General features: G+C 51.4%; 1 long non-coding RNA gene across 2 annotated transcripts; it reads right to left on the bottom strand.

Annotated features, from left to right (window-relative positions):
* Window positions 1-58502: 58502 nt before the first annotated feature.
* On the bottom strand, window positions 58503-106620 carry LOC149120903 (uncharacterized). 2 transcript variants are annotated; one of them, XR_016224497.1, is made up of 5 exons: window positions 106366-106620; window positions 87960-88004; window positions 81366-87392; window positions 66941-67063; window positions 58503-59602 (listed from the first exon to the last, which is right to left on the bottom strand). It is a non-coding gene; the product is annotated as an uncharacterized LOC149120903 (long non-coding RNA). The 2 variants fall into 2 exon arrangements; XR_016224498.1 differs by lacking the exon at window positions 106366-106620 and adding an exon at window positions 105333-105550.
* Between the last annotated feature and the right edge of the window lie 37041 nt (window positions 106621-143661).

Genomic DNA, 143661 nt, shown 5'->3' with positions numbered 1-143661 from the left:
GAATTCTGTCAGTAGCAGAAATCACTGCCCAGCGTCGCTGTAAACTTTTTGGCCCCTCCAGTTTTCCCGTAAGCATCCAACTGGGGCACCCAAGGCCTGCTCTGAGCTAATGGCAGAAAATGCAACTCTAACTGGAGTTAGCAGAAAATAAATTAGCACGTGCAGAGGAAAACCCCGGCGTTAAGTAAAGATGTGGTGTCTCCGTCAGCCTCCCAGCTCTGCTTCCCTTCCCGGGGTCCCCGGGGTCAGGGACCACCACTCCTTGGCAAGGCGGAAACAGAGCTTCCGCCTCCCAAGAAGGCCAGAAGGGTCTGCCAGTATCATTGTCTCTGATTGGCTGAGTCAGGGTCACGTGACCTGCCGACTCCCCTGGGAATGGATCCTTCCATTCACTGCAGTCTCACGGTGAGGCGGGTGTCTCCCAAGGAAGAGAGGAGGGAATGAGGGCTGGGCAATAATAGGACACTCACGCGCTCAGAACCTGGTGGTGGCGCGGGAGAGAGGGAGAAGAGTGAGAGGCCGGCATGGGCACGTGAAACCCCAGCTGGGCGGGACTTAGCTCCATGTGCTTCCAGAGAGTGGCCACCCCACGGGCGGGGGTGGGCGGGGATTAATAGTGAAATTAATAGGGAACAGGTTCACACACACACACCACACCCCCACACATACTGGTGTGCCCAGATCGCCGGATCCCCGACCGAAATGCAAGAGCAAGGTTTATTTCGGAAGTACAAGCTGCAGCAGGGACCCTGTCTACTCAACCGCGGAGCGGAGGGCAGAGGAAGACCCCAAGCCGTGCTTGGGAGCCTCTTTTGAAAGCCCGGTTACGTCATCGAGGGGTGTGGGGTAACGGTGGATTGGCTGGGGTCACCTCTGGTACTTCCCCATCGAACGTGGTTGTTCCTGGTTGGGTCAGACCCAGGTGAACGCTAGCAAGCTGTTCCGCTGTAACTTTCGGTTTCCCCAGAGTGAGGCGGCTTTTACTGAAGTCGGGCCTGCCTCTCCGAATGGAGGCACTTTTTCGAAAACACAGTTACTCCGGCCCTTCAATATCACACACACACACCCCCACACCACACATACCCACAAACCATACATACCGCACATACACACACCTACACACCACACACATACCACACACCTATCACACATGCCACACACACGCCACACACGCCATACCACACACACACTCCTTGGTTGTGTTTTCCTTTTTTCACAATGACTATCGATTACTTCTGTATAAATCTAAAATATATTTTTTTATTTAAGGATTTATTTTATTTATTTGAAAGGCAGAGATAAAGAGAGAGAGAGAGAGAGAGAGAGAGAGAGAGCGAGCTCCCATCTGCTGGTTCACTCCCCAAATGGCCACAACCACCAGAGCTGGGCCGATCTAAAGCCAGGAGCCAGGAGCTTCTTCCAGGCTTCCCACATGGCTGCGGGAGCCCAAGCACTTGGGCCATCTTCTACTGCTTTCCCAGATTCAGTATCAGGGAGCTGGATCAGAAGAGGAGCAGCCAGGGCTTGAATCAGCTCCCATATGGGATGCTAGCGCTGCAGATGGTGGTGGCTTTACCCGCTACACCACAGCACAGACCCCAAATATAAATATCTGAAACAAAGAAAAACAACAAAAAATAGTTAAGGGTTGGACAAATAGTCTTTTGCCAGACATACAGCAGTATAGCAGACAGATGCTTGTCTCTAAGGTGGGAAACGTGTACCCCACAGGTGTCCCCGCCAGCTGTGCAACATTTAGCAAGTCACCGATTTTAGCCTTAACAGAGGAACAGCCTTGGATTTAGTGAGCTCCTAGGTGGCGGGAGACTATCTCACCCAGACATGCAGCATTGGAGACAGTGCGCACAGATGGGTTTTCTACCCCATAGCATGTGTTGCAAACAGGAGAAAATGTAATTTGTATTTCAATTCTAGGAGCCGCAGGAAAGTCGTGTTTGCTGTGTACCTGCTCCTCAGGATGGAAGCTGTCCCCTGCGCCCGGGTCACAGGCTGGCCGTGCAGAGGGAGACGCCTTTACCTGGCATGTCTCCAGGCTAGAAGCACTAAGCAAACAGAACTACCAAGTGTCGTGCGTGTGGAACCAAACTGAAGGCCAGAGGCAATTAAAAATACATCAGGCATCTTGGAAAAAGTCATTTGCAGAAACAGTGGTGTCCACAGCATGAAATATGGGGGAAATACATTAAAGTGAAAATTAATTTAATAAACATTCACCCTTATTCTTTTTAAAGGAAAGAATACTATAAAATACTTCATTAGGCCGAATTTTAACAGGAAAACATGGATTTATTTTTAAAGAAAACTTTGTAAATTAGAGAGGTTTAAGAGAGAAAGAGCACGCGTGTGTGTGAGAAAGAAATAGCCAGAATGCATGCGCAGCTTTCAGAGCAGAGCAGGGTAGTTCCGACATGGGCAGGGGAAGGGAAGGAGCTCGGCCTGCACTCATGTCCCAGCTGGTCCTTCAGGCTAAAACCAGGTTGGTCACACCATGGCAGTTCCTGCCCGTCCAGAGAAACCACACACATCAAATCTGCTTCAAAACCAGAAAGGGCCCCAAACCAGCACTCTCTCCTATCCTAGGCTTCAGCATTTGCTGTGGGCAGGTGAACAGAGCTGCCACTGGAGAGGGTGGTCATCTGGTCTCTCCCCATATGACCCCAGTGCCTTCCCCAGTGCAGGGAGATTAGCTGGCATCCCCAAGTGCCTGCTAACTGATGCAGGGGGCATCTGGTGGACGGCAGTCCAGGTCCTTTTTCTGGCCACTTGCTAGCAAGACCAAGCCTTCTCTTCAGGTACCCACTTCACCTCCTGGCTCCATCCACAGTTCCAGACTAGGGCCTTGAGTGGCTTGCACAGGCAGTCCACTCCCTGGTCCTGGTCTTCAATCCAGAGGTGGTATGTGGACTAAGCTTGTCCCATCAAAACCAGTCTTAGGAATCTTCAGCCATGCTGAGAGTGAACTACGGGAAGTGCAGGCAGGAAACAGGGTTGTGGAAGCCATGGTGGCTGCCCTGGGGCAAAGCCAATACAGAGACGGAGAGAAGGGCCCAGAGGGAGAACTATGGGAAGTAGAGCACCCTGATCATGCTCCCCACCCATTCGCCTCTGTGTTGGTTTATGGATTGGTTGGAATTTTACAATTGTTTGATTTCTGCACGGTGAGAGAATGAGTTAAGAACGGTGGTTAAGAAGTGAGCCATGGCCGGTGCCGCGGCTCAATAGGCTAATCCTCCACCTAGCGGCGCCAGCACACCAGGTTCTAGTCCCGGTCGGGGCTCTGGATTCTGTCCCGGTTGCCCCTCTTCCAGGCCAGCTCTCTGCTGTGGCCCGGGAGTGCAGTGGAGGATGGCCCAAGTGCTTGGGCCCTGCACCCCATGGGAGACCAGGAGAAGCACCTGGCTCCTGCCTTTGGATCAGAGCGGTGCGCCAGCCGCAGCAGCCATTGGAGGGTGAACCAACGGCAAAGGAAGACCTTTCTCTCTGTGTCTCTCTCTCACTGTCCACTCTGCCTTTCAAAAAAAAAAAAAAAAAAAAAGTGAGCCTTTAGCTTAGCAGTGAAGATGCCAACGTTTCACATCTGAGAACCTGGATCTGATTCTCAGCTCCCACTCCTGACTGTAGCTTCCTGCTCATGCAGCCTGGGGGAGGCAATGGCAATGATGAAATAATTGGGTTACTGCCCCCCCCCCCCCCCCCGAGGGAGACGTGGATTGTGTTTCCAGCATGGATTACGTTTCCAGCTCCCAGGGTGTTGGCCCCAGACCAACTTTGGACGTTGCAGGCTTTGGGGGGAACAAACCAACAAATGAGGGTGCTTTCTCTCTCTCAAGTAAACAATATGTATAAAAGAGCTATAGTCAAGAACTAAGGCAGGCTAGAGAACTGGAAAGAATAGGGAGAATAAGAGATGGAAGAATGAAGGGAAGAGATAAGAAGAGGCAAAGTAATGAGGCAGGAGGAAGAACAGGAGACTTACAGAGCAGTGGGGCTGTCCACTGGCATGTCCGCCTCTGATTATATACGTGAAAGGTCTGAGGTCCCAGGAGGGGAGGGGAGTCCCTCACAGCCATAGCACCAGCGTATGCCAGCATGAGAACCCAGGGTCCTGGCACCCAGCCTCCCTCTTCCTTTCTCTAAGCTGTAACATAGGCATACAACTCTGTGTATACAATATTCCATAGTTAGAATAGATTCCTAGCTGTGAAATCTTAGGAATAAAGGCCAGGGATTACGACTGCCAGTCTTAGCAGCTGTTAAGTACAGGGTTTTCATTTTAAAATTTAACTTCAAATTATTTGTTGGTATTTGAAATTCAAAGTTGAAGGGGAAGTCTGTGTTTTATTTGGCATCCGTGTCTGCATTAATTGCTGTTTTTAGAATATCAAACAGTATGGAGTTGCACCCTTCTTTCTTCCCTTTCTCCCACTCTTTGCCCTACCTTCCTTTCCAGTGTGATACTCGCCAAGCGTCAGGGAGGAGTGGACCCTGGTCAGGCCCTCTGTGGAGCACAGGGCCGTTCTCAGCCCAGCAGGCAAGCAAGCTGTCCAGTCAATGGCCCCAGACAAAGAGTAGAGAGTGAGCAGGCTCATAGGGCTCAGAAGCAGCACTCCCACGTGGGGATCAAGAAACGCTTCACAGCAGGGGTACCACTTGGCTGGATGTTGAAGGGCTGATAGATCTTGTACACAGAGATGAGTTGGAGTGGGGGTGGGGACGCTACCCTTCCCAGGTGGTATGTTATGGTTAGTTTGGGCGTCACTCAAAGACCCATATGTGCATTAAATGCTTGGTTCCCAGCTGGTGGAACCATTAGGAGGCTAAGCTTAGGAGAGGGCCATAGGTCAGGGGCAGGGGGTACCTCCAACAGGTAGTTCTCATGAGAAGATTGTTATCAAAGCCTGAGTTTGGGCCCAGATACTCTCTCCGCTTCCAGGCTCTCCTCTGCACCTGCTCCACTGTCTGCCATGGCCCGCTCTCCAGAGCCAAAGCCTCCTCCAGTGCAACTTGAACTTGGACTCTCCAAAATGGGGAGCTAAATAAACCTCCCCTTCTTTGCCAAGTCGTCTGTCATGGCAGGAATGAAATGCTGGCCTGAAGGCACCCAGTGTGAACGTTTTGAGCACACCTCCAGGGAGACCTCAGTGGGGTTGGTGTCTGAAGCATATCAAGCCCTCCAGAACCTCCCCAACGTGCTCGCCGGGAACTCCTCTTGGCTGATGGGTTGAGGGTGAAGCTGGCACCGACACTGGAGTCTCCATTTGGGGAGCAGCCCTGGGAAGCCGGCATTCCCCCCCACCATTGCAGGGACTGCCCACAGTTGATAAGCACAGCCTCACCCTGACTTTCTTTGCAATTTTAAGATTTTTAAACTGCTCGTAAAAACGAATCAATCAGCACAAGGCTGGAATAATTAGTTCCCTTTGCTAGGAAAAAATAGTGCTTCTTAATTATTGTACTGATTGCATGAGTGTTTTTCTTTTTTTTTTTAACACAACAAAGAGGCCTCTGAAGGCTCTGTCCTTCCACCTGCCTACAAGGGAAAGAATCTAATTAAAACAAAGAAAATATATTACTATTTAATGGTGTAATTTTCCCCCACATCCCTTTTATTTTTCAACCTAACTCAGTGACAGCTACAGAAACTCCCCCTCCCCCGGAAGAGCCCACAAAATCCCACGAATGTGACACTGTCAGAGGAAGGTTTTTAATAAATGATTCTATGCTTTAGAGCCAGCATCAGACTCCTCTCTCAGCCCGTCTTCCTGCTTTGACTGGCCCTCTGAGGTTGCCCTGGACTCCTGCCCCATGTACCACAGGCCTTCAGAGCTGTGGGCCTCTAAGTTCCTGCAAACCTGCCCCTTTGTTATGAGATCCTTGGGAAGCAGACAAAGCACAACAGTGGAACCTACTGCTTGCCAGGAGGATCCAACAGATGATGCAGGTGAAAAGTTAGCACAGTGCCTGGCACGTGGTAAGCACTCAACTAGTGGGAGTTAGAAGCATGGGCACTGTAGCCAACTCAGAGACCAGAGTCTAGCTGGCTGGGGGCTGCGATGTTTTTGGATGTTGTACTCAGGTTGGAGGCAGAGCCACTGTGTGACTCCCCCTGCTGGTCACTCCTGGAGCTCTAAACTGCTCCCACGTGCTGGTCTCCAGTGCTGGCTGTCGTCTGTGATGTCATAGTGGCCCTTGCCGCCTGGATTGCCACACACATCACCCTTAGCTGCACAAGTGACCGTCTGTGGCTCTTCCTTCATCCTGTGGTGGGTAGGCAGGTACCCTGTATCTGCTAGGTATACTAGATATTACTTCTGATACCAAGAGGCCGGAAGTTCAACCACACCGACTGATGGCACGAGGTGACTTTAACACTGAGATGTCCAAGAGCAGGACTCAGGCCTAGCTGAATCCAGGAGCCAGACCAATGTCACCAGGACCTGGCTTTGCCCTTAGAGCATCTTTCTCGTGCAGCCTCCATTCTCAGCTTACACTGTCTCTTGCTAGAGCTCCTGCCTCCCACTGAAGCCAAGGCCGCTGGAAGTGAGTGCCGCCCTCCCCACACCGGGGCTCCCAGAAAGTCTCATCACAGCTCATCAGCTCAGGTCAAGTTTCGTAGCCAATCACCGAGCTCAGGAAATGTGAAGAAAGCCTGGCTGCTTCCTCCAGCTCCCGAAGGTGCTGATGGTGCCTCCACTCACGGGTGGGGGGAGGAAGGACGGCATGGATGGCTCAGCGGCGTCTTCAGCCAGAAGCAAGTCCCACTGACACATCTCTGCTTCCATGCTGGACAGCAACGAAGCGTGACTCATGCCCGTGAGCGCACAGTGGAGCCCGTGGGCCAATCATGGGTCTGGGTTAGAATCCTGGTCACGGCCGGCGGCTCACTAGGCTAATCCTCCGCCTTGCGGCGTCGGCACACCGGGTTCTAGTCCCGGTCAGGGCGCTGGATTCTTTCCCGGTTGCCCCTCTTCCAGGCCAGCTCTCTGCTGTGGCCAGGGAGTACAGTGGAGGATGGCCCAAGTACTCGGACCCTGCACCCCATGGAAGACCAGGATAAGTACCTGGCTCCTGCCATCGGATCAGCGCAGTGCACCGGCCGCAGCGCGCCAGCCACGGCGGCCATTGGAGGGTGAACCAGCGGCAAAGGAAGACCTTTCTCTCTCTGTCTCTCTCACTGTCCACTCTGCCTGTCAAAAAAAAAAAAAAAATCCTGATCAGTACGACATGTCAGCAGAGCTCCTGTCTGTGTTCAGATGCTCAGCTTCCATGGTGAACTTGGACCTCTGGGCCCTTGACCTTGACACTGCAGAACCTTCCAGCTCATTTCCCTCTCAGTAGAGCCAGGAGGCCGTGGCCTGCGGAGTTTGGGAGCCCTGGTGTGAGTCACTCAGGGCTAACGTGCACTCCCCTCAGTGGAGAACCCTGCACACAGGGTCAGCTGCTCCTCGGAACCGAGCTGCTATACCAGGAATCCCAGGATGGAGCCTCTTCCACCTCAGGTGAGTGTCACCGGCCTGGGAGCTCCACGGCCACAGTCATCAACCCATTTTACAGAAAAGGCAGCGGAAGGGATATGTGACAGGAACACGGGCTCACCTGGAGAGCCTGAGTCATGGAGACTGAGGAGGGGTGTGCTTTTCTCAGATGCTAAAATTCATGATGGTCAGATCCAGGGCCCTGCCACATGCAAAGGTGGGGCCATGGAAAGCAGCTGGGGCAGTCTCGTTCTCATTCTTGTTCTCGTTCTCGTTCTCGTTCTCCTTCTCTGCACCGTGCCCGTCTTCCGGTCTCAGGACCCCACCACATGCTAGGCCCCTGGTCTGCAAGTGGTTTTTACTTTACCTGATTCCCCGCCTTCAGACGTCACCCTGTCTCCTGCTGTAGGTGTGTGAATTGTGTTCGCTGGGGTGAGCAGGCACAGATCAGAGCAAAGCAGCTTTTACAGAAAACAGAGTCTGTTTCTTTGTGAGAGAGGGGCAGGAAAGGAAAGGGAAGAGAGACTAAGCTGAAGTCCTGACCTCTGAGGATGCCCCTAGTCTTTCCATTCCTCCCCAGCAACCAGCTGTCCCGCAGCCTGCACGCAGCTGCGTCCCTGTCACCCAACAGCCATCCTCTCTCTCCGCCCGGCGCCCCACAGCTGCTCCTGCCCTGCCGTGCCCTCCCCAGGCCCTGCCGATGGCTTCTTAGAGAATAGAGCTGGAATCTAAAGGCCACCAATGGCGTTTCTTCTTCCTCCCCGTGGATCTCCACCCCAGCCACTCTCCTGTCCTGTCCTGTGGCAGGGGCTGGGAGTGTCTCCCCGAGGGACTGCCACGCTCCACCCCTGTGACCTAGAACCATGCCTGCCAGGTGGTGGGTACCCAGTGAAGGAAAGAGTGAACACGATTTGAAAACAGTCTGAGCAGTGTGAACTCGTGTTTATCACAGTTACAGGCAACTCTTTGTGAATCCCTATAGGGGTCATTTAAAACTTTAACCGGGGTACGGGCATGGCACAGGGAAACAGGGGAAGCTGGCTTTATTTTACAGTTTATTTAATTCACTCCTCCTGCTGGCACTAATTTAATTCATCTCCACGGCCAGCGGAAGAACGGAATTGAAACATTAACCTCAAAGGCAGCACTGGCACAGATAATGGAGCCGTGCCTGCAAGTGCGGCGTGCGAAGATGAAAGGGAGAGCCGCGCTGCTTCCGCGGAGAATTAGGGGAGGTGTGGGGGGATAACAGGAGGCGCTTTCCTAATGGTTCATTTTCTTTCTCTTTAGTCCAAAGTGATAAAAGCAAATAAATTTGTGTTTAGAATCGCAGACATGGTACAAGGCCATCATAGGAAGATATTATCTTCCCCATGAAACTTCGTCAGAAGTTCTTAATGTCGAAAGCTTGCAAAGTGGATTAAAATATCACAGGCAAGCAGCAGAGATTGTCAAAGTGACGGAATATTATTAAACCTGTATATTTATCCTGTAATTTTCATCTCCGCACGCGCTCCCAGCACGGCGGCGTCTCCGCACAAAGCCGCTGGCCGCGCGACCAGCTGAATGCTGGGAGGGGAACCTGCTTGGGAAGAGCCCCAAGACGTGTTGCCAGCTCCCCCCGCCAGCCTCTGGCTTGAATAGAGGCCAGTCTGCAAGTCTGGGTACACGCAGAAAGGCGGGGCAGCTGTGGGCAGGGGCAGCCGGAGACTCCTCGAAGAAGGGGCCAGGAAGCGGGATCCGCTGCGAGAGCTGCTTCTGCCCGTCTCTGGGGCAGGGCTGACAGCGTCCGAGGTGGGGCACGCTCCGGGTGCCTGGCTGGCTGCGTCCCCCACCCCTCCTCTCTAAACACGTCCTCTCGGCTCATCGTCACAGTGGGTGCTGCGGAGGGAGCTGCTGTTCTCCCGATTTGACAGATGAGGAAACCCAGGCTCCAAGGCCAGGCCGGTTGCTCAGATCCTGCAGCTGGCTGGTGGGGCGCCCGCTGGAGACCAGCTCGAGCGGATTCCAAAGCAAGGCTTGCCCTTACCGTGCCGTGGACACCCAAAAGGAGACACTCTTGCAGACCAGTTGTCCAGGGGGAAAGTCACAGAGCAGGAAGCTGCACAGGTGAAGACGGGTGGGGACAGCAGTGGACTCTGGCTAGGAGCTGGGGATTGGGGATGGAGCACGAAGGGAATCTACGTTTTGCTGTCCATGCTTTTGCACTGCACAGATTAATCATCATGTGTGCATGGATTTAAAACAGACGTTAAAGCAAAACGGAAAGAAAAAACAAATCCCAGATAGCACCTCCACCTGAACCACTCCCAGGCACACACATGTTCCTCCAGCCACGAGGCTAGGGTCCTAAGGCCCCCATCTCACCGCGGAGCGAGGACCTCCACACAGCTCCTTCCCTCTCCACTGGAATGCCCATTCCCTTCTGTCTTCAAGTGCAAGCCCTGCTCTCTTGGAGCCTCAGCTCCAATTCTGCCTCCTCCAGGCAGTCTTCCCTGACTACTCCATGCCTTCTGCAGGCCCTCTGAGGAAGGTCTCCAGCAAAGAAAGCCTTCCTTTCCATGTCCATGGGTCAGCTCATCAGGACAGGTCAAGTTCCATGTGCCTCCCCTCAGTGCATGGGGAAGCTCAGGAGAAGCAGGGGTTATGTCTAATTGGGCATATGGTGCCCCGAAACCCCCTGAGCAGAGTGCCCGGAGCATGGCCCAGGGACAGGGCTGCATGAAGTCGGTGAGGAGGAGGGGGAGAGGGTGTGCTCTCCACTTCCGGGGGTGCCTTCATAGAGTCGGGGCAGCATGGTCCAGATTGGTGAGGCAAGAATCTTATTCGGTTTGTGGATTCACCAAAAGCATGAGGCTACTATATTACAAAGCCAAAGTTTTACAGAAAAAGGAGTCTAATTAGGAAGAGAATAGAAAACACAACAAATACTAGCGGCTTAGAAATGTAGGCCCCCTTTGAGATTTCTTGGGGCCACCTGCCAGCCATGCCTACACAGAGAGCACTCTGGCCTCTCCCACCCAGCACTGTCCAGGCCCTGGAGCTCCCAGATGGAGGCCTGAAGCTTCTTTAGGTTCGCAATCAGTTCTTCGGGCTGCAGAAAACCCACAGTGCCCAGCCCGCCTTGGTAAGGAATGAAGGCAACGAATCTGCACGAAGCAGCCGCCAGCCAGGGAGCGCAGGTCCCTGATCCAGCCTGGCGCCTTCCTGGTTCTGCGAGGCGGGGAGCAGCTCACAGCGAGGCCCACCCCTGAGAGCTGGCAAGCATTCTGGAGGAGCTCTCAAGGGGAGACGCCCACAAGTTTCGAAAAGAAGATACAAGAGGCTTTAGTGGCCTTTGCATTTCCAGTTTGACAAATCTGCAATCATCTTTAAAGAGCTCGTAACATCTACACTTAAAATAATTGAATTCCTTTTTATTTAAATTCTGATTGTTGATTGACACCACAGTTATAACTGCCTGCCCAGTGCTGTTGGTGAAGACTCTGCTCTCGAGTAAACCTTAGCCAGGCTCCAGTAAGCCCTGCAGGCCTGGGCCTGGGTGTCCCTCCACGGCTGGGCTGTACCGCCCAGTATAGTGAGAATCTTACTAAGGCAGGTGAGCAAGAACCACCCCGCCCCTGGAGGTGTGATCCCCCTGGAACTCTCCCCATCCTGCCCTCAGCATTTGATCACCTTGGTCTGCTTCCAGCAGAAATCCCGTTAGGTCCATTTAACCAGAATCCCTCCTTGGCAGTAAATCCTTGCCTGTCCAGGCAGTGCTGGGGCAGAGGACAGTTCAGGAATCTGGTTTTTTCCATACTATCGCAGCAGTTCCTCAGTAAAGCCCCATTTCACAGAAGGAAGGGTCGGGGGAGAAAACACCTGTAGGGAGGAGTCAGTTGGCTTCAGGGCAGAGGTCACTCGGGTGGCCCTACCGTGCATTCTATCACGTTTCTTGTAAATAATGGTTTTTAATGTTTTTTATTTATTGGAATGGTAGAGTGACAGAGACAGGCACAGACAGACACAAAAAGAGATTGATCTTTCATCTACTGGTTCACTCCCCAGATAGCCACAACAGACAGGGTTGGTCCAGGCTAAAGCCAGGAGCCCAGCACTCCATCTGGGTCTCCCCTTTGGGTGTCAGGGGCCCGAGTGCTTAAGCCGTCGTCCACTGCCTTCCCAGGAGCACTAGCAGAGAGCTGCATCAGAAGCAAGACAGCCAGGGCTCAAAGGAGCTCCAATACAGGAGCTGGCATTGCAAGCAGGGGCCGAATCCACTGCACCACAAGGCCCTAGCAAACATTTACAAAAGAAATAATGCCAGCTCTACACCTCTACACTCAGTCTTCTAGGAAATAAAAGAGGAGAGACAGATTCTGGCCGTTTTATATTTGACACCAAAGCCTGACAAAGATATTTCAGAGAAAGACCAATATTATTCATGCAATAGTCCTTCTATACACACCAGAATGGCCAAAATTAAAAAATACCAAGTGTTGGCAAGAATAGAGAGCAACTGAAACTATTAGACACCGGTGTTGGGAATGTAAAACTGAACAATTCCTGTGGGAAACAGCTGGACAGTTCCGTAAAAAGTCAAATGCACATGTACCCCATAAGCCAACAATCTCACTCACGAGCACTTATCCAATAGAATCAAAAATGTACGTCCACACAGACAAAGGCTTGCCCGTAAATGTTTCTAGCAGCTTTATTCCTGTGAGTCCCAAACCAGAAACATTGCAAGCCCCCATCAATAGATGAATAGATAAACAAATTGCTCCATAGCCAACAAATGAGCTGCAAAATCGTTAGGCTGAGTGAAAAAAGCCAGAAGCAAAGACTTTGGACTAATGGACTCCATTTATCTGAAATTCTAGAACAGGCACGCTAATCTATAGTTACATAAAGCATATCAGCGGTGGCCTGGGGCCAGGAGTGGAAGGTGAGACTGACCACAAAAAGACATGGGGGGCTCTCTGGGGTGAGGGAAATCTACCGCCAATCAACCTGGGGGAGGCGGGCATGGGGAAGGTAACTGTCAACACCTACGAGGTACGAAACAGCACATTTTAAAGTTCAAACATCATAATTAGTCAAAATACTGGGTCTTAAGCTCTGTTCCCAAGCACTTTACTACCGTCTTGGTGGGGCCCAGGCACGGGTTCTGATCCTAACCCACCTCCAGGGTTTCCAAGGCAAGAGTCTTGGGACAGGTTAGCTGGCCACAGCGCTCCCTGCTCACACCTGTATCAACGTGGCCCTTCCTGCCTGACCCTGTGCTTCTGCCCCACCAACCCGGCACCTGCTCCCTCGGTGCTCCCAACAACTGGGCTGGCTCAGGCTGCCAGCTGTGCCCCAGCCTGCAACCTCTTCCCTTCATTCCACAGGGCGAGATGACTGACAGCTGAGCTGCAGGGCCCTCTTGTCACCCAGGCCGGCCCTGCAGCTCCTTCTGTCCCCAGGCACCTCTTGGCTATCATCCTGTTTCATTTTCTTCACTCTGCTTCATCGCCTGATCATCCTCCCTAACCTTAGTGTGTCAACTCCCTGAGAGCAAGAGCTGCTACCCAAATGGTGCTTAGTACATAATAAATGCTCAATAAAATCTGGCCAACTGAACAACCTGACAGCATTGCTACAAGGTCATGAAACAGATTCACCATTGACCATTGAGGGAAAAAAAAAAACCTCAAAAAAAAAAAAAAAAAAAAAGATGATACTACAGGCAGTGAAGGAAACCAAATGCTTCCATTTTTTTTCCTGGTGTTTTTGTAAGTTTTTTACAAAAGCAAATATTGTCACACACTCCTTTCCCTTTATCTGCTCAGCCCATCAGCCGCCTTCTCCCTATCCAGGAACTGCCATACGAATTCTCAGGGATGAGCCAGGCAATGCTTTCTACCCAGTGACCCTGCCTCCCTGGCCACAGCTAATTGGAGCAGCAGGCACCAGACCTATCTGGACCAATCAGATCCTCTGCAGGTGGCTACCCTGCTAAGGGGAAGCTAGCTAGCTCCCTTTAGTGGACAAAGAAGGAGCTGAGTGTAGTTCTACCTTTCACAGAAACCACCCGTTCTGCTTTGCTTTGTTGAATTTTCTTTTCTGCTTGGACTCTTGAGTTTTTGACTCAAGAAGGACTGTAACTAATCAAATTTATATTATTTTAAAAATGAAAATGGTACTTTAAGAATTCAGTTGATCTATACTTTCATTATGTGTCCATACTTGAAACCAGTACATAGTGAGATATCCTGGATTTTCCAGTTCTCTCTCTTATTCTCTGGTTACAGCACCCCAACCCTACCCCATTGCTATCTCTTTGCCAGGCTTCCTGATCCAAGAGGCCCTCAGGAATCCCAGATTTCCTAACTGAGCTGGAGTCAGCCATGGGGATGTGGAGATGTGGGAGACTGTGTCCCAGGTCATCTCAGCCCTGCAGCGGAGCAGCGAGGCCTGAAGGCACCAGTGCCCCTGACCCGCCCAGCACTAATTTGAGCTGTGACACCATTTTCCAAGCCGTCGCCACCTCAGGCCACAGCAGAACCTCTCTGGGGGAGCAGGGATGGTTGGTATTCAATTTTCCTCCTCCACTTCTCAAGAGCTGAGTTCCCAAGTTCAAAGACATCTATCATGGTGAGTGATGGATTGTATTTCAGAGCAGGTTGGCAGCAGGAGGGAATTGGATTCAGAAACAACCATCTGGCTTTTGCAACTGCGTGCCCTTTGCCCGACTCAGCATCAAGCTGGCTGTCACACAATCCCAGTGGCCACAGGAGCAGAACCGGGCCTGGAGTCCGGCTCAAACAGGCTTCGTCTGGAGGAGCAGAAGCACTCGGAGAACCAGTGGGGACCCCCTGGGGATGCTCAACAAGGAGGGTGTTGGAGCCGCACCCAGGGAAATTTTCTAGAGCCTACTACGTGCTGGGCACAGACCAAAACCAGACAAAACACCTGCCCAATAGGAACACTCATTTATTTGTTCATTCAGAAGCACTCGGGCTGTTTTTCATGCCTAATAAGCTTGGGCATCGGCAGCTTGCTTTCCACTGCAAAATGGATAGCTCTTCATCGCTGTAATCACAGCCGCCGGGGGCAGGTCCCAGCAGCTCGCCCGCTGGCTGTGCGGCGCGGGTGAGTCTCAGCGGGCCGAGCGCTCGCACCACGAGCTGAGGCTCTGTTTTCTCATCTGCACACTGGCAGCAGCAGCCACAGAGCTATGAGGACTGAAATGCGTCTACAAGGGACTAGAAACGCCGGCTAGTGCGATCTGTTCCTTGTGCTTTCGTTTGTTGTTTGTGTTGGGCTGTCACTATTTTTATCACATCCATGCACTCTCTATGCGGACATAATTTTCTGACCAGTTTTTAAACGGGCTGAGCAAATGGCGGCCTATCTTTAAAACGCCCAGGGCCAGTGTCTGTGATTCTAATAAAATAGCTGAGAATGACGAAGAGTGTCCCTGTGTGCACGGGATTGCCCCGGACCCCAGTAAGCTATGACCTCTCAAATGTACCATCCTTGCACCAGCCGACAACTTGGCCCCTCGGGCTGCATTGTGTATTTTACAAGCAGGGTGGAAGGCAGCCAGTGCAAGCTTCAGGTTTGGGGCTACCTCAGGAGAGGCTATGTCTCCTTCCTGCTTAGCACAGAGCAGAAGTGGCAACCAATCAAGAAGCAACAGGCGGTGCGAGTGCTTGCAGCTGACAAGCCGTGCCACTCCCCATCGGGTTCCCACAAGCGCCTGAGTCCCAAGTTCTAGATGACTTCCGGTTCAAGGCGTTGGCCAGCGGAAGCACGGAACTTGGAGAGTGCGTGTTTTGGCCATTCTTCAAGACGAATCCTAAAGGACTAGAACAACCATGACCACTCTGAGAGACTCTTTATCTTCAAGGGTGCTCATTTAGGCAGCGAGAGGACAGAACTATCTGAGACAAGTACAAAAGCCATTCTGAACCCCAGCCACGTGTGGCCAGAGCTGCGTGTCCAACAGAGATGGAGATGGCGAAAGAGGCAAGGGCAAATGGCGCAATCAGCCATCACATTGGCCATCCTCATGGGGCACCTTTTCTGCCTGTGGTGTGCCAGCTGCTGTACCAAGGCCTCCCCTGTGCATTGCTCCATTTAATTATCACGACATAGTAATGTAATGGGCTTGGTTCTCAGAAGGTGCTGGCCATGAGACCAGCTCCACTAGTGCAGCTGCTGTTCTAGATAATCTTAAAACTGCTGTGTGTGTGTGCGTGTGCATGTGTGTATGCATGTGTCTTTGTGCATGTGTGTTCTGAGGATAAAGAGAATTGAAGGTGCCCATTTCTCCATAGCTCCGTAGTGCCCCACGCTGCAGTAGGCACTGTTGTTGGCTCACTGAATGCCATTTCCTTGCCCTCACTTGCAGATCAGGGCACAGGAGAGTGGAGATTTCAGAGAGAGAGAGGTGTGGGGTGACTGTCCGGCTGGGTGGGCAGGGTGCAAGGCGTCCAGCTGCTCACATGCGGAGCACGAATAACATGGCTCCTGCATCCTCAGAGCCACCGAGAAGCCAGCAGGAGCTGTGAGTGTGGACACTTCGGCAAGGACAGGGTGCCATGCAGACGTCCAAGGGCCTGGTAAGGAAAGACTGCTTCGGACAGCGCCCCCCGCCCCCCCGTGCCCTGGGGGACCCACGCCCTACAATCACCCCGGACAGCCGCTTTAGTTCCAGGCCAGAGAGGAGAGAGAAGAAAGGCTAGAGCTTCATTTCCTGTGCTGCGCCGCCTCCTCCGTGCGTGCCTAACCCTGTCTCCCTGACTTAGCTCGGGGTTCTCAGGCCAACCAGGGGGAGTCCCGCGGCTGGGACTGTAATTGGTTCTGGGGACCTCTTCTGGCCCTCCTGTCAAGGCTGCAGTTTCCCCCCTGCATGATGGCTTTCCCTTCCCTCTAACACAGCCTGGAGCTTGGCCAGCTCTGTGCTCCTCTGCTCCCTCCTGCTTGCTGGTGACCGGAACAGTGGCCACAGCACCATCCCCAAGCCCTCCAGAGAGAAGGAAGGGGCACCTGCCACCGTGGATGCCAATTCCAGGTCCTCCTGAGCTATAGGACCAGGTTCCAGAAAGCAGTCAAGCTAAGTAATTTGCCCAAGACCTCTGGTCGGTGACAGCACCAAGGCCAGCCCCACCCTAATACCCCCATTCTTTCCACAGTACTGCCTAACCATCCAGAATGTTCCACAACCCCACTGCCCAACTCTCCCTGTCGGTGCCTTGTATCAGTAAGTGCATTGTTTGTATTCTGGAAATTCCAACCTGGAGAGAGCAAGTGTGGAGCGAGGCACGCTGCCGAGCCAGGCGCACGCGAGGCTGCACAGTCACTCATTAGCTCACTGGTACGAGGCAGAAGGTCAGCCCCTCCCAGCCCTCCACAGAGGAATCCCGCAGGGGATGCGGCGGCTGCACGGCCAGACCTCCCAGCCGGGGAGTTTCTGCCTTTGTGCCTGCGCCTGTATTAATTAATCATTCTTTTAACGCTGGCTGTGTCTACATGCATTATTATAACAGTCAATTCTGGTCTTCAAAATAAGCTAATTTAAACCAGTGATCTGATTTTTTTAATAGAATCAGTCTAATGAACAGAGAGGCCAAAATCGTGACAGAAAAGGATCATTCATTCATTCACTCCTGGAACACACTAAGTGACAGGACTGGGCAGGAGTGGATCGCGTATGACTGACACCAAAGCCAGCAGTGGGGAAGGCAAATTGTCCAGGGAACAGCACAGCGAAACACACCACACGGGTCACCAGATGCACCTCGCTCCCACCTTCGCTCCTAGACAGCAGGAAAGATTCACATGCACCCTTCCCACGGGGCCAGCAAGACGGCTGTTCAACCATCAGACCCACAGATCCTAGGCTGTGAGGCAGAGTCCACGGCTGCTGGGATTAGGACCACGCGGGGCACTCCCGGAAGTGGGGGGTGACCAAGATGAAAACCAGCAGGGAAAGGCAGTGGTGGGCTTCTTTCTTGCCGGTGACTGAGCAGTTTTTAATTGCCACCTCCCAGCCCCGGAAGCCAGAGTGTACAATGACATGGATAAAACCGGGCTTGTGTTTGGCATTTCACTCTCTACCAAGACAGGGCCTCTGAAGACTCCTCGCGTGTCTGGAGGGAGGGGCTTCTCTAGTTAAGAGAAGAGATTGTTTCTGAGGACAGATTACATGGTGAAGCTATTATATTATGAATCACTCTCAGCTGTCACCAAGGCCCCACCTTCTGACGTCACCAAGGAGACCCCACTCTGGCCGTCTGTGGGCTGCCAGGTGGTGCTGTGCAGGGACTTGGCAGCCAGAGCACCTGGACTCACACCTGGGCTCTGCTCCCCACAGGCTCCGAGACCGTGGTCATGTTGCCCAGTGGTCACGTTGCCCACCATCCTGAACCTCAGGCCCAGCCCCTCCCATCCACTAAGGTCGAGGTCACACACGCAATGCCACAGAAAGCGTCTAAGAACCAAGCACACGAGCCTGTGACGAATGGGACGTGTCTGTGCCGTGGGCACCAGCTCACGGAGCCCACAAGGCAGACCTGCTGCCAGCCTTCCACTGCCTTGTGAAGCAGGCACAGAACCCCAGTGGAGAACAAAGAAGGGCTCGGAGCCTCTGGGGGAGACCACGTCACACGTGGGGGCTGTGCTGCTGATGGGCCTCTGGAGGATGGTAAGCCCTCTGCGTCCCCTCCACGACTGGTCGGGAACGTGGTCTTCCTCTCTCCTTAGGCTCCACAAAGGCGTTCCCTGGGGCTGTGAGCGCCTCAGGCTCCCACTTTTGAGCAGGGCCTGGCCTTGTCCCCTGCTGTGCCTCTGTGAGAGGACAGGTGCCTCTGCTCTTGGGATTCCTCCACCTCCTGGGCTTCGGGCTTTCCGGCCATTCCATGTCTCAGTCCGTGTGAGGCTCCACCACGGTCACTGCCACCACAGGGGCTTCGTCCGTCACCACCTGTCCCGATCTCACACTGCCCAGGACAGGTCCTTCCCAGGCTGCTCCTGTCTGTGCCCCCAGCAGTGCCCGTAATCCACGCACAGTGTAGAATAAACAGGTACACGAAGGTGTCCAAGAGTCTTCCCTCCACGTCCCTGGGATCTGTCATCCTCAGACATGACTTGCTCCCTTCACTTGTTCTTAGCCAGAAGGCGGAAGAAGCACTTGACTCAGCTCTGCCACAAGGCCCTCCCCAGGCAGAGCCTGCACCCCTGTGGGGCCCACTCCATCTCCTTGCTCACTCGACACCTGCCCCCTCGGCTGCACATTCCGGGGCCCAAGCTTGCAGCATCGCTCAGAACCGCCTGGCAGAGAACTGGTTCCTCTCATCCCAGAGCCCCAGCTCAGTGGCCAGCTCCCATCAGCCGAAACCCCGAGAGGCCTCCCCCTCCTCCCAGGGACACCTTTGGAAAGTCCAGCCCTCTGAGTGAGGTCCCAGGGAATAAAAGGGCTCCTGCTTTACAGTGTGAGAGCGTGCCCAAGCGCTGTGCTCAGGGCAGCATCCTGCCACATCCAGGGGCTCCACACCCTGATGGAGGCCCGCAGAGCTGGGCCTGTGATGCTGGAATCCAGGGCTGGCTTGGCCTGCACCCCCCTCTGGCTTGTGAGACCTCATGGGCCCAGGTCCGCATCACAGTCTGGTTCAGAAAGAGGGATGCAGAGGTCAGCACAGACACCAGGGCACCAAGAATCCAGAACATCTCAGATGATGACAGGAGCTATGAACACCTGGGTTCCCAGCATCCCCTGGGGCACTCAGGGGAGGCATCCTGAAGAGGAGGTACCCAGGCGTACCCAGATGACAAGAACAAGAACAAGGGAAGGTCTGACTATGTGATCCAGGCAGCAAGAACAGCATGTGCAAAGGCCCTGGGGCAGGAACAAGCTGAGTGGCCAGAGCCCAGTGGACAAGAAGCAAGAGGGCAGAAGAGGCTGGAATGTGTGGGGCCTGTAAGCCACAAAAGAGGTTGCAATTTTAGGCTAAGTATGGGTAGCAGAAACACATTCTCTAATACAGGTTTATAGAAAGAGGTTAGCAGGCATAGCAACAGGGGAGGGATCATAGAGGTTGGGACTATCGGTGATGGTTGTATGGATGGAGAGGCAGTGACAGCTCCAGGCAATGCCGCCCATGGCACAGACTGACGAGAGCCGAGCAGAGCCAGGGCAAGAGAGGAAGCAAAGGGGGTCTCAAGTGTCCGGGCGGAGCAGCTGCACGAGCAAAGCAGCTCTTTCTCACCTGGGATCTGCCTGCAGGGAGGCGATCCCCACCACGCAGGCATGTGCAGCTCCTCTGAATGGAGACCGGAGGAGAGGCACCCCCGAGCTTCCCGGGGGGATGAGCAGTGGGGAGCAGTGGTGTCCGTGTGAGGGCCCTGGCAGCCGGTTCCTCCCCGTGAATTCAGAAATCATCATTGCCTCCTCGCCCTTCGCTGCATCTGCGGGAGGCCCCGAGGCACGTGACGGGCCCGCTCCGCTTTCTATGCACTGCTGGAATGCTGAGTAGTCTCAATGAACAGGAATTGATTGTCTTGTCAGCTGCGACAATATTTACAGAATATACGGTCGTATTATCAAGGGAAATGGAAAGTGGCCATGTGGCAGCTCTGAGCCAGCCGGGGGCCCCAGCGTGAGGGCCTGGAGGCTGGGTGGAAGCTGGTGCGCTCCCCCCACACCACCCAGCCCAGCCTCCTCACTCCCCAGCCTGCCAAGGCGGCTCGCGCAGTCCACAGAGCTGGCTGGATTCTGGGCTCCGTGGGGAATGCAGACGAAAGATGTGGCAGACCACACCGCTGATACTGCAGGCTGATACTGCAGGCATCCGCTCCACTGCAGGGAGGAGACTGAGGGCCCAGGAACCCCACACTCTGGGAAGAGCTCAGGCCATCCTGGAGCCCTCCTGGGACTTGCCATAAGGGGAGGTGGCTCTGGGCTCGTGCTGAGGGCCCCAGGCTGGATCCGGAGACCGAGCCGCTTTGCAGGGCAGTGAGCTCGCGCGCTACCCCTGAAGCTGAAGGCTGAGGCGAAGTGTGAGCGCTGTGCTCCAAGTTGCTACCTAGAGACAGCTACACCTTGGACACGTCCTTCTGCAAGGCAGGGCTGAGCCAAAGCTGGGGCTGCGGTGGTAGCAAGAGTCTCAGGCCATGGTCACGAGAGGGAAGAAGATTAAACCAGATAAGTGCTGTGCTAAACAAAAGAGGCTGTGGGGATGAGGAGAGGATTCTGTCGCTGGATCTTCAGGGGAGCTGAGCCCCTCCTGCTAAAAAGGAGACGCCCCAGCTGGACCTGGAGCAAGAGCTCCCTACACAGAGGGATCAGCCGCCGTGCTGACCCCAGAGGAGACATCTGGCCGTGATGCTAGGGCGACACCGGGGGCAGGGGGCAGGAGCAGCAGGTTGGGGTGGGGGGAGCTGACGCAGAGCTCTGGCCAGGCTTCTGGAAGCCAAGGAAAGTCTGACCCCTGCAATGCCATTCCTGAAGAGGGTGACACCACCCCTCTGAGTCCGCAGGGGGAGAGGAGACCACACCTGAAGGGGCGTGGCCTAGAAGGAACCTCTCCAGGTGAGACCTCAGTGTGGGGCTATCTGGGGTGGGGGCGACAGCCAAGACACCAGGACAGGGTGCAAGGAGGGGCTCGTGGTGGCCAGGCCTTCCAGGGGCAGGGATGTGGGTCAGTGCCTGCCCCGAAGCTCCCTGTCCAGCTAGCGGGACGGGCACTCTGTCCCTCGCCTCCCCCACCACCTCCCACTGTCACTGCCAGCTCTCAACACTGGGCATCTGCTGGGTTCTTATTTTAGACACTGTGACAATTTCTAAAATAGGCAGAAAGAGAAAGAGGTGAACTTTCCCCCGCTCCGGGTGCTGGAGGGAGGACCGCAGAGGGGGCACACCGGGCACCTCCTGCTGCGGGGCCGGCTTTGTGCGCCTCGCGCCTGGCGCCCACCTGTACTAGGGGCAGAGATTTCAAGTGGGAAGCTCATTAAAGCTGCTCCAGGATGTCAGGAAGACCCTGCCTGCGAGCCTGGTAGCCGAAAGTGACACAGAAAATCTCAGGGGAGTATTTGAAAACATCTGAAAGTGATGGAGAACCAAGCAACTTAACCGCTGTGTTAGGAGGTGGACTTTTGAACCGAACGCGCAGCCAGCATTGAAAATGCGTGGAATCGGGGTGGTGCAGGTGTGGGAGCCAAACCACATCCCCTCCTGTGCCCCACTGTGATGAACAGACCCAAGAAGGAGCCCACAAGTTTGGGTCTGAGACAAACAGTGACCCGTCCGCCCTGCAGGAGCCAGAGATATGAGAAGTCCCAGGCCACGTGCGCACGCTCTGTCCACGTCAGCGCGGGGACCAACGCGCGGACACTGCATCCGCGTACATGGGCGGAGCTTTTCTCCGCCCCCTGAACCCAGCTGCTGAGATAGAAAAATGGAGGCGGGGCTCACTTCCCCTCAGCCCAGGGGTGTCACTGAGGGGCACTGTGTCAGTTTCCTGTTCCTGCGTAACTGTCACAAATTAGTGTCTCACTAGCACTTGCCCCAGGCCAGGCAGGCAGGCCCAGGATGGACCTGTGCAGGACGCCCCAGGCTGAAGAGGAGGTACCAGCGGACGGCATTGCCACCGGCAGCAAGAGGCCCTCTTCCAAGCTCACGCAGGCTGTGTGAGCTTTCTCGTCAGGCGCTGGCTGGAGCCGCTCCACGCCACCGCCGCCCTCTGCCCACTAACGCAGGGCCTGCCTGGCAGGTCCTTCCGCCCCCGGCTTCCCGTCCCACTGAATTCTCCTCTCGGCCTTCTCGATCCAGATTTTGAGGGCCCGTGTGATGAGGTCAGGCCCACTGGAAGGGATAGCAACCTTAATCACTGTGTTTTTTTCTAGAATATGAGATGCGTTATTATTTGGTGTTTGGGATGGGTGGCTACTTTATATAAAATTTGTTTTTCCAGTGTTTCTATTCAATGAACTTCTATTTGTTAGGCCATCTTTTCATTCAAAAAATATTAACTTTTACAGAAGACCTTCATTTTCCCCTGCGAATCTGAAAAATCAGTTTTTATTAGTCATTGTGGTATACTACTAACTAAAATGTAGTTTGGTAAAATCTTAAAAAAAAAAAAAAAGGAGGGAGTGATGGAGACATTCCCAGACAAAAGTTGAAAGAGCTCGAAGGTGTTTTTCAGTCATGCTCATGGCAACCCCGGGAATGGTCCCCATGATAGTCACGTACACACAGCTCCTGCCACCTGCCTGAGAAGGGACTGTGTCCCAGGGGCAGGAATCTTGGGGGCCACCCCGGGGCTCTGAGCACAGGTACCCTCTGCAGGCCCTGTCGCAGCCTCCCACCAGCCAGTCAGCCACTGACAAGGATCCTGGAGCCTGGTGGCGCCACTCAGGACAGAAATCAGGAAACAAGGCCCTTTGCCCTGCAGGGGGAAGTCTGATGACCTCTCAGCTAACTGGCTTTTCAGCGAGGATCTGAAAGGCAGAGTTCTCCCGGGGTGGCCCGCTGAGCCCCTTTCATCACTAGGAAATGGGGGGAAGACGGGTTCCAGGGCGTACAGCTAACTCCCAGCTGTGCAGCCGTGGGCGAGTGGCTTAGCTGCTCTGAGCCTTAGTTTTCTCATTATAAAACAGAGACAAGATTGATCTTACTTCATTGAATCGTAAACACTGGATGTGCTAATTCACCTAAAACACTTAGCATGGTAAACGGCTGCCATTTACTCTATTTTTTCTATTTATTTTATTTATTTAAAGATTTATTTATTTATTTGAAAGGCAGAGTTAGAGAGAGGCAGATGTAGAGAGAGACAGAGAGGTCTTCCATCCACTGGTTTACTCCCCAAATGGCCACAATGGCCAGAGCTGGGCCCATTCAAAGCCAGGAACCAGGAGCTTCTTCTGGGTCTCCTACGTGGGTCTTGGGCTGTTTTCTACTGCTTTCCCAGGCCATAGCAGAGAGCTAGATCGGAAGTGGAGCAGCCGGAACTCGAACTAGAACCCATATGGATGCCAGCACACTAGGCAGTGGCTTTACCAACTACCCACTTCCTTTAACTGTAGCTTTTTACAGCTTAGAGTTGAAATATTTAAGTTATCTAAAGCATGCATTGCACTGAGATCTGTGGACATTTAGTGTTATCTATCATGTTGCTAGGGAGATTTGAGGCACATATGTGTGCATACATGTATATATGCACACGCCCACATGTGTGCACACATGAGCAGCTGTGCTTTTGTGAGAGCATGTGTGTGTGCACGCATGCACGTGTTGATTACTTAGGCATGCGTGTATGTGTGCCTGGGAGAGAACTCACAGCCCAGCCTCAGGAGGCCTGACCCCAGTCTCAGCTCAGTCATCAAGCAGGCACACATACCCAGTGGAGTCAGGTGCCCTCTCGTCTCTGAACTCCACCTGCACAATGAGTCATGGACTGCACTGTGCTCAAGAGCGCATGCATTTGTAAAGCTGCACCAGCCCACGCAGACAGCTTCCAGAACTTTCTCCGACTCTGGTTTCATTCAGTAATTTGTTTTCGTACTTTGCGCATACACACTGCATTATTCAGGACACTAGAGAGACAGAACCAATAGGATGTCCATATATACGTGGAAAGAGATTTATAGTAAAGAATCGATGTCACACAGATGGAAGCAGAAAGCTCAGGCTTGGGAGAATTGATGGTGTGCGTCCAGGCCAAGTTCAAGTCCAAAGGCAGGAGAAAATCGACATCTCAGCTCGAAGACAGGAAAACCGAAAGAATCCTCTCTCACCCAGCCTTTCCTTCTCATTATATCTTCAGGGAATTGTCCAAGGGCCCCTCACCCTGCAGAGGGCAGTCTGCTGAATCCACTTGTGCAGTGTCAATCTCGCGAGAAACTCCCTGGTGGACACACCAGAAGCGATGTTTCCCCAAGCATCTGAGCACCCTATGGCCCAGCCAGGCTGGCACAGGACTTCACGTACAGTCCTTCAAAGATGGGAAAAACGGGCGCATGAACTCAGACAAGAGCAAAAGACCACTGTCACTCCCTTCTTGAGCCCCGTCCTCTGGTCTCGTCAATTCCACAGCTCTCCCGTGCTCCGGTCTGAATCAGTCATCCCCAGTGCAGGCAATCGGGCATGATCACAGGCCGTAATGCGTTGCAGCCTTTGATGGTTCCCCCGGACTCTCTGGTTCAGCACATTTTAATCAGTTTGATTGCTAAGAGCAGAGAGATGTCATCTGTAATAATCCCATCTGACCTCCCAAAGCCAGACTGATAAAAATATTAATGTCAGCTTCTTGCAGCCTGGCAGAGAGCAACACCCAGCCTGACAAGCAAACAAATGGCTCAGAGCTTTCTGCAGGATGCTGATGAACCCGTATGAACGAATGGCTTCATCAGGGAACACTGGCTGCCCTCCGGCGGAGCTGCCACGGGCTGGAGACTCACCCACGGCTCTGCCGCCTCCTGCTGAGGCCCTCCTGTCCATTGCAGGGGCCGCACTGCCTCCATTTGCTGACTCACCTTCCTGGATGTGCGCTCCAGCTCAGGGGTGGGATTACCCAACAGGGCTCAGCACATCTTCACCATGCCTGGCGCAGTCTCCTAACCTCGCCATCCACTAGCCGTCAGGCATGCGCAGCTGCGACATCAGAGGCACAGGGCCCTCTGTGAAGGCAAAGGAGGGGGATAAGCGTCCTTTCCAGGAGTCACAGCCTTCTGACCTCCAGCCTGACTCAGCTCCGCAGCCTCTCTGTCTGATCATTGGCTTTGCTCATGCAGTTTCTTAAAAGAGAATTACCTGGTAGGGCTTGTCCAGTGCTGCATCTGTTGCCTCACCCATGTCCCCGACTGCAGGCTCTGAGTTTATGGCTCCAGATTTAACAGGGGTCATGCTACAGCTACGCGAGTGTTCATATCTTTACATGACAGGCACCTGTCACTTGCCCAGGGCAGTGATGGTCAGCGGCACAGCAGCCTCTGGACTCCTTCTCCAGTGCTCACCACACCAGCCCTCTCCCCAGCCCTCCTCTCTGCCCTTAGTCTTAGAGGTGACCCTCGCTCGGCTGGCGCCTTCCTTGGTGAATGAGGAGACGCGTCGGTCCCATGCAGGAGTGCAGCAAAGCCCAGCAGCCTCTCTGCACTCTCCAAAGGTGGGAAAGCTCTTGGCCTTTAAAAGACTCCTTTGAGGGACAAGCTGTGGCCCCAGCTTCACGCTGGCCACCTTGGGCAATGGCCGGGGGACAGGGGCTGGGTGTGAAACGTGAGATGCGTCAGCCTCATCCATGGCACGCCCACCCTGCAGCCAAACCCCACTGCAGCAACTCTTGGCTTTGTCCATTCAGTCCCCTCTGGACAGCCTCATTAATCCGACTTGGGTAATAAATGGAGACCTCAGAATGGCGGAGACAAGGCCACAGGGCCGCTGCTTACTAAATTACTGAAATTTAATGGCTCGCTGGGTTGGAGGCCCTGCATTAGCAGGTTTTTAAGTTTATTTGTTTAGCAAAATTAACAACCAAAAGGAAACCCTGAACACCCTCCCCAGCCAGAAGCCTGAGCCAGAAGGCCTGCCTCTGGCAGGGGTCCTGTGTGCAGACTTTGCTGTAACTGGGAAGCAGCAGGAGCTTGGGTGGGAGGGGGTGTGAGCTGGGGGTGGGGGGTGAAGTGGGGTTCTTTCTTAAGCAGCCTGGAGCATCTTACTGAGATCCAGGGAAAAACATAGAGATGGGGGTGGGGGACACAGAAGGAAAAAGGGAAAGGAAAGGAAGACAGAGCATGCTGGAGGATTTGGTACCAGCTCAGAACATGACCCAAAGGCCACCTGAGGCCCTGCACACCTTCTCTGCCCTCTGAGGACCAAAGGGACACTCCCGGGCCCTGCCAACCCCAGCGCCTGCTTGTGCCGCCTCCCAGGAGCCCTGTGGGAGGCAGGGAGAGCAGCGGTTGGGAGTGCAATCTCCGGGCTCAGATCTGGGACAAGTCACTCTGCCTCCATTTCCTTGTTTTCTCTCCAGGGTGATGATAATAGCTGACGCCTCCCAGGGTGGCTGTGAAGATTCAAGACAGCAGTGTGCACCACGCACCTGGCACAGAGACTGGCTCGTACTTACATGCACAGTCCATGCTGGCTTCCATTACCGCCGCCTGTCAAATGTGAAATAAGGCTGGCTGCCCCTGGAGGCCTCCACTCCTGCGGGATGCAGCTCCCCTGGGCGGCCGGCGCTCCCAGTGCTGGTGCACAGCTCCCCCGAGCATCCGGCACCCGAGCTCCCAGGAGCTCATGCTGCTCTCCCCACTTCCATTTGCAGGCTCCCCCAGTGGTCTCTACCAAACACGGAGTAGCTGGTGTGGAAAGGGAAAGGGGGGAAGGCCTCTCTTGAAACAGAAGCCAGGTGGCCCTGAACCCGAATGCTCAGCACGAAGAGGCCAGGGACCATGTGCACCCTTGCCCCAGCAAAAGTCTGCTTTGTGCCTGTACCATCTGATGGCAGAGTATTGGCATTATCCTGAAGTCCCTCCCTTCGCTCCGAACTTCACCGTCTGTTGCCATGTGCCTGTCCTTGAGAGGAGAGCTTCTCCCAGGCTGGGGAGAGGCCAGAGACCCTGCTCCCTGGAAGTGATTTGGGAGGAAGACTGGACCCTGCAGCCCCAGTGCCTCTCTCCCGCCACCACCACCACCCTGTAGGTTTCCTTTTCCTGAATGATGACATAGAGCCACAGGGTCTCCATGGACAAAGGGACCTAACAGGCTTGGAGGTGAACTCTGGAGACTTCTGGCAGGTGAGAGCCAAGGACCTTTGCTGAATGCAGAGACAGTAGGCACCAACAAGGACTGAGTTACTATCAGCAGGATGGTGGGGGCAGGGCTCCCAGGGTCAGGTTCAAGTTGACTTTAAGAAACAGAATTGGACCACTGATGGTATAGTTCACACCTGCCACCCCTCCAGCCAGCTTTTTGCTCTGCAATGCTGCTCACCTGGGGTCTATTTCTCCAACACGGTCTCCACGTGGCACTCACGGTGATATTTTACAAATGCCTGTCCTGTCACCTCTCTCCCTTCGTAAGGTGACAGTGGGTCCACCGCTGCTCACCTGGCTTACAGAACGTCCATCGTTGGCCCCCACCTGCCTCTCTAGCCACCCCTCCACCTGCTCTTCCTCTGTGCCATGCTCCTGCTGTCATCATCCCCAGTACTTCCTGAGTCTTCACATGCCAGGTACTCCTCTAAGTATTGTAGGGCCTCCTTTAGTCCCCACCTCTTAGGAAACCATGTCCATTATCACTCTCACCGTGCCTATGAGGATGCTGAGGCACAGCCCTGGTGAGCGCTTGGTGAGGGTTATGCAGACAGCAGCTCCAAATCTGGGCCAAGCCCAGGGTTCCTACCTCAGCCACAAGTCAGAAACCCGAGTGCCAGCCTCCATGCCCTTCTGCCCATCACCCTGCACATCCAGTCCAACAACCACCCTCAGAATGCCTTCCATCGACATCTCTCCAGCTCTGCCACGTGGAGGCTCTGGAGCTTACACAGCTGTCCCTTGCTGAAGAATAGGTGTGTTCTTTCCAATGGTCACCGCCATTGGCCACCTTTTACAGCAGGTGCTTACAGGCATATATTGCACATTTTGGAGACACAGATTCAAATCATACTCACCAGGAGGCTTGCAGGTGGATCCACACATGCACAGCTGGAGAACACATCCATGTGAAATCAGGGGCTCCGCAGAGAAGCCCAGACTGCCATCATCCCTGGAGAAACTGCCAGCCCTGGCCCTGGCACTCCCTGAACGCCATCAGCAGTGGGGTACACAGCAGTTGTCCTTGGGAGCGACCTGCTTGCTTGCCCCAACCCATCCCTTTCTAACCAGGCATCTGAGTGTGCCAGTGCCTGCTACATTCTCCACCATTGACCAAGCTCAGCCTTTGGAAATGAGTTTTTAAAAAAATGGACTGATAAGTTCCTCTTCTCTCTCCTCTCTCCTCTCTTCTCTCTCTCTCTCTCTCTCTCTCTCTCTCTCTCTCTCATCCTCATGAGGTTGGCTGCTGGTCTTGGTGAGCGCTCCTCACTCCAGAACGGCTCGTACTCCTCCTTAGCCCAAGCCCTCCATGTCCCACAGTAGCTGGGCGCCCTCCTGGTTCCTTCAGAGCTTGGAGGGGCGCTGCAACCTTATGACAGTAAGTGGTCACTCTGTTCACTATTTTGGGGGAGAGAATTAATAAATTATTTAATTGCTTGGCAGGGTAATATATTTACGTAGTTCAAAACTCAAAAATTATAACATTATGAAAAGTTATTCAGTTTTCTTTCCTCCATTCTGCCTACTGCCTATTCAGGCCCCACTGTTCCCAGCAATAAATACACAGTTCTTAGTTTCTTGGGTATTCTTCCAGAGATTTTCAGGTACACATTCATATGAAAGCAAGCCACAATCTTCCCTCCACCTTTAATTCAAATGGCAGCACGCTCCATCCCTTTTCACATTTCCTTAAAATTCTACACAGTGAAGAATTTTCCATTTGGCCACAAGGAGGGCTCCCTCATTCTTTTCTGCACATAGACGATTCCATTGCGTGAGTCTTCGCCATGCATTTAAGCTGACCCCAGATGGGGGACTTTTAGGTTGTTTCTGGGTGTGTACGACTACAATCATTGCCACAGCAAATAACCTTGCGCATCCTGACTAATGTAGACATCTCGTCAACAAGCAAACCCTCCAGCAGAATTCAGACCGGTACAAATTCCCCATCCTTGTACAATAAACGACCTCTTCTTTTCTATGGATCATCTGCTTCTCCCCATTCACAGAAACAGCACCACACAGCACCCAGACACTTGATGCCCAGACGGTGTGCAGACCTGGTGCCTTGTATGCTTGCCAGTGACTCTTGCAGATTTAAGCAAGAAAAATGACTTAATCCATATCTCGCCCCATGGCGATGTTGTAAAATGTGGGTCTGGGAGAGCATGGCAAATTAAACGATGATTTTTTTATGTTAGTTGTCCTGTGAATTATTAGCGATATTAATATAGTACAATATGCACATAATTAGCAAGCCTTCCGAATGTATTCTATATACTTATTCTTGTTCTTTTTAATTACCCAGCACTCTAGTTGGAGGTAGTATGGTGATTCAAATGACAGCTCAGGGTGTCAGATGGTGACAAAACGCACCAACCTGCCCAAGAGGAGAGAAGCAAAGTCTAGAAATGTTGTAAGATTTTTTTCATCCCATTAAATGCATAAAACTTTCCCAATGTATTATTCATGTTGTAACCATAGCACAAACAAAACATGATTTATTGAGTATTTTAATGCGGCCTGTTAATGCTATACAATAAAGTGTATTTTAATATTTAATATAACCTGTGAATATTGAACTTTTTTTCAGCAAAGATCTTGTGGTTTTTAAACTAAATTAAATATAGTAGGTGACAAATGAGTCCCTCTGAGCCTTGCTGGAGGCAGGTTGAGACCGGAATTCAGAAGCTGGTTTTGGTTTTGGTGTTGAGATTACTGTGCAGCTTGTGGCTGGTGTTTGGAGAAGTGAGCTGACTGGGGACGCTCACCTGCTCAGACAGACCAGGCTTGCGGGAGATCACAGTCACAGGCCCAGCTCCTGGACAGATCCCGGGACTACTGTAGCGGTGCAGCACGGGCTCTTTGCTCTTCAGCTCACAGCATATCCACTTCCTCTGAGGCATTCTTACATGGTGCCTCCTATTGGTTACAGCTTATGGGGCTACAGGTGTCCTGCATCCATCTGATTTGGTTTCATCGTGTTGCGATCCCAAAAACAACCCCTCATTCTCAATGGCTTCAAGTCCCATTCCTCTCTTTCTCACGCCACATTAAGACAGGAGCTCTGCTAATTGCAGTTCCTTGGCCCAGGTTGATGCAAATTCACTTCAACACAAAGGCAATGAATGAAAACACTGGAGGGACCTTTCTCAGCATAGACCCGCCCAGCTGTCACACATCATTTCTGCTCTAAAGTCATTGGCCAGGACAACACATATGACCCCCAGTGAACCACAGATGGTCCAGAAGCCAACGCCATCAGAAGCACCCAAGTGGGTGGAGGAGGGCTGTCCGGCCAACAGCGCTAATGCCTGATTGCCACACTTCCCTCTGTACTCCAAAATGTGAACAACAGAAGTGTCCCCAAAACCTGCCTGGGGAATCCACTTATCCCTTGTGTGCCTGGCCCGACCTCCAGAGCAGCCCTGCTATCGAAGCTCCTTGATGCAGCCTTCCTCCCCAACCCTCCTGCTCCTCCACATCCTTCCACTGGGGCCCCTTTATCCCTGAGTGAACCAGAATCCTCACAACCCCGAGATATTCAGTGCCAACTGCACTGTGACAATAGCCAACCACTCGGTCACTTGACTAGTTTGGTGCTACCTCCCTCCAACTCCGCCATTCCCAGGACTGGGGCCAAAGTGCTGTAACTGTAACATCCATGGCACTAACTGAGCGAAAGGAATACCAGGGATGGAGGAGTCCACAGTCAGGACAGCCATAGGATCTAACCAAACTAGGGTGACATTCGGCACAGTGGTTAAGACACCGCTTGGAATACCAGCATCCCATCTCAGAGTGCCTGAGTTCCAGCCGTGGCTCCACTTCCAATTCAAGCTTCCTGCTAACGCGCAACCTGGGGGCAGCAGCTCAATACTGGGGTCCCTTTCACCCGTGGTGGAAGACTCAGATGGAGCTCCAGGCTCTTAGCTATCCCTTGGCCCAATCATGGCTGTTGAAGGCATTTGGGGAGTGAACCAGCAGATAGAAGCTCTCTGTCTGTCTATCTCTGCCTTTCAAACTAGAATGAAAATAAATAAATAGCAATTTTAAAAGAACTGCTTCTTTCAGACACAAGAAGGGCAAGCTCCTTGTGCATACCTTGTTATGGAAAGTGAAGAATTTGAATCCAAAGTTTGATCTCACAAGTGATTTGACCTGATCCTTGAGCCCTGCCCAAGGTCACATGAGTGTTCAGATGCAGAATCCCTAACTCACTTCCTAGGAGGGATTCCCAAGATAAAATCCAAAAAGGCACACAGCTGAGCACACCCGGGGTGCTGGTGCTTTACCACCCACAGAAGACCCCCACATGCAGCCAAGAAGCTCAGCACGTGGGGAGCTCTCCCAGGAACCAACTCCTTCCTCCCAGAAGCCAGGGAGAACAGTCAGGAGAATCACAAACCATTGCTCATCAGCTTTAGGAGTGGAAGGTCAAGCACTTGGCAGGTAAACCTCCAATTAAGCCAAAGTTCACAGCTTAGTCCCCAAGGGTAAGAAGAATCTTCTGTCCCAAGCACTGAAGTTTGTGTACCAGCCAAAAACATGTTTCAGGTTACAGGATGGGAAACCAATTTACATACATAAATACACAAATTTCTACACATCAATCAACAAAACTAATGTGTTAGTCCTGAATAGGAACAAATAATGAAAAATATAGATTTTCCTCTGCATCTCTGAGACTGGAACAGTGAGAATCTTCCTTGGCAAAATTAATCACCATATTAACACTTATGACTACTTCTGGTGGCAATAAATCTTATTTCAGCTCCCTTCCCCAGGAGAGCGTGCCCCTGTATATATTATGACATCTTTCGGGTTTTCTCACAAAGTGGCACAGCTTTGTGAAGCTTTATTATTATTATCATTATTCAAATGAAGGAACCACCTGGTTATTTCTACTTGAGAAATATAATATTATAATACTGTATGTTTTGTAATACTTAGTCTTTCGGGATCTATATCTACTTTTAGAACAAAACGCCCCAAATGTGTTGGTAGGTAAGCCAGTTTCCAGGTAGCGAAGTAAAATAGCCTGAAATAATAGGAGTGAAGGATGGAAAAGCTTCAAGTTTAAAGTAATTAAGGACACCATCAAGAAAATGAAAAGACAGTCCATGGAGTGGGAGATAGTATTGGCAAATCATTTATCTGCTCAGACACTTGTATGCAGAATATATAAAGCATGCTTGCAACTGAGCATTAAAAAGCCAAACAACCCAATGTAAGAATAGGCGATGGATTTGAATCCATAGTCTCCAAAGAAGACTCCCGAATGGCCAAGCACATGGAAAGGTGTCCTGCACTGTTAGTCGGCAGAGAAAGACAAATTGGAGCCACACCAAGTTCCACTTCACACACACTGGGACTGCTAAAAATTGAAATGGTCGCCCATAGCAAGTGGCAGTGAGAATGTGGAGAGACTGGAACCCTCATACGTTGCTGAGAAGGTAAAAGGGCATCACCCTTTTGGAAGACAGCTTGGCAGAGGCTCAAAAAGCCAAAGGAAGACTTAACTCTAAGTAAACACAAAGTTCCTCCCAGAAGGCATGGCTGGGACCCTGCAGTTCCACCCCCAGTGGCACCTCGTCCAGGAAGCTTTGTTAACTCTCTGTGGTTCACCTTAAAACCCAGTGCTCGGCCGGCGCCGTGGCTCACTAGGCTAATCCTCCGCCTTGCGGCGCCGGCACACAGGGTTCTAGTCACGGTCGGGGCGCCGGATTCTGTCCCGGTTGCCCCTCTTCCAGGCCAGCTCTCTGCTGTGGCCAGGGAGTGCAGTGGAGGATGGCCCAAGTCCTTGGGCCCTGCACCCCATGGGAGACCAGGATTACCTGGCTCCTGCCATCAGATCAGCGCGGTGTGCTGGCCACAGCGCGCTGGCCGCGGCAGCCATTGGAGGGTGAACCAACGGCAAAGGAAGACCTTTCTCTCTCTCTCTCTCTCACTGTCCACTCTGCCTGTAAAAAAAAAAAAAAACAAAACAGTGCTCTCCAAAGCACTCCTCTAAAAGTGGGGTCCTGGATGCCAGATAAATGCAGACATCTGGTGAAATTCGAGTTTTCAAATAACCAGGTGACTTTCTGGTGTGGGAATGTTTATTTTCTGCAGAATCTTGAGTCCCTGCTGGCCACCGACCTTTGCCAATGCCTGGGAGGTGTGACAAACAGTCCATTATTTTGTGTATCTGAAATCAAAATTTCACTGAGTGTCTTGAATTCAAACTGGCCACTCTACTTAGGGGCATATTGGTCACAGAGATCCTGAGTCTTTTCATAGGTCTGAGGTGGAGGCTCGGGAAACTACACTTGTAAGATAGGATCCAGGGAGCCAGCACTGTGGCATAGCAGGTAAACTGCTGCCTGCAACACCGATATCCCATATGGGTGCTGGTTCGAGTCCCGACTGATCTACTTCCGATCCAGTTCCCTGCTAATGGCCTGGGAAAGCAGTGGAAGATGGCCTAATTGCTTGGGCCCCTGATACCCATGAGGGAGACCTGGAGCAAGCTTCTGGCTCCTGGGTTCAGCCTGACCCAGCCCTAGCCAGCACTGGCTGTTGTAGTCATCTGGGGAGTGAATCAGCAAATGGAAGATATCTCTCTCTCTCTCTCTCTCTCTCTCTCTCGTCTTCTCCTCTCTGTGTAATGAATCTTAAAAGAAAGATGTAGATGCGAAAGCCTGACTGATCAGAGTAATAAAATGGGGGAGGGAGAGGGAGAGAAAGAGAGAGAGAGAAAGCGAGCTAACGAGCGAGCTGGGTGTGGGGTGGTGTTTGGCAGGGGGTTGCTCTGAAATCCAGATCTCTGATCCATACTTCCTCACTACATGTAAATTACCCAAACCTCCGGCTCCTTCTGCAGGATTTATTTCGTGCAGACTTGCCTGTTAGGAGACTGGTTGGCGACGCACATCTTACACACTCATAACAAAAGACAAGTCCCCCTCCACCATTCTGTAGTTTAGAAATGCACAAGTTATACAACATCTGGAATCCACCCAAGGGGGAAAAAATGCCAGTCTACAAATCCGGCATGCTGGAGGCAGAAACCATGTGCTCAGAATCATTAAAATCACATTGCACTTGTACGTCGCAGCTCTCTCCTCCAGCCGCCGGCCAGAGAGGCTCCCTGGGAGAGCTCCCCTTTCACGGGTGCAGAGTGAAGAGGCCAAACATATCTCGGTTAGTACCTGTCCAGGTTTAATACCTAATTACTGTCCTCAGATTGCCTCTCCACACTCATTACCAGCACTCAGCAGTTGCAGCCCAGGTGATGGGATTTCAGATTAGGACAAAAGAGTAGTCACTTTTGTTTTCAAGCACTGGTCTCCCTGGAACGTTATCGTTCAGTAAGATTTGGGAGGCAGCATTTTCCCTTTTGACTGAAGCCTCTGTAAGAATTAGAAAAGCAGGACACATTGAAAAATAAATTAAACTCTCCCTAGGTGAGCAAGAGGGGGTAAGGTAGCTTACTCTTTGTTTTATGCCTGTGATAAGCTCAACCCCTCATCTCCCGCACACAGGTCTGAAACATGCCCGTGACAAGCACACTCCAAGCTGCCCTCATGCTGAATGCCAGAGGTGACAGGTCCGTTTGGAGCACCAGATGAGCTATCCGGCATCCCAGGCCCAGCCCAGAGCCCCTTGGGGGCGACTCCATCATTCCTGGTCCCACCCACTGTCGGAGAAAGACTTTTCTCAATCATGGTTCTTGCGGGGAAATTCAGGGGATTATTTGCCCTGCCTGTCAGGTTAGCTGCTTCCCAGGAGGGAGGCAGGAAGGGAAGGCAAAGGGAAGAGGGTGGAAGCAAAGCAGGAAAGAAAGGAGAGGGGAGAGAAGGCAGGCAGGAAGAGGAAAGAAAGATCACAGGGAAAGGCAGGGAGCAGCAGAGGGAGAGGGTGACCAGCTGTCAGATAATGGAGAAGTGATCATTTAACGTCGTTATCAACTTACTGTGAATTCCAGAAGGAGTTTCTGGAAGCTACAACCATATTTCTTGTTAGGAATTCATCCACATAACAAATGTTCTTTGGGATAGGGCGCTGTTCTGGGAGATGCAGATACACCCCGAATACAACAGTTCATTGTGCTGAAGCGAGCACTAGAGAACTAAACACACAGACAGCGGTAGACAGTAGCCATGGCGGAAGGAGATGCTGGGTCACATGGAGAGTCGGTGCGGAAGGCGAGTTTAGGCAGGAACGGCGCACAAGGAGGTCACTCCGAGGAGGTGCCACTGCAGGAGGAGGGAGCACTGAAAAAGGAGCCAGCGACCAAGCACGGTGCAAAGCCTCATGGCAACGTGGCTGGAGGGTAACGGGCAACAGGACGAGGTGTGGGCAAGGGTGCAAGCGCATGCCATCTTCTAGGTGCTGCCTGGGGGACAATATGAAAAGGCCCAGGGACCAGGCATGGCTGACCTCTCTTGGTAGGAAAACATGGCTCTGACGTGAACAGTACGAGACATCCAATCCTGGCTTTGCCTCCGAGTGGCTGTTGTGGAACAGAGGAGGCACTGCAGGGCCCCAACACATCCTCTCCCCTCTGAGTTCCAACATCAGGAAACACATTTGCTGATCCCAGGTGTGTGCTACTGAGAGGAAACTCACACCTTTTGTTGCCTAGGTGACTGTTTCCAAAGGGACATTAGGGGGCCGGCTGGCTGCCCAGGCAAGGCCTCAGAGATGGGGTCACCACGCTTGGACTAAATCCTGCTCCTGACCTCAGGGCCCGCACCCCTGGTGACCTCCACCAGACCCTTCAGGTCGGGCTGTCCCAGTGTCAACCCTGGGGCTGATCAAAACCCAAACGCTTTTGCTCAGTGTCCAGGACAACCCTCCTGGCCCTAGCGATAGCTGGAGAACCAGGCGGGGGCTGAGAAGGTCGCTAGATGGCCCTGGGCAAGGCCAAGGGACCAGCAGCTTCACACATTCTAGTTAGTTCCAAATGGGCAGGAACCTGCTTCCCAGTGCAGTGCATTTCTTGGGGGCCTGTGCAGTCTCTATTGCTGAGCAGTACTTAACAAGCGCCTCCAAATCCATGCCACCCAATCTCCTGTTTGTCAGAGACTACGAACACCGTCCCCTCTAAGAAAACACAAGCAGCCTTGACACATGCGTAGAAAAACGTCATTTAAAGAGAAGTTTGGGGCTGGCATCGTGGTGCAGCCATTAACCCAGTAAGCTGCCTCTTGCAACAGTTGCATCCAGTATCAGAGTCCTGGCTGCTCCGCCTTAAATGCAGCTCTCCACTCGGGCCCCAGTCACCCATGCAGAAGGCCAGGATGGAATTCCTGGTTCCTGGCTTTGGCCATCTGGGGAGTGGACCAGCAGATGAGCAGATGGAATCAATCTCTCTCTCTCTCTCTCTCTCTCTCTCTCTCTGTCTCTCCTGCTCTTCCTTTCAATTAAATAAGTAAGCAATTTTAAAATACATTTATTTTGGTGCAAAACTTTGAAATCCATGCATATAAATGACCTTCAAAAAGTTCGTGGAGGGACTGGTGTGTTAAGCCACTATCTGTGACACCGGCATTCCATATGAGTTTTGATTCGAGTCCCTGCTGCTCCATTTTCAATCCAGTTCCCTGCTAATGTGCCTGGGAATGCAACAGAAGATGGCCTGAGTGCTTAGGCCTCTGCAACCCACATGGGAGACCAGGATAGAGTTCCAGGCTTCTGGCTTCAGCCTGGCCTAGCCCTGGCTGTTGTGTTTATTTGAGAATTGAAACAGTGGATGGAAGATCTCTGTCTCTCTGTTTCTCTGTCTCTGTCTCTCTGTGTGTGTGTGTGTGTATGTGTGTGTGTGTCCCTCTGTCTGTAACTCTGCCTTTCAATGAATAAATAAATCTTTTTAAAAAATGTTCATAGAAAATGCACATTGTGAAAAGCTGTGCACAGATGTCAGTGTTTAATTGCATTTTTTCACACACATTTTAAACTTTCGTTGTATGTATTGATGGAAAACACTGCAGGTGGTGGCCAAAGTCTGGGACTTCTTTTGAACTCCACTGCATGCCAGCCGTGTGACCTCAGACCAGTCACTCACCCTCCCTGAGCTTCATTTCCTCGGCCGTAAGTGGGATCTAGCACTGGACTATATGGATTAGATTTAACATAGGCACAGCATCAGATGCAGGGACTGACTCCATGAAGCGTATTCACTAAGGACCTGCAATGTCCTGCTTGTACTTGGTGGCCAGAGACCACCCAGCCAGGACTACCCTGGGGTGCTGGGATGAATCACGGGAAGCAGAGGAAGTTTCGCAGACCTGCGGCTCCGGCGGAGACTCTGGCTGCCATGGGACTGTCTGGAGACTGGGCTAATAACAGCAGCTCTGTGTTAAAGGATGCACAGATAGAGAGGCACTTCCCCGGTAGAATTTATGAGTCCACCGGGCTCCTGCATGAGACAGGCCACTCATTATGGGGGAAATTAAGTGTCAAGTGCAGCGCCGTGGAATTCTGCGGGCACCCATTGGCAGAGTTTTACAGTCATCCTGGCTCTGGGCCTTAGTTTCCTTGTCAAAACATTGCCTTTCTCTGCAGCTCCTAACCAGGCAGGAACTGGACAGCACCAATGAGTGATGCATCCCTTAACACCTCTGCCGGAAGAGATGAGCGGCCTCGGACCCCAGCTCTGCTGGAGTTTGGGGGCAATAACGCGACACCGTAGTCATTTGCTCCTTGTCATACCAGCAGCACTTTATGGCTTTTCAGGCTGGCCAAAGACTTTCCCCAGATGAATCAAGCTTCCGGAGCTGAGACATCTCACACCGCACTCCGGTTGGGAGAGGAGATAGACGGGCAGATCCATCACGCTCGCCACTTGTCCTCACAAAAACAAGAGCATGAGAAGCGGGGAGTGGTTAGCAAAGCTCTGCAGAACAGTTCCCAGGCCCCGCACGCTTCTTACTGAAGGCAACCGAGTGCATGGCCATTGCGTTTCTGTCCTAGCGTGGCTCCCCTTCAAAGCAGGCCCCCCAGCCAAAGACTGGGGAGCAGGTGGTTGACTTGGGAGGCGTCTCCAAGGAACACGAGTGAGGGAGCAAGAGGAGAGCTAGTCCAAGGGTGCTCTATTGGGCTGGCACCGCCGTGGGCAGTCAGGGCTCAATCCTGCTGGGGGCTTCTGGAAAAGCAGGTAGTATAGACCATGACATTGGGCTCCTGAAGGGTGGGAGAAGGTGGTGTTTATTATCCCCTGGTGAGAGGGGACCATCCCTGAGCGGGTTAGGCCTCCCACACTCTCAGAGAAAACCTCGAGTCCAGAAAGCAGAGACGCCATGAAACCTGCCCCCTGTGGGATCTGGTGAGGTGCCTGGCTCACTCACCTCTATGCTGCTGTCAGATGGGCCCTGAGATGTGACACAGGACTCAGGAACCACCTGCATTTCCACCTGTGCCCAGCAGGGTGCTGAGCAGTAAACAAGGGGGGAAGATACCGGAAAACATCGCATGGCTTTGCCAACTTCTCAGAAAGTTAGGAATAAACAGGAAACCTACAGGGTCCCAGCTCAGCAGCCCAAGTTAGAAGTGAGTGATAAGAGAAGACGCTGTTACTTAAAACAGAAAAGTGGCTGCAGTGGCCGCAAAACTCTCAGAGAAAAAGCTCTGTTCTTCTTGGGGATGGCCGGCCTTTTTGTTTAGAAAAATAGTTCAGAGGGTCTTTTTGTATATGTGAAAATATAGGCCCCAGGGCACAATGAGAAGAGAAAGAGAGCGCGCCAGGCTCTGTTATCATTGGAATTTCTGTCTCACTTGTTTGAAGAGGTTGGGATGAAAAGAAGAGACGAGAGCGAGCTTGGGAGACAAAGGATGGCTCTAGTCAACTGGCAGGAGCAGGTGGGAAGTTGGAAGAAGACAGCAGGGAGGAGAGAGGATGAGCAGGCAACTGGAGGGCCAGGGCAGCTAATGAAATAAGTGCCCACTTCAAGTCAGTACGCTTCCCGTGATGTGCCGACATGAACTACCCGGTGTCTTACTTTTAAGAAGGAAGGAAGGACATTTGGGGTGATCCAGGGTACAGAAAGGACAGTGTCCTTGGGGAACAAGACCTCAGCAGGGGTGCATGTCCAGGGCTGTGGGTCCCTCTGGGAATCCTTGGAGAACTTGGGAAGACATCAGACATCTCATGGAATTAAGGGCTTGCTTGACTTTGCGTGTTTGCAGCTGAAGGAAACCATGACCCTATGCACCAGAAGACCACAGGACTCCCTAGGTTGTGAGCCAAGTTGGTTTGGCACCCAGTAACAGCTACCAAATCCCCAGTTCTACCAGGCTCCCTGCTGGACAGTGAAGCTAAGGGGTGACTGAGTGCAGCTCCTGTGCCAAGGCATCAGCAGCCCTCCTGACCACGTGAGGCCCGCAGGGGCCAGGAGGAAGGCTCCAGAAACACTCACCCTGGAGAGGGGACGTTAGAACACCAGGGTGAATGATGCAGAGGAGGTTTTGACCGGTGGAGGGTGGCACAGAGGAAACTGGAGAGAGGCAAGAGTGGCATCTGGAGTGGAAATGTCCTTATGCAGGCTTCCCCAGGGCACCACGGAGGTGCCCCTTCTAAACCTGTCAAATGCCTGAGGGGAAACTGAGGCACACTCCAAGAGTCCTTGAGAGGGCTTCAATGCAAGGGCTGTTCATATGGGGTGGGGGCAGTTAACAGGTCATAGAAAAAGCACTGTGCGATCATTACTGCCCAGGCCTGCCAGGCAAGGGGCCACTGTGGACAAGGCCAGCAGAAGGAGCCGAGGTTCTCCAAGAGAAGCACAAATCTGCTACTTCCAGACTGACAGGGGAGCCAGGAGACCGAACACCTGGTCCCTCTCTTCTGTCTCACCACTGACGCCCACTGACCAAGCCCAAGAAAAAGCAGAGGTCAGCAGATCCTGCAGCCCTGGGCTGCTCTACTTCCGGTCCAACTTCCTGCTAATCCACCCAGGAGGAAGTGGTTGATGGTTCAAGTTCCTGGGGCCCTGCCACTCAAGAGGGAGACCTGGATGGAGTTCTTGGCTCTTATCTTCCGCCTGGCCCAGATCTGGCTTCTGTGGCCATTTGTGGAGTCAGCCAGTAGATGGAAGATCTCTCTCTTTCTCTCTCTGATTCTCCCTCTCTTTGCATCATTCTGCCTTTCAAATAACTTAAATACATCTTAAGGCAATCCTTGTTCATGTCAGTCATGAAATACAAAGGCATATGTGTGCTTCTATTTAGCTCCTCAGAGCAGAGGCCTGGCTGTACTAAACTGTCCCTGGCTATCGCCTAGTACTTAAAATGAATTGTTACCAAAATGTTCAAAGGAAACCATAGATTAAGTGTATTGACTGTGTTTCTTCTTTAAGTAATAGTTAAGGACAATAACAGAGCCGGTGCAGCCCAGTGGCTGTTTTCCCGCCCATTATTAATAACAACCCCACAGCCAGCTTGATGGATGACTATCTCTGTGACGAAGAACTGGCGGCACGCACTCGGTGGCAGGGATCTGCGTGTGTGGGGGGGGGGCTCACAAGATCTTTGATTTGAGTGGTGCCTGGCTGCTGATGGATGAGGAGGGCCTGGAAGAAACACAGCAGCATGCACACCAGGACCAGAAAAAGAGGAAGAGTACAATTATCTTGTTCGTCCCTTCCTCCTCTCCCTCCTGCTGGAGCCAGAGTAGGGACATGCAGAGAAAAAAACCACAGAGATCATTCCATCAGCCTGCAGGTGCCTGGCCCACGTAGTCACTAAATCCATGGAGAGCAAGGCAGTGGAACACAGATGTGGGGAAAAGAGGGACTCCCCGTGCACCTGTGGGTTGCAGGGAGGAAGGCTCCGGCCCCACATCCCAGCTGATGGAGGCTCTGGCAATCAGGGCTGCTTCACTGGGACCAAGCAGCCTCCCTAGCAGAGGAGGACAAAGGAAGCAGTCTAGGCAGTTTTCACTGGGTCAGCCCGAAAGTGGCTCATGCCACTTGGCTCGGATTTCATTTTTGCAGCCCCACCTAACTGCAGGGGAGCTGGGAGGAGAGACGCCCAGAGAGTGCTGTGCACATTCAATTTTCAGCTACGCCAGTCTGGACTGGCCCCTGCCACACACACCAGCACAATGTCATTCCCAAAGCCACAGCGGTTCTCAGTTCTCCCCAGTCTCCCCCAGACCGTCACTGTGCTTGGCCATGGACCCTGCTTACTCCACTCTGAGTTTCTCCCCACCAACCCACCTCTCAGTGCTGGTGTTTCTCAGCAGAGGTCTTGGGCCTCTCTGTTTCCCTCTCTTCTTGAAGGATCCTATCAGTCCCATGGCCTTAAATGCTGCCAATGTCCTATACTTTTTAAAAAGGATATTTTATTTATTTGAAAGGAAGCGTTACAGTCACTCCCCAAATATCTGCAACAAGCAGGAGCCTGGGACTGCATCCAAGTCTCCCATATAGAGTGGCAGGGTCCAAAGCACTTGGGCCATCTTCTGCTGCTTTCCCAGGTGCATGAGCAGGGAGCTGGATCGGAAGTGGAGCAGCTGGGACTCGAACCAGCACTCCCTATGGGATGCTAGCATTCCACTACACCACAATGCTGGCCCCAGTACTAACATCTTGAGCAGAGATCCCAGCACAAGATCCTCTTGGAGTGGCTCTGAGCAGATGGCATTACCAGCCCCCCAATTCCTCCCAAAGCAGGTCCTGACTGCCTTTCTGTGTCCCACCTGCCGAGACTCGTACCCCTCCCTCTGCCCGTGTTTGGTCCTGAAACTTGCCCCAGTTCTGAAACGTGTTTCTCTCTCTGCACTAGGAGGCTACTGGCTGGGAAAGCCTGCATTTGGAAACCAAAATCAAAAATAAACTTCACCTTTGGCTCAGCACCTCCCAGCAACCAGAGGGCAAATGCTGCGTGTCGTACGCACTGCTGGTGAGGCAGCCTTTACACGTCAGGCAGCTTTGACCCACAAACCACGTGCTCGCTCTGAACGCAGCCTAGCAGTTCCCAAGGGTGTTCTGCATTCTCTCCCGCCCCTGCAGACAGACGCGAAGGCCACTGTGGCCACAGGAACCCGGTGCTGCCAGGACCCAGCTCCGCAGGACGGGATCCTCCCCACAGCCGGCCAGCAGGGGACGCTGTCGGCAGGAGGAGGCTTCTCAGGGCTGAGTGCAACCGAACTTCTGCTTCTCCCTCCATCACACAGGGAGGCAGAGAATGCTAGGCCAGTGGCCAGCCCAGGCAGGGGCACAGAGCACGGGGTGTCCAGGACAGCGGCTTCCCCCCTCTTCCCCTCCGAGTGTCCTTGGGGTGCTTGCCCCTCCCACCCTCAGGCCCTGAGGTTTGGGTAACTTGCTCCATCACCCCACTCCACTCCCAGGCACAGGCCTCAATGCAGGTCAATGAGGACATTCGCTCAATGCCCTTGAACACTTAGAAGACAGGTATAGGCGCTCGGGTAGGCGAACCAGAGGCCGGACTGGGAAAGAAATTTTCTCTTATTAGGAGTCACTGGTAGCAGCCCAGTGCTCACCGCGAGGAGAGCCCCACCTGCTCCAGAAGCCAACACGAGGAGAAAAGAGCCAGGAGGTGGAAAGAGCCCATCAGAAGGCTCCGTGGGGGTACCGGGAGGATGTGCTGCGCATTCCTGCCTTTGGCTGGGGTTCAGACCTCTTCCATCCCAAAGTCCTTTCCATCCTGCAGAGAAACCCAGCCTCACGCTGAGCTGGGCGGCCAGGGGGAACCCAGCTGTGGGCAGCAGACCCAGCACTGAGAAAGATGCCCAGAGAGCCAGAGCCAGGAGCGCAGCCTGAACCCCTGACGGGCTGAGGCGCAGCTGGCTACTCAGGCTGTTTCCAGGCAGCCCTGGAGACTGCAGGCAGGGCCATCCCTCTGTCCTCGGGCCCAGTTCCTCCTCCCCCAGCCCATGCACACAGCCTTCCTTGCATCCCTCTCTTCCCACTGGACCCCTGACCGCAGTGGCCTCCACTCCCTTTCCACCGAGGCCCATCATTCCAGGCCTGGCTGGAGTGCCTCCTCCTCCAGGAAGTCTTCTATGACTAGCACGGCCCAGTGGGAGCCCTTATGATTTGTACTTTGGGGTGACATCCTGAATGTACCAGTCCAGACTGGATTAGAGTCTGTTCTGAGCAGCCAGAGCAAGCAGCCTGAGCCAGCCAACCCCAGAGAACCGGAAACCGCTCAGGGAGACTTCTTTTTTTTTTTTTATTTGAAAGAGGGAGAGAGAGATCTTCCATCTGCTGGTTCACCCCCACAAGTGGCTGCAATGCCCAGAGCTGGGCCAGATCGAAGCCAGGAGCCAGGAGCTTCTTCCAGGTCTCCAACGTGGGTGCCGGGGCCCAAGGACTTGGACCATCCTCCACTGCAGCCCTTCCAGGCACATTAGCAGGGTGCTGGTTGGGAAGTGGAGAAGCTGGGACTCAAACCAGTGCCCATAGGGGATGTCATCATTGCAGGCAGTGGCTTAACCTGCTGTGCCATAGCCACAGCCACAGCCCCTCAGGGAGACTTCTAAAAGGCCCAGAAACATTGGACAGTATGGAGGTAAGTTGAGTTGCGGGAGGCAGAGCAGAGGAGAGAGCTCAGGCTGTGCAGCCAGGCAGGCCTGAGTTTGAATCCTTGACTCTGTTGCTGGCTACACAGGTGACCGAGGAAGTCACTTGTGTGTCTGAGTCCAGTCTCTCAAGTATGGAATGAGGATAATAGTGACTTTGTCATAGCCTTCAACGAGATAGCAAAGATTCAACATGACAGGTTGTACATAGACTTCAGTTTTACTACTGTGGTTAAAAGGACGACAGGGACCATCACTGAATACATGAGTATTCTATGTGCTTGGATCCATGCTAAAGGCTTCGTATCACCAACCTTTCATTCTCATTGGAACCTGTAAAGCAACAACTTCCTAATTTTTTCCAGTGTATGGATGAGGAACCTGAGGCCCATACTCAAAGGCAAACTCCTAAAGATAGCAAATGGGTTTCAACCCTGAGCCCATACCCAGCCACCTTCTGTTTGGTGGCCACCACTGCAGGGGGCCGTGTGGAACAGCCTAGACTGCTGTCAGACTCTGGGGGCCGTGTCTCAGCTCTGACACCTTCTAGAGCTCCGTCGGCTCTGTGTGCACAGATGCTTTCATTGTCCATCTATTAAACTGGAGAGGATAACACCCTATTTCATGGCATTCAAGACACCGTCGGTTGTAAGCCGGACCATTGCTTTCATATAGCACAAAAAAGAAGAAAGTCACCACCTAGGATATCTAACAGGAGTTCTCCGCCTAAATCCAGAAGACCAGAGACCCAGCGCCTCTGGGTGTGAGTGATGGAGAAATAAACCCATCCCACCAAAAAGGTGACAAAGAGACTCGCATGTCCCAGCACTGACAGGAAGAGACAAAGTCTCCCCTTGGAGCGTGAACTGCAAACTGGAACACAGCTCTTCGTTTACAGGGACCGCAGGTTGCTGGTGGCCCCACGCAATGGAAGAAAGAGATGCAAATTCATTCTCTTGGAAGTAGAGTCAAATCCAGGTCCATGGCAAGTGTGAGATGCTGGAGACTATAAGAATTTCAAGAACGTTATTCTAGGGTGGACATGAAGGTGTTGTGTGGTCACTGGAACATGGTGGGATCCAGTTAACTAGGGCCAAGCTGCTGAAGCGACCACCCCACACTCCAGTGGGCTCCCACTTTGCAATATTTGTCCCTTGCTCAGGTAAAGCTGAGGCGTACCTGAATGGCAGGGACTCGGGGCCAGGTTCTGTCCATCCAGTGGCTCCACCACCTTCAACGAGGAGGAGAAATGGCACAGGAGCATGTCCAGGGGATTTCCACATGCCAGGCCTGGGTGTGAGAGCTGTCACCATCACCCACAATCCGTGGGGCCATGCCCAAGAGCAAGGGGACCTGGGAGAAGTGAGCTGGCCCCGTGTGCCTAGGAGGAGGCAGAAACAGGTCGAGTGCACAGCCAGCCGGCCTCTGCCGCACACCTCAGGGGACCGATGAGCACTCTTAGAAAGCAGTTGTTAACAGCAGTAGATTAGAGTGGTGTCTGACACTCGGTGACTCCATCCATGATGCAACGAGAAGGACATCTTTGATTGTCAGAGCAGTGCACTTCTGAAGATGGCCCTCCCTTCACAAAAGAAGCTCCCCCGGAGTTCTCTGGTGACTTCCCAGAGTAGATTTCAAATAGAGATTTGAATTTCAAAGAAAAGTGATCTATTTTCAGGAGCGCACATACGGTGGGAGTCTGATATGCATATTCACAAACAGTCCATTCTTTTGAAGCTCTCATCCTATTAGCTTTTCCTTACTTGAACTAAAAAGCACCTGAGAAGAGCCACTTGGGAGGGAAGAAGTCTTATTCCGCTAATAGTTTGGAGGTTCACAGTCTAAGATCAGATAACGCCATCAGTTCAGGGTTCTGGTGAGGCTCACCTGGCAAGCCAGGGGGCAGAGGGAGACAGCAAGCATGCTCAGCTTGTACCAACAGCCCCTTGGGAGGAGCACCCCCTGGTTACCTCCCAGAGGCTCTCCTTAGGTCTGGTCTCCACCCTTACTCCACTGATATTAATCCATCGGCTGTTAACATAAGACAGGGATTTGAGTGTCTGCATGAGTTTCAGGAGCCAAATCCTGTTCAAAGCATAGTACTCACCCTAGAATTCTATTTCCACAGAAAAGCACAATGTACTGTCAACCTGGCTTCGAGCCCCGGCTCTGCTGTTTACTTGCTCTGTGACCTTGAGCTAACCGTTTGGTTTTTCACTAAGTTTTGGTTTCTGCAGCCATGAAATATTAAGGATACGATGACCTAAGAGGCTGTTGTGAGAAGGAACACAAACAATAAAAGGGCACAGCAGGATGCAGAGGGTCTCAGCAAATGGATTTATTTTATTTATTTCAAAGGCAGAGTGACAGAGATCTTCCATCTGTTGGTTCAATCCCCAAGTGGCTGCAAACAGCCCCGTGGTCAAAGGCAGGAGCCGGGAACTCCATCTGGATCCCCCACGTGGCTGGCAGGGGGTTTTGGGTTGTTATCTACTGCCTTCCCAGGTGCATGGAAGGAGCTGGCTTGGAGACAGAGCAGCCAGGACTTGAACGGCTGTAGGATGCTGGCGTCCCAAGTGGTGATTTCACCTGCTGCTCCACGTGCCAGCCCCGGGAATGGCTGTTTTTCTTGTTGTGACTGTTATCGACACCCTGGATGCCCTTTCTGTAAACTCTAAGACAGCAGCCATGGTAGGAGTAACAGTGTGTCCTGTACACGGCAAAGCAGTGTCACATTTGTGGAAACCCTCCCTGGCCTGTTGAATGGCTGTCCCAGCATTAGTAGGTGCCGGGGGCACACGACGGGTGTTCTGAAGTCCCTGGGAACCCGCACCTGAATCATCTTTCATGTCCATTTTCTGCAAACCGTTGGAAATGCCTTCCAATGAAGCTCTCTTTTGGACGGCCTCACCAGCTGGTGGTCCGAACCCTTCAGTGTCCATTTTTAACCACTCTGTTAATAGCTGTACCCTGAGAAATAACTCAAAGGATTACAGAAGCACCTGGAACACTTCACATCACCCATCCGGCTTCTTTGGTTTCCTGTCTAGCCCAGGCCCACAGAGACGAATAAAATGCCTCGGATTTACAACCACATGTGAAACACAGCTCCATTCTCTTTGTGGTGCAAAACTTAAGAGGGTGCAAACCCCACAGCTTGAGAGCCAGGTGGCCACACCTTTCAGAGAGTATCAGGAACGACTCCCGAATTCTAAAAATTCAAGCTTCAGTTTATGGCTGCTTAAAACGTCTCCCCACAGCCCCTGGGACAGGAGCCTGGAGTGCTGGCTTAACCAGGGGCAGCTGACTCTGGCTCCGTATTCTATGCACAGCCAGGGCAGGGATGCCAGTGTCCCTGCCTTCCCTCGTCCCTCTCCCCAGCTCAGAACCTCTGCAGAAGCAAATGTCAGGAGCCCAGAGAGCCCCTGGCCACTGCCCCTGGGTCCCAGGTGCAAGTCTGCCCATTCTGCCTCCAGCTACACTGTCACTTTGCCTCCCAGCACCCAGTCGCCCTGCAGAGAACCACCCTCCCCTTTGCTCAGGGCCTTGTTTGGGGCTGGCCCTACCCCAGTTCCAGAGTGTGCTCACACCATCATCACCCGCCCCCACCACGATAACTCAGGTGGACTAAGGTCCTGGCAGAGCCAGCCGCTCTAAGCTGGGGCTCGCTGGAGCAGCCAGGACACAGAGTCTCGTCCTGTCCTACCAGATTCTGTTGAACCCCTGGCAACCTCTCCTCCCTCTCCAGGATGGCAAGGCTCCCACACAGAGGGAAAGGGAAGCAGACGTGGAAGGAGGGAGAAGGGGAGAGTGAGCCTGGCACTGCGTGAGCTTCGGGAGGTGCCAAGCTCCCATCTCTCCCACCTTAAGAGAGCTCAGTACACTTACAAATGGACGAATATGAACAAGGCCAGAGCTGGAGCCACGCCCAGGGTACAGTTGGAGCAGAGGAGGCCCTCATAATCCAGGCAGAGGTCAGCGAAGGCTTCCTGGAGGAGGTGACACTGACATGCATTTATGGACATGAGGGAATTTTGAGGTGGGGTGAGGAGAGGCACAGGGCAGAAGCAAACAGGTGACTGCCTGAGCACCTGGCCCTCCTGCCTGGTTCCCTCCGTGTCTCCAGGAATTGGCCTGGTTTCCAAACTTCCTGGGGCTGGACACAGTCTGATATGTTGGCCAGAGGCGTGAGAGAGGTCCAAGCCCCACCTGTCCAGGACTCCAGGCCCCAGGTCTGAGAGTGGGGAGTTTAAGCCCCTGCAAGGGCCTCTACTGCTTCACTGCCCCCCCTCCTTGTGTTAATTTCCAAAGTCCGAAATGTGTTGAGACAATGCAACAATGAACCATGTGCCTGCCTTCCATGGTTAGAACATCATGGACGTTCTCAACCTTGCTAAAGCTCATCTTTCATGAACTAAACAGAACTGTACAGACTACATTAAGATACCACCCCACCCTGCAACAGTTTTTATTTTATTTTGGTGCATAAAGACCTTAACTCGAATTTTAGGTGGCTAGACAGCCAGGTGATACAGACACACCCTGTATTCATTTCCCTGTTCCTCCACTTCTCCTGGCTCGGGGTGAATGGTCTGACTTTCCAAGATTTGCCAGCTGAATGGGTGTGGAACAAGTGTAGCACCTCTGGCTTCCTTTGTGTTCCCCTGATGAGCAATGTGGCTAAGGGTTTTTCATTTAGTGTTGTCCAGCAACGGTTTCTCCTCTTTCACGTGGCCGGCCGTAATCCGTCCCTCATTTTCTACTGGGCTGTTATTCCCTTGGCCAGGAAAATTCACAACATGTGCTGCACACCTCTCCCTCATCTGCACGGCAATGTTCTGCACTCTGGAGGTATTTAAGCTGGCTTACAATGTCTCTTGCTTTATAGATGGTGGCTGTGTGTGCAGTCGTCGAAGTAGTCGTCCTCAGGTTGCAAATGCGTCCTTTTGTGCTGTGTTCTTTGCACCTTGTCTAAAAAGCCTCTCTATACCCTACGATCACAAACATAAGCCCCTCCAGTCCCTCCCCGAGGTTATCAAGTTCTGCCTTTCACATTTGGATCTGTAATCCACCTGCAGTTTGTTCAGGAAATGAGGTAAGAATCTGAATTTAATTTCTTCTTATAGAAAAATGAACACTACACACCGTTTTCTGGCAGGTCCCCTGAGCCCCCTGATTTGGCACGCCAACTCCATGCAACATCAAGGCCCCACAAGGCCAAGGGTGAGCAAGCTCCTCCTATAACTCCCCAAGGCCTTGCCAGCCCAAGGGGCTCCGGCACAAAGGCAGCCCTGCCACTGCAGGGAGACAGCAGCTCACAGGAACACAACGCCAGGCTTGAACACTGCCGGTAACTTCATAATACCTGCTCTTCGATGGGAAAAGTGCTGTCATTTTCAGAGTTCTCACGATGATGCTTGGGCCTTAATTCTTCCAAGCAAATTTTAGAAGTGATTTTGACAAATTCTACAAAATGTCATATTGGATTTTTGGTTGGAATTGCACTGGGTTTCTAGATCTGGGGAGGTGGGCAGGTTCTGTCTTTAGTACACACGTCCGTGCGTTCACCAAAGGCTCGCCTGGTATCTGCTGTGCACAGACGATGTCCCTGCACCTGGGGTGTCCGATTCACACGGTGACAACGCCTCCCGCTGAAGTGCTGCCCTGCACCCTTCCCTCTCCTTCCTCCCGAGCACTCAATCACAGGCTTGCCTTGGCTTCCCAGGATCTTCTCTGCCTTTCTTTCTGGTACCTTCCACTGTTTCTGGCCTCAATGGTCTCCCTCCCTCCAATTCACCTCCACAGGCACCAGAGAGCCCTCCCCTAGCACCCACTTGCCCTTGGCCTAGGGCAAAGAGTTCAGCGTCCTTACGCACACTTTCCAGGCCCATCTTCATGGGTCCTGGAATAATTTCACCCCTCACCGGCCTCAAAGACACCTGACACCCAGCCAGGCAAACACCCCAGCTCCTCAAGTGCCTGGCCACTCTCACTCCTGGAGTCATGGCCCCCTTGGCAAGCACACCCCCCAACTTTCACCAAACAGTTCAGATCCATCTCTGGCATCATCTTTCTGTGCCCCTCCCCCACTCCAGCACTATGCCCCCACCTCTCCCCAGCACCGCTGATCTCAGGCACAGCACATGGCACCCCTGGGAACAGTGATCTCCATAAGGGACAGCATGCAGGAGGCACTAGGCAGGATTGACTCCATAAACGAAAGAAAGAACAGAGATAGTGCACGGTCATAAAAACAGGTGGGGCACGAGAGGCAGGTGCAGTCATGTCAGGGGTATGCACTCCAGCTCCAACCAGGGCTGAGGCTAAGGTGGCAGGGACCCCGCCCACCATCTCTGTGCCTCTGCTGAACCCTCCCTCCCTCCTGGCCCTGGAGGAGCAGACTGGAGCTGACAGAGGCCTGGAGGCAAGGCCTGCCTGTGGAAGGAGGTGTCAGGCATAAAAATGCAAATACAAGCTCCTTTCCTCTGTTCCTATATCCTCCAGACAGATCAAACATGGCCTGAGCCTCTGAGGACAGAGCCCTTCAGGCTAGAAAGCAATTGCAAAGTGACAAATGCCACGTGGGTTTAAGCAATGTCCCCCATGGTTACAAACCCACAGGGAAATAAGGCTGACAAATGGGCAGCGCCGCTTCCTGTACCCCATTCCTTTGAAATAACTTTGGCCCTGAAAAGGGAGAAAGAAGGAAATAACTCAATGATTTTAAAAGCAAAGTTTCTGTCTGCAAACCAAATGGGCTGAATTTTTATAGGCTCGTTGGAAAGAGCATGAAAAATCCAGTTGTCGGGGGAGCCTGGGGCACAGGCATGAAGGGACTTCTGCCATCTAAGCTGCTCTGCTCCCCTACGGTCTCAGAGCTGGTCTGCTCTCCCCGGCCCTCTCCTGTCCTGCACACTGCTATGCCCACGAGGGAGAGCTCCTGGCCCAAGACCAAGGCTTCCAGGAGCCATTCTGCCTGGCTTGTGGAAAGGACACTGGAGGTACCAGGGAGCACCCAGCAGCTCGGCAGAAGCCCTGGCCCATCAAACGCACCCATCCTCAAAGCTCCTCCACCCAGCCCTTGGCAGGAACCCTCTGCCTCGATCATCTCCTTCAATCCGCTCAGCAGCTCAAAGAAGGGGGCATTATTATTATCCCCCCGCCCCATTTCACAGATGTGGAAACTGAGGTGACATCACACAACTTGGACGTGAAATATTCGAACACAGGCTCCATACACACTGCGGCAGATGCTAGACCCAGCTCCGTGCCACCAGCCCAGGGCACCTTCCCCGCCGCTGGGAGTGTGGCTGCCAACAGCTCGTAGCAGCCCCATTTCCTGAGAATTCACCTTGCCAAGGAATGCCCTGGGAGGTGGTGGCCGCCCTCCAGAGGGCTTATAGCCAGGGACTGACTGATAGCGGCATAGGAAAACCCAGCCCCGTACCTCCAGGTGCAGAGAACTCGCCGGAGCTCCCCTGAGAGCAGGTGCAATGGAGACTCCCTCTGGGAGCAGCACCTTGGTTTGGCTTCTCCCTCCAGCCCCCACCCCGTCCTGCTTCCCTCGCTCCGCTGCAGGTGTCTTCCCTCGATTAAACACTTGTGCAAGGCTCTCCAGCTCGGCCCCGCCCCTAGACAACCCAAGCACAAGGAGCTCCACCATCCTTCCCGCCCCTCACCCACACTGCCTGGGTTCCACACCCCGGATACAAAGGCCATGGAGCACGCCTGTGGCAACTCCTTTAGACACTCACACAGGAACTGGGAAGGAGAAGTCAGAAGGAAAAACCGAAACTGTTGAGACTTCTCATACTTTGATCCTACAAATTATTCAAAATTAGTAGATACGTTTGTGCTTCTGAGGGTCAGGACTCCGTAGCGGGCTGCTTCCTCCCTCGCTCCATGTGCGCGGTCCCTCCCCAGTGGAGGCGTTTCCCTTGCCCATACTACACGTGAGAGAACTTGCAGCTGGCAGGTCAAGGTCACCTTGAACAGCGACCCAGGCATCGTGCCGAATGAGGACTTCATAAAGGAGTGTCCAGAGGCTTGCAGCTCTCTCCTTGTTGATCACATCCACGCATCCAGCACCAGCACCCGGACCCAAACACGTTGCCCTGCCGTGCACCATAATGAATCTCATTTGCTGGCAAGGACAAGGAAATCCCCCACGTGGCACCTGCCGGTCTAATAAATGGATGTCCTCCCTCGACTGCTGGGAGCGAGGCATCCGAGAACAGGGCTCCATGATGTGGCCGGCATTTGCATGAGGACATCTCCAGCGGGAGATATTGTAAGACACTTGTCTCAGGGCTGTTGTGAGACAATGGAAAGAAGCTGTTTGCAAGGGAAATTAATAGCCTTTGGCCACCTCCCAGAGCAGAGGCACTGCCACAGCTCTGCTCGCTGTGAATGCCACAGCTGCACCTGCTGGGGACACACCTTCCCGTGGCCTCCTGGGGAGAGAGGACTTCTCCCAGAGAGGCCCTTGGCCTAGTGGCAGAAGGCAGCAGGAGTTCCCCACCACCACCATCGCCATTCACAGAGGCCTGAAACTCCAGTGGCGGGTGAGTCATCTCTTTGCAAGGGAATTTCTGGAAGGCTTAGCATGCATGACACTGGAGCAGAAGTCAGAGGTCCTAATTTAGCCCTTTGCTGTCAGAGTTGGGTGATTTTAGGGCATGCCACTGACTAAGAGACGGGGCCTTCGGACACTGTCCCTCGAAACAGCTCCCACCAAAGAGAAGGTGAGTGAGGGGAGAGGGAGGGAGCTTCCAGCACACAGCTCAAAAAGTCCGTTCAGGCAGAGCAGGATCTAGGATCTCAAACAATGTCACCGGCGTTCAGGCGGGCTCCTTCTCACAGCTCGATGCCCCACTTGTTGGATGCCTTCCTAGCAGGCTCCTCTTTCCTACAGAATGTGCAGGCTCTGGATAGGCAGATGAAACTTGGAACCCCCGTATCAGAGTGCCGGGTTCAAGTGTGAGCTCCGTCTTCAATCCCAGCTTCCTGCTAATGCACACCTGGGGGGCAGCAGGTGTTGGCTCCAATCCTTGGGTTCCTGACACCCACATGGGAGATGGAGCTCCTGGCTCTTGGCTCACTGGCCCAGCCCAAGTTGATGGGGCATTTGAGGAGTGAAACAGCAGATTATCTCTCTCTCTCTCTCTCTCTCTCTGCCTTTTAAATACAAAAATGAATAAATAAATAAATGCACGTGGAGGTCCAATACTTACCAACAGAAAGAAACCCTCTCAGAAAGTTCAGTCCAAGGCTCGCATCAGCCCCATCTGAACAACATGATCATCCTGAAATCCCTCAGTGCATCCAGGGAACCTTGACATCTTCATGGCAAGAGTGGGATCAAGGCAAAGAGAGAGGTCCTCAGCCTCTCTCAGCCACCCAGACAGAGAGTGAGGAAGCTGAGAATCCCCCAAAAAAGGCACCAAAGGGAAAGGGACTGGTTGCTGAGCAGGTGCAATGGGAGGCCCAGTGCTGGGCGCGAAGTGGGAGGCTGCATGGAGGTGTAGGCAGAAGCAGATGTGGCATCTGAGAGCACCCCAGGCCGGCTTCCTCAACCTGCACTGGCCCTGGGCGGGAGGGGGCTTGTTGTACAGTCAGGTCTGATCTCTCTGAAACCACCTGTAGCCCCACTGCCAAGCCACAAGCTTCCCCGTGCTGGAGCTGACTGGTTGAGCACCCCGTTCTCAATTGGCAATAGAAGGAAGCCTCCTGACCAAATCAACTGAATTCCTCCTAATCCAGCATCCATGCGTTCCACCATGTTCCAGGGTACACGGAGCAACAATGACACCCAACAGAAGCTCCAGAACCAGGAGCGGGGGATGGAGGACGGGAACACTCCTGGATGGAGGAGGCGTGAACCATCCCATTGAGGCCAAGACACAGGCTGGTTGCACGCAGGGGATGTACAATTCCAGCTGGAAGGACGAGGCCCCGGTGAAGTGTGGACACCCGGGGGGAGCTTGGACTTGATCCGGGAGACACAGGAGGGCTGGATCACAACTCCACTTCCCGGCAACGTGAACCTGACAGTGACCTATGGTGGGGAGGGTGCTGAGTGTGCGTGCTTTATGGAGTGGGGGGTGGGGGCACAAGGGGAAAGAATTGGCAGCTTGGATGGGGCTGTTAGGAAGCTGCTTCAACATCCCTGAGAACTGAGGTTTGCGTTGGAGCTGCTGCGGTGCCAGGGGAGGGAAGGGGACGTGAGCGCCTTGAATACGGGCTCAGCCCTGCAGCAATGCTTTCATAGCCAGCCTTACCCCAGCAACACAAAACACGGGGAGGCACCGCAGATGAGCAGGGCAAATTCCATTTTACAGACTAAACTTGAGACCACGAGGGCCAAGGGACAGAACTGGGACAAAACCAACGCCTCAGCCTTGGTGCCAGGGGCTCCGGAAGCCCCAAGAATCATGGTGGTTCGCACGTCAGCCCAGGTAGGGAGCCCACCTCGACGCTCCCAGTGAGCTGCCAAGCACAGCAACCTGCTGCTAATACTAATATGAAGTATTGACCACCTCACAGCAGGAATCCTGAGACGGCCATCCCTGCCTGCTGGGGCTCGTGGCAGCAGCTACTAAATTGTGTTTATGGGAAGCTTTTTACCTGAAGGGGTCATAATTCATTCTTGATCAATAACCGATCAATCCGCCTGCTTTGCACATTGCAAATCCTCCAGATCCGTCCACAGAAAGGAAAGGGAGAGGAAGACAATCTGTTTATTGGAAAAAAGATGACAGAACAACAGGCTAATGCAACCACTGAGGCCCGTGATTACGTAAGCCGTGTATTTTTTTAAGGGAAGGGAAGTATTTTGAGTGATATGCCAAGTCTATTAAAGTACCAAAAAACTAATGGTCTCGTTTGAAAGATGCAGGTGGAAGTGAAGGATGCGGAAGCCATGGAGCTCCTGTGTGGCCTGCGCTGTGCAGGGCTCTGACGCTTAACCTGACACCTGCAAGGGGGTGGCATCCTTTCCACCTCCCAGGGGAAGCTGAGACTCACCGAGGTGACCAGGTGACCAGGTGAGTAGCCCAAGATGCAGAGGCCAAGCCAGAAATCAAAAACACTGCCTCTCAACAGGGAAAGGCACTGAGTTCCAGGGCAGCTGAGCCTGACAACGGAGCCCATTCTGGAGCAGGTGGGAAGTGCAGTGGGATGTGGGGGCCCCTGGGAGGCTGGCTGGGGCCCCTGCTGCCAGAGCTCATCTCTCTCGCTGCTTGCAGGTGGGGCTGTCATCCCCAGGCCTCCGGAGCGAGTTTCAGGGAGCCATGCAGAGCCACCGCTGGCCTGCCCTCTGGCAGTGGCATGCCGGGGCCCACAGGATGATGTTGAGTTTCAGTCTCCAGGGACTGCTGTGCACGGAACCCCCTGAGCCAGCCGGGTCAAATCCCTCCCCAAAAAAACCTTGCCCGGCCTCTAAGCCTGAACCCTTTGAAAATGCCTTCTCCCTCCTGCCCGGGACAGGTTCCCCACCTCCCAAGCAACTGTCAGAGCGAGCGCTTGGAGGGTGTCGCCTGAGCACCTCCCTCAGCTCCTCCCCTTCCCCAAGCTCCAGGACCCCTGGAAGCCCTGCCTGGTGGGGTGAGGTGGAGGAGGCTGGGTCTGAGCCAGCGAGCTCTCAGGGAGCCTGCAACCCCAGTGCCCGTGCTCGGGGTCTGGCCAACTGCTCCCCTCTGCAGGACTGCTGGGGTGCAGAGGTCTGTGGCGCAGCCCCCAGGCGTGGCTGTCTCCCGACCTCAGCCTGGTCACCGGGAGCAGACGATGAGTCCTCAGAGACGGGATGACGGGATGAAGGACGAAGCCAAGAATCTTGTAAAGACTAGGGGTTGCACTGTGACGAAGCCTTCCATCTCAGCTGACAGCCCTCATGGAAGGGCGGCTTCCTCCCGAGCCTCAGAAGGCGGCTGTGACGGGGGGAGGCCACGGCCACTACCAGAACGAGATGGAGGAAAGCTGTTTCCCAGTAACGACTCGCTCTTGCTGTATTTTTACTGATTGGTGAGGATTCCTTCCCTGCACCGTTTCACAGCCAAGCCATTCTCCCTGTTGAGGCAACCACCCTGCTTTTGAAGATGACCATAAGCAATTAGACCAATTACACGTGGCCTTGATCATCCACGAATCTCCCAGCACTGGCTCAATTAGCAAACAGTTACAGGTAACATATTGTATTTAGATCGTCCCACTGCGAGTGACAGATGTCTTGCGGTAAACACAGGGATATCCCTCCCAGAGAGTGGGCCCACCTCAGGTCCCACCCTGCTCCAGTTTCCTCCCTGCCCCCATCCTCGGGGAGCTCTCAGGGAGACCCTTGGGGATGAGGAAGCCAGGTTTTCCCTGATCAGTTTCGGCTCTGTTGCAAGGACCCCGTCTCTGCAGCAGGCTGGGGAGGGTGGGGAGGGGCCCAGGTGTCAGCGCAGGGCCTTTGTCTCAGGACTGCACCCACCTTCCCGCGACAGCAGTGGAGACAGCTGCGAGGTGACACCATCAGTGCTTCTCTCGTTAATTAACGAAATACACACCGTCTGCAGCCTCGGTGGGAGCAGGTTTCAGGATGAAAAGTGCCAATTTTCCCACATTCATATGTCCAAACTCCCCTCCTTAGCAGCTCCTGCTCGCTTTCTCATCCTTTAAGTCGGGTAACCATGTGGCTCAGCTGAGAGACTCTGAGTGACAGGGACATGGAACCACTCATTTAGATAAATGCCAGAGTCCGTGGTCCCTGGAGACTTACCCCCCATGGCCTGCCCAGGCTGGAAGGAGGGGCTCCCGACTGCAGTCTACAGTTGATGTGTGGCGTTGTGGACTGAACGTTTGGGTCCCTCCAGAATTCAGACGGTTGTGCCGAATCCTCAGTGTGATGGTAGTAAGAGGTGGGGGTGTGTGGGAGGTGACTGGGTTGGGATTTGTGCTCCAGTGGGAGGGGCCAGTGTTGGGGTGCAGAGGGTTAAGCCTCCGCCTGGGATGCTGGCATCCCATATGAGTGCTGGTTCGAGACCTGGCCACTCCACTTCTGATCCTGTTCCCTGCTAATGCGCCTGGGAAGGCAATGGAAGATGGTCCCAGTCCTGGGCCGCTGCAACCTACCTGGAAAACTAGGATGGAGTTCCAGGCTCCTGGCTTCAGCCTTGCCCAAAGTCAGCAGATGGAAGCGCACGCTCTCTCTCTCTCTCTCTGTAATTCTACCTTTCACATAAATGAACTAAAAAATTTTTTTCAAAGGGGGCAGGGGCCTTTGGGAGCTCGTTCGATCCTTCAGCCACGTGAGCTGCCTGCACAGCACCATCTATGAACAACGGGCCCTTACCAGCACCCAACCTGCCGGTACCTTGATCTTGGACTTCTCAGCCTGCAGGACCGTGAGAAATACATTTCTGTCATCTCTAAATGACCCACCCTAAGGTTTTAGTGAAGGGAGCCTGAGCAGACCAAGATGGGTGCTTGGAGGATCTGTCCCAAGGGAAGCATGGCTCAGAGGTCCCCACCCAGGGAACATGACCATGTTTGCTGCTGGCTCTCTCCTCTGCTCCGTCGTGCCTTGTCTGCCAGCATCTCTTTGCTGTTTAGCCTTGGCCGTGGTCAGCCCCGCACATCCCAGAGTAGCCCCAGACAGGAAGACTGTGGTTGTCAAAGACACATGTCTGGGTTGAGAAGTCCCGTGTCCGAATCCTTGCTGCTGGGACTGGGGAGGGGGAGCCAGGTCCTGAGAGGGTCAGGGACCAAGATCACACTTCAGGGCAAAGAACACCCCCACCTCTCTGTCTTCCACCCTGGAGAGAAGTTCCCTGCTGGGGAGACAGCAGCCACTTGGAAGGTTTTCTGCTGTCGTTTCTCTTCCATTCGTAACTGCAGCACGGGGCGGGGGTGGGGTGGGGGCCCGAGTCCGGTCCTGCTCAGATGGAGATGGTGAGAACACAGTTACGGGAGCTCAGATGCCCCCCGTGGGGTTAGGAGTCACAAGCCTCTGCCCACTCCAGAAGAAACCGGAAGCATCAGAAGGAGTAGAAGGGACGGGTTTTTTAAGGGGGAAAATCACGTGTGTTTATCTGCTGCACGTTCCCCGGAGCCTGCTTAGCATTCAGATGCTTCAGAATGCTCCCATTCACCACAACTCCCCTTTCAGCTGCGCTATTAGACGTGAAAACATCAGCAAGGTCCTCCGAGCTGCCCTATCCAAAGCACCACCCACCTGCAGCCAGTGGCTCCCAGCCCGTGACCTGCAGAGGGTCCTCAGGGGTGAGGGACAGAAGCCACTCCACTCTGGCCATAGACATCTCTCAGCAGCCTGACAGCGCTGGGCCAGGGCTCTCTCTGTCTGTGCTCGGGGGGGCCTGCAGGCTGTGGCTGCTGGGCCACGAGAGGGGGCAAACAGCAGCGTGTCTGTGGGGCTTCTGCAGGAGGCAGTGAAAGAGCAGGCGAGTTGGCCCTGATGCAGCAGCCTGCACGCATTAGGACTGGGTCTTTAGGTCTCATTTCATCCTGAGCCGCAGTCCCCTGGAAGGCAGACGTAAGCGACCCCGTGTGCTTCCGCAGTTGGGATAAGAGACCCCAGCCCTGCCCTGGAAGGCTGAGAGGGTGGCAGCAAGCATCGGCCAAAGAGAAAGAACTGCTCCAAGGATCTGGACACACGCATCACAAAAGCTCAACTGTGGGCTCTGAGAACCCGATTTTTTTTTAAAGATTTATTTGTTTGAAAGGTGGAGTTACAGAGATGGAAAGGCAGAGGCAGAGAGAGAGAGAGAGAGAGAGAGAGGTCTTCCATCTATTGGTTCACTCCCCAGAAGGCCACAATGGACCATCTTCCGCTGCTTTCCCAGGCACATTAGCAGGAAGTTGGATCAGAAGTGGAGCAGCTGGAACTTGAACCATCACCCATATGGGATGCAGGTGCTGCAGTAGGCAGCTTAACCTACAACGCCACCCTGCCAGCCCCTGAGAATCAGACTTTAATGCCAGCTCTGCCTCTGACTTCATGTTCAGCCCTGAACAAGGGACAGCCCCGCTTACACCCTCAGTCTATCCATCTTTGGGTGCAGAGTATGCACCTGCTTTGCAGAGCCTCGTGCCCCATAGGCACCTGGTATCCCAAAGCCCTAGGCTTCCATCATGTGAATCTTCCTGGAACACCATCCACCTGCCCCAAAGGATGCTACACCTGTGTACAGCGCTCAGCGTTAGGGACCTCCAGTCTGATTTCCCAATTCTTCAGCAAACTGAACTAAAACAGTTAGCACAGCAACAATAGAAGCTCTTTGAGCACTTACGATGGACTAAGCACTGTTCTAAGTGCTTAACACAACCCTTTCATAAGCCTCTGAGTATCCCAGATGACCCATGAGGAAGTTAAAGCACTGCCCAAGAGCACACAGCCAGTGAGTGCTGTGTGCTGGGGTTGGAGAGCTGGGGTCGGACACCTGCTGGCAGCCCCTTTCTGGTCTTGTGGTCTGACAAGGACTCTGCACGGCAGCAGTTGTCACTCCCATTTCACAGGTCAGGGACATCACCTGGAACCAGAGCCAGGCTCGCCCAGCACGAAGCCATCAGTTTGCCATGGTGGTGTCCATACAGCTGCATCATCCCGAAAGTCCGAGGCCCCAGCATGCATGCGTCACTCCTTCCGAGACTCACCAGTCAGAACGAGGTGCTGCTTATCCAGCACGCTCTGCCTGCAGGGTGCTGCTGACGCCCGGTGTCTGCTTGCTTATTCTGCTCCGACTTCTCAGGTGCCTGCCCAGCTTCTGCTTCTCCCTGGGGGTGTGGCAGTCTCCGGAGGCTGTTAGACCAAAGACCAATCCTTGTGCCCTCCGTGGAGCTTCCACTTCCAGTTGAAAAGCTTCTCCTGTAGTCATCCCACCCACTTCGTAAGCAAAGGTCGACCAGTAGGAAATACACAACAGATGCAGGTGCAACAGGTTCTGCCGCCAGATTTCCCACAGAAATCCCAGTTCCACCCCTGACCCCAGAGTGGACTTGGGACAATCCACTAATCTGATAGCTAATATGCAACCAGCCCTTGCTAAGCAGCCAGCTCTGGTCTCAACCTCACTGCAGGCCACCTCCCATCATCACCTTGAGTGCACTGGGAAGAAGGGGAGGGTCTCCGGCTTTTGGGTGAAGAGACAGAAGCATGGAGCTATTGTGTAAGTCACTCTGGGTGCTGCAAAGGGAGAAGAGAAACCGGAGCAAACACCAGGGCCATGGGGCTCCGCACTGCATACAGCTAGCTCCAAGGCAAGTACATTCTGAATGCTGACTCCATGGCAGTGATGTGCAGGCGGTTGGGGAGGTGGGGGACTGACAGGTATCAGCCACTCACAAGGCAGGGTGTGACTTAGAGCCCAGCAAATGGGAGGCTTTGACTTCCCATGTGGGCACTCCCAGGGTCCCTATCGTGACTGGGAGGCCATGGCATCCACCCCCAGCAACCCAGCCCTTCACCCTTCAATCATGATAAATGTTGGGCGAATGAGCTCTCCTCCTAACCCTTCTCCAGGAGAAAGAGCTGGGTACCAGCGTGAGGCCTGCTCCCCAGAGAAAGCTGCCCTCCACTTAGGGGCCTATTTTTAGCCACACGAGCCACGATGCTTTAGACGTGGTCTGGATCTGCTTCAACACATTGAAGAACGCGACCCCTATTCCGGGCTAGGCAGACCTATTTCTCTCTGATGCATTTCAAAGGTGGAGCTCTATGGAAAAAGTGCTTGGTGAGGGAGGTAGGGTGGGGGTGAATAGGCAGCTCTCATTTGAACCTGCTCCCAAGGCCAGCGTCACAGCCATTTGATCCTGGCTCCTTGAAAATTGTGTCCACACACATGAGACAAAGTGGAGCGCTGAGTGAAATATCTCCCCTCACCTGCAGCCATCCGCAGCCAGGGCACGCAACCCTGTGATGGAAACATTCAAATCCTGGGAACCAAAGGTGAGCAGTAAGGCCGCTTTTCAGTACGATCAAAGTTCAGTTCGTCTGCCTCCCCTCCCTGCCCGAGCTCACATAATTGGTTCCTACCACATGGTCTCTGTGGATCCCAGGTACTGGGCATCACATCACAGGCCCCAAATCATGAGTATTTCACCTGCTCGCCAGCTCCAGTTTCATTGCCTCAGCTGGTTGTACTGAAAATTAAGCAGGACTTTCAGAAATCAATCCCAGTCACCTCTCTGGGCTGCAAGAAACCAAAGGCTAGGAAATAGTGGGAAATGTCTCGGTGTGATGTCTTCAGCTCTCCTAACCGCTCCCCCTGCACACACACACACACAGCTGTGGATGCACTGTTCCCTTTTCATTGTAAAGATGATTTCCCTGAAGTATTTTCAAGCTGGAGAGACTTCCTACAAGCTGGTGAAAAATCGCTCACTGCAGGAGATCCAATTTATTGGCAGAAATCCAGCAACCCGACGTATTGGTAACTAGCTTCGTAATGAGTCTCTTCCATGTAAATTGGCTCATTATTATCAATTTTTGTCAGCTCTCAAGTGAGTCTTGATCCACTTCCCTGATTTGGCTCAGGTGTCAGCACAAGGCAAACAAGAGGGCCCAGACCCCCTTTCCCCACCAGAGGCCTAAGGCTTCACACCCTGAGGAGGGAGGGAGTGGGGATGACAGCCTCCGCGTCATTAGAGCTGCCAGTGTAACATTCAGGACAGAGAGACGCTAAGGAGACTTGCAATGAGGTGTTATAAAAACAGAGTTTGATTGAAAGAGCTGGCATGTCATGCAAATGAACACTTTGTCCCATGATTCATTGCTATCAGGAGAACTAAATTTGTACAGCCCAGAGGAGCGATGACTAATGGGAGGCATAATAATTGTCGATTTATACCTGCAAAGAATTAATCAAGAGGCCCGGAGGAGACGGTGCTCAGCGACCACTACAGGTGCGTGTGCTGGAGGGAGGCCGTGCGAGGAGGAGCCGGGGAGATGAGGCTAAGTGGCAGCAGTGGCTGTGGTAACAGCCAGGCCCATTAGGCAGAGACGCCACCTCCGCCATGGGATGCCGTGGACGATCACCTGCGGGCAGCACAGGCAGAGCTCTGCAGAGAGCAGCAAATCTGATGATGCATCCAGAAGACTGGGGCGCAAGATTTCCCCTACCCTGGGGCTCCTCTCCAGGCACCTCCAAGACACCTCCCTTGCTCCGTTCTGACAAAACTTCCCTCCGCTGATCCAATTCAACCCACCTCAGGGCACTGACTGCTCCAGCACAAGGCACGAGTCATAGACAGTCCCTCATACTTATTTACTGAGCACCTACTATGTGCCGGGTGATGGGGGGCGGCTCTCCTGGGCTCAGGAGCTTGCAGCCTAACCAAAGGGAGAACGCAGTGACATCAGGGCTGGCAGGGCCATGGGAAAATGACACCGGCCTAGCCAACTTCAGCTGGGACCCAAAGAGAACCCAGCTCAGGTTTCATACAGAGTGGCCCCTGGATAGGTCAGCCCTCTGCCCTGGGGGTGACTGAAGAACTCAGAAGCCCTAGCAGACCCTCCCACTGCTCTGCATGCCTCTTGAGTTTCTCTGCACAGTCATCACACGACGATGGCACCCGAGCCCGTGCTTTTGACCCTTTCACAAATGTTTAAAATTGATGGCCAGTGTTTAAAGTTGGGACGTGCCACATGAGCTCAGCCTTCTCGTGTCTCCTGGAAAACTGAACCATCCGTGCTCGGCCTGCATCCCTCACAAGACGTGGGCAGCTGTGGCTGGGCAGGGGCTGTCCCTGTGAGCTGGTTAGTCCGTCACAGCCGCCACTGCCGCCTTTTCTACGACAGCTGGCCTATCACACTCTCTCATTTTCCCAGATCAGTTTCTTTCATATTTTGGCCACCCTGAACTTGAAAAGACCAGAAATGTAAGGTGGATAACCTGCATTAACTCAGGCTCCGACAGAAATGCCTCTGAGTATTTATAACTCAGGGTTTCAATTTGGTAGATGGCCTCAGTGAAGGCACTTAGAAAACATTCCTGTCTTTCGCAAGGCTGCAGTCAAATACGGAATCATGCCCCCTCCCTCCCCTTAGGCCCAGGCTGCTTGCTGACAGCAAGAAAAAGTAACTCAACACGAGCTAGTTCAGCCCTCCTGTTCCCAGGGGAAGACACGACTTCACCTGTCTCTCGGTAGGCTACGCTCCTCACCCCAGAGTGTTGGGCTGCAGCTTCTGATTCAGGTCAAGGTTGGTTGTAGCCAACTTCACCTGGGTCTCTTTGATTTTTTTTTTTTTGAAGATTTCTTTATGTATTTGAAAGACAGAGGGACAGAAAGACAGAGATCTCCCATCTGCTGGTTCAGTCCCCAAATGGCTAGAATAGCTGGGGTAACAGGAGCCAGGAATTCCATCCAGGTCTCCAACGTGGGTGGCAGGGGCTCAAGCACTTGGGTCATCTGCTGCTTTCCCAGGTGCGTCAGCAGGGAGCTGGAACTGGAAGCGGAGCAGCCAGAATAGGAATCAGCACTCCAATACGGGATGCAGGCAGTGCACACAGTGGCTGATTTTTGACCTGTATTTCTAACGAGTGCGCTTTACAATTTTTCAAATATTATGAGCTGTACTCAGGCCTCTTTTTTGGAAGGAGCAGAAGAAAGAATGAGAGCAGCAGTGAAGTGCAGGAACCTGCCAGAGAAAAAGAAGCTGCTGGTGGTCCCTGCCCTGGAGCTGGGAAGCAATTAGAGGATGAGAGGAGGCAAAATGCAGGCAGCTGGCAAACGCACAGGGAGGCGGCATCGGGGAGCAAAGCGCGGGAGCCGAGGCCGAGGGAAGCACATTTCACAGAACGCAGCCAAGGCCCCAGCACAGGGCCGCAGCGTGGGGGGCTCTGGAGGGTCCAGGAAGAATCAGGCCGGGGTTCCATCCTCCGCGTCCAGCAGAACACTCTCCCTTCCAAAGGCAGCTCACAGCCGCTGCTCGTAGGCACCCTGCGTCCGCTCGGCCACTGGAGGCCAGCACAGCGCGGCGGCTGAGACCCTGTGCTTGCTAGGGCTCCACACCAAGGCCACAAAGCACTGCTCAGCTGAGCAGATCTCTCAGGAAGCAGGGCGCAGCCTCAGCCTCTGCAAACAGAGCCTCGCCCTCCTGGTTTCCAGTGGACCATGCTGGGTGTGCTCCACATAGTCCCTTGGATGGTTCCAGAAGGTGGAGCCCTAAGTACCTAAGGGTCAACCTGCTCCACGGCACGCCCTCTTGTGACCTTTCTCCAGACCTCGTCACTGTCTCCATGTCCTCCTTCCCGTTTCCTGGGGTAAACCACCTGTACCCGGATCATATTCCAGGATGTGCTTCTTAGGGGGCTCAGTGCCAGAAGAGTGTGACTGAGACTGGATAATGAGCTGGGTGGTCAGGAAAGGCTTCCAGGGCCAGGAGCACAGGGAAAGGCTCAGGCAGACGGGTGGAGGGCCCAGCAGGAAGTACAGAGGGAAGGTGCCAAGCTGGTAAAAGCAACCTTAACTGATTGCATTCAGCCAGTCCTGGGCTGCAAAATGAACCACGATGGGGCTGGCACTGTGGCGAAGTGGGTAAAGCTACCACCTGCAGTGCCGGCATCCCAACTGGACACCGGTTTGAGTCCTGGCTGCTCTGCTCCACTTCTGATCCAGCTCTCTGCTATGGCCTGGAAAAGCAGTGGAAGATGGCCCAAGTGCTTGGGCCCCCACACCTGCATGGGAGATCCAAAAGAAGCTCCTGGCTCTTGGCTTTGGATCAGTCCAGCTCTGGCTGTTGCAGCCATTTGGGGAGTGAACCAGTAAGTGGAAGTCTCTCTCTCTCTCTCTCTCTCGCTCTGCCTCTGCCTCTCTGTAACTCTGCCTTTCAAATAAAATTGTTTTTTTTTTTAAAATTGTTAAGAACTGGAAGACAATGCCAACAGCATGGCGTTACCCCAAACTCCGAGCCCTTGTGAGTGTAGAGCCAACCCCACATGCTATGCTGAAGTCACTGTGACACTGAGGGTGTAAAGGAGGGGCCAGGTCAGGTCACAGCTACGTGATCCCAACACGTCCCCCACATGGGGTCACAGTGCCACAGAACACGCTTAGGGAGAACCTGCTTTAAGCTGACGTCTCCTCTCCCTCTCATCTCCAAGCTGCGATGCTCCAACACACAGGGCAAGTGAGAAGTTTACAAGGGACCCCGTGGGACACCGCACTTCCTAAGCACGCAAGACTCTTTTATCTGCTAGATCTCTTTCATCTGTTAGGTCAATTCCAGTCTTTGTATTTGGGGAGGTTTTTGGAAAGTGAAGTCCATAGATAATTTCTGCTTATTGCTTATTTTGCTCCATCCTTTTAAATAAAACCCAGCATCCCTGAGCTTCAAAAACAAATTCCAGGCAATAATAGCAGGCAATTTACAGTGATAGATGAATACAGCAAGAAACAGGACGCTTGGGCTGGGATGCTGGGCAGTCTCCGTACTTAGCATTGTTAAAGAGCTGTCGGTCCTCTGCTTTATTCTGCCTCCCTGGGCAGCCCAGACAACATCTTGGGCACACAGCCCACTGGTTCTCCTCTCTTGGGTTATTTATGGCTGGGGAGGGAGTAGGAGTAGGAGGTAGGGAGCCAGCCCTCAGCTCTGTGAGTCACTTAAAAGGGGCCAAAGCCAGGGCTGTCCCATTAACTCCCACTCCCTCCCCACCCAGGCCCTGCTCGCTGGAGGGCCCCAGGCCCACCCTATCTGTGGCTGCTCTGACTCAGACTGCTATGTCATTGTCACTTGGGTGTATGGCCTCCCACTCCTGCAGTCCTCTGGGCGTCAAGAGCTGGCCCCACGCCTCTTCACCCCTCCTCCTCCCCAGCCCTCTGTGCAGGATGTCCCATGCGCAAGGCAGCCCCCCTCCCTCCCCCTGCAGGAAGTCTGTTGTCCAGCTCCCCGCGGTCCTGGGGCTGGCTCGGAGTTGGCCCGCTGGGGCTCACGTGCACCTGCTGCATGTATAACGCTCTGTGTTTCCCGAGGGTCCCTGCGGGCAGGGGTCCTGTGGACAGCTCTCCCGTGAGCCTCCCAGCTCCAGTCCTCGAGAAGTCCAGCTTTGATCAGGGGGAGGATGCTGGTTCCCATGGAGCCACGCCACAGAGCACCTGGGAGGTAGATCTGCCCGTGCCTCACTGCCGCTTACTCCTTTCAATGGATGCCACGCACAGGTTCCTTAACTCCCCACCTCGGAGGTCCCTGTCCAGGCCCTTCAGGATCCGGCCTGTTCTGCATCCGTCACTGCTTCTGCCTTAACTCCAGCCTCACCCAGTCCACCCCATCCTGCTGACCCTCAGCCAAGCCAGCCCACACCCCGGGCTCCGCTCCAGCTGCCCCTCCACTGCGATGCTCTGCTGCTCATGGCCCACCTAGAGGACTCCCTCCCACCCTTCCAGCATCGGCTCCTCTGGGAAGCTCGCCACAATCCCCACCTCCCTCCAGAGGAAACCAACCGCTTCCTCCCAACTTGGACCTCTGCTGGGTCCACCGCAGGCCTAGCCAGCATCCTCCCATCAGGCATCTTCTCCCCCCACACCTCCAGGTGGTGAGTAACCTGAAGGCAGGGTCTGTTTATGGTTTTCCCCCCAGGACAGGATCTGGAACACAGCAACTACTCAATAAATCAGTGCTCTGTGGATCTCTGAATTAATGGTACAGACCAACACCTTAGCAGCTCCACACCTGCTTCCCAGGGCTCCGGCAGGTTCCCCAAGCGGGACACCAACATAGGGAGTGCACTGTGCACCTACTGAGTGGGCACAGCTGTGCACTCTCCCAGGATCACCTGTGTGCAAGGCGTGAGCCCCTCCTCCCCTTTCCCACTCCTTCTCAGCACATGCCCTCCTTCTCCCTTCCCTGTTTAGTTTGCATGACGGGAATCTCAGAGTCGACACGGGTGCGTGAGGAGGCAGAAGAGAAAAAGGAAATTGCAATCCTAAGGGTGACAGCCCTGAAATGTTGAGTTTAAAAACTGCCTGGGGATTCAACTTCACAGACTTGGCAAAGTAGATGCAAATGCATATTCAAAGTCAATGCAAATTCACTGGTGACTTTCTCCACTCACTACTGCTACCTGATGAGGCTGATGGACTTGGACGGTGGGGCCCACCCTCCTCCCTCAGCTCCCTCCACAGTGCCCATCCCAGAGCTGACCTCCTGGCGACAAGAGATCCAACAGGAGTAGCTCCCAGAAGTGGAGGTTGCAGAGGGAAATGCTTCTGGAGGCACTGCCCAGAGTGAGGTCTGCTGGGGAGGAGTCCAGGAGGGGCAGGCTTCCTGTGGGAAAGAGACAGCAGCAAGTGGTCAGAGGAGCCCTCATTATCTGAAGGGCTTGACACTCCCTATAGGAGGAGGCACTGCAGGTCACCTCTCAGAGGGCAGAGGATGGACTGACCATGCCAAAACACAGAAGGATCAGAACACCAGACTGGCTTCAGGTGGTGGAGAGGAGGGAATGGGAGGCAGATAAAATTTGGGCTTACTTAGAGCTCCTCCTGAGATTTCTGAGGTTCCATATGGGGTCCAGGCACCACCGAGGCTGGGAAAGGTTAACCTTGGCCTAAGTACAGGGATCAAAGGTACCACTCCAGATGGTCCTTTCTGTCCCGGAGGCCACATGTCCCAGAACCACGGACCTTGTGTTCTGAGAAAGATGGACATGGAATCGTACGACTCTGGCAGAGCCCAAGCTGAGAAGGAGGCCATCAGTGCCCACAGCCTGGCAGGTGTTTTGTGCTTTTCTGCTGACTCGGCACAGCAGGATCACTTAGCTGACACGGCTCAGCCGGAAGGGCAGCACCTGGCTCCATTCTGGCGCCTCCACCGCAGTGGGCTGACGGCTCTGGCTTGTCTCAGCACCTGGGGCAGCACCCTCTGTGGGTGAGAGGCTGAGAGCAATTGCTTAACCCAGGATGCTTCCGAGAAAGCATCCAAGCTGGGCCACAGAGGGCAGGCAGCAGGGAGAGGCGGACCCTGGGCAGCTGAGTTCCTGTCTCGTAGCCACTGCACCACTTGCCAAGCACCAACCACTATGCACACGTTCCTCTCATAGCTGCAGCCCTCTGCTTACATATCACAGCTATTCTCATTTAACCAATAAAAAAGCCGAGGTTCCGAGTGGTTAAGGAGCTGACTACCGTCACACAGGGAGAAGCAGTGCCACAGACCTGTCCAGATTGTTGTGGGACATGTACTGGCCCCCTCACCCAGGGCGGGACACCGACCTGCCTCAAGTGTGGCTTCAGTGACAGCCAGGGGAAAGGAAGGGCGCCCACGCTGGTGGCAGGAGGAAAGTGCTGCTGCAGCCATGGCTTTGGAAGCCACCGTGAGGACTCCTGAGAGAACAACGCATGGGGGCCAGCGCTATGGCACAGAGGGTTAAGCTGCCATCATCAACACTGCCATCCCACCTCAGAGCAGCGGTTTGAGTCCCAGCTGCTCCACTTCCCATCCCTGCTCCCGCTCCCCCATTCCCATCCCTGCTATGGAGTTCCAGGCAGCTGGCTTTGGCCTGCCCAGCCCTGGCCGCTGTGGTTATTTGAACAGTGAACCAGAAGATAGAAGATTTCTTTGTCTTTGTCACTTTCTCTCTGTCGCTCTACCTTTCAAATAATAATAGTTTACAAAAATTGTAAGTACAATACTTAAAAAAAATTAAGTGCATACATTCCTGTTGGGATGCAATGAAAGACCTGGAAGCTTTCATATCCATAGGGAGGAGGAAAGGGAAGGACGGGGCCTGGTGAACTCGGTGCCCTCTCACAAGAGATCAGCCCCTTGGCACTGCAGGCCCTCCAAGACCCCACACCACCTCCAGCTGCTACCAGCCCCCCAGCCCACTCCCCTCCATGCGAGTGTTCTTCCTTGAGGCTGGGGCAACATCTGCCACCCGCAGCCACCCAGCAAAGGCAGTCCTGCTTCTGCTGAGAGGTGCTCGGATGAAGAATCACCTGCCACTGGCCCAGCCCACGTCTTGAGGAGTCTGACCCTGCTGTGGACTCCACTGCCGGCACAGGGCCAGGCTCAGGCAGCCCAGTCACTCTGCCCCACCCAGATCGCTGCCCTCAGACTTCTGGAGCCATCAGAGAAGGAAGCCCTTTTCTCCCGAGATTGCTCCTGGCGGGGCATCGTGAGGAGTAAGGATGGCAGGAAGGACCGATCCGGAATCCTGGGGACACTGCTTGAGTGAGTTCACCCAGCTGTCCTGAGCCACATATTCAGACTTCCTGCTAATGTGAGCCAATAGAATCTCCGTACTCGAGCCATCTCCAGCTTGGTTCCTAGCAAGTGCAGGTCAAGTATTTTGATAAATTCCCTCTCCAGGCATTTACTCCTGCTGTGTTCTCCACTCTAAATTCAACTTTCTGGGTTATGGAAGTCTTGTTACTTTCATGGCATATCTCAAAACCTCCCTATTCTCTGACCCGCTGCCAGCCAGTCTGGGTCTCCCTTTGAGAATCTGTTCCCACTTGAAACTCAGTGCCTGCCTTCTCCACATGGGCCACAGCACCCAGCCCAATGCCAATCATAGCAGGTACACCAAAGTGGCTTAAATTTGTGCCTCCTAATACATCTCTGCATGTATATGTATTTATTTTCATTTGTTGGAAAGACAAAGTGATGAGGATGGGAGCAAGAGAGATCTTCCACCTGCTGGTTCACTTCTCAAATGCCTGTAACAGCTAGGATAGGGCTAGGCCAAAGCCAGGAGCCTGGAACTCCATTTGGGTGTCCCATGTGAGCGGTAGGGATCCAAGAACTTGAGCCGTTATCTCATTACCTGTTGTCTCCCAGGAAGCTGGATAGTAACTGGAGATGGGACTTGAATCCAGGCACTCGGATATGGAATGTGGGCATCCCAAGCAAGCAGCTGAACCCACTGCACCACAATGTCTACCCTCTCTCTCTCTCCAGCTAAAGTAGGATATGAATGTCAAGGAATATAGAAGATGTTAGGGACTGAGACTCCCTCCGGACCCACTTGTTCCTGTCTTCATATCTACCTCTGTCCTCGGCAAGAGATCTCAGCCACTGGGCAGATTACATAAGTGCATGAGCCTCACCTCCGGTTGTCAACAGAACACGGGGGTGTGCCTGAACACCTGCGGAGGAAGGCTCCCTTCAAAGATCCAGACTCTATGTGCTGCCAATCACTGGCCTTCCTCTGCACTGAGCCCCATTTCCCCTGGGGCACTGCAAGCTGCTGGCACTGTCATCCTCTCATTGGGTAAGCAGAGAGCTAGCTGGGGGTAGAGGAGGGGAGGAAAGAGACTAGAGGATGGGTATACCTGAAGACCCACACCCAGTATATTGAATGAGTGGGATTCACCACCAATTATGTTTATTTCCGTTATGAAGGATAGAATTGTGTTCCCTTACAGAAGTATACAAATGAATTCTTGTGTGTATGCATTCAATTCAAAGACAAATGTGCATGCTGAGTGACTTGGTGTGAGTAACTCCACCTCCGTGAGCCTCCACTTCTTTATTACAAACAAGAATACAGCGCCTGCCCTGCCCACTCCTGAACTAACAGAATGAGCCTATCTACACCTAGAGGTGTGATGAGAAGGTTTCTAAGCCTTCAGTCTGGGCCACTATCATGGCCACTGCAGCAGGACTGTCACTAATGAGGCTCAGTGGCATACTTTGGGACCTCTTCCAAAAGACTGTAATCAACCAACATTATGAAGTTATTTTTTCTGTAATGTCTTTATACCATTGCCAGGTGAGAGTATAAAAATTCAAATGCCTACAGGGCTAGGCGAAGACTGTGGCAAATTGTTGAGTGCTTACCCATTTCCCACCTGAGAAGGCAGCCACTGAACCCTATCTGCTAGCAGGCTGTCCTGTGTGATGGAGGCTCAATATGGACAGAAATTCCAATTTTTGAGTAGAAACTAGGAATGTTGATTTTTATGTGAAATCTTATAAGGAGTTTTACAATTTGACAAGCAGGGTTAAAACTTAAACTGACACACTTTGTGAGAGCCAAAGTCATGTATTTATTTGCAAGCTGCATTTCACCCAGAGCCTGCCGAAGTCCTCTCATAACATTGCATTGTCCCTGCTTCGATTCCTTGGTGAAAGCTTTCAGGCCACACTGATTTTAAGAAAAATCCAAAACGAATAACCTGACCAGTTCCCCAGATCTGAGCAAGGATGTCTGTCACTCCACACCACACGCTACTGACCCGCATGGGGCAGGCAGGGGCACTCGCTGAGTCCCAGCCTGGGCCACGGAGCCGCACAGCCACGTGGACTCGGGCTGACTCGGTGCTGTCGCACCTCTCTCCCCAGCCAGCTCCGCTGAGTCACCCAGCCCCGCCAGCCAAGATCTCTGGAGATAAAGAGCAACACTGGAATATCATTTACATGTTGTCCCGAGGTAAAATTGGATGTTTCTGTCAATTCTTGTTTCTTGAATTTCACAAGCTCTGCAAATTAAGTGCAGCACACACCACGGCTGCCTGCCTGGTTCTGTGACAAGAAAGGCAGACCTGATGGACCTCCATAGGCCACTGGGGACAAACAGCATGACTGGGAGGCCCCTGGCACTGCTGGTCTCCAGGCCCCTCCTCCCCCACACAGCCCTGACCAATCCATCTACCGCCCCCCGCCCTGCCCCAGGTGGAGGGTCCCGTCCCACAATTAAACATTGGCCACAACGACCACTTAACCTTCTGCACCTCTGGAGGGGAAGAAAGCCCCATCTGGCAAATGTTCAGATGCAAGGACATGCGTGTCCCCCAGGCGTTATTACGGGGCTACACCTGAGATTTCTTAGTAGCGTTTTTGGTCCCTTCTTTCTTTAAGTGTCAACAACCATCGTCATTTTTGGAACAAAAGTAAAAACAGACCCTTGACACAAACTCAGACCCTGGACCCAGGACCCCTGGAGAGCAGGACTCCTAGCAAACAAAGGTCACAGCTGCACAAGGCAGGTTTCCAGCAGACGGCACCACGTGTCCGCCCAGAGAGCCCTTGTGCGCTCAGAGGCCATCCCGGTGCAGACCCAGCCCACGGAGGGCCGTGAGTGATACAGAGGGGTGAGAGGAGGGTACCTGAGCTCCTCGCTCCCAGCCAGTGCGTCTCTTCAGCGTCGTGTTCGAACAAACGAAGAAGGAATTTCATTAAGTAAAAGCTATGAAATTAAGACTGTATTTAGTAAAATAAGATATAAAAGGCATATGAGGATATATCTCTAAAATACAAGTTTTACACAACAAATATGATATATTTCTGTGCAAAAAAATAAGATATACATGAAAGAAAAGAGATTTTTTTCTACGTGTCAGGGAGGTTAAGATGAGAGCTTTCTGGGACACTATTGGTGAGGGCACAGGCACTAATCTCCTTGTCACTCTTAGGGCCACATAAATTGCCACAGTCTCTGCAGAGTGCAGTGCTCACTGGCCCTGTCTGCTGGATTGCGCTGAGCCATCCCATGTGACTTGCTCTGACCAATCAGATTTGAAGGTGTCACTTCTGGAAGTTTGAAACACACACCGAGTCCAGGGTGACTCAGCTCTTTCCCTTTTATGGTCCCTGTGCTGTGGTGACCATAATTGCTCTAGATTGTTCTGTGCTGTCATCCTAGGTCCCAGAGGACAACGCAGAGTCTCTAGAATCCATAATGGATGTGAGGCATTAATAAGAAATGCAATTTTGTGAGTTTAAATCAGGGAGATGTGCACCTGCTCATGCCTGCAGCAGGATCTAGTTCACCGACAAGATCAGTCTGGCCGTGTCTGTGAGACATTAAAATGCCCATGCCTTTGACTGCGTAGTTTCACTTCTACTTTAGTGCAATTTCTTTTACATGACTTTTACATACGTGCAAAGTGACACATGCAAAGATACTGTGCAGCAAACCTTGGGAACAGCCCGAGAATATCGTGATAGGCTTCTTCATAAGTGTTATGCTTTACTGATCAACAAATCATGGAATATCCAGATTGAGAAAGAGTATTCAGCCCATAAAGAAAATAAAGCAAATTTTTTATGAACTGAGGGAAACATTTTCCAAAAATACACTTTGAAGCAGAAAATGATGCAGCATTAGAACTTACACTAACTTTTTTGAGTCATCTTCGATTTCCTCATCAGTACCTTACAGTTTTCAATGTACAGATCTTTCACTTGCTTGATTAAATTTACTCTTAAGTATTTTTTGGGGGGGACTATCAGAAATCAGATTGGTTTTGTGACTTCTTTGTGTGTGTGTATGGAGAGTTCATTGTTAGTTTATCAAAACAGTACTGATTTTTGTGTAATGGTTTTGGTTTTGCTTCCTAAAACTTGACTAAATTATCAGTTCTAGCAGCTTTTTGGTGGAATCTTTAGGATTTTCCTATATATAAAATTATATCACAAGTAAACAGAGACAATTCCACTTGCTCCTTTCTTATTTGGGTGTCACTTCTTGATTTGTCTTGCCTAATGGCTCTGGACAGACCTTCCAGGACTATGCTGAAGAAGTAATGAGAGAAGGCATCCTTGATCTTACAGGAAAAGTTCACCTCGACATTAGCTGTGTGTTTACTACATAGTTTTACTTATGTTGAGGCATATTCCTTCCACACATAATTTGTTGAGCTTTTTATTTTAATTATGAAAGGATGTTGAATCTTGTCAAATAATTTTCCTGCATCTTATGAGATGGTTGACTGGTTTTTTTCCTTTGTTGTATTAAGATGGTACATTGCAGATATTGATTTGTGTATATCGAACCATCCTTGCATCCCAGGAAAAACCCTATTTGATTGTCTATGATAATATGGATGAACCTGGAAGATGTTACGCTACATGAAATACAACAGATAAAGTAAGACAAATGCTGTATGATTTCACTTACACTCATATGTAAATTTTTTACAAGTTGAGTTCATGGAACTAGAGAGTAATATGGTAGTTATCAGAGGCTGGGGTGGTATAAGGCAGGGAGATATGGATCTAAGGGTACAAAGTTTCAGGTATACAGGAGAAGTAAGCTTTAGTGTTCTATAGTACAAAAAACATATACTTTAAATATTCTCACTGCAGGTTCATGTCCCAGCTATTCCAGCTCCCTGCTAATGGCCTGGGAAAAGCAGTGATAGATGGGCCCCTGCCAACCATGTGGGAGACCTGATTGAAGCTCCTGACTCCTGGCTTTGGCCTTGCTTGGCCCTGGCCATTGTGGCCATCTGAGGAGTGAGCCAGCAGATGGAAGGCCTCTCTCTCTCTCTCTGTTTCTCTCCGTCTCACTGTAACTCTGATGTTCAAATAAATAAATAAATCTTTAACAAATAGTAAATATTCTCAACACAAAAAATTAAGGAGATGAGGATGATGGCTATGTGAATTAATACAGCTATGTGATGTAATCATTCCACAACGTGTCTATGTTAACAAAACATTGAACCCTATTTGTTCTTTAAAAGTAAAATAATAGTTTTAAAGAAAATAATTATAAGAGGGTTTCTTGTTTTTTTTATTTTTTTTATTTGACAGGTAGAGTTATAGACAGTGAGAGAGACAGAGAGAAAGGTCTTCCTTCCGTTGGTTCACCCCCTAAATGGCCGCTACAGCTGGCTCACTGTGCCAATCCTAAGCCAGGAGCCAGGTGCTTCTCCTGGTCTCCCATGCGGGTACAGGGCCCAAGCACTTGGGCCATCCTCCACTGTCCTCCCGGGCCACAGCAGAGAGCTGGACTGGAAGAGGAGCAACCGGGACTAGAACCTGGTGCCCATATGGGATGCCGGCACCTCAGGTGGAGGATTAACCTAGTGAGCCGCGGCTCTGGCAACCTTAAGAGGGTATCTTGTAACACTTCTTGCTCATTGACTTTCTTAAATCATGGAGTCATTTCATCCACTCATGAATCCGTTTGTCCATCCATCCATCCATCCATCCATGTCTCCATCTGTCCATTCATCATTAAACATAGTAAGATAAGAACTACATAGATCAACAATAAAACAAAATGACCCCCATTTTGTGTTGGTTGCCCATGAAACTTGACTGAGTTATTTCAACTAGAGACATATATATGTATATATATATATATATATATATAAAACATATATATACACACCTGTGTATATATACACACATACATGCACAATATATATATATACACATACATGCACAAACATACCTATACACACAAATACATACATACGTATAAGTATAGACATATAGACATGGGGTACATGTATCTCTCTTTTTTTATTTTTTTAAGATTTATTTATTTACTTGAAAGTCAGAGTTACACAGAGAAAAGGAGAGGCAGAGAAAGAGAAAGAGAGAGGTCTTCCATCTGCTGGTTCACTCCTCAATTGCTAGCAATGGCTAGAGCTTCGCCTATTCGAAGCCAGGAGCCAGGAGCTTCTTCCGGGTCTCCCACACAAGTGCAGGGGCCCAAGCACTTGGGCCATCTTCCATTGCTTTCCCAGGCCATAGCAGAGAGCTGGATGGGAAGTGGAGCAGCCAGGACTCAAACTGGCACCCATATGGGATGCTGGCACAGCAGGCGGTGGCTTTACCTGCTACTCCACAATGCCAGCCCCACATGTATCTCTCTTACACAAAGAAGCTGGGGACCTTTCTTAACCTCTCTGAGCCTCCAATTTCTCTGTACAATAAACATCATTTATTAATGCGAAGACTCATATACCCCAGGACTAAAGCAAGGTTGCATCTATAAGAAGCACTGCCCTGGCTGGCGCCGCGGCTCACTAGGCTAATCCCCTGCCTAGTGGCGCCAGCACACCAGGTTCTAGTCCCAGTCGGGGCGCTGGATTCTGTCCCGGTTGCCCCTCTTCCAGGCCAGCTCTCTGCTGTGGCCAGGGAGTGCAGTGGAAGATGGCCCAAGTCCTTGGGCCCTGCACCCTATGGGAGACCAGGAGAAGCACCTGGCTCCTGCCATCCCGCGGTGGCCATTGGAGGGTGAACCAATGCCAAAAGGAAGACCTTTCTCTCTGTCTCTCTCTCACTGTCCACTCTGCCTGTCAAAAAAAAAAAAAAAAAAAAAAAAAAAAAGAAGAAGAAGAAGAAGAAGCACTGCCCAAACAAAAATTGAAATCTTTGCTTTCATCTTTCCCAAACATTTTAAGTCATGTTCCATCCAAAAGGCAGTCCATGCATGAGACTGAAGGGTGGAAGGCAAAGATTGGGCCTCTCTCTGTTTGTCACCATGGACTCTCTGCCTCCCTGGATGGGCCCTTGCTCTTGCCAGGTGCCCTTGCCACAACCATCCTCCCTTCCTCTGCTCCAGATGTGGAGGTGATGACCACAGAGCCCTTGCTCTTCCTAAATGCGTGCAAACACCAGAGTTTGCTACAGGAGGAGTGAACAGGGTACTTTAGGGATGGCATTGAGTTTCTCACTTCTTCTGCCACTCAAAGACATTTTTTAAGAGCTGCCATTGGTTATCACTCACTGCCACAAAAGCATCTTGAAATAAAACAAATCCTTCTTTAGCAAATACATTTAGCTTTGCATGGAAGCACTACTTATCCAGTGTTTTTCCTGGTTGGAGATCACTGATCGCATCTGAGTTTCTTATTCTACCACCAGGAAGCTGTGTCTGTAAACATTATAAAAACCGACTTCTGTTCTTCTCAGCATCTCTTGCCAGGCATTTGTGACCAGTCAGTCCTGTGGGCATCGGCCTCAGACAGCATTTGACCCTAACATTAAATTAAATTAATGAGAAGCAGGCATTTGGCTCAACAGTTAAGCCAATGCTTAGGATGCCCTCCTCCCATTTGGGAGTGCCCGGTTTGAGTCCTGGCTCCTCTACTTCCAATCCAGCTTCCTGCTACTTGTGCAGCAGATTGGAGGCAGCAGATGACGGCTCAAGACCTCTTGAGTCCCTGCCACCCACATGGGAGCCCCAGGTGGAGTTCCTGTCTCCTAGCTTCAGTCTGGCTCAGCCCTGGCTGTTGCAGGCACTTGGAGAGTGAACCAAAGAATGGAAGATCGATCTCTCTCTCTCTCTCTCTCTCTCTCTCTGTCTCAAAGAATATGAAAATAGAGAAATGATTTTGTTAATTCCCAGATTATTTTCTCTGTAAATCATTGAATATTTTCTCCTCCTATGACTGCAATGACAAGCAGCAAACTGGCAATCGCAGCCACCTAAGAACAGATGCATTTGTAGGACTGATGAAGAAAAAGTTAGATTTAAGTAATAAAGCCAGTTTGCAGCCATTTGTGGCTGGTTATGTGAGGGTCTTCCTTAAGACTGATGAAGAAAAAGGACTGATGAAGAAAAGGACTGATGAAGAAAAAGTTAGATTTAAGTAATACAGCCAGTTTGCAGCCATTTGTGCCTGGTTATGTTTGCATCTAGGGAGGAAAAAAGAGGTTGAAAAACACAAATCAGCTCGGGCAGGGAGGGTCTGAATAAATCCCCCTGTTAGGTTCACACCCCTACCCTAACATTCCTGAGCACAGCTGCTTAAACGAAGAAGGTTGACTGAGCACATGGTTTTGCAGGTTCAGACTCCAGGATCAGGCAGGCCCAGGGGTCTGGTGTCTGAGGAGGGTGGCGGATGGTAGAATCCAGGCAGAGGGAAGATCACATGGAGAGCCAGGGGCAGTGGCTGGGCCCAACTCAGCTCCTGGTCACCACAGTTGGGTCCAGCCTCCACCCTCTTCAGTACCATTAACTTGGGGTTTGGGGGCTCAATTATCCATGAGAACTGGGGAGTCAAATCGTAGCTCACTTGCTCTCTCTCCCTCTCCCTCATTATTTTAGATGGGAGTCCATGGACGGGAGGAGGCGGGGAGGGGTTGCCGGGACTAGGGCTGAGTAAAGCAGTGTCCGGGGAGTCACAGCCTAGGTGGCAGTGAGGTACTGAAGGTGAGAATGCTGTCAGCGTGACCTTTGAAAGCTTCAGCAGCTCCAGGATGGAATCAGCACCTTGGTGCGTGTCTAGAGGTCACTTTGCAGGTACAACACCAAGATCCAAGGGCAGCAGCCCTGGGCTCTGAGGCCTCGGGCAGTGAGGGAGCTGCCCTGAATCAGTGGGAGGCGTGTGTCTTACCTCCCACTCCAGACCTGCCCATGCCTAAGGGAGCTGCGGGAGGAGCTGTCTGCTTTGATGACACCGCTCTCTCTCCCTCTCCCTGCCTCCCTTCCTCCTCCACCCCCTACCAGCTGAGTTTGGTGCATAGGCAGCAGCAACATTTGTCTACACAATGCCAGGAAAAGGGATTTATCTGCTTTTCTCTCCTGACAGCACCTCCTACAGAGAGGGATGCTTTGATGGGAGAGGCGAAGGAATCTGATTCAGGGCAAAAAGCACTCTATCTTGCTTCCCTTCCCAACCAAAGACCCCACAAAAAGACAGATAAGTGGGGGGGGGGGGCAGAGGGAGAGTGAGGCGGGAGAGGGAGCTGCCACCCGGGTAGAGAGGCCTGGCTGCTGGGACTGCAGGGCCACAGTGACTGCCTCCCACCACACGACCCCCCTGTCCCCACAACACCTTAGGGAGAAAGCAGTGCCCTTGAGTGCTCCACCCTTTGATGTGGCTGCATGTTTGAGAGTTACCACAAGCCCTGGGCTACTTGCAGCTTTGGGCTTAATTTTCTCCTTGAAATAAATTCACTGTGTGAAGAGTCGCCTGGTCAGGCAAGGAAGGCACTTCTTTGAAAGCCGGAAGACCTAAGTTCAAGCTCAAGTCTGACTCTAATCCATCATGTGGCCTTGGCTAAGCCTGTGCTGCTTGGGCCACAGTCTCAGGATACTCCACTGCCTTAACCAGAAAGGTTCTTTCACCCTAATAGCTCTCAGCCTATGTACTCTTCTGGGCAGTGTTTGATAGTTGGTGCAAGTTCAAAGCCACGTCCCGACCTTCCCCCATGGCATAGTGAGGGCACGTAGAGGCAGGAGGACGAACAACTTGTCTTCAGGAGAAGGCTGGAAACCCCGAGGTCAGCAAACAGGCTGGCGATGAGATCATGACACAATGGAAAAATAAGGCTTGGCTTAGAGCTGTGGGGTTTGGGGCAAGGAGTGATCTACATTAGGAAGCAAAAAACTGCGTTCATTCTTCCCTTGTGCAGAGGCTGCATAGGCAAAGCCTGGGACGTGAGAACGACCCTTGGAATTACAATCTCAGCTCCAGGAGCTCTCCCTTCCCTCCTTCAGCCTGCCCTGGACGCCTACATGGACTTGGGCTCATTTACATACAAACTCACCTTGGCCAGTTCTCATCACAGGGGCAGCACACTCCACAGGTGCCCACAAGGTGCAGGGCCTTGAATGAAGGGCCAGAAGACAGAGCAAGGAGCTGCCTCCTGCTCACCCCAGATTCCCCACGACTCCCTCCGACATCCCAGGGGAGAGGCCCCTCCCCGGGGCCTCGGCACACTTGTCTACACCAGTCTGCTTGGCTCATACTTCACCACCCTCCTGTCTTTCTCAAATTTTTCTTCTCCATAAGAAATAGAAGTCCCCTTTGATGCTCTCCATCCCTCCTCCCTGCTTCGTTTTCCTTCTGAAGCCCAATACCAAAAAGATGTCGGCAATGACGGCCGAGTCAGAACCTCCTAAAATTCTCTGCTCCATAAAAGGAGTGAGAAATTATACAAAAATTGCCAGAGTCAACTCTTTCAGAACTCTGTGAATTAACCAAGGACTTGTGGCAACCCGGGGAGCATTTAGTCAAGAAAAATTGCTGAATCTCTATAAGAACAGCAACTTTTATGGCATTTTAACTCGCCTGTTCTCATGCTCTGCTCTCCAGGTAAATGGTAACCTTGAAAAATCGCGCAACCCACACTCCCAGGGCAACCTGGCAGTCACAATGGAGGCAGAACAGAACCTGGATTCTTTCGAAGTCTCATTCCGAATGTGTGTCAGTATTTGGCCTGGCTTCACTGGAAGACCCCACTCCTAAGGCCATCTGTTATCTGACCTGACTTGAGGCTTGCTCAGTATGAAAAGTCATCTCCCTGGGGGAATGTTTGTTTATAAGGGAGGTGTGTTAACTTTGCAGCTGCCTGAAGTGGTGGATAATGGCGGGAGAAGGAGTTGGGGGACACACAGTAGACTCACTAAAAAGTATAAAAGAACAAGTTGGGGATTGAGAGATTCACAGAGCCTCTTCAAAGCTCGGGCATGTTTCTGGAAATTCGAAGGCCACACATACTCCCAGGGTGGTGTTGGTGCCCAGGAAGGACTTGAGATGGTGTTAAGCTCTTGCCTCTGACTGACCACGAGGCTCTGCACGGGCAAGAAATGAAACTCAACAGCTGTCAGCTGCCTGACTGAGCACCGAAGGCATGCACACTGCACACGCAGAGCCGCTCAGCCTACACTGGGAGGCCTATTGGTTCTGGACGTAGAAGGAAACCTCTGTGCGATCATTAGCTCACCGCTGAACTGAGCAGAGACGGCAGTGCCCAAATGCAACTGAGCACACAGACTTCACAGAATCCATTCCGAAAAGTCCACTAAACATACAAATAAGCAACAGCAAATCCTAGAGATCTTATTGACAGGGCTATCAAATTACATTATACATCTTATCAAGTTTACAGTGAAAAATTATAAGCTATGCAAAGACATCAGAAACTGGACCAATATGCAAGGGAAGAAAACAATCAATAGAAACTGTCCTGCAGGAAGCCTGGACAGTTGGCAACAATTTGAAGTCATCTTATTAAATATTTGAAAGAGCTAAAAAAAAATCATATCCAAAAACCTATTGGAGCAATGTGTCCTCATTGACGTCAGCGTTGCGAGAACATCATAGACTGCATGCACACAGGCCTAGCCTGTTGTTCCAAGACGACAAACCTGCACACGGCTGCTGTATAGAAGATTGTAGGCGACTGTTATACCACAGGAAGGATTTGCATATCTAAACACAGAAAAGGAACAGGAGAAACATGGTCTCAAATATAAAAAACGGTGCGCCTGTGCAGGGTACTGAGCCTGCAGACTGGAAGCTGCTGTGAGCAGAGAGTGAACAATGAGTGGCCAGGAAGGCTAGGACGGTACTGGACATCATCGCAGACCATATAAACACTGCACACCAGGCTACACTAGATTCACTTTCTTCAATAGTAAATCAGCCTTAGTCCCTGTAACTTTGTATTTCATAAACTTAATTTTAGCTTTTTGATTCTTGTAATAACACTTAGCTTAAAACATATATGCTGGTGGCCAATGCTGTAGAGCAGTAGGTTAAGCTAATGCCTACAATACCAGCCTCTCATAACAGAGCACCCTTTCAAGTCTCAGCTGCTCCGCTTCTGGTCCAGCTCCCTGCTAATGTGCCTGGGAAAGCAGCAGAAGATGGCCCAAGTCCTTGGACCCTTGTCATCCACATGAGAGACTAGAATGCAGTTCTTGGATCCTGGCTTCAACCTGGACTAGCCCTAACCATTGTGGCCTCTCTCTCTCCCTCTTAAATAAATAAGCAAATAAATCTTTTAAGAAAAAACACAAACATTGGACAGCTATACAAAAATATTTTTTCTTTAGATCTTATAAACTTTTTCTATTTTAAAATTTTTGTGCTTTTTAAACTTTTTGTTAAAATCTAAGATGCAAACATACATATTAACCTAGACTTACATGGGTCAAGATGATCAATATCTCTGTCTTCAGGGCTGGGACACAAGAAGCCGCCATCTCCCATGACAACAGGTGTCTTCTGAAGGGCTTGCCTGAGGCCATTCTGCAGCTAACATTTTATATAGAAGAATAAGACATCATTTACAGTAATAATAAAAAGTATAGACTAACAAGCACAGAAGCTGGTAACATAGACGTTTATTATTAATAACAAGCATTATGAACTGTGTGTAATAATATGTGCCACAATTTTATATAACCAACAGTGCAGTAGGTCTGTTTGCACCAGCATCACCACAATGAGTGACATGTACACACATGTAGTAACACTACAGCATTGTGGGGGCCACAATATCCCTAGATGGTAGGCATTTTTCAGCTCCATTACAATCTTATGGACATATAATGTTACACACAGTCCAGCACTGATGGGACTATCACTGTGTGAAGCTTGGCTGTATACAGTTTAAAAGCACAATGACTGGAGTAGAAAGTACAATTGCTGTCCCCAGATAAATATATGAACTGATTGAATTATTTTGAAACTCAACTCAATGATAAGAAACTCACTCTACCAGTGAAAACACACATAGGCTGAAAAGTGAAGGGATGGGAAAAGCTAAGCTATGCCAATGGAACCAATACAGCAAGATTACCGTGTTTGCAGCAGTTAAGACAGACTTTAAGTCCGAAACTGCATGAAGAGGAAAGGAAGGTCACTACTGATGGTAAAGGGATCAATTAATCAAGAGGAAATAACAACTGTAAGCATAAATGTGCCTAATGTTAGAGCACCTAATTAAATAAAGCAAACAGTAGTTCTAAAAGGAGAGAGAGACTTTAATGTAACAATACTTGGAGATTTCAACACCCAACTTTCAACCATGGACAGATCACACAGAGCAAAAAAAAAAGAAAAAAAAAAGGACTTAAAAAAATACTTAGACCAAATTGACATAGCAAACATTTACAAAATATTTCATCCAGTAGCTATAAAATATTAATTTTTTTCTCATCAGCACATGGAACATTCCCCAGGATAGACCATTGATGAGGCACAAACTCAAAATAACTGAAATCTTGCCATGTGTCTTTCCTGAGCACAATGGAGTAAAACAAAATCAACAAGAGAAACTTTAGAAATTGTATAAATACACAGAAGTTGAACAACATTCTCTAGAATTATGAATGGATCAATGAAGAAATCAAAAAGGAAATTAAAAAAATTTTTAAATAAACTAAAATGAAAATACAACATACCCAAACATGCAGGATATGGCCAAAGCAGCCTAAAAGGCAAGTTTATAATAAGTGTCTACACCAAAAGCCAGAAGAATTTCAAATAAACCAGATGATGCAACCCAAGGAACTAGAAAAGCAAGAACAAACCAAACCAAAAAAGAAGGAAGAAAATAACAAAGTGGCTCGCGCCATGGCACAGTAGGTTAATCCTCCACCTGCGATGCCAGCATCCCATATGGATGCCAGTTCTAATCCTGGCTGCTCCACTTTCAATTCAAATATCTGATGTGGCCTGGGAAGGCAGTGGAGGATGGCCCAAGTCCTTGGGCTCCTGCACCCACATAGGAGACTGGGAAAAAGCACCTGGCTCCTGGCTTCAGATCAGCACAGCTACAGCTATTGCAGCCATTTGGGGAGTGAACCAATGGAAGGAAGACCTTTCTCTCTGTCTCTCCCTCTGTCTGTAACTCTCTCTCTCAAATTAATAAATAAAAATCTTTTAAAAAAAGAGAATAACAAAGAACAGAGCAGAAATAGATGAAACAGAGAATAAAAAATGTACCAAAAATCAATTAAATGAAGAGCTGGTTTTTGGAAGCATAAATGAAATTGATAAGTTTTTAGGTAGACTAATAAAAAAAAAGATCCAAATAAACAAAACCAAAGATAAAGAAGGAGACTTGAAACCTATTAACAGGCCTCCTGTTAAAACACACACACACACACACACACACACAACACACACACACACACACACACGGTTCCAGGCAATACTGCAGAGATCCAAGCAATACTGCAGAGCTTCCTTAGCCAGAAGGAACCGCCTCCACCAGCCCTCCCTCAGCCTCTAGCAGACCAGAGAGCAAGACTTCAGCCATGGGAGGTAGAGAAGAAAAGTGAGTTTGGACACTGCTGTGATACTTGGTGCTAAGCCACTAAGGTGAGATCCCATACCTGTGAAGCCCAAAAACCTATGTCCCCAGGTGACTGTTCACAGAGCCACTAGGCTTCCCTGGAGGAACTAGCTTTGACCAACAACACTACCAGCTGCACATGGGCCTGGTGTGCACCCTCAAGACTGTGCAGAGCCTGGGACTGTGGAATACAGATGTGACCAACTCAGTGCCAGCCCAGTGGCCAACCGCCTGTCTTTATCACCCATCCCCCATTCGAGGGCAGACGGCAAGAACCAGAAGCTGTATCTTTGGATTCAGTGCCAGGCTGGTAAAATTCCACCCTGCCCCCAGGTCAGTGCCTACAGACCTCCTCTGGGCCTGCCCTGATGCCAGTAGAGTCCCATGGCTCCAGTTGATCAGCCCTGCATTCCTGCCAGCACCACCCACGGCCTGTCGCAGCAGTCTCTGACTGTCCACCTCAGCAGTTGATAGCCCATGGCCTTGTGAGCTTTGATCCTACTATGCTGCACTGGTCTTGGTGCGTTGTGGGCTCCAGGTGTGACTCAGCATAGGTGGCCACGGGACCAGGTCTCTGGAGGAGGCTCACATAGACAGAATAACTGTTTTTAGACACTGCTCCAGTTCATTTTGAGCAACACACAAACGGCAGATTTGGGACAATCTGGGCTTGGGGCGTCCACTAGGACTGAAACAGCAACAATACACTAACAGCAGACTTGTGGAAAACCATAATTTACTGCGCCATCTAGTGCTGAAATAGCAGAAGAGTCCACAGTCTCACAGAAAATAAGCAGACTTAATTTCTGCAAGAAACAGAACCCAGACTACAAGGACTGGAAAGAGTCCCCAGTCCTTCAAATGCAGATGACACTGTATGTCTACAAGCTTCAAGGACTTTCAGGGTACCATGCCTTGATATAACAAATAAAATGATGTGGGGCCTGTTTCGTGGTGCAGAGGGCCAGGCCGCTGCTTGAGGCACCAGCATCCAATATTGGAGCACTTGTTCAAGTCCTGGTTGTCTTGCTTCTAATGCAGCTCCCTGGTGGTACATCTGGGAAAACAACAGATGATGGCTCAGAGGACTTGGGTGCTGCCCACCCGTGACAGAGACCCAGATGGAGCTCCAGGGCCCTGACTTCAGCCTGGCCCAGCCCCAGCTATTGCAGCCATTCAGGGAGTGAACCAGTATATGCAATCTCTCTCTCTCTCTTTCTCTCTGTCTGACTCTCCCTCTCTTTCTGTCCCTCTGCATTTCAAATAAATAAAATAAATCTTAAAAAATATATAATGTACCAGCGACTGACTAGAGAGTAACTGGCATCTGCGAATGCTCAGATGGCAAATGCAAATACCCATTTTAAGAAAACTCAATGAACTGCAAGAGAACTCAGATACATGATTTAATAATCTAACAGAGACACTTAACAGAAAGTGATTTTGAAAAATCAAACAGAAAACTTTAAATGTAATAGAAGGCAGAATTAGCAGAATAGATAAAGCAGAAGAAAGAACCCATGAGCTTAAAGACAGGCTATATACATATTGATCTCCAAAAAAGGAATCCAAAAAATGAAGAAAACTGATGGGGCCTTTGAGATAGTATTTAGACGAAAGACTAGGATTGTTGAGTTCAAGAGGGACTTCCAAGTACTGAAGGGAGAGACAGCTTCTTCAAACAGACCGTGACGGACGACTTCCCAAACCTACAGCAAGATCCAGCTGTCCAGATGCGGGAGGACCAGAGGTCCCGAGTCAGACTGACCTCAAACAAGTCCACCCCAAGGTCTGTCACACTCCAGCTCATCAAGGCTGCGAGAGTCAGGAAACAAGTAAGACGCAAGTCTCCTGACTCCAGAAATTACGCCAGAAAGCTCACAGGCCAGGAGGGAGGGAGTGGAGACACTCTGAGTGCTGCAGGAGAAACCTCAAACCACACAGACTGCATCCAGCAAGTCTGCTCTTCAGATAAAAGGGACAGACAGCGACATTCCCAACAACAGCAGAGAGGATTTGTCACCACCAGACCTATCTTCGGAGAAACAGCCCAGGGAGTCCTTCAAACCCAAAGAAAGAGATACTAGTAAGATCTCAAAAGGTGGGAGACTCACAGGTGAGGGTAACTATAAAGAAAAATTCAGAACATTCTACCATGGTAAATAGGGTGCTTAAACCGTTCGTGTTGAGGATGGAGAATAACACAAAACAACCACAAAGGATGACTACATTAATATGTGGTGAGACAGGTAGTATAGAAAGTTGTAAAGTGGGACACCAAAAATTCAAGATATGAGGAGGAATGGAGTGTAAGGGTAGAGTTGTTTGTTTTCTAAAATTTATTTTTAGTTATTTAAAAGGCAGAGACATAGAGAGATAAAGAGATCTTTCATCCACTGGTCACTCCCCAGATGCCCACTACAGCTGGGGCTGGGCCAGACCAAGCCAGGGCCTGGAACTCAATCCAGGTCTCCCACAAGTGTGGCAGGGGCCCAAGTACTTGGGGCCGGCATTGTGGTGCAGTGAGCTAAGCTGCCACCTGCAATGTCAGCATGCCATGTCACAGTGCTGGTTTGAGTCCTGGCTGCTCCACTTCTGATCCAGCTCCCTGCTAATGTGCCTGGAAAGGCAGAGGATGATGGTCCAAGGACTTGGGCCACTGCTACCCATGTGGGAGATGCAGATGAAGTTCTAGGCCCCTGGCTTTGGCCTGGCCCAGCCCTGGTCATTATTGCCATTTGAGGAATGAACAAGTAGATGGAAAATCTCTCTCTCTGCCTTTCAAATAAATAAATAAAAGGTTTTTTTTTTTTTGTTTTGTTTTGTTTTTTGTTTTTTAAGACCCAAGTACTTGATCCCTCACCTGCTGCTTCCTGAGGCGCACATTAGCAGAGAGCTGGAGCAGGAACAGAGCCAGCCCTGGAACTAAGGGACTCCGGTATGGCATGCAAGCGTTCCCAGCAACATGTTAACTGCTGTGCTAAATGGTCCCTCCTTTACTACTATTATTTTCTCTTTCCTTTATTGCTTCTTTTTCTATTTTTATCATCAATGTTAAGTTGTTATCATGTCAAAATGACTTGTTATAATCAAAATATGTTTCTGGTAAACATCATAGGCCCTCTAAAGCAAAATTCTGCAGTAGACATACCAAAAAATAATAATAATAGATAGCCAAGGAATCAAAACTAATAACTAGAGGGAATCACTTAACCACAAAGGAGGACTATAATTGAGGAAAAAATAAGAAATACAACAAAACTAGAAAAACAGCTATCAAAATGGCAGTAGAAAGAACTCATCTATTAACAATTACTTTAAGTGTAAATGGATTGACTTCTCCAATTAAAAGACACAGAGTGGCTGAGTGGATAAGACTCTATGAGGTACTTACAAGAAACTCACTTTATCACTAAGAATGCACAGACTGAAAGTGAAAGGATAAATAAGATATTCCATGCAAATGAAAGCCAAAAGAAAGTAGGAGTATCCATATGTATACCAGATAAAACAGCTTTTAAATAAAATGCAGTTAAAAAGAGACAAGGAAATTCATTATATAATGGTAAAGTATTCAGTTCGGCAACAGGAAGCAACAATTTTTTAAAGATTTATTCATTTATTTGAGAGCTAGAGCTACAGAGAGACACAGAGAGAGAGACAGAGACAGAGAGAGGTCTTCCATTAGAGGTCTTCCATCCGCTGGTTCACTTCCTAAATGGCCTCAATGGTTGGAGTTGGGCCAGCTGAAGCCAGGAGCCAGGAGCTTCTTCCTGATCTCCCACGTGGGTGCAGGAGCTTCTTCCTGATCTCTACATGGCCCAAGCACCGAGGCCATCTTCCACGCTTTCCCAGGCCATAGCAGAGGGCTCTGTTGGAAGATGAGTAGCCGGAACATGAACCAAAGCCCAGATGGGATGCTGGTGCTGCAGGCAGAGGCCCAGCAAACTGGGCCACAGCACCGGCCCCAGGAAGCAACAGTTGTAAATATATGGGAGCATCCAAATATATAAAGGAAATATTGATAGACTAAAGGGAAAGGTGCACTCCAATACAGCAATACTACGGGACTTGAATGTTCAGAAATGAACAGATCATCCATACAGCAGATCAACAAAGAAACAGCAGAGTGAAGCTTCCCCCTGGATCAACTGTGCTGACATCTACAGAACATTCCACCCAACAGCTACAGAATATACATTTTAAAGAATAGAAAAAATATTGGATATTTTTACTACAGTCGATAACAAGATAAACTTTCGCAACAATACAATCATGTTTAAATTTAAAAACGTACTGTTGATTAATGGATCATGGAATAAGCTAATAAGGAAATGTTAAAGTTTCTTGAAACATGAAAATCAACACACAACAGAAAAACTTATGGGATACATCAAAAGCGATGATAAGCAGGAAATGTACAGCAATCAATGCCTACATGCAAGAAGCAGAAAGATCTCAACTCTCACTGCATTCCAAGGACCTAGAAAAATAAAACAGAACAAATCAGACCTAAAGTTAGCGGAGGAAAAAAATAATACAACTGAGTTCAGAGAGAAATAGGAGACTAGAAAAACAATGCAAAAGAGCAATGAAGTTAAGCTGGGTTTTTGCTTTTGTTTTCATTTCTTTGAAAGAGAGACGGACAGACTCAGACCTTCCACCCACTGAGCCTTTCCTCAAATGCCCACAGTGGGTCTAAGGCAGGCATCAGGGGCAGAGGCTCCAGTAACTTAAACTACCATCTGCTGCCGCCCAGGGTGCACAATAGCAGGGAGCAGGACCGGAGGCAGAGTGAGGACTCCACTTCAGGCGCTGCAACACAGGATATGGGTGTCCCGAGCGCGTCCTAAACACTGCCCCCGTTACCTGCCTCCAAAGCTGGTTTTGGTTTTTACTGAAAGGTTGAAATCCACATTTGACTATGCAAAAAGAGATAAGACCCAAATAAGTAAAACCAGAGACAAAAACAGACATCACAACTGACAGAAATACAAAGAAGTGTTATAGATTATCATGAATAATTATAGTCCAATAAATTTGATAACCTAGACAAATTCCTGGACATATTTGATCAAGATTGAATTATGAAGAAATGCAACACCTAAAATACTGTTAATGAGTAGTGTGGCTGAATCTGTAATTTTTTAAAAATCCCATTAAAGAAAAGCCCAAGACCAGATGGTTTCACTCCTGAATTCTACTAAACATTAACAAGGGGTGGGTGCTGTGGTGTAGTAGCAGGTAAACCTTTGAAGACTCCACCAAAAAAAAAACCAAAACCAGTAGAAATAATAAAAAAAATTCAGCAAAGTTGCAAGATACAAAGTCAAAATACAAAAATTAATAGCATTATTATACCCCAACAGTGAATTAAGCAAAAACAAATCAAGAAAGCAATTCAATTTCTAATAGCTATCAAAAAACAAAATACATAGGAATAAATTTGACCAGTTTAGGTGAGAGGTCCCTGCAATAAAAACTGTAAAATACGGATGAAAGAAAATAAAGAGAACACAAAGAAATAGGCAGACATCCTGTGTTCATGGATTAGGAGAATCAATATTGTTAAAATGTCTGTACTACATAAAGTGATTTATAGATTCAATGCAATATCTATCAAAATGCCAATAACTTTTCCACAGAACTATAAAACACCACTAAAATTTGTTGCTTAAGCTGCTACCTGGGTTGGCATCCCATATGAGCACCAGTTAGAGTTCCAGCTGCTCCATTTCCAATCCAGCTTCCTGCTAATGCACCTGGGAAAGCAGTGGGAGATGATCAAAGTGTTTGGGTCCCTTCTGCCTTCACGGGAGATCAGAATGGAGTTCCAGGTTCCGGGCTTCAGCCTGGCCCAGCCTCAGGCCATTGCAGCCACTTGGGGTGCTAACCAGTGGATAGAAGACTGATCTCTCTCTCTCTCTCATTCTCTCTCTCTCTCCCTCTCTCTCCCTCTGCCCTTCAAATAATAAATAAATAATTTTTAAAAACTGTAATGGAGCCAAAAAAAACCCAAAGAGTCAAAGCAATCTTCATCCAAAAGAACAAGGGAGAAGTTACCTAACTTTAAAATATTTTACAAAGCTAACAGTACTTAAAACATCATGATATTGGCATTAAAACATATATTTAGGGGCCAGCATTTTGGCATAGCAGGTTAAGACTCCACCTGTAAAGCCAGCATCCCACATGGGTGCCAGCTCAAGACCCAGCTGCTCTACTTTGACCAAACTCCCTGCTAATGCTCCTGGGAAAACAGTGGAAGATGGCCCAAGTGTTCGTCCCCTGCACCCACATGAAAAACCCAGAAGAAGCTCCAGGCTCTCAGCCTGGCCCAGCCCCAGCCATTGCAATCATTTAGGGTATGAGCCAGCAGCTAGAAGTACCCTCCCTCCCTCTCTCTCTCTCTTCTCCCCCTGCTCCTCTCTGTAACTCTACCTTTTCAAAAAAGTAAAATAAAAAATTAAAAAATACGTACAAACCAAGAGAACAGAATGGACAGCCTGGAAGTAAATCCACACATCTATAGCCAACTGATCATTGCCAAAGGTGGTAAGAATGTGCATTCCAGAAAAAGAAAGTTTTTTCAATAAATGGTGCTGGGGAAATTGGATATTCACATGTAGAAGAATGAAACTAAACCCGTATCTCAAACCATGAACAAAAATCAATTCAAAATGGATTAAAGACCTAAATCTAAGACTTGAAACTGAAACTACTAGAGAAAAACATAGGGGAATGCTTCAGGGAATTGGAATAGGCAAGGATTTTTTGGATCCAACTCCAAAAAGCACAGAAAACAAAAGCAAAAATAGACAAATGGAATTTAATCAAACTATAGAGCTTCTGTACATAAAAAGGAAAAATCAACACTCAACCTACAGAATGGGAGAAAATATTTGCAAATTATGCTTCTGACAGGCATTATTAATGAGAATATATTAGGAACTCAAATAACTCGACAGCAAAAAAAAACTCACAAATAATACAATTAAAATTTGGGAAGTAGATCTAAACAGACATTTTTTCAAAGGAAGATAGACAAAAGACTAATGGCTAGAAAATAAAGTGTTCAACATAATTAATTATCAGAGAGATGCAAATCAAAACCAAAAATTAGATGTCAGTTCATGCCACTTACAACTGGATTTGTAAAAAAAAAGACGTAAGATAATAAGCACTAAAGGGAACCCTTGCACACTGCTGGTGGGAATGTAAATTAGTATGGCCATTATGGAAAACAGTATGGAAGTTTCTCAAAAAACTAAAAATAGGACTACCATATGATCCAGCAATCCCACTCCTGGGTATATATCCAAGAGAAATGAAACCCATCTGTCAAAGAGACATCTGCACTCTCAGGTTATTTTGCAGCACTGTTCACAAAAGCTAAGATGTGGAAGCAGCCTAAGTGTCCATCAGCTGATACATGGGAAAGGAAAATGTGGCATATATACACAGTGGAATGTTATTCAGCCATAAAAAGAAAGAAATGTTGTCATTTGCGCCAACACATAGAAAGCTAGAGGACCTTATATCAAGTGGAAAAAGCCAGGCACACAAAGATTAGCGCCATGTGATCTCGCTCATACGTGGTCCAAAAAATTTGATCCTACAAAGGTTGAGAGTGTAATGGTAGTTAGCAGATGGTGAGAAAATTGTGCAGTGGGGAGAGAGATGTAGAAAGGTTATTTCATGGGTACTAAGTCACAGTTAGAAGAAAGAATGCCTGTGTTTGGATATACAGTGATGTGACCTCAGATAATGATAATGTGCTGTGCATTTTTCTTTAAAAGCTAAAGCTACAAGAAAGGATTTTGAATGCTTTTGCCATAAAGAAACAATGTTTGAGGAGATAGATACATTTACCCTGACTGGACATTAAACAATGTGTATACAGATATCACATTTTTATGTATCAGTTAAAATTTTTTTGAGAAAAGGAAATATAAAGCATCACTAGGGACAAGCAAATTGGAAAATGTGGAAGAAATGGATAAATTACTAGACACATGTAACCTACAAAATTGACCCACTGAAGACAGAAAACCTAACGACCCCTAAAAAATAATGAGGTTGAATCAGTAACAACAAAGAAAAGCCAAGGATTAGATTGCTTTGCTGCTGAATTTCACCACAGATTTAAAGAACTAACAACAACTCTTAGACTATTCAAGATATTGATGGGGAGTCCTTCCAAACTCATTCTGTGAAGCCAGCATTACCCTGATTCAAAATCGGACAAGGGACACACACAAAAAGAAAACCACAGATCAATATCCCTGATGAACACAGATGGAAAAATTCTCAACAAAATGCTAGCAAATTAAATCCAACTGTACATTAAAAAAGATAATTCATCATGATCAAGTGGGATTTATCCCAAGAATGCAAGAATGGTTCAACATATACGTATCAGTAAATGTAATACATCCTATCAACAGAATGAAGGGCAGAAATCATATGACTATCCCAATATATGAAGCTAAAGCATTCTCTAAAACTCAACATCACTTTATGATACAAACTCACAAAAACTAGGTATAGACACTACATACGACAAGCCCACAGATTACATCATACTGAATGGGGAAAAAATTGAAGTCATTTCCTCTAAAAAGATAAGGAACAAAACAAGGAAGTCCACTTTCACCACTGTTATTCAGTTTAGTTCTGAAAGTCTTTGCCAGAGCAATAAATGCAAGAGAAAGAAATAAAGGGTGACCAATTGGGGGAGAGAGAGAGAGAGGCTGAATTACTCCTGTTTGAAGATGACATGATTTTATAGGGCAACCTTACAATTCTACCAAAAACTGTTGCAATGAACAAATTCAGGAAGGAAGCAGAATGCAAAATCAGCACACATGAATCAATAGCTATTTTATTTATCAGCAATGAAATGAAATTGCTGAGAAAGAAATCAAGAAAAAAATTCCCACCCACAATAACTAAAAAAATAAAATACCTAGGAACAAATTTAAAGAAGTAAATGATTTCTACCATGAAAAGTTCAACACACTGATGATAGAAATGTAAAGGGACACACAAAGAAGGAAAGATATCTTATATGGATTGGAAGAATTAATATTATTAAAGCAATTTACAGATTCAAAACATTATTTATAATTTACAGATACCAAAACACTAATGACATTCTCCATGGAAGTAGAAAAAAAAACTCTTAAACTTTGTATGAAACGATAAAAGACACTGAATGGACAAAGCAATCCTAAGCAAAAATAGCAAAGCTGGACTCCGATTACAAAATACACTAGGAACTACGCAACCCAAAACAAAAGCACAGGTGAATAAAACAGGGTAAAGCACCCAAAAATAAAGCCACATGTTTACAGTTGCTATGGTTTGCACATTTGACCTCTAACTCAGTTTGGTCTCCAAAGTAAATGATATTAAGAAGGTGGACACTTAATGAAGCTGGGTCTTCAGAGGTGAGAGACCTGGGGTCCATGTTGTGGTGCAGCAGGTTCAGCCACCATTTGTGACACCAGCACCTCACACTGCGGTGCCGGTTGGAGTCCTTCTTGTTCCAATCCAGCTCCCTGATAATGCACCTGGGAAGGCAGCAGAGGATGGCTCAGGTACTTAGGGTACCTGCTATCCATGTGGGAGACCCGAATGGAGCTCCTGGCTCCTGGATTCAGCCTGGCCCAGAGCTGTCTGTTGCAGCAATTTTGGAGAGTGCACCAGCAGGTGGAAGATCTCTCCTTCTATTTCTCCCCCTGTCTCTGTTGCTCTGCCTTTCAAATAAATAAATAAATATGCCTTTAAAAATAGAGGTTAACATCTTTGAGCAATATTAGATCAGGTTAGTGGAGCCCCCAACCTGATAAAAAAAGAGTGGCAGGACTGGCACTGTGGCATTGCAGGTTAGGCTACCGTCTGCAATGCCAGCATCTCATATGGGCACTGCCAGTTTGAATCCTGGCTGCTCCACTTTTGATCCAGCTCCTTGCTAATGCACCTGGAAAAGCAGTGGAAGATGGCCCAAGTGCTTGGGTTCCTGCACTCATGTGGGAGACCCAGAAGAAGCTCTGGTGTCCTGGCTTCAGCCTTGCCCAGCCCTGGCCATTGTGGCCATTTGTCAAGAGAGGGGATGTGAACCAGCAGATGGAAGATCTCTCACGCTGTATCTCCTTCTTTCTCTGTAACTCTGCCTTTAAAATAAATTTTAAAAATCCTTTAAAAAGAAGAAGAAGAGGGACACAAACACACGCCCAGTATCTTGCCCCGTGATGCTCTCTGCCGTCTGACAACAAGAAAGCCATTCCTAGTAGAGGACTCTGACTTTGCACCTCCAGAATCAGGAGTCAGATAAACTGCATCACAGAGCTGGCCTGCCACAAAGATTCCATTTTTCTTTACAGTTATGAAAAACTGACTAACACAATAGTTAACTGGTTTTCAACAAAGGCAGCAAGGACACACAGTGGAGTCGGGAATGGCACTGGGAAATTGGGATTTTTAGATGCAGAGGAAAGAAACTAGACCCCCAGCTCTTAGCACACACAAAACGCAGCTAAGTAGACATGAAACTACTGGGAGAAAACAGGGAGAAATACTTGAGTACGTTGGTCTGGGCAAAGATTGTTTTTGGAAATGACCCCCAGTAGTAGAAGCAACAAAAGGAAAAACTGACGAATGGGATTATATTGAACTAAAGATTCATTTTCTGACATGGTGTGAAACTAGAAATCGATGCCAGGAGGAATTTCAGAAAATCCACAAGTACAAGGAAATTGAACAGGCTCCTGAGCAACCACGTAGGTCAATGGTGAAATTAAAGGGAAACTGGAAAATCATGAGACTATGAAGAAAAACAAGACAACCTATCAAGCTTAAGGGATACAGCAAAAGATGTCCTAAGAGGACAGTTTATGCAATAAATAAATAAGTAAATACCCACATCAAAAAAGAAGGAGAAGCTCAAGTAAACAAAGTTACTCCCCAAGAGACTGGAAAAAGCAAACTAATTCTAGGTGACAAGAAGAAGAAAGATCAGAGCAGAAATAAGTGAGAAATCACAAAAACAGTACAAAATGTCAATGAAACTAAGAGCTGTTTTTTTGAAAAGATAAAACCGACAAATCTTTAGCTTGACCAATATAAAAAAGAGAGGACTCTCAAGTAAATAAAACCAGAAATAGGAGACACTACAACTACATCTGAGATCACAGAAATACAACGGATCTTAAGAGACTACTATGAATAATTATAAGCCAACAAACTGGATAACCTAGAGGAAATGGATAAACTCAGACACATACAACCTACCAAAACTGAATCGTGAGGAAGCAGAAAATCTGAACAGACCAACAATGAGTGAGGAGAGGTTTGCTACAAGCCTCGGCATCCTACTAAACATTTTTTAAAAGATTCATTTATTTGGCCGGCGCCGCGGCTCAATAGGCCAATCCTCCGCCTTGCGGCGCCAGCACACCGGGTTCTAGTCCCAGTCAGGGCGCTGGATTCTGTCCCGGTTGCCCCTCTTCCAGGCCAGCTCTCTGCTGTGGCCCGGGAGTGCAGTGGAGGATGGCCAAGTCATTGGGCCCTGCACCTGCATGGGAGACCAGGAGAAGCACCTGGCTCCTGGTTTTGGATCAGCGCGATGTGCCGGCTGCAGCGCCCCGGCCACGGCGGCCATTGGAGGGTGAACCAACGGCAAAAGGAAGACCTTTCTCTCTGTCTCTCTCTCTCTCTCTCACTGTCCACTCTGCCTGTCAAAAAAAAAAATTAAAATTAAAACTAAAAAAAAAAGATTCATTTATTTATTTGGAAGGTAGAGGTACAGAGAGAGGGGAGGAGGAGAAGGAAAGATATTGACAGAGAGAGAGAATCTTCCATCTGCTGGTTTACTTCCCAAATGGTTACAATGGCTAGGGCTGGGCCCTTCATCTAGGTCCCCAACATGGGTGCCAGGGCCCAAGAACTCGGGCCATCTTCCACGGCTTTCCTGGGTGCATTAGCAGGGAGCTGCATCAGAAATGGAACAGCCAGAACATGAATTGGTACCTGTGTGGGAATCTGGCATTGCAAGTGATGGCTAAACCCACTGTGCCACAACACAGGATCCTCTACTAAACATTTAAACAATAATAATACCAGGGGGCAGGCATCTGTGGTGCATCAAGTTAAGCTGTCACCTTGAATAACCGCATCCTATATGAAGGTGCCAGTTCCAGTGCTGGCTGCTCTGCTCCTGATCTGGCATCTGCTAATCTACCCGAGCAGCAGCAGCTGATGGCCACTTGGGTCCCTGCCCCTCACGAGGAAAACCTAGACGGGGTTCAGGATCCTGGTTTCATCCTGGCCCAACCCCAGGTGCTGCAGCCATATGGGGTGTAAACCAGGGGAGGAAAGGTCTCTATTGCTCTCTGTGTGTCACTCTGCCTTTCAAATAAATAAATAAACCTATTTTTTAAATAAAGAAAAAATAATACTGACATTTTTCAAACTTTTCCAAAAAATGGAAGAGATTATATTCAAACACTTTTTAAAAAGATTTATTTATTTGAAAGTCAGAGTTACAGAGAGAGAGAGAGAGAATCTCCCATCCGCTGATTCACTCCTCAAATGGCCACAATGCCCAGGGCTGGGCCAAGCTGAAGCCAGAATCCAGGAGCTTCTCCCAGGTCTCCCATGTAGGTTCAGAGGTCCAAACACTTGAACCATTTTTTTGCTGCTTTTCCAGGAGCATTAGCAGGGAGCTGGATTAGAAGTGGAACAGCCAATACTCAAACCAGCACCCATATGGGATGCTGGCATTTCAGGAGACGGCTTTACCTGCTACGCCACAATGCTGCCCCCCAAACTCTTTTGAAGAGGCCAGCATAACTCTGACAACAAATCCAGAAAAAGGCAGTACAAGAGAATTATAGGTCAATACCTTTGATGAACATAGGTGAAAAAAATTCTCAACATAATACCAGCAAACTGAATTCAATAGCACATTAAAAGCTCCATCCACCATGATCAAGTGGGATTTATCCTTGGGATGTAAAAATAGTCCAACATTGAACAGAACATATCAACGAGCTGAAGGTCAAAAAACAAATGATCCCTGCATTAGTTGCAGAAAAAGCATAACAAAGTCCAATATCCTTTCATGATTTTAAAAAAACCCAAAAACTGCTCAACCAATGAGGTAAGGAAGGAATGTAACTCAACACAATGAAGGCCACATATGAGAAGCCCACAGCTAACATTACATTCAGTGGTGGCAAAAGGAAAGCTTTCTCTCTAGACTGGAATAGAACAATGATATCCAATCTCACAACTTCCATTTAACAGGCTAGTGGAAGTCCTTGCTGGCAGAGTTAGGCAACAGAAAGAAAAGGCATCCAAATAGGAAAGGAAAAAAATAAAACTGTCACTGGTTTCTAATGACATGATCTTAGATACAGGAGCACCTAGAATCCACACCAAAAAAAAAAAAAAAAAAAAAAAACAAACCATGGATATGATAAAGTTACAAGATACAAACTCAGCATACAAGATCAGTAGCATTTCTATGTTAACAAGAAGCTGATCAAAAACGATATCAAGAGAACAATTCCATTTACCAAAAATTAAAACACTTAGACATAAAAGTGAACAATGATGTAAATGACTTGTACACTGAAAACTATAAACACAAAAGAAAACAAAAAACTTGGGGGCAGTGTTGTGGCATAGCAGATAAAGCCATATCTGTGACACTGGCATCCACATGGGTGCCAGTTAGTGTCCTGGCTGCTCCACTTCCTATCCAGCTCCCTGCTAATGGCCTGGGAACACTGCAGAAGGTGGTCCAAGTGCTTGGGTCCCTGCCACCCACGTGGGAGACCTGGACAAAGTACCTGGCTCCTGGCTTTGGCTTGGCCCAGCCCTGGCCATTTGAGTCCATTTGAGGAATGAATCAGCAAAGGGAAGATCTCTCTCTCTCTCTCTCCTTCTCTCTCTCTCTCTCCCTCCCTCTCAAATAAATGTCTTTTTTTAAAAATGAAAAAAATCACAAATAAAAGGAAAGCTATTCCCTGTCCATGGATTGGAAGAATTATTGTTAAACTGTCAAACCCCAGCCGGCGCCGCGGCTCACTAGGCTAATCCTCCGCCTAGCGGCGCCGGCACACCGGGTTCTAGTCCCGGTCGGGGCGCCGGATTCTGTCCTGGTTGCCCCTCTTCCAGGCCAGCCCTCTGCTGTGGCCCGGGAGTGCAGTGGAGGATGGCCCAGGTGCTTGGGCCCTGCACCCCATGGGAGACCAGGAAAAGCACCTGGCTCCTGGCTCCTGCCATGGGATCAGCGCGGTGCGCCGGTCGCATCGCGCTGGCCGCGGCGGCCATTGGAGGGTGAACCAACGGCAAAGGAAGACCTTTCTCTCGGTCTCTCTCTCTCTCACTGTCCACTCTGCCTGTCAAAAAAAAAAAAAAAAAAAAAAAAAAAACTGTCAAACCCCAAACAATTTATAGATCCCAAACAATTAATAGACTCCAAACAATTATAGATCCAGTGCAATCCCCATCATAATTTCAATGTCATTTTTCATTGAGATAAAAAATACAATTCTAAAAGTCATATGAAGCCACAAAAAAATCATGACAGGCAAGAGCAATCATGAACAAAAGGAACAAAGCTAGAGGAAGCACACTACCTGGTTTCACAGTGAACCATAAAGCTCTAGTAACTAAAATAGCATAACACTGGCATAAAATCAGACACATAAACCACTGGAACAAAATGGAATTCCCAGAAATGGACCATGTATGTGTGATCACTTGGTTTTTGATAACCTTGCCAATAATACATAATGAGAAAAGGATAATCCCTTCAACACATGGTGCTAGGGAAACTGGACATCCACATGCACAAGAATTAGTTTGGCCCTTATCTTACATCAAGCACAAAATCAACTCAAAGAAGATTAAAGGCTTAAATACAGAAAACTATACAACTATAGGAAGAAAATGGGTCAATGATTTTTTTTGGATTTGATCCCAAAAGTGCAGGCAACATAAGCGGAAAGAGACAAATACGTTATCTCAAACTAAAAAACTTGGGCATTGGGGGCCAGCACTGTGACATAGTATGCTAAGCCTCCATCTGTGGCACCGGCATCCCACATGGGTGCCGGTTCAAGTCCCAGCTGCTCCTCTTCCAATCGAGCTCTCTGCTTATGGCCTGGGAAAGCAATGGAAGATGGCTCAAGTGCTTGGGCTCCTGTACTCACATGGGAGACCTGGAAGAAGCTCCTGGCTTCTGGCTCCTGGCTTTGCATCTGCCCAGCTCCAGCCGTTGCAGCTATCTGAGGAGTGAACCGAAGGATGGAAGACCTCTTTCTCTCTGTCTCTCCCTCTGTCTACTTCTTAAATAAATAAAATCTTTAAAAAAATCTTATACACAGCAGAGGAAACATTAATAGTTTGATGAGAGGCTGGTGTTGTGCTAACATCCCATATCAGAGCAACAGTTTGTCCCGGCTGCTCTGCTTTGGATCCAGCTGCCCACTAATGCACCTGGGAAGGCATCAGAAAGTGACCCATGGCCAGCGCCGTGGCTCAACTAGGCTAATCTTCCGCCTTGCGGTGCCGGCACACCAGGTTCTAGTCCCGGTCGGGGCGCCGGATTCTGTCCCGGTTGCCCCTCTTCCAGGCCAGCTCTCTGCTGTGGCCCGGGAGTGCAGTGGAGGATGGCCCAAGTACTTGGGCCCTGCACCCCATGGGAGACCAGGAGAAGCACCTGGCTCCTGCCCTTCGGATCAGCGCAGCACGCCGGCCGGGGCGGCCATTGGAGGGTGAACCAACGGCAAAAGGAAGACCTTTCTCTCTCTCTCTCTCTCTCTCTCTCTCTCTCACTGTCCACTCTGCATGTAAAAAAAAAAAAGTGACCCAAGGGCTTGGGCCCATGTCATGCATATCAGAGACTCCAGAAGAAGCTCCTGGCTCCCGCCTACAGCCTGGAACATCCCTGACCATCGCAGCCATCTGAGAACTGAATCAATGGGTGGAAGGTCTCTCTCTGTCTCTCCCTCTCACTCTGTCACTCTGCCTTTCAAATAAATAAAATAAATCTTTAAAAAAAAAAAGAAGCAATGGAAGAGACAGCTTACACATTGGGAGGAAATGAGATATGCATACAAACCATGCATCTATCTGATAAGTGGTTTATATCCAAATATATAAAGAACTCAGCAAACACATAAAAAGACATAAAGATGACCAACAGATATATGGGGAAATGGTCAACATTACTAATCATTAGGTTAATAACAATTAAAACTACAATGTGACATCAACTTACACCTGTCAGAATGGCTATGATCAAAAAGACTATTGATGATAAAAATTTTGACAAAGACATGGGAAAAACAGAACCCTTGGGGCCTGGCCCGGCATAGGCTGTTGTGGGTATTTGGGGAAGAACCACCAAATGGAAAGTCTCTGTCTGTCTCCATCTCTCTCTGCCTTTCAAATAAAATTTAAAAGTAATAATAATAATAAACAGAACTGCTGTACACCATAGGAAGGAATGTAAATTAGCACCAACGTTGTGAAAAACTGTATAGCAGTTTAGTTTCCTTCAGAAACTAAAAACAAAAAACCCTACGTTCTGACCTGGTAACACTGCCTCTGGTTGTTGATCCAAAAGGTTTTAAATGAGTTTGTTGAAGAAATCTATGACCTCCATGTGCACTTGCAGCACTATTGGCAGTAGCTGAGTCATGACTAAACACACGTGCACATCAGCAGATGCATGAGTGAACAAAATGACCCATACATACACACGAGAAAGCTACTTGGCCTTCAAAAGAGAAGAGAATTCTGTCATTGGTGACAACACGGCTGGAACTGGAGAACATCGTGCCAAGTGAAATAAGCCAGACACAAAGACAAGCGGGTTCTCACCTAAATATAGAATACAAAACAATCAAGCAGACAGAGCAGAGTTACAGGGACGCCTAGCAAGGCTGAGGGCGGGAGAAAGTGGAGAGGATGATGAAAGATACACAGTCTCAGGAAGAACAGATTAAAAAAAAATCTATTGCCCAAGGTGATGCATATGCTTAGCAGCATCTTATACATTTCAATACTGCTAAGACAGTAAATTTCAAATGTTCTCTCAAAAAAAACAGGCAAGTATTTGAGGTGATGAACGTGGTAATTAGCCTGACTTAGGCATTCCAAATGTATGCATGTGTCTAAACATTGTGTTATACACCAGAGAGTGATACAACTTTTGTCAATTGAAAAATAAATAACCATAAAATAGATAGATGGATAAATTTATACTTCATTGCACCTAGCAGCTCCACTTAAAAAATAACAAAAGCCCTGCCTTCTCATCTGGCATTTTACGTATTATTTAGTCTTATTTACTGTGGCTTCACCTACTAGAATTTAGCCTGACAAAGGCAGAGATTTTGATCTATCTTGTTTACTACTCTATCCTTAGTGACTCTCACAGCTGGGCACGAAATAAATACTGAGGAGTAAGTGGGCGGGAGGAAGAAAGGAAACAGGAAGCAGGGAGGGAGGGAAGGAGGGGACTGTGGCCGGCTTCCGGGTGGGAGGAAGACACGCATTGCATCTTGCAGGTGGGCACGATGAACTCAGCAGCACGCGGCAAGCATTCGGCAGGTGTCTGTCGAAGGACTGGCTTCATGGACAAGCTCCCCAAAACTGTGTCTGGGGCTTCCTACCCGCCAACTCAGACAGGGCCTGTAATGCAATTCTTGTGCACTCACAGGGCCCACGGAACCAGCTGTGTCCTAGTAGAACGAGTTCTTATCTGTTTCCTCCCGGCACAAAGCTGGAGAAAATCCCTGGATCACAGTGAGTCCCTGGGCAGAGGCACCTCGTCAGGTGCCTGTGGAGAACAGTAAGGTGGGGACCGTGTGCACGAGGCGGCCAGCACTGTCATCCAGGACCTCCGATGATGTCTCATGTAGTGGCCAACACGTGGGACTGCCAGAGCCGTCAGATCTTCCCTCCTCTCTGCCCGCACCCCTCCCCCATGTCTTGAACCTGTTCCCCAATTTCCTATGTGAAACAATGTATAAATGATAGAAAATGATTCGTTTTACTTTTTACACACATGTATAGAAATACAACTTGGGGACTGGCATTGTGACGCAGTAGGTAAAGCCACTGCCTGCAGCACTAGCACCCCAGCTGCTCCACTTCTGATCTGCCTCACTGTTAGTTGCCTGTGAAAAGCAGCAGGAGATGGCCCATGTGTTTGGGTCCCTGCCACTGATGTGGGAGACTCAGATGCAGCTCTTGGCTCCTGGCTTCAAACTGGCCCAGCCTGAGCCACTTTGGCCATCTAGGCAGTGAACCAGTAGATGAAAGATTCTCTCTCTCTCTCTCTTTCTCTCTCTTTCAAATAAATAAATACATCTTTTAAAAAAATACAACTTAGACTCTGTGTCATTCACTTACTTAGAGTATACAACAGGGAGCATTTTTCGCACCATCCCAGTAAGAAATCTTGTACCATGAGCAATTGCCGCCCCATTCTCCCGCCCCTTGTCATGGGCAGGTAGATAGTGTTAGCAAGAGGAGCTGAGGTCTGACAGCCCCAGCAGACCCACAGTTTGACAGTGTGGCCCACCCACCATGGGACAGCCCTGGGTGATATGCATGGCCTGGAACAGCTCCAGCTGGCCCCAGAATCCCCGGCTGACCGGTCCAGCAGCTGCAGCCCAGCCTGACCCATGGGACAGCCTGATCTGCACCTCCCAAGCTCCCTCTCTATGCACCACCCAAACCCGCCTTCCATGCACCACCAAGTCCTCCAAGCTCTGCAACGCTGGCAGCAGCCAATATGACTGCAGGATGCGTCCCCGTGATGACCTGTAGATGGTTATAATGCAATTACTGGAGGGCCACTCCCACCCCATCACTCACCTCACGCCACGACACTTTCAATATTTCCCAAAAAGGGTGTAGAAATGGGTGGCACTCGATCCTGCCCCAAACTCTGCCTCCTTTGAATAGTCAGTTAAGCCTCACATCACACTCCACCCCCCATGCCTCCTGTTAGTATCAAAGGATGGCCCAAACCTTGTTGATGGGTCTTGTTTTGGGTTTTCGTTGTTGCTGTTGTTCATCTCTCTCTCTCTCTCTCTTTCCCTCTCTCTCTCTCGCATTTACTTCTTGGGTGTGCACTTTTCTTTTGCTTTCCTATGTATCTTTTTGCCCCCGACTTGAATTCTTTTACATGTGGTGGGAGGAGCTTGCGGGAAGCCCAGCCAGGAGCCCCCAGTGGCCACAAAGCCCTCACCAGCCTAAGCAGCCATGAGCCCTCTACAGACTTGGCGTGACACCAGCCCGGTCCCCTGCGGCCGGCTTCTTCACCTGGCGTGGTGTTTCTGAGGCTCGCCGGTGCTGGCATGTGTACCAGAACTTCATTCTCTGTTGCTAGTGCTGAACACTTCCCCCATATGGCTTCTCCACGGTTCTTCTACCACTCACCAGGCAGCAAACAAAGCATGCAAGAATAGGCCCAGCCCTGGGCAACCCACTTAGCACCCTGCAACAGCTGCCTGGCCAGTCTCCCTGTCTCTGCTGACAGGAAGCATGGATGCAGCCAGCCCGACAGCCCAGGCTGGAAACTAGGAGAAAATGTTTCTAGAACAAAGCCCTGAGCGTGACACTCCTCCATTCCCACTTCAGAGCTGAAATCGCCTCCTCCTTGGCTTCTGGATGGGACCCAGCGCCCTTAGCCCAGCACACAGACTCCTTAGACGTGGCCCCACCACCCTGGTCCCAAATCCTGCTCCACTCACCACTCGCTCACTGCTCCTGAGCCACTGAGCACTTCCATTCACACTTGCTGGGCCAGGTTGAAACCAGGCACCCAGAACTCAGTCTGGGTCTCCCACGTGGGTGGTAGGAGCCCAAGCACTGGAGGCATCTTCTGTCGCCTCCCAGTATGCATTAGCAGGAAACTAGAAATCAGGATCAAAGGAGCTGGGACTCAAGCCAGCACTCCAATACGGGATGCATGGGTCCCAAGGGGCAGCCCAACCCACCACGCTACAACCTAGCCCCTCCACTAGCTTTCTGAACACCACTCATATGCATGGATTTCAAAATTTATTCCAATGACAACATCTTTTATTCCACTTTTTCATGAGCTTTTGAGGCACCAGCATACTCTTTCATGTCTGTTTTCACTTGCACAGCACAGTATGTATGAGATTTGGCCGTGCAATTAACGCATTCTTTTTACCCCATACCAGGTCAGCACTTGTTTGTTGAATCCAATTGACTCCAGTGGCTAGGAGGTAATTAATACAAAATGGTGTATTGTGCATTAAACTGAAAAAAGAAAAAAATGTGTTCTTACCTATCACCAATGTTCTGGGAAGTGCCAACGAGGAAGGGGGCCACCACCAGCCTGCGGGGTGCACCTTTCTTACTAGGTCTGTGGTTCACGAAGAATCAGAGTGAGGGTGCCCCAAGAAAACATGGGACCAACCAATGTCTGACTGGGGCTAAGCTGGCACTTCCAGCTCAGGCTGGAACAAACCACCAACTCTTCTGGCTTTGTTTAGAAGGTAATTCCTAGTGTAATTTTAAAAATACTTCCCCAGGTAAACACCATGTTAAAAATAATCTAGGCTGGCGCCGCGGCTCACTAGGTTAATCCTCCACCTTGCGGCACCGGCACACCGGGTTCTAGTCCCGGTCGGGGTACCAGATTCTGTCCCAGTTGCCCCTCTTCCAGACCAGCTCTCTGCTGTGGCCAGGGAGTGCAGTGGAGGATGGCCCAGGTGCTTGGACCCTGCACCCCATGGGAGACCAGGGTAAGTACCTGGCTCCTGCCATCGGATCAGCGCGGTGCACCGGCCGCAGTGCGCCATCCACGGCAGCCATTGGAGGGTGAACCAATGGCAAAGGAAGACCTTTCTTTCTGTCTCTCTCTCTCACTGTCCACTCTGCCTGTCAAAAATAAAAATAAATTAAAAAAAGATTTATAATAAAAAATAATCTAATTTCATGGGGCTGGAGCTGTGGAGTAGCAGGTAAAGCTGACATTCCACATGGCACCAGTTCATGTCCCAGCTGATCCAATTCCAATCCAGCTCCCTGCTAATGCACCTGGGAAAGCAGTGCAAGATGGGCAAGAGTTTGGGTCGCTGCCACCCACGTGGGAGACTTGGATGAAGCCCATGGCTCCTGGTTTTGGCCTGGACCAGTCCTGGCCATTGGGCCATCTGGGGAGTGAATCAGCAGGTGGAAGATATCTATCTCTCCCTCTCTTTCTCTTTCTCTCTCCTGTCTCTCCCTTTCTCTATTTCTCTATATAACCCTGACTTTCAAATAAATAAATAATTTTTAAAGTAGGACAATCCTAAGATAATTAGACTAATAAAAATGCATGGACAGTGTAAAGTGTTTTTGTGTTTTTGGAATTGTAGAAACTGTGCAACCTGATGTTTAATGGAATTAAATGGGAATCTATGTTTGCCAATAAGCTTGTTGAAGAATGCAGTCATACTCTTTGTGATTTCCTGCATTTTTGCAAGTCCTCAAATTAAATACATGGCGGCTGAATGAATGAAACTACAAAAAAAGTTATTTTTAGGATGTGCGGAGCACCTCACCTCCTTTCTCCCAAGAGCAGACCCCCCACTCTGGCTGGAATATCCCTCCTCCTCCTCCTCCTCCTCCTCAGCTCCCCTGCCACTGCCTCCTCCTCTGCGTGAATCAAGGTTGAGCTCTACTTCCTCCAAAGCCTCCATATTGGCTGCATTTGGATTCCCCTCTATTCACTGCCTTAAAATATAGGTCCCCACCCCCTTACCTTTTTTCCCAAGTAAGAGCGTTCCTGGGACTTGCATCCAAATGTCACATTTCAAGACATGTTGGTGCTAAAGAGTCTAAGTCACAAACTTCAAAGCTAGGACTCGTAATGGGAATTATGACTGACAGCCCCTTAATTCGTCTTTAAATAGACACAGTCACTGGCTGGGGCCAGGTCTGCAGAGGACAACTCCTGCATAACTGGTCGAAAATGTGAACAGTGGGGTGCAATTCCCTAAGCTGCAAGGAGCCACAGATCAAAGGGAGCGCGAGAGCAACTCTATACAGATCATTCCAGAAGCATTTTTTCCTGTACTGAGGCTGTCAAAACTGGAAGAGGTGAGATGTCTAAGACAAGGAGAAACAAACATTGTCTGCGCTCCAGACTGACACACACAGTTTATTTGCTGGTGTTGGAGTGGTTTGAAAGGAAAGATAGCAGAGAAATAATAGGGTTATGCACTAGGACAGAACACACAGGCCGGTGAATGGCAGGTGACTCAAAGCAGGGTAGCCAGAAATAACAGCTCCACTGATCACAGAGCCAGTTACTCCAGCACTGCTAGAGACAGTGAAAACAGGGGTGCCCCCGCAAGCCTCGGGGCCCGTGTCAAAGCTACCCCTGACACCCAGTGCCTTTGATTCAGGTGTTATATCCTATCAGGTCCTAGTCTCTCAGGCTCTCCAAGCCTCTCTCTCCTTAGCTTAAAGTCTCCTTGCTCTGTTTTTATTCAAGTTAACTCCCGAAATTGAGGAAGTGATGCAGCCTGTGGATAACATGCTGATGTTCCAATTCATCCTGAGGGATTTTTCAGGAACCCAAGGCCCTGAGCAAGAAGTAATGACAGCCTGACTGACCAAAAGAACATGAAATCACCAACCAACCAGAGGACAGACACGAGCGCTGTGGAGCAACCAGAGATGTGAACAGGAGCTGAGCAAGCCTCTCTCTACCCCAACTTCAAGCTACAAGAACCATTACCCCAGCTCCTCAGAGAACCCAGGAATGAAGCCATAGCCGGCCAGCTCCTTGCCTGTGCTTTGCAATAAACACCTGCCTTCTTCCACCTCCTTGATGTCAGTGATGGGCTTGCCGCATGGCAGATGAGTGGGCTCAGGTTCTAGGGCTTCTGCAACACTCTTGCCTGCTGCTAGCAACAGGATGTGCTATGTCTTCAGTGGCGGCATAAGTGTGGGAGGCCACTTCTCCTCCACCAAACTTCTAGAAGGCAGTAGTTGGTGGCAGGGCTATGCTATGTTGAGGTCTATGACCTTGTTTCTTTATTTCCGCAATGTGCTCAGCCAAGAAGAATGTCACGCTGGGGTTTCTGATATCATAGTCCCAGTCAGATGGGAAAGAGACACCATGAGGTGTAATCTGTCAACCGACTGGACAGGAGATGCATGATAAATCACCACAACAACCATATCAGAATGGGTATAAGTCCAGACACTGCCAATTAATAGCTAGCAATATAGTTGATATTGTTCAATCAGCAGCTATGTGGCTTTGACTTTGGTCTAGAGTAGCCAGAATGTCCAGTTCAGTTTGATTTTTTCAATTTATTTATTTATTTATTTGAAAGACGGAGTGACAGAGAGAGAAGGAGACACAGAGAGGTCTTCCATCCACTGGTTCTCTCCCCAAATGGCCACAACAGCCAGAACTAGGCCAATCCAAAGCCAGGAGCCTGGAGCTTCTTCCAGGCCTCCCACATGGGTGCAGGGGCCCAAGGACTTGGGACATCCTATGCTGCCTTCCCAGGAGCATTAGCAGGGAGCTGGATCAAAAGTGGAACAGTTGGGACTCAAACCAGTACCCATGTGGGATGTCAGCACTGCAGGCGGCAGCTTTACCTGCTACACATAGCACCGGCCCTGTCCAGTTCAATTTAAAGCTCAGTAAACAGCAAATAATTTTTTTTTACAAATAATACATGCTTATGCTCAGAAATTATTTTTTCTTATCTGAAATTCAAATTGAATTGGATGTCCTATATTTTATTTTGCTATACAGATGTTCCTCAACTTATGATGAGGTAATGTCTTGATCAACCCATTGCAAGTTGAAAATTTCATAAGTCAAAAACATAAGCAGCAGCCAAAAGACAAATGAAAAAATGTAATTATCATTATCTGGGGAATTCAAATCAAAACCTCAATGAATTAGAATGGCTATCTCAATAGACTCAAATAAAGCATCTGATAAAATACAACATCCTTTCATGATAAAAATCTCAAGCAAATTGAGTATAGAAGGAACATACCTCAACACAATCAAGGCAATATATGACAAACCCACAGCCAGCATCATACTGAATGAGGAAAAGCTGAAAGCATTTCTACTAAGGTTCAGAACCAGACAAGGATACCCACTCTCACCATTATTATTTAATATATTTCTGGAAGTCTTAGCCAGAGCCATTAGACAAGAAAAAGAAATCAAAGGGATACAAATGGGAAAGGAAGAAGTTAAATTATCCCTGTTTACGGATGGCATGGTCCTATAAATAGCAGAACCAAAAGACTCTACTGAGTGATTGTTAAAACTCAAGAGAGTTTGGCAAAGTTGCAGGATATAAAATCAACACACAAAAATCAATAGCCTTTGTGTATACAAACAATGCTATGGCTGAAAAAGAACTTGTAAGATAAATTCCATACACAATAGCTACAAAAAATGTAAATACCTTGAAATAAGTTTAACCAGGGATGTGAAAGATCTCTACAATGAAAATTACTAAACACTAAAGAAGAAACAGAAGACACAAAAAATGGAAAAATCTTCCATGTTCATGGGTTGGAAGAATTAATATTATCAAAATTTCCACACTCCCCAAAGCAAATTATAGATTCAAAGCTATCCCAATCAAAACACCAAGGACATTCTTCTCAGATCTGGAAAAATTACCTTAAAATTGATATGAAATCACAAGAGACCCCAAATAGCTAATGCAATCCTAAACAATAAAAACAAAGCTGGAGACATTAATGTTCAGGGTATATAAGGAGCTCAAGAAACTCAACAACAACAAAAGAAGCAATCCAATCAAGAAATGGCCCAAGAATGCCCTTGCTTATTCTCCTGTGGAACTGTGGGCTTTCTACTTTTTATTTGTTGAATATTGTGATTAGTAGAAAATTAAGCCTGTGAATAATACAGTGGGTTAAAAGTATGTCTTTGCAAAAGCTGATGAAGAGAACGGAGGGAAGGAGAAGGATTGGGGGAGCAGGGGAGTGAGGGAAGTGTGGTTGTCTTCTTGGAACTGTACCTATAAAATCTGTTCTCTTTATATTAAAAATTATTAAGAAGAAAGAAATCTAATGATATGAACAGGCATTTTTACAGGGTGAAATGCAAATGGCCGGCCAGCGCCGCGGCTCACTAGGCTAATCCTCTGCCTTGCGGCGCCAGCACACCAGGTTCTAGTCCCGGTCAGGGCGTCGGATTCTGTCCCGGTTGCCCCTCTTCCAGGCCAGCTCTCTGCTGTGGTCCGGGAGTGCAGTGGAGGATGGCCCAGGTGCTTGGGCCCTGCACCCCATGGGAGACCAGGAGAAGCACCTGGCTGCTGCCATCGGATCAGCGCATTGCGCCAGCCGCAGCGCGCCAGCCGCGGCAGCCATTGGAGGGTGAACCAACGGCAAAGGAAGACCTTTCTCTCTGTCTCTCTCTCACTATCCACTCTGCCTGTCAAAAAAAAAAAAAAATGCAAATGGCCAACGAACACATAAAAAGATGCTCAGGATCACTAGCCATCAGGGAAGTGCAAATAAAAACCACAATGAGGTTTCACCTCATCTCAGTAAGAATGGTCATGCAAAAATCAAAAAATAATAAATGGAGGCTGGCACTGTGGCATAGCGGGTAAAACCGCCGCCTGCAATGCCGGCAACCCATCTGGGCGCCAGTTCAAGTCCCAGCTGCTCCACTTCTGATCCAGCTCTCTGCTATGGCCTGGGAAATCAATAGAAGATGGCCAACTCCTTGGGCCCCTGAACCTGCATGGGAGACCTGGAAAAAGCTCCTGGCTCCTGGCTTCAGACTGGAGCAACTCCAGCCATTGCAGCCAACTGGGGAGTGAACCAGTGGATGGAAGATCTCTCTCTCTCTCTTTCTCTCTCTCTGCCTCTCCTCTCTCTGTGTAACTCTGCCTTTCAAATAATAATCTTTTTTAAAAAAATAACAAATGCTTATGAGGATGTGGGAAAATAGGTACCCCCTTATACTATTGGTGGGAATGTAAACTAGAACAACCGTTATAGAAGACACTATGGAGATTCCTGAGAAATCTGAAAATAGATCTATCATATGGTCCAGCCATTCCTTTCCTGGGAATTTACCCAAAGGAAATGAAATCATCATATGAAAGAGCTATCTGTACCCCCATGTTTATATCAGCTCATCTCACAATAGCTAAGATATAGAATCAACCCCAATGTCCTTCAGCTGATGATTGGATAAAGAAATTGTGATATATATTTATATACATTGTGTGTGCCTGGCCTGGGAGGAGGGCAAACTTCCAGGTGCAAAGCTCAGCTTCTACTGAGTGCATACTGCTTTCACACCATCATAGAGTAGAAAACTTTTTTTTATAAAAGAGGTATTTGGGGGACTGGCGCTATGGCATAGTGGGTAAAGTCGCCACCTGCAGTGTAAGCATCCCATATGGATGCCGATTCGAGTCCCGGTTGTTCCACTTCCAATCCAGCTCTTTGCTATGGCCTGGGAAAGCAGTGGAAGATGGTCTGAGTCCTTGGGCTCCTGCACTCATGTGGGAGGTCTGGAAGATTGGCACAGCTCCAGCCATTGCAGCCATTTGGAGAGTGAACCTGTGGATGGAAGACCTCTCTCTCTCTTTCTCTCTGCCTCTCTCTCTCTCTCTGCCTCTGCCTTTCTGTAACTCTGCCTTTCAAATAAATAAATAAATCTTTAAAAAGAGGGATGTGGGGCCAGTATTGTGACACAGTGGCATCCCATATGGATACTGGTTCTTTTTCCACACTGCTCTACTTCCAATCCAGTTTCCTGCTAATGGCCTGGGAAAATGAGCAGACGATGGCCCAAGTGTTTGAGCCCCTGCCAACCTCATGGAAGACCCCAGTGGAGTTCCTGGCTCCAGCCCAGACTGTAGGCTGAGTCATCTGGGGAGTGAACCAGCAGTAGAAGGTATTTCTCTCTCTCTCTCTCTCTCTCTCACTCTTGCTCTCGCTCTCACTCTCTCCTCCACCTCCTCCTCCTTTCTCCATCTTTCTTTGTAACTCTGGTTTTCAAATAAGTAAATAAATCTTTTCAAAAAGACCTTTAAGCAAGAGCTGTCGTGAATCGGAGACAGTCTGCATCTGGCAAATGACACTCCCACTAGGTCTCATGTTCATGCTTCAAGTGGACAGCACTGCCTTTCTGAGGGTGAGTGAGGGGTGTCCAAGAATCGACCAACTCTGTACAGGGTTCTTCTACTGTTAACTGTAAGGGATCAGGATCATGATACACTGAGCTCTTAAATACTCCTCTCCTGGCTCTTGGCTGTCTTTGCCTACCTTGTAGCGATTTGTAACTGTTGAACTTTCCATAAAGGTGAGCAGATGTTTCCCTCACAGGGAAGGCTTCTTTTCTCATCATGGAAATCATAAGAACACAGGGCCCGGGAAGAAGAGGAAGGCAGGGTTTAAAGGTGGCTGTGGTGCCTCCCAATCTATTGATCTTTTCTTCCCCGGCCACAGTTCCCTTCCTGGAGGTTGAACAGTAGCAGGTGTGGCCATGGCAGGCAGGTGCACCTCTAACCTAACCTCCTTGAAAGGACCAGGGAGGGAAGTGGTGCTTCAGAAGCAGAAATTCACACGGAGGCCCCTCGATCCCCTCACTGCACACTCAGACCAGGGAGCCCCATCAGCAAACGCATACTTAGAGCAGCCCTGGCTAGAAGTGGGTGTCACTCGGCCGCTTCCAACATAACGCCCAACTGCACATGTGCGTCAATAATCTTTTATTATGTCATAATCCATTTTAGTGTATGTGGCTATTATCTTTTAGAGGCCCCCATTTAGATTTATGGAGCAAACGAGAAAAGTTTTTAGAAAATGTAATCTAATTAATCTGAGTGCATTTGGATGCCTATTAAAATTCACCTGTCCGGGATTTTCCATTTATCATGATTATGAAGGAAACAGTTATATTGGGAAAGGGGCTGCCTCTTCATTGAACACAAAATGATGATTTATTATCTGGGACACTTTTAGTAGTGGTTGAGATCCAACGGACAGCTCTGGGTGGCAAACTCCCCACGCACACAGTGCAAATTACATGTGTTGTCTTTCATGTCCCACAGATTCCTCAGAGACAACGCTCACATTGTGGACGCAATGGCCCCAGGGAGCTACAGCCTGGGAAGGGAGGTAGGCTGCAGGTGGTCAGTCCCCCTCTGAGTACAGATGATGGGGCACTGGTCCCTGGGACTGCAGCCTGGGAACCCCTGCAGAGTTTGGCATGGCCCAGCATGGGCTGAGTCACTGCCCCTCCGTGAGCTCCAGGAACCTGCCCTGTGTCCTCCTCACATGGAAGGCTAGGGAGCGACTTTCCCATCCAACCCAGACCAACGGAGAGCAGTGTCCATCTGTGAATCTGCAGCCCCTACCCCCCAGTGCCTGCAATGAAGAAACAGGATGCTGAAGCAAACGTCAGCAAGCCCACCAAGACAGCCTTAGGGTGGGAGTCCCTGGGAATCTGGGGGGAGACCCTCGAGAGGAGCGAGCTGACCACACAGCTGCCCCTTTTAGGTACTCAGACCCCCTGCAAAGCCCCATACAGTGCCCAGCCCATTGGCCAACGGAGCAGGGTCAGGGTACCCAGCCGAGCTGGCCCAGAGCTTGCCACCTACCCAGCTCCTCCCTCCTGGGCTGGGTGGCCTCGCCCCCTTTTTCTGGCTGGCTGCTCGGTCAGTACAGTATGCCCTGCACAGGTGGACCACTGCCCCCCCCCACTCCAGCCCGCTGAGCTCACTAGGAAGTGGCTGCCATGAAAGGGAGGCCTCCTCTGAACCCCAGAAGCACAGACTGGCTCACCAGGGAGGTCAGGAAAGAAGGGGACCTCCGCTGAGGATGCCCTCTGAGGGCCAAGCCCCCAACTCCCAAGTCACACCGAGTCCATCCCAGGCAAACGGCAGGTTTCCTAAGGCAAGGGTGGAGGGGGCAGAATCCCAACCTCCCTCTGAAACAGTTGGGGTTCAAATGGCAATGATCTTAGGTGATCAAAAGACCTTAAACAACGGGGTCCCTCACAGCACAGGAAGAAAGTAGCTCCCTTTTCAAAGCTCTTTTGTTCTTGTATCTGCATCCAGAAGAAAGTCTCAGTTGGGTACTAGTGAGTCTTTAGCACCGGCCAAGCCTGGGGCTCTTAGAAAATTATTAAGTGGGTAATTGTGCTCCCAGTACACAGGCGTGAGGAGCTCTGGAAGCGGAGCGCAGTGGCTGACACTCCATAAAGCCCGGCTGAGGACAAACCACTCATTCTGACCCTGAGACCCTCTCCAGGAAGTCTGAGCAGCCAGGAGTGCTAGGGAGGGAGGGTGGGAGGTGGAAGAACAAAGAAGAGATGAATAGGACGTGTTAGAGGAGAGATGGAGCAGACCTGCGGGTTTGTCTGTGTGTTTTTTCTCCCAGCCCATTTGTAAATTGCTGCAGTGGGCAATCCAGAAAGTATGTCTGTCCTGGGCGGGTTTCCTGCACTAGGGTAAAGACAGGTGCGATTTTCCCTCTGGGAACTCAGATGTGTGCTTCTGCCCCTCCCCGAGAACGGCTTCATGTGCTCCCACAGGCCCCGGTGTGAGATGCACAGGAGTCAGATCAGCCCAGAAACAAGCCACAGGCCAGGGCGGACGAGGTACCTCCGGAACATTCCCAGGTATTATCACCTGGACCCACCTGGACCTGCTCACGTGAGCACAGGAGAGAGAAACCCACGTCGTTAGAGCTCTTGGTTCTTGTAGAAAGCAGGAGACCAGAGGGTCAGTGCTCCTGTGGCTTCTCCCCGGGAGACCGCCCACCTGCCAGGAAGAAATCCCTGAACAGTGGTGCTGAGGCAGGCGTGGGCCCTCCCTCTGTCGCGTCTCCTTCCCCACTCCAGGCTCTTCCCTCTGCCCATCAGCGTGAGCAGTCACTCGCCCCAGTCTACTGGCTCACAGAGCCTCTGGGCTGTGATGAGGGACACAACTTCCACCCTTGACAAGTGTGGACAGGGCCTCCTTCAGTTTGCATCCGGGTCATGATGTTCTGAGTTTGACGACCCCAGTTTTTTCTTTCTTTTAGTTGGAACACAGATGGGGCTTTCCCTCCACATCCAACCCAGGCCCCTCTCTTCCCTGCAGCAAATGCCTGGCCCAGTGACTTGGTCCTGCAGGCTTCTGAGTGAGTGGTCTCTGATCCCAATTGTCAGACACAGATTTGGCACCCAGAAGCTCATAGGTTTGGGGAGGGGGAGACCAAGTCATGCATAACCAAGTCCAGTACAGAACAAACCAAAGAACCCTCACTCTGAGAACACAGGTGCCATGAGAGAGCAGGGCAAGGGGCAATGGGAATGGCTTCCATGTGCAGGAGGGCTTCTTGGAGGAGAGGACATCGGAGATCAGCAATGATGACACACAGCCCAACCCAAGCATAGCAGGTGCAGGATGCTAAAACAGTCCTTGGCAGAACTCAGCGTTTGTACCAGGGGCTCAAGCTGGATTCTCCAGAGGCAGAGCCTGAAACAGAGATCCCTGAGTGAGTTGTTTACCAGGAGACAATCCCAGGGGGCACAGACAAGAGTGGGCAGTGAGACAGGGAAGAGGAGGGAGCAGACAAGGGGGCATCAGTGAACAGGCTGTTGCTATGGACAACTGGAGCCCCATCCCGCTGGGCTATTCATCCACTGACTCCTGCTGGCACTGGCTAAGGGGAGAGTCTGCAGGTGACTCCGGGGCATCTCCAGCCTGCTCTGTGTGCAGGCAGCAAAGTGGGATCCTGCAGCCAGAGCAGAGCAGGCATTCTTGGTGCATGCCCAGGTAAACGGTGCATGTCAAAGAGACACAGGAAGAGCACACAGCTTGGGCCTGGTAGAGCCCCGGGACTTCCAGGCATCCCCTCAGAGTTCCAACAGGCAACTTGACAGTGCCATGTCAAGTCCTGTGATGGGTGACTGTGAGGCTTGGGTGGTCCAGGGAACACGGCTAAGAACATGGAAGGTGTGGGGAATGGGGTCTTGTCCTGTCAGCCTTATGTCCACACCTGTCTAGGATCCGAGAGCAGGAAGGGAGGGTGGCCAAGGAAGCAGAGAATGGGCAGGAAACATTGTACCATGCAGTGTGAAGACTCAGGTAAGAAATGTGGTGTCGCCTGGCCTCCAGCCTAGGCAGGGCTAAGACCAAGGAGGAAGCCAGGCTCAGCAGCCATCCCCCCACCCATCCCACTGGGGAAATCATCAGGTCAAGGTCCAGCTCAGAGTCACCTTGGAATCAGTCACATCACCTCACACGGTGCCCTGCACACAAGTACTATATATATATATATGTGTGTGTGTGTGTGTGTAATTTCTTTTTAAAGCTGCTAAACATGCCATCCAACTGGCTCTTTGACCTCTGAAGGTCAAACAAGATCTGACTACATTCAGTCCTTTCACTTTTTTTCTGAGCTCTGTCCTGTCCTTTTAGTTCAGTGGAAAGATTTCATGAATTTAGCTCCTGCCCCTATTTTCTTTTTTTAAGATTTATTTATTTATTTGAAAAGAATAATTACAGGGAAAGAGGGAAAGACAAATTTTTCCATTCACTGGTTCACTCCCTAGATGGCTGCCATGGCCAGGTCTGGGCCAGCCCTAAGCCAGAAACCCAGAACTCCATTCAGGTCTCCCACAAGGGTGGCAGGGACTCACTGTTCAGGCCAACATCCACTGCTTTTTCAGGTGCATTAGCAGGGAGCAGGATCAGAAGTGGAACAGCCTGCCATGCTGCAACACTGGCTCCTTTAATTGCATTTTCGATGAACCCTTTGAAGTACCCATATAGCTCCATCCTCCAGATGCTTTGGGGACCTCCAGCAAGGAGTCCAGTGCTTCTCTGCACACCACTCTGTCACACTGAGCCACCTCCCTGCATACCGTAGACCTGGCCTGACCATGGAGCCTCCAGTCTTCTCCACCCTATCTCCATCCTTGGAACAAGACACAGGGTAAATGCAAACTTTGCCAAAGAAAGGTCTTGGGAAAGTCAAATGCCATCATTATTAATTCCCTGCTGTTTGGCTGGGACGGAAGCCACTGGTGCACGGGTGGGAGAGGCTCGACTCCAAATAAATAAACACTCGTCCACGGGCAGATGTCGGGCCGGCTCTGGCTGTTAACTGATGGCCCCTCACGGTGTTGGCGGGGGCCGTGTGGGGAGGCGAGGTGACGCTGGCAGCCCCAGTCTTCTGCCTCATCGCAACAAGCAGTCTGGAACCTTGGCCACGTCAGAAAATCCATCTCTTTGAGCCGACGCAGACGGCTTAATGAAGCAGTATTTATGGAACTGATACCACTGGGGGATGGCTGCTCCTTTTTCTCCATCGTCTATTTTTAATATTTGATCTGGCAGACGTATTATTAAAGGAATATTTCAAATCTGATTACTCTTCTGTTTGACGCGGCGTGTTATTCATGCACGCTGGGCGCCAGGGGAAATCACACCACCCCGCTCGGGAGCTTTACGGTGTCATTCTTCCAAACAGCCCTGTGCTCCCAGGATGATCACCATTCACGTGCAAGGCCATGGGTCTCGGGCTGCTGCAGCCGCCTGCCCTCAGGCATGGTGGTCTGCTCTTTTCGCCAAGTCTCACTCAAGGCCCCTCCTGGAGATCCGGAACATTCTTCCCAAGACGTGTTCTCTCTGGAGATCTGAAAAGTTGTTGCCTTGGTTTGGGCTTTTTGTGAATGGCATGTGGTTTACCAATTTGCAGTTTTCTTCCCAAAGCACAGAGCGTGAACACGCCACCCTGGCGATGAGCCCTCAATACAGCTATAAACAAGGCGTCCACTTTCTCAAAGGTCACACATCTCTTGTCGCCATCCTGATTGATCCATCCTGCCTGAGCTGGGTCTGCTGACCCTGTTTCTGTGCACTTGGGTTTTAAAGGGAAGCTTGTGGGACCCTAAGCAAGGTGGACACAGAGGTCAGCCTGTAGGCTCAGCCCTCACCAACCCCAGGAAGACCCAGCTCTTCACCAACAGGCTCTCTGAAAATTCAGCTTTTTTTTCCAATTATATACTGTTTACTTTTCTCTGTAAGGCCAGATAGTAAATATTTTAGTATCTTCAGATGAGACAGTCATTGTCACAACCACGTTACTCTGCCACTGGACACCAAAGCAGCCACACATAGCAGGTAAACCAGCGAGCATGGTTGTGTTCCAATAAAACTTTATGTATAAAATGGGCTATGGGCCAAGATCTCTGCTGTGGACTTCCATTTGAATAAGGCATATTAAAAAACACTCGTATACTTAGCTCAATAAAATTAGAGGCTTAACTTGTGGGATATATATACATATATATGTATATTTTTATATATATAATCCCTAAGACATTAAAAATACTTAGACTGAGATGGCATCGTGGCAGGTCAAGGTGCTGCTTGAGACGCTAGCGTCCCATATCGGAGTTCTGGTTCGAATCCCAGATGCTCCAATTCCAACCCAGCTCCCTGTTAATGTACCTGAGAAAGCAGCAGTGGATGGCCTAAGTGCCTAAAGGCCCCTGCCACCAACATGGGAGACCAAGATGAAGCTGCCGGCTTCTGGCTTTGGCCAGGCCCAGCCAGGGCCATTGTAGCCATCTGGGAAGTGAACCAGTAGATCTCTCTCTCTCCCTCTTTCCCTCTGCCACTCTGCTTTTCAAATAAATAAATCTTTTTTTTAAAAAAATACTTAAACTGGGTCCGGTGCCATGGCTCACTTTGTTAATCCTCCACCTTGTGGTGCCAGCATCCCATATGGGCGCCAGGTTCTAGTCCCGGTTGCTCCTCTTGCAGTCCTGCTCTCTGCTGTGGCCCGCGGAGGGGAGGGGGAAGTAGAGGATGGCCCAGGTTCTTGGGCTCCTGCACCTGCATGGGAGACCGAGAGGAGGCACCTGGATCCTGGCTTCGGATTGGCGCAGCGCCGGCCATGGTGGCCATTTGGAGGTGAACCAACGGAAGGAGGACCTTTCTGTCTCTCCCTCTCAATGTCTATAACTCTACCTGTTAAATAAATAAATAAATAAATAAAAGAAAGATAGTGCTCTCTTCTGCAAAAAGAACTATAGTTTTAAAAAAATAAGTAAATAATAAAAAATACTTAAACTGTTGGGATTTGTAAAATTGTTTCAAATTCCACCCAAATCCATCAGGGAAATGCCAGGTGTGAAAACATCCAGTGGCCCTGAGAAAATCAGTCCTCTGAGTTTTATCAGACCAAAATAATGAAATCCCAAGAAACTGTACAGTCCTTCAGCCCAGAGTCTCTGCAGGTCCAGCCCAGGCTCCGTGCTGTCTAACCCCATGAGGCTTGTTTCTCCTGACTGCAGGGGTCCCAGGTCAACCTTCCAGGCAACAACAGCTTTGTACACTCAGCCTCAGCAGTCAGATACTCACTGGGAGGCCACATAGACCTCCTTCTAATAGGGGCAGTGTGTAAGGACCAAGTGAGTGAATGACAGACATGCAATTTTAGTGCATGGTAAAGTCAATGGAGAAAAAGTAGGCAAGGTGAGGGGATGGAGAACCCAGGACCCTCTCTGAGGAGGTGACACTAAATCCAGACAGGGAGAAAGAAAAGCAACAACAGGTCATGAAAAAGGAAGAGCAGGTACGACCCAGACTGCAGGAACAGCAGGTGCAAAAGGAAGCAGCGGGAACAGGCACCTGCTAGAGCCCCGAGGGCAGCAGGGCAGGGAGTGAGAAGGAAGATAACCCGAGCAGAGGTTGAAGGTCCCTTGGAGCGTGCAGGGTCCATGGGTGAAAGTTAGGAGGTCAGAATAGCATGCTAACATCCTCACCAAGATTTGCCCCACCCAGCCCTCTCCTCAGCTGCTGTCAGAACACGCCCCCTCGGCTCCTAAAACTGCACACCCACAGCTTCAGTCCCTGTCCTTCCTACGCATTCACTCGGATGCTGTATTCTGACCCTTGGAACAAAACAAGCCAGAGCCCAGGATTTCAGAGGAGGCTGCAGCTGTGCAGCAGCAGACACAGCCCCAGCTACTAAAATCTTCAGCAAGGATTAGGTCAACGTCTCCTTGGGCACACGGTCCCGCCTGGCATCGAGTTGCACCCAAGCGTGGTTTCCGCAGACTTGTACCACAGAGATTTTTTTATTTCCCAACAGCTGTCATTGCACAAAATTTAAATGCAAAATGGACAATGTACCAAAACAGATGTTCTTGGAAATCCGATTAATTCCAAAGAGTCTGGGAAGGCTTGGAGGCGGCTTCTTCAGCACATTTGTGTGCTGGGCTGCTTTTAGGTTCCCTTGTCACTGTGCTGCATTTCCCACCATCAGCTCAGCTCTAATGCCAGAAAACCAAATGCTGCAAAAACGAACACCAATATGTCCCATCTTTAAAAACCCTGCAACTACTTCAGTGGGGCTGGGGTCTCCTGCAAACAGTCTCATTGGTTTGCCCTGGAGTAGCACCTGACAAACACAATGCAGTTCACCCAGACCCAGACTCTCTGGTGGGAAGAAAAAGCGAGTCGAGCACAGGGTGTGCATCTTTCTGGATGTGTAAATCTGAAACTCCCAGGTGGCCTGAATTACGTCCTAGCTATAAAACAGGGATATGAGCAGAGCCCCCTTGGGGATCAAGGGCAATGATGGAAGTCACTAGCTATGGGGAGTGTCTGGGCAAAGGTGAAGTGGCCATCGTGGTCTCCATCACGTCCACGTCCCATGCCCATCAGCCAGTTCCCTTACCCTCACCCCCCTCCAAAGTCCATGAAGATCAGGTCTCCCAGGATTCATCTGCTAGGTTTTTCCCAAAGTGAGGGATAAGAAAGTGATTCAAAAGGCCGGTGCTGTAGTGTGGTGAGTAAAGCCACCGCCCGCAGTGCTGGCATCCCATATGGGCACAGGTTTGACTCTCAGCTGTTCCACTTCCAATACAGTTCTCTGTTACGGCCTGGGAAAGCAGTACAAGATGGCCAAAGTCCTTGGAACCCTGCATAAGCATGGGAAGACCCAGAAGAAGCTCCTGGCTCCTGGCTTCGGATCAGTACAGCTCTGGCCTTGCAGCCAACTGGGGAGTGAACCAGCAGATGGAAGACCTCTCTTCTCTTCTCTTCTCTTCTCTTCTCTTCTCTTCTCTTCTCTTCTCTTCTCTTCTCTTCTCTTCTCTTCTCTCTGTCTCTCTGTGTGTAACTCTTTCAAATAAATTAATAAACCTTAAAAAAAAAAAGAGATTCAAGCAGGACCCCGTCTGGCAGGAGAATTCACAGGGCTGCAGGGGGAGGGGCAGAGTTGGTGGGGAGAGGAAGGGGATCCTGAGCAGAAGCTCAGCCCCTCTGCAGAGAGGATTCTGAGCCTGCCCATAGCATGGAGGCCTATTCCCCAGTGGAACTGTCCCTGCCCCTCCTCTCTGGCCCCAGTTGGCATGCCCTACTTCCTCTCTCCTGCTGTTCACCCAAACCCACCAGACTCCCAGTCTCTGCACATCCCCAGCCATGGGGTCACTTTTTCAGTTCCCACCTCCCTCCCTTCTCAGGACCACTGGTCCTAAGCTGACAGCAGTGGGTGCAGAGTCTCTAAAGGGGGAACCTCAGGAGGACAGCATCTCTCAGGCCCCATCTCCCTCCTCCAGCGTCTCCTGGCTCTTCCCCCTCTGAGCAGGCGGCATGGCTGTTACAGAGAAGCACACTGAGCATCCACTTCCTTCTGAAAGAGACAAAGAGGCCAAAAAGAGGTGGCCGGAAGCCAGGCACCCACCCACCTGGGCTTCCACTGGAGCAGGACGGGCAGGAAAATGACCTTGTCCTATAGCCCTCCAGGCAAAGGAGAAAGCCCCAGGTGAGCCTGACCTAAAAGGACACCTGTCAGCAGGGCTAATGCTGTGGACAGTGGGCAACCTTGGTGACTTTTCTTCCTAAACAATGCACGCATCAGAGTGACGTGTCCAGTGCTCCTGAGAACAGCTGAGCTAAGCTGGGGGGTGGGGTGCCGCAGGCTGCATGGGTATTTGGTTCAGGATGTCCCATGGAGAGAATCAGGGGCACAGAGAATTGGGGCGGTGGCTGGGGCCTCATAACTTCAGTGCTCTTCTTGGGCTTCCTTCTGCCTGTCCCTCTCATCACTGTTCTCCAGGGAAGACAAGACCAAGCCTTACTTAGGAGCACTCACTGCCTCTACCCCAGGTAGCCCCAGGCTCGGCTGCTGACCAGTGGGACTTGGGGGCATGCAGAAGCAGCCTGTGACCATGAGTCCACCTGACCTGCTTCAAACCCCCTGATCTGTGATCTACAGCTCCCCGGGCCCAGCCCACCCTACAGGTGCTGCCTGCCCCCACAGCCTTGGGATGGCTCCCAGCGCATAACACGTGGCTGTTTCCAAGACTCACAGGCCTTGGGCAGGTCATCTGGGCCCTTTGGCTCTTGGTCTCTCTCTTGTATAATGAGGACAGTGATGAGGTGCTTGACGGTGTGCCAGGTAAGGCGCCATGGGCATTTGGCAGGTCAGCCTGTGCAGCCCCTCATCTGTGGACTCACTGAGCACCACAGCCCTGGCCCCTGCTCCCTACAGTATCCCTAGCACCTAGCACAGGGTCTGGAACCTGCTGGGTGGTCACTTAGCTTCCACTGTGGCTTGAAGCAAAAATATCTGCATGGCCAGCACTTACCCAGACTCCACTGCCCAGGCTGCTTTCTCTCTTGCCTGGCTCCTTGTTGTCCTGTAAGTTCTGGTTCAATATCACCTCCTCAGAGAGGCCTTTCCAGGCACCCACTCCACCAAGTCTTAATTTTATTGTCTTAATAACAGCACTCTCCACTAAGGGCTATTTGCACGCTTTCTTACTTCCCATTGGCATGGATCTCCTAGGAGAGGGCTGGTAGCAATTTTTTTTAAGATTTATTTATTTATCTTAAAGAGTTACAGAGAGGCAGAAGCTGAGACAGAGAGAGAGGTCTTCCATCCACTGGTGCATTCCCCAGACAGCTGCAACAGCTGGAGCTGGGCAGATCTGAAGCCAGAAGCCAGAAGCTAGGAGCTTCTTCTGGGTCTCCCACGCAGGTGCAGGGGCCCAGGCACTTGGGCCATTTCTACTGCTTTCCCAGGCCATAGCAGAGAGCTGGTTCAGAAGTGGAACAGTCAGGACTCGAATCGGCGTCCATATGGGATGCCAGCACTGCAGGCGGTGGTTTTACCCGCTGCATCACAGTGCCAGCCCCATTCACCAGCAATTCTTTTTTTTTTTTTTTTTTTTTTAACAGGCAGAGTGGATAGTGAGAGAGAGAGACAGAGAGAAAGATCTTCCTTTTGCTGTTGGTTCACCCTCCAATGGCCGCCACGGCTGGCACGCTGCGGCCGGCGCACCGCGCTGATCCAAAGTCAGGAGCCAGGTGCTTCTCCTGGTCTCCCATGGGGTGCAGGGCCCAAGCACTTGGGCCAAACTCCACTGCACTCCCTGGCCACAGCAGAGAGCTGGCCTGGAAGAGGGGCAACCGGGACAGAATCCGGCGCCCTGACCGGGACTAGAACCCGGTGTGCCGGCGCCACTAGGTGGAGGATTAGCCTACTGAGCCGCGGCGCCGGCCACCAGTAATTCTTACTGGACTCCCAATCAACACAGTTGGAGAACCACATGGCTACTCGACAGGAAGGGCAGGTGGCACGCGGAACCTTGCGCCAAGCAGCAGCTGCGAGGTTCCTGGGCAGATGCCCCAGGAAGCGGGGGTTTCTCAGAACTGAGGAGGGTGGAGGAGGCACAACTCAACGGAAACTCAAAAGTCTCAGCCCCAGCCCAGGGTCTCACAGTCTCTGCATCGGTAGCGCTATTCCTTCATCAGTCAGGGTGGGCTGGGCTGAACTGCGGTGACACCCATGCTCTCCATCTTCAAGATATCTTAGCACAAGGGAGGCCCTTGCCCTTGAATTGCACGTCCCACGTGGGTCAGTGGGGAGGGCCCAGGGCCTCAGGCTGACGGCAGCTCTGTCTCGACACGATTCCACAAGGGCACAGGCAGGATGGGGTGAAGCGCGCATGGAGGTGACACGCGCTCGATGACCCACCGACCAGAACCAGTCACGTGACCCCACGCACCCAAGGGAATGGGGAAAGCAAACCACCCATCGCCCATGGGGAACGGGGAGCAGGCCACATCTGGTGACAGCACAAGTGACCCCTGTTCTTCCTGTGTCACTATGCACCCTGAGAAACCAGAGAGCAAGGGAACAGCCCTGCTGATCTCACTGAGAATTTGGGCTGTGCCCAGAGCAATCCAAGCCCTTCACATGCATTAACACCATCATTATTCTCCCACATGACAGAAGGGAAGACCTCAGCCAGCATCCCAAGTGAACGAGTACAAGAGGCAAAGCCCAGCCCCAGCAGTTCGACCCCAGGGCCTTTGTTCTTTTTTTCTTTTTAAGATTTATTTATTTGAAAGCCAGAGCTACCCAGTGAGAAGGAGAGGGAGAGGGAGAGGGAGAGGGAGAGAGAGAGAGAGAGAGATCTTCCATTTGCTGGTTCACTCCCTAATTGGCCACAACGGCCAGAGCTACATCAATCCGAAGCCAGGAGCCAGGAGCTTCCTCTGGGTCTCCCACATGGGTGCAGGGGCCCAAGGACTTGGGCCATCTTCTACTGCTTTCCCAGGCCACAGCAGAGAGCTTGTTCAGAAGTGGAGCAGCCAGGACTCGAACTGGTACCCATATGGGATATCGGCACTGCAGGCGGTGGCATTACCTGCTACACCACAGTGCCGGCCCTGGGCCCTTGCTCTTGACCACACATCACTACCCCCAGTTACTGCAAGGCTCAGGCACTAAAGCTCTTGTCTCCCCTCTGCCTCTGGCTTTCAGGGAACTCTGGACATGTGGCTTAAATTGTCTTTCCCCATTTGTTGAGACTAGAGCCTTAATCCCTGCCTGTTCATCATCTCAGCCAGGAACAGATGCCGTGAGCCTGCAGAGATAAAGAAAATGCACCCAGCTGGGAGGTCTCCAGGGAGACCATGGAGACATGTGGGGCCGTGTCCTTCACCCCATTCCACTCCATAGAAAAGGAGGCCTGGGGACAGCCCACAGGTCCCAGGGAAGAGAGAAGCAGAACTGCATCCTACTGACAGCGGTGCGTGGACATCAGAATTTCCAAAGGCTGAGAGACGCACACACCGTTCAAGGCCTGATTTTGCCACCCTCTCAGACCAAAGGCGAGGAAAAGGTGTAATTTCAGAATAAAAGAAATGGCTTTGCATTGCCTAGGGATGCTGTACAACCATCACTCGTGGCTGCCCTCCTCCCTTCCCTGCACGTCAGGACAATGTCAGAGCAGAGCAGCACCTACCGACGAGAGCCTCGGAGCAGTCTCACCAGCGACCCTGAGGCAGGAGGCAGCGTGGAACCAGGGCGGGCGTGGAGCCATGGCGACCCTGTTAGCTCAGCAGCTGGAGTAGCAGCGTCAGGGTCTCCACACTGCAGTTTTCACCTGAGTCACTTGTTCCCGCTGGCACACTCACACCACCGTTCCACCCTCTGATCTGCAGTTAGCTTTGGAAAGATGATACTCCATTTTCCTCCTCCCCCGCCCCCTCGGAGCGCCCAGGCCCCAGCCCCCTGCTATCCACGGCTCCCAGTCTCTTGTAAGCTTTGCACCGGGGCCACAGCAGCCTCCTCTGTGGACAGCAGTTGGAGTTTTTGTTTGAAGAACCTTCCCAAGCTCCCTCTCCTTGTTTATCTGCTCTTGATTAAAAGGTCATAAAGAATTGATTTGCCGAGGACTTAATAAACAGGCGCGGTGGACACGTGCGTAATTTAATGACAGTTCCAAACCCATCTTTCAAGGCCACAGTGGTCCCAGGGCTGCTGCGTCGATGACAGGGTGGAGACAAACGCTCCCTTTTAGCACTGCGCTAATTGCTGCCACGTCCAGCCTCCTGGCTTCTTCCTCTGTGGCCAGGCCTGGGCTGGATCTTCAGGGGAAGCAGCCATGGCTCTATGGTCAGAAAGGGCAGCTCAGATCTGGTTACCAGGACCTAGGATGGGAGCAGGGCTGGGCATCTCCAGGACCCCACTGAGCACTTGCTGGGGATCCCTGAATTAGGACGTTTTGGTGCCAAGTGAGAGAATGTGGCTCAAACAGCGGTGAGAGTGCACCAGCTTGAGCTGATAAAGGGAGGCACATCTAAGCCTCAGGCAAGCTAGACGCAGACACCTGACAACTCTGGGAATCTACAGTTCCCCCGACTCCACTCTCAGGAAGGTTTGCCCTGTGGCTGAAGGTTACCCACAGTCCCAGGCTGCAGAGAAAGCTTCCTCTTCACATTGAAGCTCCAGCAAGAGCTGGCGTGGCTTGGACCTGTGGGCTTAACTCGGTCCCAGCCTCTGTGTTAGGTTCTGAAGACATGAGCAGGAATAAGAGGAGCCATCTTTTCTCAAGAAGCTCCCAGTCTTGCAGGAGAGACCTGGCAGTTAGCAGACGACACTGTGTGTGTTGTCCCCTCCGGGAGGGACTGGAGGATTAATTATTGGGCACAGCCTTTTAAGAAAATGAACTCTTTCAATGACAGCATCCTCCAAGGGTCTGGCCCAAATAGCCTTCTCCGAAGAGTGGTTAAGAGCTCAAGGACAAGGACCTATAATTTGGCACAGCAGTTAAGCTGCTGCGTGGGACAAGCACAGACCACATGAAGTACCTTGTTGGAGTGCCAGGCACTCTGCTTCCAATCCAGCCTCCTGCTAGTGGGAACTCTGGGAGGCAGAAGATGATGGCTCAAGTACTTGAATCCCTGCCACGTGTGTGGGAGACCCAGATGGAGTCCCTGGTTCCTGGCTTCAGCCTTGCCCAGACCTGGCTGTTACAGTCATTTAGAGAATGAACCAACTAATGGAAGACCTCTCTCTCTCTCTCTCCCTCTCTCTCTCTCTCCCTCTGTCACTCTGCCTTTCAAATAAATAAATAAATAAATAAATAAATAAATATTTTAATATAGAAAAGAGAGAATACAGGACAGGAGAGTTGTCTTGTTTCCCTAGGGAAGCAACGCATATGAGCATTGTATCAATACCGGGTACTCGAGACAGACCACTTTTACGGTGTCGGCTAAGCACACACTCCTCTAAGAGCAGAGATGAGACCTGGAATGCATGGGTACATCCATTAGTCACAGCTAACCGCACCACTTCAGGTGGGTGAGAGACCATCCATTGTGCTGGGCCGGGCCACTCAGGTCCCCCATCGGAGAACTTGGGGGCAGTCTTATACTTGACCGGGAAGGTATGAAGGCTGACACAGTGATTTTACCCCCTCAGATAGTGGACGGGGGAGCAGAGAAGACCACTCCATGATGAGAGAAGATGAAAAGAGAAGCTAGAGGTGGGTGGAGACTGCTTTTACTGAATCCCACCTAGGGAGACCAGCTGTGTGCCCAACCCCAAGGGTCCCTGGGCAGCGCAGTGTCCTCCCCATCAGCGCCCTTATTCCTGACTACAGCAGCTCAGAAGGCTTCTGTCCTCTGCCCCCAGTCATCACCCAGGAGAGCCACGGCCCTCGGCAGGTCCTGGGAACACCCAACAAGACAGGAACTAAGCTTTGAGCACCCACAGCAACTCTGCAGTCTGCCCCTCTTCCATCCTCTGCCTCCCCTAAGATGCCAAGCTGGGCATCACCTGGGCTTGGGCCAGTGCGGGGTCAGGGGAACGAGACCCAGCCCTCAGCCTGCCCAGAGTGAGGGATGCCCGGGAAACAGTCACGCCTTGTGGGTGGTCGGCTCCTGGATGAGCATGAGACTTAGTCACGAGGGCACTGCACTGGCATTTACTGCACTTTTGTCCAATAAACAAGTGTGGTTGTCTCTTGGGACACAATCTGTTTTGTATTTGCTGTTTGGAGCATTTTTGTTTTTTGGGTTTTGTTTTAAAAGTCAGCTCATTGGTGGGCCTTGATTTCCACTCCACACGCCTACCTCTCCTCCTTGGAGTGCTTGTCTTGCATCTTCTATTGGAGAAGAAAGTCCTCATGACACTCCTGCCCCATGTGGTTTCTCTCCTTTGCTCCACTGATAATAACCTTTCTTTTTCTTGATTAGCCAGGAGCAACTTCTGACAAGCAGCCCCTTGCAAAGACAGCACCGTGCAGGGGGAAATTCAGGTGCCCCATCCCCTGTACTCACCCTGTGACCTTGAGCACATCCCTTCTTTTCCTGGGTGCCACTTGCATCACTTGTTGAATGAAGGCGGGGCCCAGAGCAGCTGCAGGTTCCCAAGGCTCTGGCCACCCCGTGGCTGCCCTCTGGTCCTGCCACAGTTCCATGGGGGTAGACTCAGCCAGGACAGGCACTTTTCCTGCCCGCTCACCCGTGGCTCAGCTGCAGACACATGCTTGTTAGCACCTGATTCAAAAGTGCAGCTGAGGGGCCAGCAGCCTGGTGCTGCGGGTGAAGCCTCCGCCTGCGCCACCGGCATCCCATATGAGTGCCAGTTCAAGTCCTGGCTGCTCCACTTCTGATCCAGCTCCTTGCTTGTGCTCTGGGAAGGCAGCAGAAGATGAACCCAAGTGCTTGGGGCCCCTGCCATTCATATGGGAGACCCAGATGGAGTTTTGGGCTCCTGGCTTCAGTCTGGCCCAGCACCAGCCATTTCAGCCATAAGGGAAGTAAACCAGCAGATAGATCCTCCCCCCGCCCCTCCCTCCCTCCCACTTTCTCTGTAACTTTGCCTTTCAAGTAAATAAATGAAACTTTAACAACGACCAGTACAGTTGAGTCTCAGCCCTGCCTGGGATCAACTCCCTCTCGCTCCGCAGGTGGCCCCGGGGTCCACGTTGACTGTCTTTCACCACTTAAGGCTTCCAGTGGGCAGGGCCCCTGATCCACACAGGAGGAGGGAAAAGGCAGGTGTGAGTGATCAGGATGGAAGGCCACAGACCCTAAATGTTATATATTTTTTAGAATATTCATCATTATACTGGCTTTTCACATATACCTAAATACCTTGACTCTCTCCCTTTAATACGTGAAATCGAATCCCCTTCCCCAACTCCCACAGGAGACCCCTTCATTCCTGCACAGCTGACTTTAGAAGGACACTGAATAGATGAGGCTTAACTGTTTTGCCATGACCTTGACCCAGCTTTGGTCCTCCGTGAAGCAACAGCCTTTAGATGAACAAGGTATGCTGGGGCTCAGACCATCACCACTGCACAGGATTTGTCCAGGATTCCTGATCACCACTCACTCTGGGAGGAGTGTGATGGCGCCCAGAGACGACCCTGTCACCAAGTCTACAAATGCCAGCACTGAAGCTTCCCTGAGCAGCTTGCTGCAAAAAAGATTCCCCCTAGTGCAGGGCCAGGACCCGAGCTGTGGCCTGTGTTCTGAGAACCACAGCAGGAAGATGACACTGGCAGCTGGGGGCTGTTGCTAATGCAGCCTGCTGGCTTCCCCAAGGCGTGTCTGAGCCAAGGTGTGTGAGGCTGCCGCGTCCCCTCCTGACACAGGCTCTGGATGCCAACAGCTCAGGAAGAGTAAGAGGGATCACATTTTGTGCTGAGCCCAGGCCTCCAGCCAAGTGTGCTGGAGGCAGCCCAGCCTCTCCTCCTCACGGGCAATGGCAGATCCATCTTCTAAGTACTGAGCACGAAGGCCAGCACTGCCAGGGACGCCTGCCAGCACTTGATGTGCCCTTATGGGCCTCCCATTAAAAGGGGACAGACATTCAAGTCAATCCAGTTTAGCAAACATTATCTGACCATCTATGCAAGTGGGGCACAGGAGAGGTGGCTGGAGGAACGTGGCTCCTACTCTCCAAAGATCCACTCCCTAGCAACAGGAGAAGTGCAAGGTCGCCAAAACAGAAGACAGACAAGACCTGAGAAGACGCGCCCCACCTCTCCTGAACACCCAAGGACGGCGAACACTAAGAGAAAAGTTGCCCTGAGCTCTGGATAGCTTCTGATGAGGGACAGTAGCAGATGTTGTCCTGGGGAGCAGGAGAGCAGGGTGTGCCCAGGCTCCGTGGCCGTAATGCTCCCGTGGTAATCGGTCAGCTAGTGATGTGATAAAGCTGCCTAACAAACAACTCAGACACAACAGGTGCCAACAAGGCTTGCTCCCACGTGTGTTTACCCACAGTCTTGCCACTTGGCTGCTCTAGACTGCCAGTCAAGGTCAGGTCTGCTCACATCTCTCCTCCCAGGACTCAGGCTGAAGGAGCAGCAGCTGCCCAGCAGGAGTGCCCAAGGCCAAGCCAAGCCACACAGCCACGCTGCAAGCCTCCGGCTGGGAGAGGCAGACCTTGTGTCTGCACAAGTCAAGTGGCTGAGGTCAGCGTTAGCAGAGCAGGACAGCGCACTCTGCTGGCCAGGGGCCATGGCAAGGGTGGAGAGGGAGGGAAGACAGGTGAACAAATAATACACACCTCTTAGCAGGTGGGGGCCAGAAAGTCACAGGACATGAAATTGGAAACACAGTGGTGAAGCCTCACGTGGGAGGGACTAACTGGCTGCTCACCCAACAATCTGCATCCTTCCTGGGGGCGCAGAACAAGATGGCATCCCCCAGCTTCTTTTGTAGACGAAGTCCGAATTCTGGCCAGTGGTGTGTGTTAGAAGCAATGGGCTCTACCACCAGGCCCAGCCCATTCAGACTGCCCACATGACCCTGTACTCTTCACTCAACTGCTGGGCAGTTGGGAAAATCCAGCAGAGGAATCCAAGGTCCAAAGCCCAAGGTGAAGCCGGAGCCACAGTGTGGAAGGAGGCTGGGTCCCTGCGTAACCGCCTGGAGGACAGTGGCCTGCCAGCCACGCCGCTTTGAGAGTCGTAAGTGAACTTTCCTGACGCGAGCCACAGGCGCTGTTTGTGACAGCAGTTAAGGAACCTTCCTCTCCCTCCACATCACAGAAGCCTTTGATGTGGCTACCACGGAACACACGGCCTATTTGAGTCCGACCGACCTGAATTGCCGCAGGATGGTGTTCCCTCTCTAGGTGTTAGTTTCTCATCTTTCAATGGATTCCCAAGTCCTTCTTCAAAGGATAACCAATGGCAAACTCTGTCACTGAACCAGGGGGCGCCTTGCTGAGCCCTGTCCATCCAGACGTTAACAGGAGGCGTTCGAGAAACCAGAAGTCAGCAATGTGGCAAGACAAGGGTTAACTTGTGGGGCTCACTCCCTGGGGGCAGGGATGAGGGGTGGGGGAGCAGGACGGCCCTCCACTGTGTGGGGGCTGGGGAGGTCCACCCTGGAGGGCAGTCAGGATCCTCTGCTTTGCTAGAGGTTCCCCCCACACACACTTGTGAACCTCAGCAGTACTCTGCATGGGGGACTGATTCTCTCCTCTAGGGGTGCACCTAGCCCCCCAGATCCCCTCAGGCCTGCAAAAGCCACCTGAACCCAAAGGCTGAGTGAGCCTCAGGCTTCACCTGGTGGACAGAGGGTCTCCCAGGGGAAGATGAGCAGAGGGGCTGAGAGGAGCCAGCCGGCCTTGGAAAGAGCGGCCTTGAGTCTGGGTGGCCAAGAATGACGTGGATTTTATGCTCTCAGCTGGAGCACCTGCTTGCTGTGTGAGCTTCCCAAGTCACTTGCCTTCCTGTGCCTCAGTTTCTCCAACAGCACAACAAAGACCGCTGCGCTACTTGGAGTTTCATGAGGACGATGTAAGCTAACATTCACCAAGTGTGCACCCGAGTAGGGGCTGTGGGAGTGCTGAGTGCATGAAACAAATATAACAGGGGCACAGGGAGAGGACCGGAAATGAGAGGGAAGGGTGAGGAGATGCAGGAAGAGGTAGAGGAGAGACAGAGGAGGGAGGGAGCAGTCAGACAAGCACAGACAGGCCACCAGGTAGACGGACAGACAGACAGACAGACAGACAAGCAGGGGAGAAAATCAATTGCCTTAAAAAATAAATCAGAGACCCATGAGAAGGAGGAAAAGGATCCCTAAGTCCAAAGGTCCCATTGGAACGGAGCAGCACCAGCCTTCCTGGGCTGCTCACAAAGAGCCAGCGCACAAGGTGGCCTCCCGAAGGCCCGCTGCCTGCAGCTCCCGAGAACAGTGGGCAGCGACAGCTTCAGCAAACGTGCACTGGGAAAGGAGCAAGCCCCACAGGTGACCCACCCTGCACGCCGCGAGGCCCTCCTCCCAGGACACACCGGGTCCTGCTGTGGCTGCCCCACATCCCAGCAACAACCCAGAGGAAAGGCTGGGGACAAATCAGATACGGAATCCCCATCTGTATTTCCAGGGCAGCCAAGCTGACAGGCTGTCTCAGGTTCCAGCCTAATGGGATTTCCAATGGCAGCCTTCTGCACCCTCTGAACAAGCGGGGTGGATAATGAAAGAGCACCAGCAGCTCCTTAACTCAAGGGCCACTCCTGGGCTTGGCAGTAATGACATTAGCGTGTTGAGAGCTGTCAGAGGGAATGTCACTGAGTGAGCCTGGGGGCGGGAAGAGGCAGTGATGAATGAGCCACGTCTCCTGCCTTCTTGGGCTTCCCCTCGGCTGGGAGCCGCCCAGCTAGCAAGCTGTGCTGATCTGCTGATTCCCGGGGGGCCCCTGCTGAATGGAACACGGGCCTCGCCCTGGGGTCTGGGACAGCTCGGTGAGCTTAGGCAACACCAGGACCTGAGCAGAGGAGGAGTGCATTGAGAGGCAAGGTGCAGACACCCCAGCTAAAACTACAACTGCTCTTGGTGGGAGTTCAAAACAATGACCCACCAATATCACAATAGTACCCCCAAACTTCTGACTGCAAGCCCATGCCTTCCCGTCACACCCTTGACCTTGCCTTCACCTTATAAATGATGTCATTATATGGCCACGCACGTGGCTCACAGATAACACGGAACAGTAACAACCCTACACGCGGGGTGGCTGCAAGGATGATGGGAAATAACAATGACAGTGATGCAGATGGCTCAGAGGCAGACACGGGGAAGCACTCAGCAACTGCTACCTGCTGTCATTGTCACCATCACTAATTGCTGTTATGATGTTCTGCTAATATTGATAATAAATAGGGTTGTGTGGCAGGTGCTTCCAAGCAGGCTGAATCCCCCAAAACCTGAGCCAGTTGCTACATTCATCTCTGATCTCAGATGCAAGTGGAAAATGCACTCAAAGGGGCTGGCTCCCTGGCATAGCAGGTAAAGCCGCCGCCTGCAGTGGCAGCATCCCATATGGGTGATGGTTCAAGACCTGGTTGCTCCACTTTAGATCCAGCTCTCTGCTGTGGCCTAGGAAAGCAGTGGAAGATAGTCCAAGTCCTTGGGCCCTGCACCCACGTGGGAGACCTAGAAGAAGCTCCTGGCTCCTGGCTTCAGATCAGTGCAGCTCTGATCATTGTGGCCAATTGAGGAGCAAACCAGCAGATGGAAGACCTCTCTCTTTCTCTCTCTCTCTCTCTCTCTCTCTCTGCCTCCCCTTCTCTCTGTATGTAACTCTGACTTTAAATAAATCTTAAAAAAAAAAAAAAGGGCCGGTGCCACAGCTCAATAGGCTGATCCTCCGCCTGCGGCGCCGGGACTCCGGGTTCTAGTCCCAGTTGGGGCGCTGAATTCTGTCCCGGTTGCTCCTTTTCCAGTCCAGCTCTCTGCTGTGGCCCGGGAGTGCAGTGGAGGATGGCCCAAGTGCTTGGGCCCTGCACCCGCATGGGAGACTGGGAGAAGCACCTGGCTCCTGGCCTCGGATCAGCATGGTGCACCGGCTGCAGCACAAAGGCCATGGCGGCCATTGGGCCATTGGTGGGGTGAACCAACGAAAAAGGAAGACCTTTCTCTCTGTCTCTCTCTCTCACTGTCCACTCTGTCAAAAAAAAAAAAAAAAAGAAAAGAAAAAGAAAAAGAAAAATGCACTCAAAACGCATTCCTCCCCCTGCAGCCCCACCAGAACAAACGCCCAGCAAGCTGTCACTGAAGGGTCCCAAATGAACAGCCCAGAGTCCAGCACGTGGATCCTCCTGGGGCGTCCTCAGAACCCCACTGTACAGATGAGAACACAAAGGACCAGAAAGGTTTAGCAGGGGCAGAGGCAGGAGGCTGGCTTGGTCTGGGAGCCCAAGAAGCAGGATGCTTCTCAACTCCACTCTCACCTCCAGTCTTCCCAGCCCTTCAAACAACTAACAAGACCTGCTGCTGCAGGCAGTGTCAGCCTCCACGGAGACAGAGGTGTTACCGCAGGACACACCTTCCCACGCTGGATGGAGGTGCTGGGGAAGAGACAAGTTAGCGAGTGTTGGGGAAGAACGAGCCTTCTGGGAAGATAGCAGCTGCACACATGGGCTTCCAGGCACACACACAAGGACAGGCAGGAGTGCAGGCACAGGGACACACAAGCATGAGCACACGGGCAGACATGAGCATACACAGGGATACACATGAAACCATGCACAGAAACATACAGGGACATGCAACACGTGTGAACTCAGACTCACAGCCACACCAACACAAGGAATCTTAAACCCCAGGACACAAAAGCCTTAGGCCCTTGGAGATGCCCTCCCTGCAGGGACAACCATAGGAGAGGCCAAAGAAATTGGCCCAAAGCCAACTCACACACCTCCTGCCTCCCCCAACCCTCAGCCCTGCCCCACACCCCGGCTCAAACCTGGGCAGGGGCACTCCTTGTGTGTCCCTAAGCCTCTTTGTTTCTGCATCTGTGGTTTCAGGTCCTCCAGCCTCCAGGCGGGACATGAGGAGCAGCCCCCAACCTAGCCAAAGCAAGTGTGCACAGCAAGGGACCCACAAAGCACCTGGTCCAGGCCGCAACAACCCAGAGCACCTGTGCGCCCTTCAGTCCTCATGATTCTGACTCATTGGCTTCCCTCCCTGCCTCTCTCTAGGTCTTCCTGCAGGATTTCATAGACAAACTCATTGACGTCCAGCCACCTAGATGCAGGAAACTGGTGCATCTCAATAGGCAGCTGAACGCAGCAGGCACCAATCTGGGCATGCATGGAAACCCCTTTGCCACACCAGGAAGGAGGCTGCAGAGGTGAGGGGCTCAGGGCATTTTTTGCAGGGCAGAAATGAGCCAGGGCGGCCAGAGGGGCTGGGTGTCCCTCAGTCTGTCCTCTCTCCTCCACCAGGGCACAGGGCAGCAGGCCCAGGTGAGCCCGTTGGTCCAGGGACGGGGAGACGAGGCCCTTTGACTCCATCTTCTTGAACTTCAAGATCTGCGTTATTTCACTCTCGACTACCAGAATATCCGCATGCTCCCCCACCGCTGTTGAAAACCTGCCCACAGGACTGGCACCCAGCACTCCTCGGAAACAGACAATCTCCACGAAATGTAAAAAAGATTCAGGTTGTCCGGAACCACTAGGAAGTTGCATAGGACGCCATGTGCAGAGGGCAACGTCTTTCTGGCGTGCCGTCGCCCCCTCAGAACTGAAAGCTGGGCTGTTTCTGCCCAAAGGAGCTTGGTGAAGGCAGCAAGTCTGCTATCAGCACCTTCCTCCCTGCTCAACCCCTAGAACCCGGTCTCACCTGCCCAGGGCATGCCAATCACTCATTCATTCAACAAACATCCCAGCTGAGATAAAAGGCCGGCATCAGGCCTGGGGACACCCTGTGCAGGGAGAGATAACACTGCACCAGGCACTCCATATGTGCCCTGAAAGATCAGCATTTTAAGAGAAACCCGAACAAGAACGTGCTTAACCCCAGGGTTGAATCTCAAATGTGGAATTGGAGGCCTCATGCGTTTAAATCCATCTCCCCACTGGTGCACTCTCCAACAGCTCTGTGCTGCCTGCTACCCTCACCCAAGGCCAGCCAAGGCAGAAGGAAGCTCCTGCCAGACTCCAGACCCCTTGGCTTCTTGGCTGCAGGCGTCTGGCCACCCTCTGCAGTGGTCTGGCCAGACTCCTGCTTCCTGTAGAGCTGGGGCTCAGGAACTCCAGACCCACACATTGGCTGTGGTCCTGGCTATTCTCCTGGTCCCTCCCATCCAAGCAGGCCAGGGCTCAGATCCTGCCTCGACTACTCTGTCCTCTGAGCAGGAATCCTCACCACTGCCAGGGATCTGGTCACCAGCCCAGCAGGGCCACAGGTTGCTCAGTACCTGCGGAGAGCTCTCTCTCCACGGAGGAGGGTGCACAGCCCCAAACCAGCCAGGCGGCAGTGCCAGGCCCCCGGCAGCCCCGTCCATGTGGGATCCTCCCCTCTAGGGCTGCCTCCTCCTGCCAAGCCCCAGCAATGACTCAACTGCGACAGGCGCTTGTGCTAATGAAGTTGGATGTGTCTGAGTCCATTTAACGATATTTAATTATGCGCCACTTTCTCTGACAGGCTCAGGGAGATCAACACCTGGCTGCTGACCCCCTGGGAGCCGTATCCGTGTGTGTGTGTGTGTGTGTGTGTGTGTGTGTCTCAGGCAGACCTGAGTGCTGTTCATTGCCTGGGGAAACTGACTCCTTTAGAAAGCGGTGGGAGGGTGTCCTACAGGAAACACATCCAGGCATCTCCCAGAGGAACCTCAAAAAGGTCCATCTGCCCAATCTCCTGATTCCACATTTACTGAGTCACTACCATGGGCCAGACACTATGCCAGGCTCCAGGAATAAAAGCAAGGAACAAGAGAGTTGTGTCCCAAAACTTCCAGCCATGAGGTTCCCACCATGCTCAGGTGGCTTTGCGGGGGAAGAGGAACAAGGCAGGCCCCAGAGGGCCATGTGCTTTGCCAAGGCTGCTGTCAGAGAGCCCCACGTCTCCCCAGCCCCCTGGGTGTGCTGGTCCCAGGACAGCAGAGACCCAGCTCATCCTCCAAAATGGCATCTCAAAGTGCATCTGGGGACCAGTGCAGCCAATGGTGCCCCATCAGCAGGTGGGTCTGCGCACAAGCACCCAAGCTGTCGGCGAGAGAAAGCACTGAGGAGTCCATGGAACCTTCCAGAACCCTGCTGCCCCGACAGATTCCATCACACAATGGCAGAATCCTACCCCTCCCCAGACTCATGGGCATGGTCCTTGCTACAGAGGGGTAGTGGGGGTGGGGGAGGAAGAAGTGAAGGGGAAGGGAAGGAGGAGGAGGCGGGGGGCAGGGAGAGAGACGTTTCCGCTGTGCACAGATCAGCTTTTGGGGTTTTGCTGTTCTTTGTGGATGATGATGATCTGCTCTGTGTTTAGGAAATGATGAGCTTTATCCCCCTCCGGCCCCCCAGGGCCGAGGCTGTCCCCAGGGGCAGAGGATAAAATGTGCATCCCGTAGGAGACACCAGGACCGCAATTCCTCTCCACAGGCAGGGGTCCCGCCGCCTGAGCCAACCCAATTGAAAGTGCCCTGCAATTCCTCTCCTGCTTTGTTTTGTTTCTGAGAATTGCTTTTCCTCGTCTATTGATCTCCAGGCCTGAGGTACCGCTTCCTTAATTGTATCAGAGCCCATCAGTCAGAACAATGAAATGCCTGGCCTGTCACCTGCCAATAGTGATGACTTAGCTCTCAGAATTCTCCCTGGTCCAGGCAGCACCACCAGGCTCGCTGGCAGCAGTGACGCCTTAGAAACAAGGTCCGTACGCTCCTCCCCAAAAAGCACCGAGCGTTCAGAACCCCAACAAACGTGGGTGGGATGGAGGGGCAGTTGGAGTTGGGGGTCACCGCTGCTGGGAGCAGCCAGGCAGAGTCCTGAGTGTTTGTGCTGCTGTCATTAGCACGGGCCCCACCCAAGGGAGGGCTCCCAAGCTGGGGTGCATGCAGCCATCAGGAGAAGGGAACATCCTCCTACAGCTCTGGAAAACTGGGGTTCCTCGGGATGCCCCACAAAGTGAGCCTCCGCAGACTGGCCCCACAGGAGAGGATGTGGACACATGCAAGCTATGTAGAAGGTGATTCCGGAACACCCTGGTGTGGGAGGGGGAAGGAAGGGCAGCAGAGCAGGTGCTCTGGGGATGGGGGTAGAACAGGCTGTCCCCCTGGGAGCCAGCAAACTGGTGATGCATGGCCCAGACTCTCCTCATGGGGGCGCTGGCCACCCAGCATTCCTAGACTGCTCTGTATGGGACAAACCCACCCCCGTTCCCAAGAAGGCGCTAGGGGTGGAGGCTCCATGGTGTGCATGGGAAAGGTGGGTGCTGAGCAGACGCAGGTGTGGGAAGGACAGGGCCTGCAGCACACTGAGTGCCCAACCCCGGCTTAAGATGACTCACCCCAGGATCTGCCTTGTGGTGCAGCGGGTTAAGCCACCACCTATGACATCAGCATCTCTTGTCGGAGTACGGGTTCAAATCCTGGCTGCTCTGTTTCCAATCCAGCTCCCTGCTAATGTGCCAGGAAAGGCAGCAGAAGATGCCCAAGTCCTTGAGTCCCTGGCACCCACATGGGAGCCCAGATAGAGCTCCTGGGTCCTGGCTTCGACTGGCTCAGCCCTGGCTGTTGACCCCATTTGGGGAGTAAACCAGCGGATGGAAGACCTCTGTCTCTCCCTCTCTCTCTGTCACTCTGCTTTCCAAAAAAAATAAATAAATAAAATAAAGTCTCTTTTAAAAAGATGAATCATCCCCATCTCTGTCCCAAGGCGCTCCCGGGTGGCAGAAGGGAGGGGCATACGTTCCATTAAACTCCCCACAGCTACTCATAGCAGCAATGCCACCCACACCACCAGTCCCTGGACAAGGGCCTGGCCTCCAGACACTGGGAAGGGAGAAGTCTGCCTCTGCTGGCCCCAGGCTGTGGCCACCAGCAGGGGACAGTAGCAGCCATGCCATACCACAGCGGAGTCCACACCCAGTCTCTGGGGATGACAGGGAGTAGGCGGAGGAACGTGATTCCAGCAGTGGGAGGGAAGCACAAACAGGAGGCGGAGTGCCTCTGGGTGATTCACACTCAGCACACACAGAGACTCCGGATAGGGGACAGGAGCAGCCTCCAGCCTCTTGAAGCTGGCTCCTCTCCTGCCTGTGGTCTTAGCAGGCGGTGTGCCTGACTTTGTTCCAGATTTCCCCGTGAGGACGCCCCAGGCCTGCTGAGCCCCCTGAGTGGGAGGGCAGAATGAGATGGGGGAGTGGCACCCCGTGGTGCCAGCGCCATGCTGGCCCTGCTCATCCTCAGGGACTTCCAGCCAGGGCTCTGCCTCCAGGGCACAGAGCTCACAGGACCCCTCCCGGTGTCAGCCAACTCATTCCTTCATCCCTGCCATCCTGCATGATAAAAGACATGAAATGAAAAACTCGGAGATGAAGTGCCTGACGCCTGCCTGGCCAGGACTCAGATCCCAGGCTGGCCGGGTGCCTCTCCCGCGGCTGACTCAGCTCCCACAGATTTCAGAAGTGAGACTTTTCCCGGGCCCCCAGCTGGGCGGCCCCGCCCTCCTCCTCAAGGCTCAGCCCACCCAGCCAGCCCAGCCAGCATCCGCAGGGCACAGTCAGGGCCAGGAATCAGCCTGCCTGCTTCAGTGCGCCCTGCCCCAGCAGAGGGGAGAGGACTCCCAGAACCTGGGCCGCCCCACCTTCCCCACAGGGAGGGCCGGGTTGGGGCGGGGGTGGGGGGCGCCTGGGTCATCTCAGCCTTCCTCCCGCAGTGTTCACTCTGGCTCAAAGAGCTGGGGGTCGGGGTGGGGGGCGTTCCTCAGAGTGCCACCGCGTCCCGAGGGAGGTCCTTCACATGTCCGACCCCGCCCACCAAGTCTTGGAGGGTGCTGCCCAGTGTCTGGGGCCCCTGACTGACAGTATGTCTAGCAGGAGTGGCAGCCAGAGCTCCCTCGTGCCAGCGCGATGCTCGCTTGGGATGTGATTAGCAGCTTCTCAGGTCAGGAGGAGCTGGGGTGGCTCGGCAACTTGGCCGAGGCCCAGCTACAGGGCGCACAGAGCCAGAAGTAGAGCAGCCCCTGCCCCCACCCACAGGCCAGAGTCTTCACCCACTGAGGTCCCCAGAGCCCTCTGGGCCCTGCTCCCCATCCGCTTCTGCCATGTACTGCCCCACCCCCACCCCAGCACACCCCTGAGAAGGGCCCCATGCTCCCACCTCTCCTGGGCCAGATTCCAAAAGCAGGGGGTTGCACTGTAGCACAGCACTGCCCCAACCCCCACCCATGCCTGCCCAGCTTGCCACACCCACACCCCTCTTGCTGTGCCATGGAAGCCAGAGGCCCCTCCAGGAGCAGACGTGGGGCACGAGACAGTGGCAGGCCTAGGGTGTCTCTGCAGGACTGACTTGCCCGGTTGAAGGGCACATGGCCTGGGGGCACTGGAGCAGCTGCAGGCCTGGGAGACTGACCAGCAGCCCAAGCCAGCCTCTCTGGCAGGAACAAAGGAGCCATCGGGGAACCCTCCCCTCCACAAGGCCCAGCGGGATCCTGGGCAAGGCCCAGCCCTGCACACAGCGGTGTTTCCTCACCAGGCGCCCAGCGCCTGCACCTCTGAGCATCCATGTAAACAGCACAGAGCTTCTCTCTGACTGCCGCCGAGCCACAAGACAGCCAGACCTGCCCCATTGGATTGGACAATGTGTCCCACTCAAGGCCACTGGGCCCTTGGTGCTTACCCCTACCATCCTCCGTGAGGCCCTGGAGGGAGCCCTGGAGAGAGGCAGCCCCTGACCCCAGAGTGGCTGACAGTCACTCGTGAGCATCGCCCAATTCCCACAGAGACCCACGCACAGCGTCGGGGGTTTCGGTTACAAGCTCTGCACCCACCGCCCCAGGGGCAGGCTCCACGCTGCGGGAGCTGCCTCTCCCAGGTGGGCAGTGACGGCGTGCCCTGTGAGTGATGTGTGACTCCCCAGGGCCACACACCTGGGGAAAGGAAGCTCACGTCCCACCTGCTCCCCTTTCAGCTGGGCCCAGGGCTTTCCCCAGGAGTCCCCTCCAGCACCAGAATCCTGCAGCCTTTAACTCCAGCCCCACGGGGCCTGCTGGGTGTCTGTGATCGTGAGGGAGGGGTCCATATTCCCCCGAGGCACCCACGCCGCTCCTCCTGGGGGAAAAGTCTGTGCAGGGAATTGTTTGGCTCCGTTGCTCAGCACGGGGAAGGTGAGGCAGGCACAGCTGGGCGGGAGCTGCAGGCAACCACCCCGAGCAGCCCAGCCAGGCACTGAGCCTGCTGAAGAATACCCAAGAGCAAGAAGCAGGCTGCGGGGAGGGGCACGGAGGGACGGCAGAGCTAGGATGCCAGGCTGCCAGGTAGAGGGAGGAAGAGAGTGGGCCTGGCTTGGCCCAAAACTCCCTGAGGAAAAGGGCAGAGACAGGCAAAGCAAGGGAGCTGGAAGGGGCAGCCGTGGGGATGCAGCGAGTCGCAGGCAGAAGAAGAGACATCGGGAGGTGCAGCGCAGGAGCAGGTACAGAAGGAAGGGGCGAGGCAGCAGGGAGCGAGCACCAGGAATCTTCTTAGCCCAGGCCACACTCCTGCCCTCTGCCAAGCCCAGGGCCCTGATGCTCTGCTGACAACCTTACCCCTCTGAGGACTGAGGACCCAGCCAGGCGGTTCCGTTCCTCTGATCCTGAGCCGTGGCCAAGGGGCCCAGCAATGGCTTGGAGAGGGCGGGGCCCGGATGCTGCAGTCTGCAGGGCAGAGTTCATCAAGAGGCTCTCTGCCACCTGACACTGCCCCTGTACCCTGGTGCGGGTCTTCAGGGAGACCCCAGGCTGTGGCTCCAGGTCTGTAGGGTCTCCTCACTGAGTCCAGGGAAGGCTGTGCATGGTGGGGCCAGGCACCCACACCTGGGTGAGCCCTGCCAGGGTGGGAGGGAGGGGTCAGACTGAGTCACGGGACCATCTGCTTCATCACTCTCTGGCCCCCACGCATATCCCTACACCACGTGAACTCACAAACACAGGCTTAAATGCCTAATTCAGCTCATTCTTTCAACCAAACCATATCTGAGTGCATCTGTCAGCCCTCCTTCACCTTGGCCACCGCGGGATGTGGGACAGCAGTGACTGGAGGGAGGGTGGACGGGAGCCCTCCTGTCTCTGGGATCCTTGGCTTGGGCTGTTGAGGCACTTGTCCCCCAAGGTCTCAGAGACACCACCTTCACCCGCAGCCCCTTCCTTCTGGGCTTGTGCCTGCCTCCCCTGTACCCCAACCCTGGGCTACTCCCCCCGCCCCCGGAAGGGCCTGGTACGCACCTGCATTCCAAGTCTGCCGGTATTGCACCTGTCACCCCAGGTCCTGACTTGGAGGCCTTAGTCTGTCTCCTCTGTCTCCCTCCTCAGCACCCTCCATCACAGCGGCCTGAGGCCGTGGCCATCTGTCCCCCATACTGGAACTGTTGCCTCTCCTCACCACGTGGCTGCCCTATGGGCCCTCAGCAGCCCTCTGCCAGCTCACGCATCATCCTCTCCTAACCCAACACTCAGTACCCAGGCTGCACCCCCGGAGGGTCTTGTCTGCCCCATGCTCTCTGGAGGCAGGGGCCTCAGCTGACTGCCTGACTGCTGAGGTCCCAGCACCCAACTCTGAGCCAGGCCTGGGCTGAGGGCCCTGTTCACATCCGTGGGGTGGATGAGTGGGTGAGCATCAGAGCCATGGGCCCACTGGCTCTGTACAATGCTCGGTACAGTCAGACTCGAGGGAAAGCCACGTGCCAGGCCACCTGCTGCCCACGGCGGTGCCATGACACCGGAGGCAGGGGTGCCTCCCACAGCAGTCCGCACTCCCTACCACCTCCTTCGCCTTGCTTCTCTCTTGCAAACATATTCCAGCGTTTAAATTCTGTTTGGGGAACAATTAGCCCAACATATGGTCTAATCACGTTTTGTCTTCTGAAGGGAAAATCCATAGAAAACTCGGAAAATGATGACTGACAAGACTCTACCGTGTTGCTTTTTTTTTTCCTAACTTTTTATGAACAGAAGCATGTAACAGATGAAAATGGCTCTTTGCAACTGTCTCAAGGGGAAATTGAGGCTTAAGGAGGGGGAGGGGCCAGCCCAAGGACCCCCAGACCTGAAATCCAGGCCTCTTGGCATTTGCCTCTTCCTTGTTAATAACCTCAGTCCAGCTGGACCCACTTCTCCAGAGGTCTTTTTGTTGTCTTAAGATTCTACAGCTGCAGGCCAGCGCCGCGGCTCACTAGGCTAATCCTCCGCCTTGCGGAACCGGCACACCGGGTTCTAGTCCCGGTCGGGGTGCCGGATTCTGTCCCAGTTGCCCCTCTTCCAGGCCAGCCCTCTGCTGTGGCCAGGGAGTGCAGTGGAGGATGGCCCAGGTGCTTGAGCCCTGCACCCCATGGGAGACCAGGATAAGTACCTGGCTCCTGCCATCGGATCAGCGCGGTGCACCGGCCGCAGCGCACTGACCGTGGCGGCCATTGGGGGGTGAAACAACGGCAAAGGAAGACCTTTCTCTCTGTCTCTCTCACTGTCCACTCTGCCTGTCAAAAAATAAAAAAATTAAAAAAAATTAAAAAAAAGAAGCAGTACCATCCGCTCCTGTAACACCCACAGAGAGCCCAGTCCCTGCTCCCCGTGCCCAGAACCTGCTTCTCCAGGGTGCCTAAGTAGCACTGCTCCGGCCCCCAAGGGCCCCGCGTGGACACAGACTGACCCACTTAAACGTGCCTGGGTCATTGTCATGCATCTGTCCCCTGTCCTGATCCAGTAGCATGAGTGCAGGCCTCTAGCCTGCACCTCTAGGAAAAGATGGTCTCCCAGGAGCACAGCTCCCCTGCCCACAGTGCGCAGGGGTCTGTCTATTGAGAGTCTCAGAGGAGAGGAGCCTCCTGCCCCGAGTGAGAGCGTGGTGGGCGGGGAGAGGGAGGCAGCCCGGCCAGCCGGTCCTGCAGGCTTGGATCTGCTCTTTCTCAGGCTGCTGAGGCCCCACCAAGTGGCTCCGCGGGGGGGCCTGGCAGAGGGCACCCTGCAGACCCGCAGACCAGCAGGCAGGCCTTGTCACCCCAGGAGCCCTGCCACAGACAGCCACAGGCTGGGCCTCCAGCTGCCAGGACGTGGCCCTGACAACACTGGCCAGCTGGGGGACCACGGCTCGTTAGTTCCTAATTAAGAGAAAATGCATGTCTTGACCTTGCTCCCCGACTTGTCCCCTGCTGGCTCTGGTTTGGTGGCATGCGGAACCTCCAGATGCTGTAGAAGGGGCTGCCTGGCCAGAGGGCCAGGGGCATCAGGGCTGAGGGCCCTTGTGGGTGAACAGGCAGGACTTGGGAGGCTCCTGTCACTACAGGACAATGGTCAGTCTGTCTGTCCATCAGTGTTTGCTGCTTCGAACTCTGTGGGCCCCTTGGACACAGACTCTGACCTTGGGAGCACACGGGAAGAGAGGCCAGTGTAAGCTGTGGTCCATGCATGAGGAAATCAGGAAGGCTGCCTGGAAGAGGTGACATGCAACATCTGGGTTGGAAGGATCAGTAGGGTGGGAAAGACACATCCCAGGCAGAAAGCATAGCCCCTGACCAGGGTCACGGTGCTGGAACCCTTCAACTCCAGGTCTCTCTGACCTCAGAGCAGACATGGTTCTGCTACTGGGTGCATGAGGAGCCTGGAGCCTGGCAGACAGGGCAGAGGTCTCTCCCAGGCCCCTTTGATGAGGGCACTAATCCATTCACGAGGCCTCCTCCCCTGTGACCGAAACACTTCCCCAAGGCCCCACTCCTAGAACCATCACTTTGGGGGCGAGGTTTCCCCTGAGTTCTGGGGGACATGGCAGGGGGTCTGTGGGAGGACTCTGCCAGGAGTGTGTTGGATGAGGAAGGGATGGGGAGACGTTTCTAGGTGACCAGTTGGATACAGGGCAAGTCACCTCCCTAGGACACAGATGCCTGCTGTCCCCGCCACGCCCCCTGCCGCCCACCGGGTATTCTGAGGAGTGGAGTGAGCTGCCCAGTCAAGTGTCCCCAGTAAGTGCTAGTGGTCCCCGAGGGCTCTGGCCTGTGACACACAGACCTGGAGAAGCCAGAGCGACTCACAGGGGGAAAGGAGCATGAGAACGCGTGGGGCGGCACTGTGGCGTGGCAGGCTAAGCCCCCACCAACAGTTCCGGCATCCCATACGGGTGCCACTTCATGTCCCGGATGCTCCACTTCTGATTCCAGCAGTAGAAGGTGGCCCATGTCCTTGGGCCCCTGCACCTGTCTGAGAGACCCAGAAGAAGCTCCTGGCTCCTGGCTCCTGGCTCCTGGCTTCGGATTGGCCCAGCTCCAGCCATTGTGGCCATTTGGGGAGTGAACCAGCTGATGGAAGACGTCTC

This window comes from Oryctolagus cuniculus, chromosome 18 (assembly GCF_051225735.1).
Source record: "Oryctolagus cuniculus isolate XC-2025 breed Fujian yellow rabbit chromosome 18, ASM5122573v1, whole genome shotgun sequence".
NCBI lineage: Eukaryota > Metazoa > Chordata > Mammalia > Lagomorpha > Leporidae > Oryctolagus > Oryctolagus cuniculus.
Note: the sequence above shows the minus strand (reverse complement) of the source record. Positions and strands in the feature narration are given on the sequence as shown.